General features: G+C 50.3%; 1 protein-coding gene and 1 long non-coding RNA gene across 5 annotated transcripts; one reads left to right on the top strand and one right to left on the bottom strand.

The window, feature by feature from the left end:
* Positions 1-21,802: 21,802 nt before the first annotated feature.
* Positions 21,803-117,818, bottom strand: NRF1 (nuclear respiratory factor 1). 3 transcript variants are annotated; one of them, XM_030455738.1, is made up of 12 exons: positions 117,641-117,818; positions 92,346-92,577; positions 88,946-89,060; positions 86,626-86,752; positions 85,722-85,862; positions 77,181-77,339; positions 75,582-75,779; positions 72,391-72,492; positions 67,726-67,883; positions 59,635-59,759; positions 39,498-39,554; positions 21,803-22,647 (listed from the first exon to the last, which is right to left on the bottom strand). In XM_030455738.1, the coding sequence occupies exons 2-12, from the start codon at positions 92,566-92,568 to the stop codon at positions 22,484-22,486; spliced, it is 1,569 nt and encodes a 522-aa protein (XP_030311598.1). In that variant the 5' UTR covers positions 92,569-92,577; positions 117,641-117,818; the 3' UTR covers positions 21,803-22,483. The 3 variants fall into 3 exon arrangements, with proteins under 3 accessions (XP_030311598.1, XP_030311605.1, XP_030311611.1); XM_030455745.1 differs by having other exon boundaries at positions 92,346-92,574; XM_030455751.1 differs by lacking the exon at positions 39,498-39,554.
* On the top strand, positions 117,571-122,700 carry LOC115598738. Of its 2 annotated transcripts, none has more exons than XR_003987872.1 (3): positions 117,571-117,627; positions 119,902-120,158; positions 122,291-122,700. It is a non-coding gene; the product is annotated as an uncharacterized LOC115598738 (long non-coding RNA). The 2 variants fall into 2 exon arrangements; XR_003987871.1 differs by lacking the exon at positions 122,291-122,700 and adding an exon at positions 121,577-121,611.
* Positions 122,701-141,982: the final 19,282 nt, after the last annotated feature.

The following is a 141,982-nucleotide window of genomic DNA, read 5'->3' as shown; positions in this document are numbered from 1 at the left end:
TTGGGGACAACCTTTGACTTCTGCCCCTTTTGACCTCTCCCTTTTGGGTACAACCTTTGGCTTTCTCCCTTTTGACCTCTCCCTTTTGGGGACAACCTTTGGCTTTCTCCCTTTTGACCTCTCCTTTTTGGGGACAACCTTTGGCTTCTGCCCCTTTTGACCTCTCCCTTTTGGGTACAACCTTTGGCTTTCTCCCTTTTGACCTCTCCCTTTTGGGGACAACCTTTGGCTTCTGCCCCTTTTTGACCTCTCCTTCTGCCCTTGAGGTTTTTACACAACACAAAAACCCCGTGGCCATGTCCCTCGATGGTGGTGGCACCTGGTGACCCTCAGAGCCACACTTTTCCTGTCCCACACATCCCTTGGGATGTGCAGAAGGACATCAGGGTGGGGACAGGCTGGAGCAGAGCTTGGCTGTGGCACCAGCTCATCCTCTGCTTCCCTCATCCCCGTGGTTGAACTTCAGCTCCTCTTGATGCTCACCCATCCATCACCTGCTGGGGAGACAAAGCTCTCACCATCCCACCTGGTGACTGTCACCCATGGACAGGGACCCTCCTCACAGCCCAGGGAGGTGTTTTTTTTCCTTTTATTTTCCATTTATTTTTTTTTTTCCTCATCACAACTTCTGCTGGCACTTGAGCAGGGGGTGTTGGCACCATGAGAAACAACCATGATTGTCCTGCCTGTGGTTGGTACCTGTTGTGTGATACTTGAAGAGATCCTGGGGGATTAATTATTTTTTTTTTTTTGCCCTTTCAGTCAACTCTTTAATTTTTTTTTTTATTTTATTTTCAGTTTTCTTCTTTTTCCTTTTGGTTTTTGGGGTGTTTTTTTTTTGGTTTGTTTTGTTGTTTTGTTTGCGTTGTCGATGTAGTTGGGCACCTCTGCCACCCTGACAAAAAATGCCTCTTCTCTTAAGAGTATAACCTCTCTGATAGTTGTGTATAATGAAAGAACTGTAAACTTTTTTTAAAATAAAATATGTATATACCTTGAAGTTTGGGTTGGTGCTTGAGCGCCGAGAGCTCGCTCGTGCAGGAAGGACCTTGGGAACCTCACAACGTTCTCTGCAAAGGGTTTTTTCCAACCTCAAGGATTCTCTGGTTGACTTTAGATCCCACCAGGACTTCACCCATGGTTTCTGCTTGATCAAAGCCATCCTGGAGCACCTTTTTCTTGGAAATGATCTGCTGGATTTGGAACATCCAATGTTCTGATGGTTGAGCTTGGAGTATTTGGCTGCTTCTCCAGACGTCCTTCCATGGCTTGTGACTGCAGCCAGGACATCCAAGGTGATTTTTAAGGATCTTGGGCTGGAAATGATGGATGAATGCAGCCATGGGACATCACTACCTCCTCATCCCTTCACTCCCAGGCCTGGATTTTGCTTCTGAGGTCTCTTCTTGGAGGAGGAGAAATCACCGGGAACGTTGCCGGAGATGCCGCGGCCACCGTGGGAGCTGTGCCTGGACCTGTCCCCATGGCAGAGGTGGCTTTTTTGGGTGATCACCCCGAATTTTGGGCTGGTATTAACCGTGGGGACCGGGATCCCATAAACCTGGGACATGACCACGAGTGGGAGCAGTTCAAGGCCCCCGAGCTGGTGTTTTGGGGCTGTGGAGTAGGGATGGGGACAAGAGAGCTTGGGCTCAGCCTGCTGGAGATGAACAAATCTTTCCTCCCCATCCTCCTCCTCGCTCTTTGTCACCCTCCCACCCACCTTGGAGGACAAGGATGGTGGGTTTGTTGTCATACCAGTGCCACCTGCTGCCAGCACCCAGCCTGGCAGCACCTTTGGGTGAAAGGACCCCTCCTCCCAGGGCCATCTCCTGGGACCTCTCCTGGGACCTCCAGGCTCTGCCCCAGCTCCTTGGGGGGAGCAGGGAAGGGGTGACAACCCCGCACCCCTCTGCTCTGTGTGTGTGTGTGTCCCTGTTTTATGGGGGGCATTTAGGGTCAGGTGGGGTGGCACTGTCCCCTCTGCCCAGCAGGTGGCCCTCGTGCCACACCAGTAGCCTCCCACTCTGCCCAGTATAGGTGCTGGTGCCCTCCCTTGTCCCCTGGTTGCTTCTCTGTCCACATTGTCCCCTGGGTGCTAGGTGGGTGCCACCCAGCATCCTCCCTCTGGGTTCTTGACCTGGCCCAAGCTTTGATGGGGCCCTGGGAGATGGGTGCTGCCTGGGGGTGCTGGGGGCTCAGTGCTGGGGTGACATGGGGGACAGGGACCCAGAGCTTGTGGTGGGTGATGCTCCCAGGAGCACCCAGAGGTCTCGTCCTGACCCATTTGTGCTGGAACTGAAGGGCAAAAACCTGAGCCTGGACCCTGCCCCAGGCTTTGGGTGCCATCTCCAAGGGGCTCTGGGTGCCAACCCCACAGGACTTTGGGTGACATCCTCATAGGGGTCTGGGTCACATCCTCATAGGGTGACATATCCATAGGGTACCATCCCCACAGGTCTTCAGGTCCTCGTGGGGCTTTGGGCACCATCCCCACAGGCCTTTAGGTGTCTTCCCCATGGAGCCTTGGGTGCCCCCATGGGGCTCTGGGCTCCTTCCTCATGGGGCTCTGGGTGCCATCCCTGTGGAGGTCTGGGTTTTGGATGCCATCCCATGGGTGTCTGGGTGCCACCCCATGGGGGTCTGGGTGCCATCCCCACAAGGCTTTGGGTGCCATCCTCATGGGGCTTTGGGTGGCATCTCAGTGGGGCTCTGGGTGCCATCCCTATGGAGGTCTGGGTTTTGCGTGCCATCCCGTGTGGGTCTGGGTGCCATCCCCATGCAACTTTGGGTGCCATCCCCACGGGGGTCTGGGTGCCATCCCCATGGGGTCTTGGGTGCCATCTCCAAGGAGCTTTGGGTGCCATCCCCCTGAGGCTCTGGGTGCCATCCCCATGGGGTTTTGGGTGCCATCCCCATGCTGCTCTGGGTGCCATCCCCCTGAGGCTCTGAGTGCCAACCCCACAAGGCTTTAGGTGCCAACCCCACAGGGATTTGGGTGCCATCCCCACGGGGCTTTGGGTGGCATCTCAGGGGGCTCTGGGTGCCATCTCTATGGAGGTCTGGGGTTTGGGTGCCATCCTGTTACACATCCCCATGGGGTTTTGGGTGCCATCTCCAAGGGGCTTTGGGTGCCATCCCATGGGGTTTTGGGTGCCATCCCATGGGGTTTTGGGTGCCATCCCATGGGGGTCTGGGTGCCATCTCCATGGGTGTCTGGGTGACATAACAACAAGGCTTTGGGTTCCATCCCCATGGGTTTCAGGTGCCATCTCCACAGGATTTGGGTGCTATCCCCACAGGCTTTGGGTGCCATCCCCATGGGGCTTTGGGTGCCATGTCTGTAGTTCTCTGGCTGCCATCTCCACGACCACACAGCCCCAGTGACAGAAGGGGACAAGCCAGCTGGCAGATTCTCAGGACTCTGCTCCCAGGTTCTTTGTCCCCACGCCAGCTCCCAGGCCCTTCCACACCAGAGGACCCACTCCCCACCCCTCCTGGGGACCCAAAGGACCTCAGGGAGGGGGTGAGGAGATCCCTGGGGCTGGGGGTGTGATGGAAACCCAAACCTCAACCCAACCTGAGCCACCAACCCCAGGGCTGGGGGGTAAGGAGGGGGTGGGGGGAATGTTCTGTGAGCCAGACTCCTTCTGATGACCCCAAAGGCCCCAGGGGACACCTGAGCCTTCTCCTCCTGCTCGGGTTACGGCCCTGAATTGTTCCTCCTGGCTGGAAGAAACGGCGTCAGCGCCCGGCGGATCGGTGGCCATCACTAATGCATGAGGAGGTGGCTGGGCCACCCCCCCGAGCTCTCTGTGGGGACAGGAGGGGCCAGACTTTGGGTCTGAGGAGGTTCTGGGAAAGGGGTTTTGCTCCCTTCTTGCCCTGAAGGTTGGTGCTGACCCAAAGTGTGGTGGGGTTGGAGGCCATCAGATGAGTCTTGGCCAAGAAGGTCCCCAAGTCCTCTGGCACATCCCAAGTGACCAGGAGTGGTCCCCAGCTCAGTGCATGTTCCATGGTAACCATCTCTGTTCTCCTCAGAACTGCTGGTTCTGACCCATTTGCAGCCAGGGCTCTCTTCCCATCACCACCTCCACCTCCACCACCACCTCCTCTTTGCTGCTTCCCCATTTTTAGCTTTCTCCCCCAAACCCTCTCCTCCTCCTCCACCAAGTGTGGTGCTGCTGAACCCCACAACTTCACCCCTCACCAGGACCCCTCAGAGATCTGGGGTGGTCCAAGCCACAGGGGTGGGATCCTCAATCCCTGAGCATCCCACCTCGGCGTGGTACCCACTGGGATGAACTGGGAGTCAACACCTCCCCATCCCTGAGCTTTAACTCCGGATCCAACCCAGGGTGTCCCCTGGCTTGGAGATATTTGGGGGGGGCTCAGCAACCACCATAAATTCTTGAGGATCATCCTGGGTGCTTCTCTGCTTGGGGACCCCCCTGGCCTCTTGTGGGACCATCCCAGGGTTGGGGACCATCAGGGGTTCCTCCTTGCTTAGGGGCCATCCTGAAGGTCTCTGGGACCATCACCAACTCCTGAGGATCATTCCAGGTGGTTCCATACTTGAGGACTCATAGGGACCATCCCTGAGTATGGGGACCAACTGGGGTAGCTCCCTGCTTGGGGACCATCCTGGGGTCTCAGAGATCACCCTACATTCCTGAGGACCATCCCAGATGCCTCCTTCCCTGGGCCTCTTTTGGGACCCAATCACAGGGTTGGGAACAATTTGGGATTCCTTCTTGCTTAGGGACCATCTTGAGGTTGGAAACCATCATCAGTTCCTGAAGATCACCCCAGGTGTCCCCTTGCTTAGGGACCATCCTGTGGTCTTGAGGACCATCCCACATCTTGACCACCATCTGGGGTACCTCCCCTTGCTTGGGGACCATCCCGAGCTCTTGGGGAGACCACCCCAGAACCTGCAGACCATCTGAGCTGTGGGAAGGGGAAATTTTACCAGCACCAGCCTCCCTGGTGCCATAAAACACCCCGGGGGGGCCTCCTGGGCTGCTGTACTTGGGTTGCATTCCCTCATCCCTCCCCATCAATATTGCATCAACGTTTCCATCCCCACCGGAGCTCAGCCAGGAGATGAGGAAGGAAAAAAAAACCAACAAAAAAACCCCAACCCTGGCTGAGCTTTGCCCAACCCCCTCCTCCTGCCTTTCCAGAGCCTCTTCCAGGTCCTCCCGCACTCAATATTGGGTTGAGGAACAGAAGGAGAGGATGGAAATTTTTAAATGGGGCCATTGGCTCCTCTCAGTTGACGTGGGCTGAGGTCTTGAGGAAGTTTTGGCACCAAGGGGACTTGTGTTGTGCTTGGGTTGGCATCAAGCAGGACATCCATGGTGCCTCCTGGGTCTGGGAGACCATCCTGAGGTCTCAGGGACCAGTCCTGGCTATGGGATCCATCCCAGATCCCCTGTGCTGTGCTTGGGTTGGCACCAGGCAGGACATCCATGGTGTCTCCTGGCTCTTGGAGACCATCCTGAGGTTTCATGGACCATTCCTGGCCACAGGATCCATCCCAGATCCCCCATGATGTGCTTGGGTTGGCACCAGGCAGTGCCTTTTGCATCTTGGACACGATCCTTTGGTTTCAGGGACCATTCCTGGCCATAGGATCCATCCCAGATCCCCCGTGTTGTGCTTGGGTTGGCACCAGACAGGACATCCATGGTGTCTCCTGGCTCTTGGAGACCATCCTGAGGTCTCAGGGACCAGTCCTGGCTATGGGATCCATCCCAGATCCCCTGTGCTGTGCTTGGGTTGGCACCAGGCAGGACATCCATGGTGCCTCCTGGCTCTTGGAGACCATCCTGAAGTCTCATGGACCATTCCTGGCCACAGGATCCATCCCAGATCCCCCATGATGTGCTTGGGTTGGCACCAGGCAGGACATCCATGGTGTCTCCTGGCTCTTGGAGACCATCCTGAGGTCTCAGGGACCAGTCCTGGCTATGGGATCCATCCCAGATCCCCCATGTTCTGCTTGGGTTGGCATCAAGCAGGACATCCATGGTGTCTTCTGGCTCTTGGAGACCATCCTGAGGTCTCAGGGACCAGTCCTGGCTATGGGATCCATCCCAGATCCCCTGTGCTGTGCTTGGGTTGGCACCAGGCAGGACATCCATGGTGTCTCCTGGCTCTTGGAGACCATCCTGAGGTCTCAGGGACCAGTCCTGGCTATGGGATCCATCCCAGATCCCCCATGTTGTGCTTGGGTTGGCACCAGGCAGGACATCCATGGTGTCTCCTGGCTCTTGGAGACCATCCTGAGGTCTCAGGGACCAGTCCTGGCTATGGGATCCATCCCAGATCCCCCATGTTGTGCTTGGGTTGGCAAGGATGCCACCTGGGTGCCTTCTGGCTCTTGTAAATGATCCTTTGGTTTCAGGAGCCATTCCTGGCCATGGGATCCATCCCAGGTCACCCATGCTCTGCTTGGGTTGGCATCAAGCAGGACATCCATGGTGCCTCCTGGCTCTTGGAGAAGATCCTTTGGTTTCAGGGACCATTCCTGGCTGTGGGATCCATCCCCGATCCCTCATGCTGTTCTTGGGTTGGCAATGATGCCACCTGGGTGCCTCCTGGTTCTTGGAGACCATCCTGAGGTCTCATGGACCATTCCTAGGCTTGGGGACCACCTCAGATGCCTCCTTGTTTGGGGACCATCTCAGTGTCTTGGGGACCATTCAAGATGCTTGGAAACAGTCACGGGGTCATGGTGACCACCCCAGGGGATGCACCCTGAGGTTTCAGGATCCATCTCAAGGCACAGGAACCACCCAAGGTGCTTCCCTGCTTGGCACCCACCTCAGGTCTCAGGGACCATCCATGGGCACTTGTGGGACCACCCAAGGTGCTTCCTTGCTCACCACCCTGGGGTTTGGAGACCATCCCAGGTTTTGGGGACCATCCCAGGTTTTGAGGACCACCTGAGGTGCTTCCCATCCTTTACTCCTGGGAACCATCCTGGGTCCCTGGGTAACATCCAGGTTCCCTCTCTGCTTGGAGACACCACCCTGGTCTCTTGGGGACCATCCTGTGTCTTGGAGACCATGTGAAGTCCCCTCCCTGTTTGGGGACCATCCAAAGATCTCATGGATCATCCCTGGGCATGGAGTCCACCTCAGATGTGCCCCTGCTTCGGGACCATCCTGAGCTCTTGGTGACCACCCCAAGTCTTGAGGATTATCAAGAGGATGTTTCTTCTTGCTTGGGGACCATCTTGGACTCTTGGGGGACCATCCTAGGGTTCGAGATCATCCAGGGTGCCTCCTTCCTTGGCAACCATCCTGGGATCTTGGGGACCACCCCAGGGGCTGGAGATCTTCTACCTCTGCTTGACAAACATCCTGAACTCTTGAGGACCACCCAGAGGGTGTCCCCACTCTGGGACCATCCCAAGTTTTGTCACCCACCCTTCTGGACCACCCAATGTCCCTCCTTTCTCCAGCACCACCCCAAACCCATCCCAGATCCTCACCATCCAACACCCTCATCCCATCCCTTCCTCCACATCTCTTTTTTTCTTTTGGGGTGGGGTTTGTTTTCCCACACCCCCCCCCCCCCCCCCAAAACCCCAAAACTCCTTTTCCCAGGGGCTTTGACCCCCCCTGCTCCACCCCAAAAAAAAAAAACCCCAAACAACCCAGGAAGCACCAGAGTGGCTTTTCCCAATCTCCATCCCAGCAGCAACCCGATCCCATCCCAGCGGGCAGCCTGGCCCCAAACTGGTCAGACTGGTTTGTGGCCACTTTAGGGGGGGGTGTAATTTATTTTCGGGTTTTATTTTGGGGGGGGAACCTTAATTCTTGTCGGTGTGTGCAGTGATGCCAACCATCCCCCTGGCTCCAGGGCAACCATAAGTTTAGGAGGAGGGGGGGGGATGTAATTTGGGGGTGGGGGTGTCATCTGGGGGTGGGGGTGTCATTTGGGGAGGGAGGTTTTAATTCTTAGGGGGTATAATTAATTTTTTTTGGGGGGGGGGGATGATTCTATTAAGGGAGGGGGGACCTGTGAGCCATCCCCGTGGCTCCAGGGCTGGGGAAAAAATAATCTGGGGAGGGGAGAGTAAAATGGGGGGGGGGGTAAAATAGGGGGTAGGGGTGTAATTTCTTTTTTGGGGGGGGGTGTAATTCTTAGGGACTCCAGGACTGGGACAAATCTGATTTGGGGGGGGTGTAATTGTTTAGGGGTGATTTTTTTTTGGGGGGGGGGTAATTAATCTTAAAGGGAGGTTAATTTGGGGGGGGGGGAAGAGGGAGGTTAATTTGGGGGGGGGTGGGTAATTTTTGGAAGGGGGGGAGATGAGTTCCAGGACTCTTGGGGGGATGGGGGGGGGGTATCATCTTGGGGGAGGAGGTAATTTGGGGTGTAATTTTAGGGAGGGGGGGCTATAATCCCCCTGTAATTTTAGGGGGGGGGGGGGGAGCCATTACCCCACGACTCCAGGGTGGAGATAATTGTAATTATGGGGAGGGATATAATTATTGAGGGTGTGATTAATTTTAAGGGGGGGGGGGGGGGATGTAATTTGGGGGGGGGGGCGTCACTTAGGGGGGGGGTTAATATTTTTTTCTTGGGGGGGGTTGTGTATCGCTGTGGGCCATCCCCGTGGCTTCAGGTTAAGCGAGGGGACCCCGTCCATCATCTCAATAAGATTCCACCCCCCCCCCTTCCTCTCTGTGCCCCCAACCAGGGGTCGTGCCCCCCCCCCTTCCAGCCCCCCCCCCCCCCAGCCCATCCCCGTCCCCTCGGGGCGGGGGCGGCAGCTGTAGCGGCTCCTCTCGGGTTGCGATGCTGGGGAAGGGGGGGGGGGGGGTTAAATCGGGATCGGTTTCCAATCCCACCCCCCCTCCACACACACACCCAGGCCTCGGGGGGGGGGAAAGGGGGATGTTTAGAGAGCGGGAAACCGGATCAGTGACCAAGGGGGGGGGGGGGTGGGTTTCAGGTGCTCGGTCCCCACCGCCCGCCCCGGGGTATCCGGTATCCGACAGCCGGTGAACGGCCCCGACGGCGGCCCCGGTTATAAAAATCACCCCCCCGGAGGAGAAGGAACCGGTGGGTATGGAGCTTAACCTCTTTTTTCAGACCCCTCCATCCTACAAACTCCCCCCCCCACACACACTCCCCTTCTCTTTATCGCTCCCGGCTCCGCTTCTTGCTCGTCCGGAGCCGCCCCGAAGCCACGGGGATGGGCGAGCGCCGCTTTCTACCCCCCCCCCCCAACCCCTCCTCTCCATTAAGGCAAGCAGGGAATGGGTGTGTGTGTGTCTGTGGGGGGGGGTTCTCTCTCTTTTTTAAGACCCCCCCCCACCTAACGAGGGGACCCCCACTCCCTGGATGGATAACGGGAACGGCCCTGGCGGGGCGGCCTCGGGGGTGGGATACGGGGGGGGATAAAGTGAAGGGTGTGTGTGTGGGGGGTGGGTGGGTGGCCCAAGGTGAGCCCGGCCCCCCCACTGCTTCATCCCCCCCCCCCACCCCGCCCAGGACCCGGCTCCACCTTCCGGGGCACCTGGGCCAATTGGGAGCCGCAGGGGGGGGTCCCCCGGCCGGGCTAAGGCCGGTGTCGCCGCCGCTCCTCGCCACTTGGGCGAGCGTCGGGGTGGCGGGTGGCAAGGGGGACACGGCCCCCCCCCTATCTCCCACCCACCCCTCTCCTTTGGGGGGCGACGAGGGGGGGGGGGGTCCCGTGTCCCCTGTGTGTCCCCTCTCCAGCCCCGGGGTGACCCCCGCGTCGCGTCCCACGGCTCCAGGAGCAGAGGTAAGTGCCCCCCCGGGGTGTGGGGGTGTGGGGCTGTTCGAGGGTGTCCCGGGGGTCCCCTAGGGACTCAGGGACCCCCAGTTTTCCTTCGGAATTCCCCCACGCAGGGCACGACCCCGGCCCGTGTGTCCTCCTCTCCCCCTCGCTTTTCCTCGACGTGGGGATCTCCCCCATCTCCGGCTGAGCCCCCCCCAAACTTTCCCCCCACATCTCACCCCGCCCCCCATCTCCAAGGGTTCCCCCAAACCTTTGCCGTCGGGAGGGGGGGTCACAGACACGCAGGGATTTCTTCCCACCAGGGTGAAGAGGGTGGCAACAAAATGGGGGGGCGGGGGGTCCTGGCCCGTGGCCCGCAGCAGCCCCTTGGCCTCGGGGGGGGATATTTTTGGGTTCAGGGGTGTTCCCACCCCCCCAACCCTCCCCCCCTGCTTTGCAGCCCCGATGGCAGCTGCGGTGTCACCAAATTGTGTCCCCAACTAAAGCCTGGCCGAGGGGTCCCCTCCCAACATGGGGGGGCTGCTGATATAAGGGGGGTGTGGGGGGGGTCCTGCAGCGGGACTGGGGGGGCAAGGACCCTGTCCACACCCCCAACTCTTTCCGAGGCTCTGGAGGTTGGAGGGGGGTGTCAAGTGTGTCCCCCCCAGCCCTGCTTGGGGACATTGGGGGGGGGGGTGCAGGGTGGGGTTCTGCCCCAGGCCGGGGGGTGCTTTGGGGTGGGGGGGTCCCGTGGGTGCTGGTGGGGCCGTGGTGCATCTTTCTGGCTCTGTGGCACAGATCTGCTCCTTTTAGACCCAAAATGGGGCTCCCAGCTGCACATGGCAGCCCTGTGCTGTCCCCGTTGCCCCCATCCCCATTTTTATCCCTGTCTCCAGCTCTGTATTCCCCATGTCCCCATCTTTGTCCCCGTCCCCATTCCTGTCTCCATCCCCATCCCAGTTCCCATCCTTGTTCCCTTCTCTGTCCCCATTCCCATCTCTCTCTCTCTCCATCCCTGTTTCCATCTTTGTCCCCATTGCTGTCCTTGTCCCCATTCCCATCTCTAACCCTATTCCCATTTATTATCCCTGTCTCCATCTCCATCCCCACTCCCATCCCCATCTTCATTCCTGGCCCCATCTTTGTCCCTTGTCCCATTCCTCTCTCCATGCCCATCCCCACCCCTATCCCCGTTTATTATCCCTGCCGCCATCTCCATCCCCATTCCCGTCTCCATTCCTCTTTCCATTCTTGTCCCTGTATTTGTCCCCAGCTCCATCCCCTTCTCCATCTCTCTCCCATCCCCATCCCTGTCTCCATCCCCATCCCTTTCCCGTCTCTTTCCCCTCCTTGTCCTTGTCCCTGTCCCTATCCCAATCCCAATCCCATTCCTATCCCCACCCACGCCCCGGTGATGCCCACAGAACCCACAGCCATGACAATCGGGGTGTGGAGCATGGGAGGGGATGGCAGGGGATGGGAACACCATCAGGGGTGGCCGTGTCCCCAAGAAGCCACCACCATCCCCATCCCCTGGCCCTGCCCGGGCACCATCTTGGTGCCATCGGCATCCCGCAGGTGACACTTTTTTGGGGTGGAAAGATTGGGTTTTTTATGACCTCCTTAGGCCTTTAAACACCACCTTGGGGACCAAGGGACCCGCATGTCCCCACGCTGAAGGTCTCGGGGCCCGGTGGGTCCCCAGGTGGGGGGTGGTGGCAGCCAGAGGGGGGGTCAAAACCTCCGCAATGCGGCAGCTCCCAACGTCACGAGCCGGGGTGCGGCGGCTCTGCAGAGGGGAAGGCTCAGCCCTGGGGCCCTGGGCTGCCGCAGTGGCCTTGGGTGGAGGCACAGGGTACAAGGACACGATGTGTGGGGGGGGACATCTCCCCAAAAGATGCCACCATCACCACCAATCCCCCCCCCGAAGAGACACACGCACACACACGGGTCCCCAAGCCACCCGGATCCTCGCCCCGCGCGGTGCCGGGGACCCCCGGGGGATGTTGGGGAGCAGTAGGAGAAGCCACGGCTTGCAAAGGATGGTGGGGAGCTGGGCCACCACCCCTTGGGGACAGGGTGGCCCCCAAAAAGCCACCACAATGGGGTCCCTCAGGTGAGGACGGAGCCGCGGCCTCGTTTTGGGGGGGGGTTGGTCCGTTCTTTTTCTTGGATTCTTTTTGTTGGGTTCTTTTTGTTGGATTTTGGGGGGGTTCCTCCAAGCTTTGGGGGCTGGTGGAGCCCCAAAGGTGGGTGCAGATATGGGGGGGACACTCCTGTCCCCACAGCCCTTAACCCTGGCGTGTCCCCAGATGGTGGGGACCGCCAGCGCCGCTCTTGGGTTTTGACCCCAAAATCGAGGCCAAATTTGGGGTGCAGTGGGGTGGGGAGGGGGGGGAGGATTAACTCCTGCATCCTGAGCACCCCCAGCTCATCCCCGAGGCCACGCGGCTCCGGCAGGGCCTGGGCTTGGGTGACACAAAGGGGACTTTGTGCCTTCTGCCACCACCATGGCCGCTTGGCACGGCCCCACCGGGACCGTAACGTGGCCAAACTGGGGGGGCTGGGACCATCTGAAGGGTCCCTGCAAGGTTTTGGGGTGTGTGTGTGTGTGTGGGGGGGGGGGTCTGCAGCCATCCGGGGGGTTGCAACCATTGGGAAAGGTTCTTGAGCCATCCAGTGAGTGGGGTTGTGACTTTTGGGGGCTCTACAAAGCTTTTGGGGGGGTTGCAGCTATCCAGGGGGGGTTGCTACCATTTGGGGGGGGGTCCTGCAATGTTTTTTGGGGGGTTTGCATCCATTCAGGGGATTTGGGGGGGGGGTCCTGCAACATTTTTGGGGGTTTGCATCCATTCAGGGGATTTGCAACCATTTGGGGGGGGGTCCTGCAATGTTTTTTGGGGGGTTTGCAGCCATCCAGAGGGGTTGCTACCATTTGGGGGGGTCCTGCAATGTTTTTTGGGGGGTTTGCAGCCATCCAGGGGATTTGCAACCATTTGGGGGGGGGTCCTGCAACATTTTTGGGGGGGTTTGCAGCCATCCAGGGGATTTGCAACCATTTTGGGGGGGGGGGGTCCTGCAATATTTTGGGGGGGTTTGCAGCCATCCAGGGGATTTGCAACCATTTGGGGGGGGGGTCCTGCAACATTTTTGGGGGGTTGCATCCATCCAGGGGATTTGCAACCATTTTGGAGGGGGGGCTGCAATATTTTGGGGGGGTTGCAGCCATCCAGGGGATTTACAACCATTTGGGGGGGGGTCCTGCAATATTTTTGGGGGGGTTTGCAGCCATCCAGGGGATTTACAACCAATTTGGGGGGGGTTCCTGCAACCTTTCAGGAGAGAGGGGGGGTTGCAGTGTTTTGGAGGACCTGCAACCATCAAGAGGGTTTGTAAGGTTTGGGTTGGGGGTTTTTTTTTTTGGGGGGGGGGGGGGGGAAGTTTGCAGCCACTTGGGATTGTCATTTTTTTTTTTCAGGGGGGCTGCAACATTTCAGAAGGATTTGCAGCTATCTGGATGGTTTGCAACCATTCAAGGGGGGGTTACAAACCTTTTTGGGGGGGTCTGCAGCCATCCAGAGGGTTTACAACCTTCCAAAGGGGCTGTATTATTATTATTATTATTATTATTATTATTATTATTATTATTATTTTATTATTATTATTATTATTATTTTTATTATTATTATTATTATTATTTGGGGGGGGGGGAGGTTTGGTTGCATCCATCTAAGGTATTTTCAACTTCTGGGGACCCTTGCAACCTTTTGGAGGGCTTTGCAGCCATTTGGGGTGGGTTTCTGGGGGGATTTTTTTTTTTTGCTCCCTGAAGATCTGGAAGATGGAGCCAGGAAGCTTCATCACCACCTGGAAAAACCCCACCTTGGGGACTGGATTTTTTCTTTTCCCAACCTCAGGGTGAGCATCTCCTTGTGCAAGGTGCTTTCTGAACTCCTTATTTTATTTTTTTTTTCACCCATTGATTATTTATTTTGGGGTTTTTTTTGTTTTTTTTTTTTAATTATGGTTGGAATCTGAGCCAGGAGCTTCCAACTCCTCCTTCTGGAGGATGATTTATTTTTTTTTGGAGGGGGGGCAGAGGGAAATGAAGGCAAAAAGGGCAAGGTGTGAGCTCGCTACTCCTGTTCTGTGTATGGCACTGGTAGAATTCACTGTGCAACCCCGCGGTCAGTGAATTACCATAGGGCCATAAACAGAGCAGAGAAAGACCCTGCGAGCCCAGCGATGTCCCCTGGGTCCTCCCCGATGTCCCCTGGCCCGTTTTGGCACTAGCACATTTTTGCTTTGATTCGTAGCTTTTGAGCAATTATGTGTAGTGCCAATATGGGAGAAGGTGGAGAGAGCAGCAGCAAGGGAGGAAAAGTGGGGAGGTGGGTTCAGAGGGGGGGGGTTGGGGACCATCTCAGCATTGCTGGGCTGTCAGACCCCCACCCATGGGTGGCATGGAGGGGTTGGCCACCCCAAAGTCCATCCCTATGAATGGGGCATCTTGGCCAGGTTTGTGGTGGCCATCACCAGGACCTTCTGGGCCTTGTGGCTTCCTGGACCGTGGTGCTGGCATCTCCCCAGGGTTGAGGCTACAGCACTAGGGGGGGGTTTCTGGCTGAATGGGTGAAATTATCTGGGGTTTGGGATGGTTTTTTGGGTTTTTTTTTGCAGCTTTCCTGGCCTGGCACCATGGCCAGGGGTCTTCTCCTGTCCCCGTGCTGGTGGTGCCAGAGTTGCCCAACCTTGGGGCTGCTTTTGGCAATGGTAGAACTCACACTGGTGCAGTAGCAGGATCCGGTGGTTCTAGACTTGCCAACTACAGCCCCAGGGAACCACCACAGACACTGCCCACCCCTACACCCCACCCCACCACCTATGGGTGCTGCCCCCCCCCCTCCCATCTCCCACCCAGCCTGGGGTAGGAGGATGCTGATGGGTGCATGGATGCAGAGGGGATGTGGGTGTCTGTGAGGGGGTGGTGATGTTGACCCCCCCCACCAACACAAGGAGGGGGTCTGGGTATCCCAAGGTGTCCCCATGAGGTTGGGGGGGGGACAGGGACTTGCTGGGTGCTGGGAGCAGCCGCGTGTCCCCGGGTGACTCCGGGGGTTCAGGGCTGATCCCTCCCCATGCCGTGGGCAGGGCAGCTGGAGGTTGGGGGGGGAGGGTTGGGGTGTTGAGGATTAGGTGGTTGTCTCCTATCCTCCCCCCCCCCCCCAAGCCCTGAATCCAGATCCAGGTCCTGGATCCACCTCCTGACCCCGTCATCCTCAGTTTCTGGGAAAAGGGAAACTGAGGCAGCGACGAAGCAGCTGGCGGTGTCCCCCGCTGCAGGAGGGGAGGTGACAGCATTTGGAGGAGGGACAGAGATAGCAGGGAAAGGAAGGGGAAGCTCTTATGGGGGAGTGGGGGTGCTGTATGCACCCCTTTCCCCCCCCCCCCTCACTGTGGCCCCTGGGATATGTAGGGCAGTGCTGGGTGATTATGGGGCTTTCGGCGTAAGCCCGTGGAGATTGGATCACTCAGGATTAGGCTGCACGCTCCAATCATCCTCCCTGTGCCTGGGAGAAGGGGGGGCGAGTGGGGAGGGATGGTAGAGGGGTCCCTGGGGCAGGTGAGGGGTTGGGCACAGGGGCCACGAGCTGTCTGGGTGTCTGTCTGCTTGTTTATCCCTCTGGATGGGCACTGAGGGGGTGAATGTCCCTCTGTCCAGTGGTCCTGGAACCCCCTCTGTTGTCTGACCAGCTGTCCATCCCTCTGTCTGTCCAGACACTGAATGAACCAACCATCCATCCCTCCATCCATCCATCCATCCATCCATCCATCCCTCCCTCCCTCCATCCATCCATCCCTCTCTCCATCCATCCATCCATCTGTTCTTCTGTCCATCCATCCAGGCAGCCACCCACTGCTCCATCTACCAATCCATCTGTCTGTCCATCCATCTGGCCAACCCTCAGTCCAGCCACTCATCTACCAGTCTGCTCATCTGTTTGTTCATCCATCCATCCATCCCTCCATCCATCCCTCCATCCCTCCATCCCTTCATCCCTCTCTCCATCCCTCCATCCATCCATCCATCCATCCATCCCTCCATCCGTCCATCCATCCATCCATCCATCCATCCATCCATCCATCCATCCATCTTTCCCCCCCTTTCTTACTCCCTCCCTTCTTCCCTCTCTCCCTCCCTCCCTTCCTCCTTAATCCATCCATCCCTCCATCCCTCCATCCATCCATCCATCCCTCCATCCATCCATCCATCCATCCATCCATCCATCCATCCACCTTCCCCCCCCTCCCTTCCTTCTTTACTCCCTCCCTCCTTAATCCATCCATCCATCTCTCCTTCCCTCCATCCATCCTTCCATCCATCTCTCCCTCCATCCCTCCACCTTTCTATCCCTCCCTCCCTTCCTTAACCCATCCCTCCCCCCCCATTGCTGGGTTTTTCTCCCCCCTCATCCAGCTCAGCAATGGGGTCCTGGTCCCTGAGGGGTTAGGGGGGAGCAGGGCTGGAGCATCCTTCCCCATCTCCCCCTTCCCCACAGGACACACAAGAAGCTCCACCCCTCCCCAAAGTCACCCAAAGTCACCCCCTGCCCTCCCAGATCCTTCACCCTTCTGGGGGTCACCTCAGGACCCCCCCAGCTGCAGCACCTGGGCTCATTCTGAGCACCCCCCAAGGCTTTTGGGGCTCCAAATCCTTCAATTTTGGAGCTAAATCCTGAAATTTGGGCCCAAATCCTTCAATGTGGGGACAAACCCTTCAACTTTGGGCCCCAAATTCTTCAATGCTGGGACATATCCTGGAATTTGGGGACAAATCCCACAACTTGGGGCCCAAATCCTTCAAATTGGAGCCCAAATCCTGCAATCTGGGCACAGATCCTTCAAACTGGGGACCAAATCCTTCAAACTGGAGCTGAATCTTGCAACTTGGACCCAAATCCTTCAATTTTGGGCCCATATCCTTTATAATTGTGCCCAAATCCTTCAATGTGGGGACATATCCTGCAATTTGGGGACCATATCCTTCAAATCTGGGGACAATTCCTTCAAATTGGGGCCAAATCCTTCAATGTGGAGCCCAAATGCTTCCATATGGGCACCAAATCCTCAAATTTGGGCCCAAATCCTTCCATGTGGGGACATATCCTACGATTTGGGGACAAATCCTTCAAACTGAGGACCAGATCCTTCAAATTAGGGCCAAATCCTTCTAATTGGGGACCAAATCCCTCAACCTGGGGACCAAATCCTGCAATTTGGACCCAAATCCTTCAAATTAGGCCCCAAATCCAGCAATGTGGGGACATATCCTACATTTTGGGGACAAATCCTTCAACCTGGGGACCAAATCCTGCAATTTGGACCCAAATCCTTCAAATTAGGCCCCAAATCCTGCAATGTGGGGACATATCCTACATTTTGGGGACGAATCCTTCAATCTGAGGACCAAACCCTTCAAATTTGGGCCAAATCCTCCCAACTGGGGACCAAACCCTTCAATGCAGGGCCCCAATCTTGCAATTTGGACCCAAATCCTTCCAGTTTGGACCCAAATCCTTCAACGTGGGGACATATCCTACAAGGTGGGGACAAATCCTTCAACCTGGGGACCAAATCCCCCAAAGCAAAGCTGGAATTTGGGGGTAGAAGCAGCCAACCCCAGACTTTGGGACCCCTTCAATGACCATGGGACCCTCCCCATGGTGCCCAGGCTGGGGGTAGGAGAAGGATCCTTCCCCACCAGCTTCTCCCCAGCTGGAAAATCCAAGGCAAAGCTCAGGGATGTGCTTGGGGGGGGGGACACACAGGAGCTGTCCCAGCAGGAGGTCCCAACCTGCTTATCAGAGCCTGATTAGCAAGGATTAAAACCTCCTGGCAGCATCTGCTGGGGTAAACTCCTTCCCCCATCCCTGGGCTGCCAGAACCTTTGGGCCACCCCAGCTCAGGCTCAGGGACCCCCAGTGACCCTCACAGCAGACCCAGCTTCTATGTGCAAGGACCACGAGCTCAGGTGGGGGAAATCAGGAGGAAATTCTTGACTTTTAGGGTGAGGAGAGCCTGGCCCAGGTTGTCCAAGGAAGTTGTGGCTGCCCCATCCCTGGCAGTGTCTCAGGTCAGGTTGGATGGGGCTTGGAGCCCCCTGGGCTGGTGGGAGGTGTCCCTGCCCATGCAGGGGGTTGGAACTGGATGAGCTTTGTGGTCCCTTCCAACCCAAACCATTCCAGGATTCCATGAAATTCCTGAAGCTCTTCAGGAGAAGCCTGAAGGTAAAAGACACTGTGCTCATTAAAGTGCTGCTGGAAGATGAGGCTGCTTTAAAGAAAAGGGTTTAGGGAGACCTTAGAGCACCTTCCAGTGCCTGAAGGGGCTCCAGGAAAGCTGGGGAGGGACTTGGGACAAGGGCCTGGAGGGATGGGACCCTGCGAGGGGGAAGGGTTTCCAGCTGCAAGAGGGGAGATGGAGAGGAGATCTTGGGCAGGCAGGGAGGGAGGGAGGGAGAACTTGTTTGGGGTGAGAGTGCTGAGCTTTAGAACCAGGTTGCCCAGGAAAAGAGTCTCTGCCCCATCCCTGGCAGTGTTCAAAGCCAGGTTGGATGGGGCTTGGAGCAATCTGGGAGGGAGGTGTCCCTGCCCATGGCAGGGGGGTTGGAATGAGCTGAGCTTTCAGTTCTCTTCCAAGCCAACCCATTCCAGGATTCTATTTCTTGGGGAGGGAGGGAGGGAGAAATTGTTTGGGGTGAGGGTGCTGAGCCCCTGGGTGCCCAGGTTGCCCCCAGAAGCTGTGGCTGCCCCATCCCTGGAGGTGTTGAAGGTTGGATGGGGCTTGGAGCACCCTGGGCTGGGGGAGGGGTCGCTGGATTGTCCCCTTGGGACTGGAGGAGCTTTAAGGTCCCCTCCAACCCAAACCCTTCCAGGATTCCATGCTCAAGGAGCATTAATTAGGGTTCCCTCATCCCTGGAAGCTTTCATGGACACCTTGGATGGGTTTGGAGCCCTCTGGGCTGGTGGGAGGGGTCCCTGCCCATGTAGGGGGGTTGGAATTAAATGATCTTTAAGGTTCCTTTGAACCCAAAGCATTCCCCAACTCTGTCCTGAGCCTTCTCAGGGCTGTATGGAGGAGCTGAGCTGAGCCCCCAAATGGCCCTTCAGAAGAACCTGAGGTTTGTGGTGGTGGTGCTGGAGTCTCTGGAGGATCAGCTGCCAGCAGATGGGATCTTCTGATGAGAAAAGCAAAATCTGGGGCTGCCCCATCCCTGGCAGTGTCTCAGGTCAGGTTGGATGGGGCTTGGAGCACCCTGGGAGGTGTCCCTGGATTGTCCACTTGAGACTGGATGAGCTTTAGGGTCCTCTCCAACCCAAACCATTCCATGATTTATGAATTTTCTTCCCACAAGCATCCCTGGCTGCTCTGCTAAATGTTCCCCTTTTCCCTTCCTCCTCTCCATCACTTCCATCACTTCCATCCTTCCTCCAATCTTCTTCTTCCCCAAAGCACCAAGGAGCCCACAGGATTCACCACCCTGGAGCCTCTGTCCCACCTCAGCCTTCAAATAAAGCTGCTGAAACCCAGCACTGCTCCTCCTTGGGTTTGATTCCCTTCTTTTTGGGATTGATTCCCTTCCCCTTGGGTTTTATTCCCTCCTCCTTGGGTTTTATTCCCCTTTTTTTGGGTTTTATTCCCTCCCCCTTGGGTTTTATTCCCTTTTCTTTGGGTTTGATTCCCTTCTCTTTGGGTTTTATTCCCTTCCCCTTGGGTTTTATTCCCTTTTCTTTGGTTTTATTCCCTCCTCCTTGGGTTTGATTCCCCTCTTTTTGGGTTTTATTCCCTCCCCTTTGGGTTTGATTCCCTTTTCTTTGGGTTTTATTCCCTTTTCTTTGGTTTTGTTCCCTTCCCCTTGGGTTTTATTCCCTCCTCCTTGGGTTTTATTCCCTTTTCTTTGGGTTTGATTACCTTCTCTTTGGGTTTTATTCCCCTCTTTTTGGGTTTTATTCCCTTCCCCTTGGGTTTGATTCCCTTCCCCTTGGGTTTTATTCCCTTTTCTTTGGGTTTGATTCCCTTCTCTTTGGGTTTTATTCCCTCCCCCTAGGGTTTTAGTCCCTTTTCTTTGGGTTTGAGTCCCTTCCCCTTGGGTTTTATTCCCTCCTCCTTGGGTTTGATGCCCTTTTCTTTGGTTTTGTTCCCTTCCCCTTGGGTTTTATTCCCCTCTTTTTGGGTTTTATTCCCTCCCCCTTGGGTTTTATTCCCTCCTCCTTGGGTTTGATTCCCAAAAACCTCACCCCAAATTGCTGGGACCACCCCACGGGTGATGGTGCCTGAGCCTGGTGGTGGCTGCAGGAGCTGAAAATGCAGGAATTCAACCCAAAAGTCAGCTCAGCCCTTGGGTGGGAACATGGGGAAGGGGTATGGAGGCTCCCAGGTTTCTGCTGGAAGAGTAAAAATGAAATAAATTGCACAAAGGACGAGTTCAGCCCCAAAATCTGTGACCTCCTTCTCTCCAATCCCCAGGAAACAGGGAGGGGGGTGCAGGACCAAGCCCCCAAAACTCCCACTGGGGAGAAGGAGGGATGGGAAAATAAACCAAACCCCCCCCAAATACCCCTAAAAGACCCCAAAACAGGAAAGCTGGAGGCAGGGGTAGACACATTTGTAACAATTTATTGAATGAGGCAATAACAGACACTGGGAAAACAAAGGGGGGGGGGGGTCCATGCTCTGCTACTTGCCTGGTTTGTTTTTTTTTATTTTTATTTTTTTTTTTTTGGGGGGGAAAGGTGGGAGGGCAAAGGGAAAGGGAACCTCTTGGATTTAAAGAACCTCATTTCATTGCCAAAGAAACACTGACTTGGAAAAAAGCCACCAACATCTTCACGACGACAATAAAAAAATAATAATTAAAAAAAAAAAATATATATAATAATTAATAATAAGAAATTGGAGAAGCAGGACCCTCTTGTTTCTATGGAAAGATCTCCCTCCCCCTCGTTAAAAGTACAGAAGAAATGTATACAAAGAACATTTGATAGGTTTGTGGTTTGTTTTTGTTTTTTTTTCCATATAAAACAAGTAAATACAAGAATCCCAAAAGCTTCCTCGAAGGCTGAGCAAGAGGTGGAGAACTTCTGTTCATGGCCACTTGGAAATAAGAATAATTAAACCCAAAACAAACAAACAAAAAATTAAACCAAACCCAACAAATTAAAAATTAAATACCATGCACAACTGCACACGTGGTGGGGCAGTGGCTGAGGGAGGGTTTGGCCCTAAAAGAAAACCCAACCACCCCCAAAGGCTTTTTTTTTTTACCCTCCTGGAAAGGTTTTTGGGGTTTTTTGGGAGGTGATGGGGATTAAAAATGCCCTGCAGCAGCAGAGCTGTGCTGGGGGATGGATGCAGGGAAGGAACAGGGGGGGTTGGAGGGTTGGGAGGTGCTGAGGGGTCCCCCAAAGGGAAGGGTTTGCACTCACATCCCCCCCCCAACTACCTCCAAGAGAAACTGGGTTTGGAGAATGGGAATTTCCAGGAATGGGAAGGGGAAGATGTGGGATTGTGGTTGGGGGTGGAGGGGATGAGCCCAATGTGGCCCTTTGGCAATGGGAAATTCCTGGGAAAGTGGAGGGCAGAGCCAGGGGGAGGGGGACACAGGCAGCCAGAGCCCCTCCAGAGGCATCTCCACTCTGGTCCAGATCCACAAAAGAAAAAAAAAAATAAAGGGAAGAAGTAACAATAATAATAATAACAATAATAATAATAACAATAAAGAAAAAACCAAACCCAGAAGAGATGTCAAATGGCAGGTAGGTGTCAAGAGCAGAGGAAGAAGAACAGATCTCCAGTGTGCACCAAGGGGCGTGGGGGGGGATTCTCCACGTTGGGTTTTGGGGTCATCAAAGGCAGAGGTGGCCTCACTCACCAGCATGGGGAGGGGGCAGCAGTCCCAGGGGGCTCCTGGAAGAGCTTTGTGTCTTCTCCAGGCTGCCACCCCACTGCAGTCACACATGCATTTGATTTTTCATGTTTTTATTCCCAGGAGAGGAGACTTTTCCAAACTTGGTTTGTTTTTTCGTTGTTTTGGAGGGGAGTTGGGTTCTTTTTGGTGTCTTGTGGGTTTGTTTTTTTGGTGTAGTTTCTCCTTGTTGTTTCTGTGGTTCGTTTTCCATATAAAAGTCCATGTTAAAATCTTTGAAACCTAATTTGCCAAGTGCAGAAAGTGGAGGGCAGAGCCCAAGGGATGCCATGGAGGAGGAGGAGGAAGATGCTGGCGATGCTGCTGGAGCTCAGGGTGTCTGTGCTCCCCCCCAAGCCTCACCCTGTCCCACCCCTGGGGGCAAAAGGGGGGGAGAAAGGACTTGCTTTTTGTTTTCTTCTCTTTGCAGCCTCCTCAGAATCCAAGTCCCATCACAATTTGGCTTCTCACTCCTCTTGGGAGCAGAGTGGTGCTACAAAAAACGCCCTGAACACGCAACCTCTGCTAAGAATATTTGCTTTTTTTCCTCCATTTTTTTTTCTTTTTTGCTTTTAGGGAAAAAAAAAAAACCAAAAAGAAAGAAAGAAAAAAAAAAATTACCAAAAACCTTCACTCTTCCAAAGCTGGGAGACTCAATGCCACCTGATTGCATCCCTGGAGAGGCGTTAAAAAAACCTTATTGGCGTCAAGAGAGGAGGAAAATCACCAGGATCCTGTGCTCTGGGGCATGGTCACTGTTCCAAGGTCACCACTTCCACTGCTTGCCCGTCCATGGTGACAGCACTGTCTGCTATCCTCGTGGTCACAGGTGCCATTGCCACCTGCACGGGGCCATTGCCTTGGGCCAAGCTGGTCACCACGGTCTGGTACATGCTGACTGGGATCTGGACGAGACCTGCAGGGACAAGGACAAAAAAAAGAAAACAAATCCAAGCAATAAATAGGTGTGGGATGGGAAAGGAAGGAGTGAGGCTGCCATGTGGGGTGAGGTTGGGATGGCCACGTGGTGTGGGGTGGTCTCCAGAGGGTTGGGGGCTGTGTTTGTGCTGCTCCGGAGCTGATCCTTCGGATGGCTGGGGGATTCCCACCTGGAAAAGTGTCCAACTCCAGAGTTCTGGGTACAAGAAGGACAGGGAACTGTTGGAGCCAGTGCAGAGGAGCTGCTGGGAGGGCTGGAGCAGCTCTGCTCTGGAGCCAGGCTGAGAGAGTTGGGGGTGTTGAGGCTGGAGAAGAGAAGGCTGCAATGGGGAGACCTTAGAGCACCTTCCAGTGCCTGAAGGGGCTCCAGGAAAGCTGGGGAGGGACTTGGGACAAGGGCCTGGAGGGATGGGACCCTGCAAGGGGGAAGGGTTTCCAGCTGGGAGAGGGGAGATGGAGAGGAGATCTTGGGCAGGCAGGCAGGGAGGGAGGGAGAAATTGTTTGGGGTGAGGGTGCTGAGCTTTAGAACCAGGTTGCCCAGGAAAAGAGTCTCTGCCCCATCCCTGGCAGTGTTCAAAGCCAGGTTGGATGGGGCTTGGAGCAATCTGGGAGGGAGGTGTCCCTGCCCATGGCAGGGGGGTTGGAATGAGCTGAGCTTTCAGTTCTCTTCCAAGCCAACCCATTCCAGGATTCTATTTCTTGGGGAGGGAGGGAGAAATTGTTTGGGGTGAGGGTGCTGAGCCCCTGGGTGCCCAGGTTGCCCCCAGAAGCTGTGGCTGCCCCATCCCTGGAGGTGTTGAAGGTTGGATGGGGCTTGGAGCCCCCTGATCCTGTTGATCCCATGCCTGCTCACTTCAAGGGGGTTGGACAAGATGATCTTTAAAGGTCCCTCTGTGTCAAACCATTCAGTGATTGGATAAATCTATGTCTGGAAAGCCAGGAGCTGGGGCAGGGAGTGTCCTCCTGGTGTCATCATTGGTGGCTTGGTGGCCTTGCTGTGCCCACTCACCCACCAGAGTGTCACCTGGGATGGGTTCAGCAATGGGATGGGTTGGGATGGGTTGGGTGGTGGCACAGAGAGCTCAGCCCATGCCAAGGGGCTGCCCAACCAAGGGGAAGGAGGAGAGAATGAGGTTAAAGAGGAAAGAAAGGAAATTTTGGAGGAGGAACTCAAAGGAGGTGCCAGGATGGTACAGGAGGTGCCTGGTGACTCCCAGGTTGTGTTTTCCTGGAGGCTGGGATTGCTCCACACATTTCAGTAAGAGTGCCACCAGCATTGGTCACCCACAGAAGAGGAACACACTTCCAAAAATGCTTTTTTTTTCCACTTGATTGGCCCAGAATTGCAAGATCTGGGGCTGAGGAAGGGAAAAATTTGGCTTCTCCTCCCTCTGATTTTTCCATCTCCTGTAACTCCATCCATTACTTGGACACCTTTTGCAGCACACAAGGAGGATCCCACAGAATCATGGGTGGAAAAGATCTCTAAGATGACCAAGCCCAACCATCAACCTAGGAAAAAACCCCCACAATGCCCACTAAGCCTGGGGCAACTTCAGGACGTTTCCTCTTGACCTGTTGTCACTCACATGGGAGAAGAGGCCAACACCCCCCTCACTCCCACCTCCTCTCAGGGAGTTGTAGAGGACAAGAAGGTTTCCCCTCAGCCTCATCTTCTCCAAACTAAACAATTCCACTCTCCTCACCCTCTCCTCATAGGACTTTTTCTCCAGACCTTTCAACAGCTTGGTTGCTCTTCTCTGGACACAGCTTCCATCTCTGTGCAGACCACAGCCCACTCATCCTGCCCAAAATTCCCAGTACAGCCCCCAACTTCTCTCAAACAAGACTTTTTCCAGCTCAGTCTCCATCCCAGGAATTCCTTCTGCCTTCACCCTGAGATGGGGAAAGGGCAAAGTGGGACCAACAAGTCCTGGCCAAGCTGTGCTGGCTCCAGGCAGCAGCTCCAGGTATCACACACACCTGGATCATGGATGATGGAATGGGTTGGGTTGGGAAGGACCTTAAGGATCATCCAGCTCCAACCACAACACCTAACAGGGGGAAAGGAAAGCAAAGCAAGCTGCTCAGCCCTTCCCCAGCCATGGATGGACCCAACAAAGTAGGAAATATCTTTTTCCCCAGGGTGGCTCAGCCACAGGAGGGGAGGAGATGCCCTTGAGATGGCTGCTGGCAAAGCTTTGGCCAAGCACCACAGTGCCAAAGGCCAGGAGTTCTGGTTAGCCAGGGGACACCAACCAAGGTGACAACAAACCCAGGAGGTTCCTGAGGGCATTGTGATCTGAAACAGATGCAAAGAGGTGGAAACAAACAGCAAGGAGCAGTGGAACTGCTCCCTACAGCTGGGCAGGCAAATCCCCCAGGTTGGATGGGGCTTGGAGCACCCTGGTCTAGTGAGAGGTGTCTCTGCCCATGGCAGGGGGTTGAGATGAGATGATCTCTAAGGTCTCCTCCAACCCAATTCCTAGGAAATCCTGCAGGCTGGCAAGATAAACATCATCTTCCTGCTGTCAGCTGCCTGTACCCAGAGCTGCCCTGGGCTTGGCAAAGTGTGATTTAGATGCCTTGTGCATGAAACCATCCACACCTCTGCTGATGGAGGAAAAAATAATAAAGAAAAGCTTTTAGAGGTTTTTTTTTAAGAGGTTTGTTGTTTTCAAAAAAGTTTTTAGAGGTCACCAATGCCTTCCAGCCAGCAGCACGGGATGGACAACCCCCGAGACGGCGTTCAAAGGGTTTAAGAGCAGGTTCCTGACCCAGGCTTTCCTGAAAAAGCAGGAGAAGCTCTTTTGATTCAGGTTTGTGTGGCAGAGAGCAGCCCTCCCTCCTGCCAAGGACACTTGTTTAATAACAGGAGGTGGCAGAGCATGGCTTGGTGTCCTCAGATAACTCCCTGTGCAGACAGGAAAGCTTAGGAGTTAATCGCGCTGACCAGGTGGGTGACCTTGGGGCTTTGCAGTCCTCCAGCATCCCTCCTTTTGGGATCTCAAAGCTCTCCGTGGGTAGGAAAGTTTCCTGATCCCCCAGTCAAAGGTTTGGTTCATGCCTGAAGGGTGATGTCCACTTTCATCTGGTTCATGGCCCAACCAAGGAGCCACTTTCCTATGGGATGGTTCAACCGCTACGAAGGGTGTGGAGTCAGGAGAAGGGACAAAGCTTCCAGGGGGATCCTAATAGAGGAGTTTTAGGTGACAAAATGCTGAAATGAGAGCTGATACTCTGTCCTCTTAAAGAAAATCTCCAATCAGACCCTACAAGGAAATGCAGCACTTCCCAGTTTAAGCAGGAGCTGGCACAAACTGGGAGATCTGGCCTGGGATGCACCTAAAGTCCTGGCTCCTGCCCTTTGGGTTGCTGACCTGGAAGAGGCTGATGGAGCTCCCCATGGATGCTAAAACCCCTGGGCAACCCAAAGAGCAGACACCACCACCCCACAGAACACACAACCCAAAAAACCTGATCCCTCTATGCTGGTCAAAAGTGACCCTTGGCCAGGGCATGGCTGCTGCAAAAGATGGAGAGATGGGAAGACCCAGCTGGGGTCACCACCCATGGCCAACCCAAAGAGCAGAATCACCACCATCCTCACAGACCTCAGAGAAAACCTTAACACTTGAAAATCTGGTCCTTCCATGCTGTTCAGACACATCTTGGCCTGGGTATGGCTGCTGCCAAAGATGGGTGTCATCAAAAGACAGTGAGATGGGAAGACCCAACTGGGGTCACCACCCACGACCATAACAAAGACCAGAGCCACCACTATCCTCATGGACCACGGAGCACAAACCATCAAAATCTGTCCCCTCCATGCTGTTCAAACACAGCTTGGCCAGGGTATTGCTTCTGCAGAGGACAAGTGCCATCAAAAGATGGTGAAACGTGAAGACCCATCCAGGTTCCCTGTCCATGGGCAACTCAAAGACCAGAATCCCCACCATTTTACAGAGCACATCTGAAAAACCTGATCCCTTCAAGCTGTTCAAACACTCCTTGGTCAGGGTAGGGCCACTGCCAAGCACCAGTGGTACCAAAAGATAGTGAGATGTGAAGACCCAACTAAGGTCACCACTCATGGACAACTCAAAGACCAGACCCAGCACCATCCTCATGGACCAGAGAGCACAAGATATCCAAATCTGGTTCCTTCAAGCTGTTCAAACACTCCTTGGCTGGCCAGACAAGTGCCACCACTAGAGATGGGTGGTACCAAAAGATAGTGAGATGTGAGGACCCAACTGAGGTCATCACTCATGGACAACTCAAAGACCAGACCCAGCACTATCCTCATGGACCAGAGAGCACAAAACTTCCAAATCTGGTCCCTCCAAGCTGTTCAAACACTCCTTGGTCAGGGTAGGGCCACTGCCAAGCACCAGTGGTACCAAAAGATGGTGAGATGTGAAGACCCAACTGAGGTCACCACTCATGGACAACTCAAAGACCAGACCCAGCACTATCCTCATGGACCAGAGAGCACAAAACATCCAAATCTGGTCCCTCCAAGCTGTTCAAACACACCTTGGTCAGGGTAGGGCCACTGCCAAACACCAGTGGTACCAAAAGATGGTGAGATGGGAGGACCCAACTGAGGTCACCACTCATGGACAACTCAAAGACCAGACCCAGCACTATCTTCATGGACCACAGAGCACAAAACATCCAAATCTGGTCCCTCCAAGCTGTTCAAACACACCTTGGTCTGGGTAGGGCCACTGCCAAGCACCAGTGGTACCAAAAGATGGTCAGATGTGAGGACCCAACTGAGGTCACCACTCATGGACAACTCAAAGACCAGACCCAGCTCATGGGCCACAGAGCACAAAACATCTAAATCTGGTCCTCCCAAGCTGTTCAAACACTCCTTGGTCAGGAAAGTGCCACCACCAGAGATGGGTGGTACCAAAAGATGGTGAGATGGGAAGATCCAACTGAGGTCACCACTCATGGACAACTCAAAGACCAGACCCAGCACTACCCTCATGGACCAGAGAGCACAAAACATCCAAATCTGGTCCCTCCAAGCTGTTCAAACACACCTTGGCCAGGCAAGCGCCACCACCAAGGATGGGTGGTATCAAAAGATAGTGAGATGTGAGGACCCAACTGAGGCCACCACTCATGGACAACTCAAAGACCAGACCCAGCTCATGGATCACAGAGCACAAAACATCTAAATCTGGTCCTCCCAAGCTGTTCAAACACTCCTTGGTCAGGCAAGTGCCACCACCAGAGATGGGTGGTACCAAAAGATGGTGAGATGGGAAGATCCAACTGAGGCCACCATTCATGGACAACTCAAAAACCAGACCCAGCACTATCCTCATGGACCAGAGAGCACAAAACATCCAAATCTGGTCCCTCCAAGCTGTTCAAACACTCCTTGGTCAGGCAAATGCCACCACCAAGGATGGGTGGTATCAAAAGATAGTGAGATGTGAGGACCCAACTGAGGTCACCACTCTTGGACAACTCAAAGACCAGACCCAGCACTATCCTCATGGACCAGAGAGCACAAGACATCCAAATCTGGTTCCTTCAAGCGGTTCAAACACTCCTTGGCCAGGCAAGTGCCACCACCAGAGATGGGTGGTACCAAAAGATAGTGAGATGTGAGGACCCAACTGAGGTCACCACTCATGGACAACTCAAAGACCAGACCCAGCACTATCCTCATGGACCAGAGAGCACAAAACATCCAAATCTGGTCCCTCCAAACTGTTCAAACACTCCTTGGCCAGGCAAGTGCCACCACCAGAGATGGGTGGTACCAAAAGATAGTGAGATGTGAGGACCCAAGTGAGGTCATCACTCATGGACAACTCAAAGACCAGACCCAGCACTATCCTCATGGACCAGAGAGCACAAGACATCCAAATCTGGTCCCTTCAAGCTGTTCAAACACTCCTTGGTCTGGGTAGGGCCACTGCCAAGCACCAGTGGTACCAAAAGATGGTCAGATGTGAGGACCCAACTGAGGTTACCACTCATGGACAACTCAAAGACCAGACCCAGCTCATGGACCACAGAGCACAAAACATCTAAATCTGGTCCTCCCAAGCTGTTCAAACACACCTTGATCAGGCAAGTGCCACCACCAAGGATGGGTGGTACCAAAAGATAGTGAGATGTGAGGACCCAACTGAGGTCATCACTCATGGACAACTCAAAGACCAGACCCAGCTCATGGACCACAGAGCACAAAACATCTAAATCTGGTCCCTCCAAGCTGTTCAAACACACCTTGATCAGGCAAGTGCCAACACCAAGGATGGGTGGTACCAAAAGATGGTGAGATGGGAAGACCCAAGCTGGGTTTCCATGGAGAGGATGGGTTTCTGTCACCCCAGGCTTTGGCCAGACCTTGCAGCTCAGCCATGGGCGAGCAAGGAAATGTCTGTGAGAGACAGCACCAGGCAGCTCCCTTTCAGCATGGGATTAAAGTAAATCTTCTCAGCATCTGACGTAGCAACCTTCCTGCCAGGGGTGGTGACCAACCAAAGGAGGAGAGGGCTGGAAAGTCTGCTCTGCATTAAAGCAGAGATGATCGCCCTTGGGAGGCAGAGAGGGAGACGATTAAAGCACTGAGAGACCGTAATCAGGTCCAGGATTGGCCCAGCACTGCATCTGCTCAGACCTGCACCCTGATTAGCCCTAATCTAGCTGGCATATGTTAATCTAAAGCATGGATCTCAGCCCCTTTCAATTGTATTAAACCTCAGGAAATCCTGGAGACAAACAATTAAAAAAAAAAAAAAAAAAAGAGCCACCCCAAATTCTTTGAAAAAGATGGAAAAAAAAAAAAAAAAGGAGCTGTGGTAGGGTGCTCCGTGAGGAATGTGATGGGTGCTCTGTGAGGAAGATGATGGGTGATCCATGAGGAACACGAGTGATCCACAAGAAAAATGATGGGTGCTCCACGAGGAACATGAGGGGTGATCCATAGGAGTGTGATGGGTGCCCTGTGAGGAGTATGATGGGTGCTCCATGAGGAACATGAGGGGTGATCCATGAGGAACATGAGGGGTGATCCACGAGGAATATGAGGGGTGATCCATGAAGAACATGAGGGGTGATCTACAAGGAATGCGATGGGTGCTCAATGAGGAACATGAGGGGTGATCCATGAGGAATATGAGTGATCCACAAGAAAAATGATGGGTGCTCCATGAGGAACATGAGGGGTGATCCATGAGGAACATGACGGGTGATCCACAAGGAGTGTGATGGGTGCCCTGTGAGGAGTATGATGGGTGCTCCATGAGGAACATGAGGGGTGATCCATGAGGAACATGATGAGTGCTCCATGAGGAACATGAGGGGTGATCCATGAGGAACATGATGAGTGCTCCATGAGGAACATGAGGGGTGATCCATGAGGAACATGAGGGGTGATCCATAGGAGTGTGATGGGTGCCCTGTGAGGAACATGATGGGTGCTCCATGAGGAACATGAGGGGTGATCCATGAGGAACATGAGGGGTGATCTACAAGGAAAATGATGGGTGCTCCACGAGGAACATGAGGGGTGATCCATGAGGAACGTGAGGGGTGATCCATGAGGAACATGAGGGGTGATCCACAAGGAGTGTGATGGGTGCCCTGTGAGGAGTATGATGGGTGCTCCATGAGGAACATGAGGGGTGATCCACGAGGAACATAGGAACATGAGGGGTGATCCACGAGGAACATGAGGGGTGATCCACGAGGAACATGAGGGGTGATCCACAAGGAACATGAGGGGTGATCCATGAGGAACACGAGTGATCCACAAGGAAAATGATGGGTGCTCTGTGAGGAACATGACGTGTGATCCATGAGGAACACCAGTGATCCACAAGGAAAATGATGGGTGCTCTGTGAGGAACATGATGGGTGATCCATGAGGAACATGACGGGTGATCCACAAGGAACATAAGGGGTGATCCACGAAGAACGTGAGAGGTCATCCACAAGGAATGTGATGGATGATCCATGAGGAACACAAGGAGTGATCCACAAGGAAGATGATGGGTGCTCCACAAAGAACAGGGTGTGAGGGTGGTGGGATCCCATGGGATCCTGCACACAGCTCAGAGAAGCTCCTGCTCAGGGAGGTGATGGCAGCAGAGGTGATGGATGAATCACACATGGAGCAGATCATGGCTGTGGGCTCCTGGTGGGTGGGAGGAGGCATCTGGACTGGGTGTTCGCTTTCCCTTCATGAAGCCACCCAAAAAAAAAAACCCTTTGGAAGAAGTGGCTGGGGGTAGAAGTTGGGTGGTGCTTGAAGGTGTCCCTGCTCATGGTAAGGGGGGTGAAATGATGATCTTGAAGGTCCCTCCTACCCAAACTCATCTGCAAATGATTCCATGATGGGGAAAAAAGGACACAAAAAAAAAGGACACTCCATGCCCCCTGGCCATCATCTCCTGGCCATCATCTCCCTGACCTGCCAGCACCTCCTGTACTCAGCAGGGTTGAGGAGCCAGCTGGGACAAGGACAATATCTCCACAGAGAGCACCAAGGTCCTGCAGCATGGCAGGAAAAGACTTTTTTGGTGGCTTTGCTATGAGGAAGGAGGCTATGGCATGGCCACCAAGTCAAATGATGGCTGGTGGTGATGTCCTACCTGGCCATGGATCATCATCAGCAGCAGAAGAAAAACCATTTTGATCTGGACTTGCTGCATTAAAACACCCCAAAGGATCTGGGGGGAGAAGATGGGATGGAAGGGATGATTCAGAGCTCTAGGAATTGGCATCCAGGTTCAGGAGTGAACACCAGGACAGTCAATGCTCAAGGGACCAGGGACACCAGTGCTGGTTTCTTCCTTGCTTTAACTCCTCTTCACCCTTGAGTCAAAGCAAGTGCAGCATAAGGAAGAGATTTTCCTGTCTCCAACGATCAGGCACATTCCCAGCCCTTCAGGATTTGGACATCTGTCCTACTCAGGGACTCAAAAAAAGCCTTTTCTTCTCTGCTACCATTCTCCAAGGTGCATCCTTCTCTGCTGCTCAGTGCCTGAGAGTTTGAAGTGGCTCAGGTCACTTGCTAAGGTGCTCACAGGACACAGAGAACTCACTGGCCAAGCAGATCCACTCTTCAGTGCCCAAATTCCACAAAATCTTTTTCTTTTTTCTTCACCCTAAATGAGGTGTGAGGTCTGTACCCCCCTGGCTGTTGATTCAGCCCATCACTTTATTTAGTTTGACTACAGCTGGAGACCAGTGCTGAGGACTCATTTGTCAGCATCTCACATGGTTCCCCAGCCAAATTGCCAAGAAACAGAATAAAATTTATTTAGTGGGTATCTCAAGCCAGGCAGGAAGCAACCACACCAAATGTAGGTGGAAGATGGGCTGGAATGTCAGTGCAGATCCTGCACCATGGAGACCTGATCAATGAGGAAAAACCTCAACAGCCCACAACAACCTTGGCCAGAGCACCCTCTGAAGATGGACTGGTTGTCATCTGGCAGCAGATGGTGAGAAGAGCCTTGATCCCTGTGTCCTGTGGCTGCTGTGCTCTCCTGAGTGCCCCAGGATGAGTTTCCTGCTGCTCTGTTGGGTTCTGCAAACCTTGAAATGCACCCTGGAGAAGAGAGCTCTTGATTGCTACCAAGACAGTTGTCTCAACAACTCAACAACCTGTAAGGACAACATGGACATTCAAGGTGGCACTTCTGAAAGCTTAATCCTCACATGAAACACACAGAAACATGGGAGGAACTGAGTGGTGTCCAGTCCCCAGGGACATCTCAGCTACCAGGCACTCAGTGAGAGATGTTCTCAGCCCAGCTGGGATGGGCTCCTCTGGTCAACATCCTGGTGTGGTCTTCTATACCATGGAAAGGATGAGTAGCAGGACCTCAATGGGAATTTTTCTGCATGGAGCTCCAACAGGAACAAACTCCTGGAGGGTCAGGAGAGAGGAACCAGCCCCATTCCTGACTAGACAACAGCAGCCACTGTCACCATGTTGAACATCAAGTTAAGAAAGGAAAAAGTCTCCTTTTTTTTTCCCCCAAAAGTGCAAAATCCTCTTCTTTGGTAGCTGCAAAAACAACACAAAGTTCATCTCCTGCCAAAGCAATCTCCTGTGGGAACAGCCTCTGGAAAGGGAAGGGTTGTGTGGAAGCAAGTGGCAAATGGAGAGTTCTCTTGGTTGTGCCAAGAGAACCAAGAGCCCAGGAAGAGTGGGAAGGGGATGGTGCAAACTTCTTCCACCTTTGGGGAAGGTGGTGAAGAAAGAATTTAAGAGGGATGCCTCAAAAGAGCTGAGTGAAGCCACAAGGAATAGTGCTCTAAAAGCTGAGCATGGAGGATGATGGGGCAGGGGTCTGGAGTCACCAAACACCACAGAAGTATTTGCTCTTGGGATTTCTTTTCTGGGAAAAAAAATATCAAATATGCAGAATGACTTTAGTGATCACCTTGGAGCCCTTGATGGCCCAGGGGACATCATCTGGCTTTTTAGCTAGGTGACAAAAATACAGGACCTTGACTGAGAGCTGCATGTCCTCTTCCAGAAGCCATGAGAAGCTGCCTGTCCTCTTCCAGACCCCAGAATCTGCTTGAAATCATCAGAAACCATGAGCCAGGGTCAGCTGCAGGCAGTGCTGCCCTTGGGGTACCACTGGCCCCAGAAGCACAGAGCACCCAGGAGAGCAAGAAGAGGCAAAGTCATGGGTGCCAAAGTTGATCCATCCTGCTCTGTTCTCCTGGACACCCAAAAAGCAGAAAGTTTTGAAAAAGTTGGGTTTATCACTTGCTTTGAACATCTGCAAGCATTGTGAGTGGTCTTACAGCCCCCCAGACCTCTGCTACAGCTCTTAAAGCTTTATAGTCCTCACATCAACAGTAGAGAAAGCTCAAAAGAATGAATTTTTCTTGTCTTTCTTGGCTGTTGACCATCAACTCATTTCAGAGGACTTTGGTCTTCTCACCCAGCACTGAGGGGAATGTAGTACAAGCTTCCAAGTAGCATTTTGCAGCAGATATTCCTGCAGCTTCTTCTTCCCCTCCTCCAGAGGCACAGGGCTGAGCAAACCAAGGGAAATTCCTGTGCCCAGGAATGCACCACAAGGCCTTAGCACACAGGTCAGCAGATACCATCTCATTCCTCTGGGTTTGTTCAGAGCCAAAGGTGACTTTTGAAGACATGATGGAAGAATTCTCAAGGACCAGTGTGCAGATTTTAACACAAAAAAGAACATAGCTAGAAGACCTCTGAACAACAAGATGTTTGCTCTTGGTGGGCAGCACAATGAAAGGTTTGATCTGCAGACCTTGGGCATCCTAGAGATCCACCAAGAGAGATGCAGATATGTAGGGAATAACTTGATTGTCTTCCCCCCAGTGGGACAGAATAAGATAGGCTTGAAGTGCAGAATGAAAAGATGCATTAGATATTAGAAAGGGGGCAAAAAAAGCCCCAGAAAACCACTAAACATAAAGTTGGTGAAGCTCTGGAGCAAAGTCTCCAATCCTGAAGGTCTTTTAGAGCCAGCTCAAAGTGATGCTGGCTGTAAGTGATCACTGGAACTCCTTTCAGCCTGGTATGTGAACAAGATTTTGCAGACTCCATTTAATGTGAAAGGCCTCAAGTTGTTCCTAATGTCCAATCTAAACCTCCCCTGGCACAATTTCTTCCTGGAAAGGGTTGTCAGGGCCTGGCCCAGGCTGCCCAGGGCAGGGCTGGAGTCCCCATCATCCCTGGAGGGGTTTCAGAGCCCTGGGGATGTGGGGATGAGGGACATGGGGTGGGGGTGGCCTTGGAAGTGCTGGGTTAATGGTTGGACTGGATGATCCTAAAGGTCTTTTCCAAGCAGAACAACTCTATGATTCTAAAGAAGCTTTGGTCACTAACCAGGCAATTCTGAGACAGCCCCAGGACACCAAGGACAAATCTCTTGGCACTAAAGGTATTTCTGACAGTAAATGTGGTTCATAGCCAACCTTGGGCAAAAGCAGGAGGCTCTGCTACACTTCCCTGCTGCTGGTTTGAAGAAGGAAAGTCCTACCCAGAGGACACTCAGCATCTCCTTCTGGCTGTTGGCAGCACCAGGGGAGGTGTCTCTGCAATAAAACCAAGACAACCACCAGTTCTTAAATAACTGCAAAGCATCTGGGTCCTTCAGCTGAATCCTGGAGCAAAGACCCCACCAAGTGCTGGAGGTTACCTGGTGTGTTGCTGCCAACACAAGGAGCAGCTCAGCAGGGACATGAAAAGCTCCCACAAGAGATTTTTATGCAATCCATGTAGCTTTGCAGGGGAAACTGGCTCACCAAGATCTCCAGAAGTTATCATCTTGACCACCTCCCTTCTGGGGCACTGCCAGGAGACACCTTTGGCAGGGGGGAAGGACAGGAGCACATAACTTCCAAAAACCAAACCAGGTCTCTGTACCGAGTTGAAATCACAGCAGCTAAAGGCAGTGCTCTCCAAGTCACATTACTCTGAAAAATCCTCTGACCCTAGAGGAGAAACATCTGCAAACTAAAAGTGTCCCTCAAGAGGTGTTGACATGACACCATGGATGGGATTTCACCCCAAGTCAGCTGCAGAAATCAAGCATTTCAGGAATCCCACCACACTCAGTGGTGACAAAGGAAGCAGAAGACATCCCAACACAGGCACCTACTTGATGATAAGACAAACTGTCTTCTGAAAGCCATGCCCCACACCCCTCAACTACTGCTAAAGCATCAGTGACTAACTCAAATTAGATGCCTCTTAGGACAGGATGATAATTGGAAGGATTTTCAGCATCAGAGATGGCCATGAAGTCATTTAACTGCTGAGAACTTTTCCAGGCACACAACAGTCACAGCTCTTCCCTTTCCATCCTCTGTGTTTCAAAACACAAACAAATTGTTCCACCAAATAATATTTTGAAAAAAACTGCAGTCTTTATTCTGCTTGCTGACCTCAAGCATCCCTCAAGATCCTCCATCAGCTGTCTGTCCAAGAGCTACTCTGGTCAAAACCAAACCAAAAGAAGGCACCTGAAGGTTTGATAGTAATGTTGAGTCATGGCTGCTCACTGATGGAGCACCAAGCTGAGTGTTGCAGTCTAGGTTACATCAGAGCCTTGACTTTTCCTGAGATAAGCACAGGAGACAAAACCTTGAGGTCCTCAAGGTCCCTTCCAACCTGGTTTTCTAGGATTCTATGAAAACAAGATGGAACATTTCCATCAACAGTGGTGTGGGATGTAGGAAGGCCAAGCCTGGAGCCCCTGTTTCCTTCCCTACATCCAACCAAACTTCATGATCAATGTGATGAGGATCATGAGGATCATCAACATGATCATCAAGACCAACATCTCAGTCTCTCAGACTGTCCCAGACTGGGCATCACCTACCTGCTTAAATTGTCAGTGCCTTGTTCTTTCCTTACCCCTGGCTCCTCTTGTTGTTTCAATGAATTTTCCTTCTCTGCTTGTTCAGAGCAAGAGGAGCTGCTCCCTCAGGACTCCTAAATCCTGGTTGATCTGGGACCTCCAGCCCCACACCATCAGAATGGCACAGCCCAGGGTACAACACCAGACTTTATAGAGCTCGTTCCTCTTTCCACTCATTTTGCTCCAAAGGCTGCAAGCTGCTTGGCATTTGGTGTCAAGGTGTGGTTTAAAAAGCCAAGTCAGGATATTAATTTTTAATCTATCCCCAGTCAGAGACCAACCTTCCCTCTCTAGCTGTGAGAGGACAATAGCATCCTGGACACACTTCTATTTTCTTCCTCTCTACCAGAAGGGAAGGGGGAGAGCTTAACCAAGATCTAGAACTTAATCTCCCTTATTTCTTGGTCCTTTTTCTTTTCCTTGGCTTAATCTCCTTTATTTCTTGGTCCTTTTTCTTGTCTTCTAGGGTAGAGGAATGCAACCCATCCTCACAAAGGGACCACTCAGTTACTTGTGGCTCCTCTCAGCAGACCATGACAGGGCAGGGGTGTCTACATCTCCCTCTTTGTTCCACATATGATCCAAGAGAATACAGAAGCCAAGTTCTTCATCCCAGAGATGCCCTAGAGGACACCCCTCTCCCTTGTCAAATGACTAACAATATCCTTGAAGATTATCCCAAAGCTTTTGAGATTTTTTGGGGGTTGTTTTGGGCTTTGGTTGGTTTTGGTTTGGTTTTTCTGTTGCAGCACTTAAGAGACAAAAATCCCACTGGGTCTGGGATTCCTGATTTGCAGGAATCTCTGCTGTGGGAGGGGAGAGCTCAACCTACCAGGGGCTCAGTTGTGCTCATGGAATTATCTCCTCTGAAGCCCCAGCACTTCCATGGAAAGAGGAAGACCCCAGGGAGCCAACCTGATACCCAGACTCCTTCCTGGCACAGTGAAGACCCAGAGCCTTCGAGCAGTGGTTGACAAACGTCTCCTGCACCGGTGACACTTCTCAACTGCCTCTCTCTTTGCAGCCCTTTCCTGACATACCAGAAGTCTTCCATCTGCAGCAAGGATAGTAACATAAGGAAAAAAAAAACTTGCAATTATTTTTAACATTGGAAATCATTAATCTGTAGTGGATCAAGGGTTGGACTTGATGATCTCAGAGGTCCCTTCCAACCCAGCTGATTCTGTGATTCTATGAAATGATTCACCTTGAAACCCCAAGGTCTTGCTGGTGCCATCCTCAGTTTCCTTGTGCCTGAAAAATCCCCTGGAAAGGGGGTTTGGGAATGAAGGCAAAGCAGCAGTCTGGTTGCTGCTGGTGGATTAGCTTCCTGCCTTCAGCCCTTGTGTCTTACACAAGGTTCCCTTTTCCTTCCCTCTCCCCTCCGTGGGGTCTGGAGGATGAATTTCGAGTCTGGTAACAGGACCTAGAGATGGGCTGAGATAGAACAAAGCTGAGTCTGTTCAAGCTCAATTCTTCCCTTGGACCTCACACAAGTGCTGGGTCCCCAGGACATGCCAGCTCTAAAACCAAAGTGATTTGGTGTGCAGGAGAAGAGACAAACACACGAAGAGTCTGTGTGTCTACCTGTGAAAAGAAAGCTGGGGGTTTTTTTCCCTTTTTTTTTTTTTTTCCCTTCCTGGCCTCCCCAGATGAAAGCTTAGCAAATAACCCTTCTAAGCTTCCTTGATCTCCTGGCTTTGCTGAGGAGTGAAGGGCACACCTGATAAGATTAGCAAGTCTCTCATGGGCAAGCATGTCTATAGGAAACAGGGTTAAAAATAGAGAAACTCCACCAACCCCCCAGGGGCTGCTCCAGACAGGATTCGCTTTTCTTCCCATCTCTTTTTCTGCTAATAAAAGAAAAAATTGAAGGAGAGGGAGCAGACAGGTGTTATCAGGGCCAAGGTTCTTAGAAAGTAGAGCTAGGGAACACCTAGGAATAAATAAAGAGTTTGCTCCTCTTATGAGAAATCAGGAATTAAACTGATGATTGGACAGGTGGGCAATACAGCCCTGCAATATAATAGAGATCTCTATTATATTTTGCCATAAATACTTCACTGACTTGCCTGCTACACTATTAACATCCACAGGGGCTCTTCCAGAGGAAGAATCCCCCACTGAGACTGATTCTTATCCTCCCTTTAAAAACAGCCTTCAGGGCCCTGTATTTTCTGTGTGGTTTTACTACAGGCAGGGTAGCAGCTAAAATGGATTAAATGTTATATGACTTGAGTGGCAAAACAAAACAAAAAACATTTTAGAACGAAGTCATTTGATTGAATGGTGCTTTTTCTAAGCACTGAAATGTCAAGTATTCTAATGAAGCAGCTAATTATTTGACAGAGTTTCTGCAGGAACAATACTCTGGGCATCTTGCCTACAGGAAGGGTGGAGAGGGACTGGAGTGATAGGACAAGGGGCAATGGCTTTAAATTAGAGAAGAGCAGATTTAGATTGGATCTTAGGAACAAGTTCTTTGGAGGCTTTGGAGGTTGAGGCCTCATCCCTGGAGATGTTCAAGGTGAGGCTTGAGGAGGCTCTGAGCATCCTGATCTGGTTGGGGGTTGGATGGGTGACCCTGAGAGGTCCCTTCCAACCTGATTTATTTTATGATTCTATGATCTTTGTAAATTATAAATAGTGAGCAAGGGGAATGTAGTTGCCTATCAAAAGACAGGAGTGTCCACAGCCCCAAACCTGGTGGACCAGGAGGATCAGCAGCCACACACACACACAAAAACCCCAAAACTTGTGCAACATGGGACACCCCACTCCATTAACTTAATTTTCAGCTACAACATTCAGCCTTTGGTTTCTGAAAGCTGATGGATGCTGGGAGTGTCTGTGTGGGGTTTTCCCTCCTTCCCATTGCTGCTTTAACTCAGCATCATGGCTGTCACCTCAAAAAAGCCAAATTTTACACATCCAAACAAAAAAAAAACCAAATCACCATCCCCACAACCCCACCCATCCCCACAGTACTGCTGCTCCACTGTTATTAAAATACAGGCTCTGAGCCCAGCTCTGTCCTGCCCCTCACTAATTCTTTACTTAAGTAACAATGAGGAGAGAGCTGGGCTTGTGGAAGGCTCCTGGGGTTGGGATGGAAGATATCAGCACACCCCAGAGGCATCTCTACCCCAAACAGCATCCAGGCAGCCCTTCCAGGATGCTGGCTGGGCAGACGTACAGAAATACATACCCAAGGTCTAAGATCTTCCCCTTGAAAGTGTGAAAGGAGGAGGACAACAAAAAAAAATAGTAGTTAAAAAAAAAAAAAGATAAAAAAAGATAGATACAGCCCCTTTAGCCCCAAGAAACACCACAGAAGTGAGGCACCTAAAGGGAGAAGTGGCAACACTGACGACAGCCAAATCCCAGGGTTCCAAACTACCACCACAAAAATCCACTCACCTGATGTAATATCTGTTATGCTCCACTTGCAACCTGAACAGTCTGCTGCTAGGACTCCTGACAATAAAATGCAAGTGTAAAAGGCTGAACAAAAGCCAAATGCTACAGTTGGGGTTTGGGGGGAAGGGGCATTAAGTGGGGTGATTAATGGATTCATAAGAAATTGCTTACTAGGGGGATTTCTAAAATTCAGTGTCCACAGAGGAGTAGGAAATGAAATGGCCACATCTGAGCAACACCCCAGTATTAGGGACTTAGAAACTTCAATATTTCTACCTCTACAGGAGATGAAGTGCATAAGTGGGAGGTAGAGTAAGTGGGTGGCAAGTTTAAGATCCTTCCAGAGATCCATACTGTATTTTGCATATATTTTGATGAATGGTTTCACTGGCCCAGAGAGGCCCAAGGAGAAAAGGTTGCACAGAAGGGAGAGCAGTAAAATCCATCCTGGGGAAGCTAAGGCCACCTCCAGCAAAGCTCTCCAGTATTCCCTCCAGTATTCTCCAGTATTCCCAGTCACGAGGGATGAGAAATGAAGGAGAAGGAGAAATGGCTGCCAAAGGGGCAGTTCTGTGGATCTCCTAGAGCACGAGGTTAGAAAGTTCATGAAACCCAGGTGCTCAGTGGTCTGGGAAAGGAGCTGGGGGGGATTTCTGTTTAAAGCTGCGACAGAGTCGGAGCTCAGCGAGCTGCCCGAGTTGGGATGCTGCAGGATAGATCCCATGCAAACAGGGGCATTAGCATATACTACAGAGTGTTTAGCACACAGGGGTATAAAGCAGCTTTTGTTCTGGCAGTAAGGTAATACGTAACCAGATAGTCTCTGGCTTCAGCTAAAAAACATTTTCCCAGCATTTTCGCCTCCCGGCCACAACAGAGCACACATTCATGGCCAACCAAGGGGTCCAAAAGTGATGGGTTCTCTCCTCCCGGCCCCTGTGCCTTTGAGCTGGGGGAAATCATGCTTTTAAACTCAAGAGAGGTGATGTGAACCCTCCCCAGCAGAGCAAGGTGTGTGACTTTTGGAAGAGAAAGGCATCGATAGCTTCACCTTGAAGAGATGGAGAGCTGCAACTCTGCTGGAGCTTTACCTTAGGCTGGTTCTCACACCAGCTACAAGGAGGTAAGCACTCTTCTTTTTTTCCTTGGGGGAAAAAAAGGGCTGGACATACACCTTAAAGGTCCTGGTTTTCCCTCTTCAAATCACACACTTCCAAACTGGCTATAGAAGCATCCCAGCTACAAAACCAGCACACCCCCTTGCAGCGGTGTTTCAGTGCCTGCTGCCTGTCTTCTTTAGAGGACCCACTTGGCACAGATCCCTTTTTTACCCTCTGTGTAGGACCCAGCCCCTCCTCAGCAAGGTGAGCAATAAATCATGGTGAATACACGACTCAAGACGTGGAAAGGGTTGTGCAAAGAGCAAGTTTTTACAGTCCACATTCCTCCTTTTTTCACACACCATCATCTCCCACCGCCCGGGCTGCGCAGCAGGTGGGATGGGTTCCTACCTCTGTCTCCCAAAGAATACTTATTCTTGGTATGCTACTGCCTCTGGCAGATTCCTCTCTTTAAAACTCTGCACATCTGTTGATAAAAAAAAGGAAAACCAAGCCCAAACCTTGGACTTCGGCCTGGTGGATTGAGGGCACAGAAGATTTGGGTAGAGCTTGAGCGATGCAGGCTGGGGTGGTTGGAAGGTTCTCTGCACCCCAAGAGAAGACAACAGTGGGTGTGGGGAGAGAAATTATCATTTGCTTTGCAGAAACCAAGGGTCTTCCAGGTGTTTTTTTCCCTGCAGGTTTCTCCCTGGATGGGCAGGGGCCCACAGAGGGGAGATTTGTGGCACATGGACCCACACGGACTGCAAGAAACTGCAAGAAGAGTCAAGCAGCAGCTCGTGCTGTCCTGTTGCTTCTCAGGGCAGGACAGAACAGGTTGGAAAGCACTTCCCAAGAGCAAAAGGAGCTGTGGTGGCTGGAGAATCCCTTCTGGTTTGCATCTGCTGTGGGTGATTCAGATTGAAGGTGTGTTCACAGCCTGCAGGAATGGCTGCTCTGGCTCAGACCACGGGTCCAGGAGTGAGGGAGCAGATCCTGGGCAGCAGCAAACAAGCAGAAAGCCAAAACACTAGCTAAGTCCAAGCCTTGTTAATTTGCAGCAGGACTTCAAACCTCTTAATGCTTAACTCCTATTTGGAAGTGCAAGTGGGATCCTGTTTTGTTTTGTTGTTTGGTGGTTTTTTTTGCAAAGAAAACATCAGAAACCTCCAAGAAGATTTAGCCGAGGACATCGCGAGGCATCTGGGGGTCAGAGCAACAGGAAACCACCAGGGGCCAAATTTGCTGCTGATGTATAATTGAACCCTCAACCCTGATGCTGATCCCTGTGACTTCAAAGGGGTTGAGCATCCTATATTTATGTCAGCAATAAACCTCTGCTTCCATTAGCTTGACATTCACCATTTAAATGCAGTGGTCCCGTCGTGCCCACGCCAATTAGGATCCCCTGATGCTTGGGAGTACAAAGCTTTTTGGGTGGGTTTTTTTCTTTTTTTCTCTTGTTTTGATGGGAAGGGGTGGAAGGGATCAGCTGGCTCAGGGGAATAGCAAAGAGCCTTTCACTACAAGGTCTTGCCTTCAAATCTGTCACAGGCCAGCAGTGACAGATGGCCACTTCTGAGGGTTGCTCTGTAGCTTACGTGGAACGAGGGATTGTCTCAGGCCACCAGTGGGCAACTTATTGAAGCCACAGACATACTGCTGGTGGGTTCTGGTAGAGAAAATAAAGGATTACATGGATATGAAGCAACTCCTGCCTACCTGATCAAAGGCAGCTCCTTCCTGGAGGGAATTGAGGCAAATTGCTGGCAGTTTATGGCTGCCGCTGCCTGCAACCTCTGGCTGCACCAGCCTGGGTCTCAGTCTGAGACTTGAGCTGTCAGCAGCTCCTCCAAGTTGTCAGCACCAGTTCCTGCTCACTGAACTTCCTTTCGGACATGCTTGAGGTTTTGGAGATTAAAATCATGGAGGTTGGAGGGGAGGGAACAGAGATGAGAAAAGTTCAGGATGCAAAGCCATAGGGAAGGAAAGTTTGTGATGATTTTTAAGTTTGATGTGGGTGTAATAAATAGTGCCATGATTTATTCCAGTGACACTGGAACAGGTTGCCCAAGGAAGTTGTGGTTGTTCCCTCTCTGGAAGTGTTGAAGGCCAAGTTGGATGGGGCTTGGAGCAAGCTGGGCTGGTGGGAGATGTGTGCCTATGCAGGAGGGTTGGAACTGGATGATCATTAAGGTCCCATTCTATTATTAATTCTATGATTAATTTGAAACCAATTCCAAGCTCATGCTCCCTCAGTCTTTCCCTTCTCAGGGTCTGTGTCTTCTCCAGAGAATGCTTCCAATGTTTTGTGGGCAGATGTCAGAAAGAAGTGTCCCTGGAGCAGAAGTGCTTCCACACGAGCCATGAGAAAGTGCTGCTTAGAGAGGAACTTGTACACATCAGGGAATAAATTAAGTCAAAAGACATGGTGAGGTAGGAGGAACAAGTCAAATTCAGGCTGAGAAGTGCCACCTCTAGCTTCAGAGAAGATTCAGAGGAAAGAAATTGCTTTTTTTATCCTTCTTGGACCACGTTCTGCAGCTTCAGGGTTGACTCATTAAAACCTGTGTGCTCCTGACCTGGTGGCTGCTGTGACTTCAAACCTGCTGATGGACTCGTGGAGCCAAGGAGGTGGCAACCTCCCCCAGCAAGCAGAAGTCCCCATCCTGCTCTGGTGTGCTGGTCTGCCAGGGTCTGCAGCCTGGGGAAAATAGGGCGATTCTCCTGCAATCTTCCTGCCCAGCTGTTGACGAGCTGGGGATTACTGCTGTCACATGAGCTGCTTTACAGCAAAGCCAAGCTGTCTTCAGCAGCTGAGAAGGTCACTGGGAGACAGGGGCCTCCAGGGACAAACACACTGCCCTCTGCTGCGACCATCACTGCCTTCCCAGAGCAGCAAGAAAAGCTTTTCCCCTGCTCAGAGGGTGACAAAAAATGGTTTTACCTCCAAGCCCTCTGCCCAGGGATGGTCAGGACTCCCCCAGGGAAGGGGAGGTGAGGGATATCCCCAGGGATGAGTCTCCCACTGTCCAGGTGGAAATCAAGGTGCCAGAGGGCTGGAATGGTCCTTACAGAGATAAATCTCTTCTTTTTGTGCTCACCAACCTTTGGGATGAGGCCACTGGAGTGCCACCAGCCAAAGGATGCCAAGGTGAAGGAGCTGCATCTCCCCAGGCTCTGATGCAAACTGCTGAAGCCTCAAAGCATAAACAAATCCTGCAGCAAGATTCCTTGTCAGCAAACCCAAAAATCTAACAGCTGAACATCAGGGCCAACCAAGAGGAAGGAGTTTCACTTGGAAAGGCAGAAATCCAGTGCAGCCACTTGGGAAAATGTATTTAAAAACCTGCCATCTTCATCATCCTGCCACAGGGCAGCTCTGGTGGTGAATGAAAACATTTCTGCAAGCAAGGAGACAGCTCCCAGGCTGAGTGCCTGCAGGACAGGGCTCTTTACTATGCCCCAGAGGCATGAGACAGATGGGGCTGTGCTTTTAGGCTTTAATATCAGTCCCTGCTACAAAGATCCAATGAAGAGGATAAATACAGCCAGAGAATGATCCTCTAGACATGCTCAGAAAAAAAAAAAAAAGCAAGCAATAGGGGAACTCAAGAGGTCAGACCCTGCTAAGAAAGCAGTTGAGGCTGTTTTTATAAAGAGGAGCAGAAAACTTTTTTTTGGTAATGTTTTAAAGGAAATGAACAGCACCTTGAGCAGGTTGGAAACATCTCCAGTGTGTCACCTGCCTGGGGAAATCATGGAATGGTTTGGGTTGGGAGAGACCTCAAAGCTCATCCAGTTCCAACCCCCCTGCATGGGCAGGGACACCTCCCACCAGCCCAGGGGGCTCCAAGCCTCATCCAACCTGACCTGAGACACTGCCAGGGATGGGGCAGCCAAAACCTCCCTGGACAACAAATTCCCAAATTATAAAGAATTAATTTGTAAAAGAAGGAGGTGAGCAAGATTTTGCCATCTAAAGTGGGCAAAATGAAAACCATGAATGAAACTGCAAGTAGGTGGCGCCAGGACTTGGAAGTGAATCATAGAATCCTGGAATGGTTTGGGTTGGAAGGGACCTCAAAGCTCATCCAGTCCCAACCCCCTGCATGGGCAGGGACACCTCCCACCAGCCCAGGAGGCTCCAAGCCCCATCCAACCTGACCTGAGACACTGCCAGGGATGGGGCAGCCACAGCAATCCTGGGAAATTTATCCCCAGGATAATCTGTGTGAGGGCTGTGCCTGGGTCAGGTTTCTGTCATCTGGGTCCTTTCAGCCCTGTCCCCTTCTGCAGGGTCAGAACCCCCCAAGTGGGTCACTTAAATCAGCTGATGGAAGGACTGAAGTTCTCCCATCTTTGGGCATCCTGATGGACACTGGATGCAAGGAGATCCAAATGCCCCTGGTTTGTGCAGCTCTGAAACACTCCCTGAAACAGCACTTGGGGCTTTTGTAGCTCAGTTGGAGATAGACCCCCAAACCATATTTTCATAGAATCATGGAGTGGTTTGGGGTGGAAGGGACCTCAAAGCTCATCCAGTCCCAACCCCCTGCATGGGCAGGGACACCTCCCACCAGTCCAGGGGGCTCCAAGCCCCATCCAACCTGACCTGAGACACTGCCAGGGATGGGGCAGCCAAAACCTCCCTGGACAACAAATTCCCAAATTTTAAAGAATTAATTTGTAAAAGAAGGAGGTGAGCAAGATTTTGCCATCTAAAGTGGGCAAAATGAAAACCATGAATGAAACTGCAATTAGGTGGTGCCAGGACTTGGAAGTGAATCACAGAATCCTGGAATGGTTTGGGTTGGAAGGGACCTCAAAGCTCATCCAGTCCCAACCCCCTGCATGGGCAGGGACACCTCCCACCAGCACAGGGTGCTCCAAGCCCCATCCAACCTGACCTGAGACACTGCCAGGGATGGGGCAGCCACAGCAATCCTGGGAAATTTATCCCCAGGATAATCTGTGTGAGGGCTCTGCTTGGGTCAGGTTTCTGTCATCTGGGTCCTTTCAGCCCTGTCCCCTTCTGCAGGGTCAGATCCCCCCAAGTGGGTCAGTTAAATCAGCTGATGGAAGGACTGAAGTTCTCCCATCTTTGGGCATCCTGATGGACACTGGATGCAAGGAGATCCAAATGCCCCTGGTTTGTGCAGCTCTGAAAAACTCCCTGGAACAGCACTTGGGGCTTTTATAGCTCAGTTGGAGATAGACCCCAAAAACATATTGTCATAGAATCATGGAATGGTTTGGGTTGGAAGGGACCTCAAAGCTCATCCAGTCCCAACCCCCTGCATGGGCAGGGACACCTCCCACCAGCCCAGGGGGCTCCAAGCCTCATCCAACCTGACCTGAGACACTGCCAGGGATGGGGCAGCCACAACTTCCTTGGACAACCTGGGCCAGGCTCTCCCCACCCTCAAATTAAAGAAGTTCCTCTCCATCTCCAACCTCAATCTCCCCTTTCTCTCCAAGTTTTAACCCATTTCCCTTCTCCTCTCCCTACCCCCCCGTGTCCAAAGCCCTCCCTCAGCTTTCTTGCAGGCAAAATGGGAATGCACAGCCCAGGGGGTGGAGGAGGCTGAGCTGAGAGCAGAACCACAATCAGGTCTGCAGGGAGGGAAGTTTGGTCTCACAATCCCAGAGGATGAGCTTCCTAACAGGAGAGCCACAAAAACCTCAGTGCACCCAAGAGCTGTGCCTGGGGATGTCCCAGCTCTTGGAGGAGCTTCCAGGGTGTTTCTCCTCCGAGGTGGGAAGGGGAGGGTTGATGGGGGAGGAGAGTTCACCAAACCCATCTCATTTCATCAGATGCCTCACACGCAGTCACAACAGCTTGCTGGGATTTCAGCCAGCTTCCCATTTGGATCAGATTGCACCCAACGCCCACTGACAGCCATTAAGAGCCTGGGAGCTGACAAAACTGCCCTGGGGGCAGACAAACCTCCAGCCATTCAAAGCCCAGCAACATTTTCCACAGCTCTCCAGTAGGAAAGGGTGGTCTGATCCAGCCCAGCACTGAACCACCAGGCTACCTTGCCCAGGGAAGGGAGGAAGTGTGTCTGGATGGCAGGAACCTGCAGCTCTGCTCTGATGTGGGGATTACAAAACTCCTCTCCATCTGCCCTGGTTCCCTGTAATCTCAGGCTGCTCCTTCTATTCCACAGGCTCCTGAGGGGTGGAAGGGGTAAATGGGCAAGGCAGAGGTAGGAAACCAGCAAGGATGTTCCCAGCTTTGTCTGTGGTCACAGCACTGGCTCATCACTACATAGATGGGGACAAGGGAACACTGCTTCTCTAAGCAGGAGGCCAGACACCTTCCAAGCTAGAATCACAGAATGGGTTGGAAGAGACCTTCAAGATCAGCTCATTCCAACCCCCTGCATGGGCAGGGACACCTCCCACCAGCCCAGGGTGCTCCAAGCCCCATCCAATCTGACCTGAGACACTGCCAGGGATGGGGCAGCCACAGCTTCTGGGGGCAACCTGGGCACCCAGAGGCTCAGCACCCTCACCCCAAAGAATTTCTCCCTCCCTCCCCAAGAAATAGAATCCTGGAATGGTTTGGGTTGGAAGAGAACTGAAAGCTCAGCTCATTCCAACCCCCCTGCCATGGGCAGGGACACCTCCCTCCCAGATTGCTCCAAGCCCCATCCAACCTGGCTTTGAACACTGCCAGGGATGGGGCAGAGACTCTTTTCCTGGGCAACCTGGTTCTAAAGCTCAGCACCCTCACCCCAAACAATTTCTCCCTCCCTCCCTCCCTGCCTGCCCAAGATCTCCTCTCCATCTCCCCTCTCCCAGCTGGAAACCCTTCCCCCTCGGGGGGTCCCATCCCTCCAGACCCTTGTCCCAAGTCCCTCCCCAGCTTTCCTGGAGCCCCTTCAGGCACTGGAAGGTGCTCTAAGGTCTCCCCATTGCAGCCTTCTCTTCTCCAGCCTCAACACCCCCAACTCTCTCAGCCTGGCTCCAGAGCAGAGCTGCTCCAGCCCTCCCAGCAGCTCCAGGGCCTCCTCTGCACTGGCTCCAACAGCTCCGTGTCCTTCTGCTGCTGGGGACCCCAGAGCTGGACACAGCTTTACTCCAGGGGGATCTCCCAAATCTTGCTCCTCTCTCAGCTCACTGTGCCAGCGTGCAAGGAAGATGAGCTGGGACCTCTCATCTGGGGCTGTCTGGAGCAGGAAGAGAAGGGGCAGAGCTCACAGCATCTCAGAATGGTTTGGGTTGGAATAGATGTTCAAGATTTCCTCCATGGGCAAGGACACCTCCCACTAGAGCAGGCTGCTCAAAGTTGATGTCAGCAGGATGAAGCTGTCCTTGGTTTGTCTACTAGGAAGCTGGAAGGTCTTCCAGAGATGGGCTACAGCACCCAACTTCTCAGAGGGTCCCAAAAGCCAAGAGAAGGGGCTGCACATGCTGAGAGAAGCTTTTAATATGTTGTTAGTCCTGCCAGAATCCATCACACATGGATGGGATGAAAAAGGAGAAGCAAGCACAGGCTGGTTGAGATCTCAACTCAAGCTACCATCCACCCAATTCAAGATTTGTGGGTTTGAGTCCTCAAATCCACTCTTGGGCTCTGCCAACCTGGATGTGCCCAGTAGAAAGGGCAAAAAGCTTTCTTCCCCATGCTGTGGTCCTCTCATGGGCACCAGCACCCTATTTGCCCATGAACAAGGTCTGCTGGTACAGCTCAAGCCTCTGGTCTGGGTGAGGGTTTAGGCACAGAGGAAGAAGCCTGGAAAAAATGACTCACCAGCATCTGCCATGGGCCAGGAGAATGATGTGGAAGGAGGCAGCTTCCCAGAGCTGGCTTTCTGCCTCCACATGTGCCCTTTTCTTTAGGCCAAGAGCTATAAATAAAACCAGAGTGTGCTGAAGATGTGCAGCTTGTCAGGAAAGCTCCTCCCTACCCCAACCTGGGGCCACTGATGGTGCCACTACAGAGATTTGTTTCCAGAGAGGCCACACAAATATCTCCATCCCTTCCCATCCCAGTTCTTGGACTGGAAATAGTGGCCAGCAGGGAAATGTTTGGTTACCCAGCCCTGTGCTTCCAGAGGTATCCAGGGAAGATGAGGATTCCATTCCTTTTCTGCCTGTGTCCAATCTCATCTCTTTCAGACAAAAGGTAGCCAAAGGATGAGGAGGACACCCATCTCTTGCAGTCACCCCAAAACCTCAGCTGTAACCAAGCTGATGTGGGTCCAAAGTCCTCAAATATCCAAGTCTTACAGTTGGGGTGCCACCAACACACAGAAACCTCCTCTCTCAAACAAACCTATGCACTCCCCAGTCATGCACGACTTAAAATGGGGAATGCATTTCATAAAGATGACCAAACTCCTTCCTTCTCCTGCCCAATTTCCACTGTAGCCGAGTAAATGCAGAGTTGTGCAGAGCTGCCCACTCCACATCAATTTCTGCAGCCACCAGGCAGAACTCACTTCCCCTGCAAGAAGGACATTGAGGGGCTGAAAGTGTCCAGAGAAGGGAATGGAGCTGGGGAAGGGGCTGGAGAGCAAGGAGAAGGGGATGGAGAGTGAGGAGGAGGTTCTGGAGAAGATAGAGAAGGGGTTGGAGAGGAAGGAGAAGGTTTGGAAAGTAAGGAGGAAGGGCTGGAGAAGATGGAGAAGGTTCTATAGGAGCTAGGGAAAGGTCTGGAGAGCTAGGATAAGGTCTAGAGAGTGAGGAGAAGGTTCTGGAGAAGATGGAGAAGGTCTGGAGAAGTTGTGAGGAGCAGCTAAGGGCCCTGGGGGTGTTGATCCTGGAGCAGAGGAGGCTGAGGGGAGACCTTGTGGCTCTCTGCAACCCCCTGAGAGGAGGTTGGAGCCAGGGGGGGTCGGGCTCTGCTCCCAAGGAACAAGGGATGGGACAAGAGGAACTTTGGGCACAACTCAAGTTGTGCCAGGGGAGGTTTAGGTTGGAGCTGGGGAAGAATTTCTGCCTGGAAAGGGTTGTCAGGGCCTGGCCCAGGCTGCCCAGGGCAGGGCTGGAGTCCCCATCATCCCTGGGGGGGGTTTCAGAGCCCTGGGGATGTGGGGATGAGGGACATGGGGTGGGGATGAGGGACATGGGGTGGGGATGAGGGACATGGGGTGGAGGTGGCCTGGGCAGGGCTGGGGGAACAGTTGGGATTTGATCCTACAGATCTTTCCCAACCAAAAATGATTCTATGATGCTCCATGAGCAAAAGGCATCTCCAAACATCCAGGAAGCTGAGAGCCACATGTCCTGTCACCCCCAGATGCCCAGATTCAAGGACCTCAACGTGAGGGGAGCAGCAAAGCTCAGGACCTCAGTGAGGTTCCTCAAAGCCAACTTGTCAGGGCTGTTGTCACCATAAATTGAAACAGAATTCTGGAATGATGTGAACACCAGCATGGGTAAAGTCACATTAAAAGTCTCATTAAGAGATGGAAAAAAAAACAAGATCCAGGACTGGATGATCTTGGAGGTCTATTCCAACCTAAAATATCCAACCCAAACCATTCTCTGATTCTATATTCTGTGATTCTTGGCCTCTTTTCAGTAAATGTCCTACACCAAGCAGCTCCTTCTGAAGCCACGGGGATTATTGAGGAACAGAAGACACAGAAGCCTGGACAGATATCCTAAAAACACAATAATAAACAGGCTTCAAATTCAACTTGGAAGATGGGTTTCTAGTCAAGCAGCACATTCAGTGAGACTGTTCCCACTCAGATGGACTTTTTACTCTTTCCTGGTGAGGGGTCACCACGGGAAGGAAGCAACTGGGAAAAGCAACAAGCCTCCACAATGAGAAAAGAGGAAAGAGGAAGGAAAGCCATGCCCCAAGGCACTTCTTGAAGCCCATCTCCATGGGGAGGGCTATGGAAGAAACCAACTTGGCTTCCAGAAACCCATGTTCATCCCAAGCTGTAGCTAAGCCATGGAATGGTGGGAGCAGCACCCAACTTGCTCATGTTGGACACAGGTCTTGTGAGGAGCAGCTGAGAAAACTGGGATCCCCTAAAGATGAAGCTTCCCAATGTGGATGAAAAGAGAGAGGGACAAGGTGTCAGCAGATCTGAATTCTCCAAGTGAAACTCAAGATCAGCAGAAAAAACTTCAGCTTTCTGGTACAATGGCAACAATGGGAACTGCTTTGGGGAGTTAAGAACTGCTCTAAAACACTGCAGCAGACACCAGGCAGCTTCTCTTATTTAAGTTTATAAATAAAGAAGAAATCCTGCCCAGCCTGGAGTCAGTATCACCTCTGCTTCTACTTCCAAACCTGAACAAAAGGGAACATATTGCAACTACAGAGAGAGAGAGAGAAGGGCTGCTGCCTATTTCTTTAAATGTAATGTTAATGCTTTGTAATCAGCTTTAATTTTTAAACAGACCCAGCCCTCCCTGTCCATTTCCCCTAATTCAGGACACGTGGAAGGTAAATGGCCTCTGCTTAAACCAGGACAGTCTCAGTGGTGACAGCTGGAGAGCCTGTAAGTCTCAACTGCCTGCTAACAGGAATGGATGTCAAAACTCACCAGGGGAGGGGAAACGGGGAGGGCAAGGGAGGTGCTGGAGATGCCATAAGGTCAGGGAGAAGCCAGGAGATAAAGGCAGACAGGGCACGGCTCATTGACTGGATGGAAAGTCACTGAAACCATCAGGACTGGGAAGAAACACTAGAAGTGATCAAAGGACTTGGCAGTGACTCCCCAGCCCAGATGAAGTTGGTTTCCCTTTCAGGGTGTTGGTAACAGCCCCACAAACACACCAAGGAGGAAGGACAAGTGTCTTTTAGGAGACTTCAAACAGATAAATCAGGGACTGAGCAACTCCTGGTGTTTCCCTGGGATGCTGCCCTCCGACTTTGCAAGCTCAAAGGTGTGAAAAAAGCAGCCCAAGGACTTCCAGCCTAAAAGAGAGCTGGGGGAGGGCTTTGGACATGAGGGGGTAGGGAGAGGAGAAGGGAAATGGGTTAAAACTTGGAGAGAAAGGGGAGATTGAGGTTGGAGATGGGGAGGAACTTCTTGAATTTGAGGGTGGGGAGAGCCTGGCCCAGGTTGTCCCCAGAAGCTGTGGCTGCCCCATCCCTGGCAGTGTCTCAGGTCAGGTTGGATGGGGCTTGGAGCACCCTGGGCTGGTGGGAGGTGTCCCTGCCCATGCAGGGGGTTGGGACTGGATGAGCTTTGAGGTCCCTTCTAGCCCAAACTATTCAGTGATTCTATGATTTCATGTGAGACCTGGACACTGAACAAGGGTACAAAACCACCCAGGAGGCTCTTCCTGTGCTCCTCCAACACTGCTGCCTCTGCAAAGAGGGGAGACATTTATGGTACATCAAGAGTGCTCATCACATAAAAACATATAAAACATTTTCCCCCAAGAAAAAAATCTGATAGAGCCTGTGAGCCTTGCTCCCCCCCCAGAAAAGCCATTCTCCCAGTGACAGAATGAGGGGCAATGCCTTTAAACTGGAAGAGGGGAGACTGAGATGGGATCTTAGGAAGAATAAGTGAGGGTAGTAGGACCTGGCCCAGGTTGCTCACAGAAGCTGTGGCTGCCCCATCCCTGGCAGTGTCTCAGGTCAGGTTGGATGGGGCTTGGAGCACCCTGGGCTGGTGGGAGGTGTCCCTGCCCATGCAGGGGGTTGGGACTGGATGATTTTTAAGGTCCCTTCCAACCCAAACCATTCTGGGATTCTCTGGGACAATTCCATGATTTGGTATTGAGAGCACAGGATAAACAACAGGACTCTGGCTTTTGGGGGTAGGGGGTGGTTGGAGGGTGGAAAAACTTCCCCATGATGCTGGGAATTAAATGCTCAATATTTTTTTGGTCTGGTGAGGAAGTGGAAAGATGAACTTAGTGCTCTGTCTGATCTCCCTCGAGTCTCTTGGGGAAGCACTGGCAAAGCTCAGCCATCGTCTCAAAGATGTGGTGGTTCTACAGACCTCAGGAAACTGTGCAAATTATTAGGGGAAACTGGAAGAGGGGGGACTGAGATGGGATCTTAGGAAGAATATGTGAGGGTAGTAGGACCTGGCTCAGGTTGCCCCCAGAAGCTGTGGCTGCCCCACCCCTGGCAATGTCTCAGGTCAGGTTGGATGGGGCTTGGAGCCCCCTGGGCTGGTGGGAGGTGTCCCTGCCCATGCAGGGGGTTGGAACTGGATGAGCTTTGAGGTCCCTTCCAACCCAAACCATTCTGTGATGAAAAGCCAAACTGTACCTAGAAATAACCATCCTGCATTTTATTATTATTAGGGTTGGACCAGATGATCCTTGGGGTCCCTTCCAACCTGACATTTTCTGAGTCTGTCATCTCCAAGGGACTTCACCAAGGTCATTCAACAAGTCAAGGGTTTCCAGAAGCACTCAGGTGTCACAGCACCCACCTCCAGCTCTACTCCAACAACTCAAGCAAGCTGTGTTGGGTTGTACCAAGCCGTGTAACACAACCTCACAGTGGCCTAGGTAATGCCTGCTTGGTTGAATCAAAGGGAAAACCAACACAGTAGGAGAAGGACTTGTCTGAGCCACTATTTTTAGCCCCAGTTGGTGGGCAGACAAATCCTAATCGTCAGCAGCAGCTGCCTCGTCATCCGTCCCAAGATATCAAACCAAAGCTGCCCGGTGTCAGGAGGACAGCCTGAGCTGAATGCCCTGCCACTGCTGCCCAAGATTAGTGTCCAGGAGTAATGTAGGACAGCAGGAAAACCCAGGAGGATCCAACAGGATGAGTTTAAAGCAACAAGGCAAGGCACACCATGCCCCAAGGAGCAGAAGTCACCTGCGCCGGAAAGGTTTGGAGCAGCGGTCCAGGGGCTTGGGAATCCTTTGGCCCTCATCCTGCTGGGAAGAACCTGGCAGCACCACACTGACTGCTGCCATCAAACCTGTGGTTGGTGTCTCCCTGTCCCAAAACTGCATTTTCCTCACCACCCCCAGCCAGATGCTGACGTGGAAAGGGTGCAGATGCCGGGAGGGTTGAGCTGCAGTCGAGCACCCCCCTCCCCTCTGCAGGGCACACGCAGGGAACTGTGTGTACTTGACACAGAATAAGCTCCTTTTAACTGAGGCTTATGCCAACATATTTTACTCAGAGTGCATCCCGGCCTCGTTTGCTGACAATAATTCATTCATGTGCAGTGATTTGTCCTCTAGGAAATACCTCTCCCTGTTCCTGGCCCTGCTCAGCACACGCACCCGGGAACTCGCGCTCAGCCACTTCGGTTCTCCTTACTGCCTGCCACTGACCTTCTCTTCTCCCTTATCACCTGAAACACACCTGCAAAAATGTTTTTCCTTGCTTCTTCTTCAGTCTGAAATTCAACCAGACCCGTTTCAGGGTAATACTTCATTTAAAAAAATCTGTTCCCACTGGGAAGACCCTAACCCCAGTCTTTCCTTCCTGTCCACTCGAATGCAATCAAGCTCATCTGCATTTTGCCAAGCTGCTAGTGACTCATTTGGGTCCCTCTTCCCTAAAAAGGGGATTCAACAGGAAAAAAAACTATCTGTCTTGGTTTTATTTAGTTGGGTTTTCTTTTCCCCATGCAAAAAAGCCACCAGTTAGAAGCAGACCAGCATGCTGCACCTCCCTGTCCTGCAGCAGCCAGAACCAGGCAGTTCCCTTTGCTGGGTTTGCCTGATGCATCTCCCTCTTGCTTTCATGCCCTGAAAACTGGATCCTGACTCCCACCTTTCCCTCCTGGATGTGCTTTCAAGTGTAAACAACCTGCCCAGAGCTGGATGGGACTGACAACCCTGCTCCAGGGTGGGAGAGGAGGGTTCCCCATCTCCCATCCTGCGCAGCAAGAGGGTGGAGACAGGTTTTCACCTGACACCTTATTGATTTCCTGCAGGAAGCTCAGCAACCTCACTCAGAGCTGAAAGTTTTCCAGCTTGTCAACAGTTTCTGATACAGAAACCTCACTGTAGGCTGTCCCTGAGCTCCCACTTGTACGGCTGCTGTGCCACCACCAGGCACATCAGTGCCCAAAGAGCATCTCCAGCAGCCCAGGAGGAGAAACATGAGGAAAATCATAGAATCACAGGATAATTTGGGTTGGAAGGGACCAGTCCAACCCCCCTGCAGTCAGCAGGGACATCCCCAACCAGATCAGGATGCTCAGAGCCTCCTCGAGCCTCACCTTGAATATCTCCAGGGATGAGACCTCAACCACCTCCTGGGCAACCTGGTCCATTTTTTCACTACCCTAAAATATGCTTTGGGGCCAGGGAAAGGAGCAGCATTGCCACACGTGAGGACCAAGGTGGACAAGGAAGGATCCATTTGGTCTCTGGCTGTGTCTGTGAAATGAATTCCCTGATCACAGCTTGATCTCCCATCTTCCACTGCCCCTTCTCCTCTCAGAAACACCAAGCTCTTTCCACTCTGCCTCTTTCTGACACTATTTTTGAACTCTAGCTGGAGTTTGGAGCTCATCACCCCTCCCCACCTTAAAATGGGATCTTCAGAATGCCACACACTGAGCAAAAAACCAACAACAACAGGGCTTGGGATGACACTGAGGCCACCAAACCAACCAACTCTGCTCTGTCCTTCATGGGCAGCACTGCAGGATGCTACAGCCCTGCGTGGGTTACAGCTTAGGAAAAAGCTTCATCAATATTTCAAGATGAAGCCAGGAAGCCTGAGCAGCTTTCAACCCCCTGATCAGATCAATGTCAAACAAAAGGCTGCAGTATGAGGATGTTCCAGCCAGGTCCAGACTGCAGACTGGCAGCCTCACCTCTCCTTCCCAACGCCGATCGAGTTTCCCTCATCCAGCCCCGTTGAGCTGGGATGGCTCCAGCACCTGCCCATCCCATCCCATCCCATCCTATCACACTGAGCTGCCCACTGCACACACCAAAAGCAGCCCCAGAGGGCAAAGTTTCCTCTGACTGAAGCATTTTCAGCTTCCAGCAAACTTCAGAAATTGGTGATGCTACAGTTCCTTCTGCTTTGAATATCACCCAGCTTTAAATATTCTGAAGTCATGGAATGGTTTGGGTTGGAAGGGACCTCAAAGCTCATCCAGTCCCAACCCCCTGCATGGGCAGGGACACCTCCCACCAGCCCAGGGGGCTCCAAGCCCCATCCAACCTGACCTGAGACACTGCCAGGGATGGGGCAGCCACAGCAATCCTGGGAAATTTATCCCCAGGATAATCTCTGTGAGGGCTCTGCTTGGGTCAGGTTTCTGTCATCTGGGTCCTTTCAGCCCTGTCCCCTTCTGCAGGGTCAGAACCCCCCAAGTGGGTCACTTAAATCAGCTGATGGAAGGACTGAAGTTCTCCCATCTTTGGGCATCCTGATGGACACTGGATGCAAGGAGATCCAAATGCCCCTGGTTTGTGCAGCTCTGAAACACTCCCTGGAACAGCACTTGGGGCTTTTATAGCTCAGTTGGAGATAGACCCCAAAACCATATTGTCATAGAATCATGGAATGGTTTGGGTTGGAAGGGACCTCAAAGCTCATCCAGTCCCAACCCCCTGCATGGGCAGGGACACCTCCCACCAGCCCAGGGTGCTCCAAGCCCCATCCAACCTGACCTGAGACACTGCCAGGGATGGGGCAGCCACAACTTCCTTGGACAACCTGGGCCAGGCTCTCCCCACCCTCAAATTCAAGAAGTTCCTCCCCATCTCCAACCTGCAACTCCCTGAAAGGAGGTTGGAGCCAGGGGGGGGTTGGGCTCTTTTCCCAGGCAACTCTCAGCAAGACAAGAGGGCAGGGTCTCAAGTTGTGCCAGGGGAGGTTTAGGTTGGAGATGAGAATTTCTTTCTGGAGAGGGTGATCAGGCATTGGAATGGGCTGCCCAGGGAAGGGGTGGATTCTCCGTGTCTGGAGCTATTTCCAAAGAGCCTGGATGTGGCACTGAGTGCCATGGGCTGGGAACTGCAGTGGGAGTGGATCAAGGGTTGGACTTGATGAGCTCTGAGGTCCCTTCCAACCCAGCCATCTCTATGATTCTATAAAACACAGCAGATGCTTGGAAGCCCCATCCAACCTGACCTGAGACACTGCCAGGGATGGGGCAGCCACAACTTCCTTGGACAACCTGGGCCAGGCTCTCCCCACCCTCAAATTCAAGAATTTCCTCCCCATCTCCAACCTCAATCTCCCCTTTCTCTCCAAGTTTTAATCCATTTCCCTTCTCCTCTCCCTACCCCTCAATGTCCAAAGCCCTCCCCCAGTTTTCTTGCAGGCAAAATGGGACAGACACTGCCAGGGATGGGGCAGCCACAGCTTCTGGGGACAACCTGGGCAACCAGGGGCTCAGCACCCTCACCCCAAAGAATTTCTTCCCAATGTGCAACCTAAATCTCCCCTTTCCCAGCTGAGTATTACTCTGCTTTAAATATTACTGCCTTTTAAATAGTGCTCCAACTCTTGCTCTGCTTTAACTCTTGCTCTGCTTTCATGCCAGCCACTTAAGAACAAAACATCTGAGGCTCAAACCACGGGGTCATCACTTCCAGCAGCCAGACTCACAGCAGCTGCTTTAGAGGAGCAAGAAAACCATAATGCACTTAGCTGGCTTGACACTGCATGGCAGCAGGAGATCTTATTTCCCTTACCTACAAATGTAACTGATCACAAGATTATCTGCAGCTCTTTGGTGGTTCAGCCACGCTGCTGGGTTCCCTTCCTCCCTGGAATACTGAGTTTAGTGTTCTGAGACATCCACAGGCATAGGGAAGTTGCCTCTTTTTAGCCCTCTTGGTTATCTCCTATCACTTAATTATTATTCAGACACCAGAGAGAGGATGGGGAAAATACCACAAGACAGGAACAAAAAAAATAATAAATAAAAAAAAAAAAATTACATCTAATGGCTAAAATCAATGAGATGGGGATAATTTTACATCCCCTCCAGGGAAAGGGGTGTGAGTAAGGGATTGGAATCCCTCAGAAAGGACCTAAATAATGGTAAGAGCATTCCTAGAGAGAAATGTTTATTGGAAATATCAACAAATTAAGACTTAGCCAGCAATAGTGAGTTTGCTGGTTAACACCCTTACAGCTGTGGCAGTTGTTCCCCCCCCCCCAATCCTTCCTGCAACCAATTGCAGCAAACCACTCTCCATTTCACCTCCTTCTTCTAAAAGGACACAAATAAGTAAGTCCTGGTGTCCAGGAGGATGCTGAGAGTCCCAGCCTGAGCTTCAGGGTAGGGGGAAGGCAGATAAATCCTCGGTGGCATTGCCAAGGCTGAAAATCCATCTGCTCTCCATCCCCAGGACAGAGGCAGCAGGAATGGATACCACCATCTCCTCCATCCCTGAGGGAGATATATTAGCTGGTTACGTCAGGAAACTAACAGCATGGTGCTCCCAAGGACCAGAGTGCCCAACAAAGCCTTAATACCACCCGAGATCAGAGCCAATCCAAGGAGAGTGGGAGCAAGACAAAGGGGGCTGTGCAGAGAGGGAAAAAAAAAAAAATGCTGCAGTCTCTCCCCTTAATGCACTTGAAATCCCATCTGATTTCCAACTCTGCTGCTACAAAAAAAAAAAATAAGAAAATAATAATAATTATTATTAAAAAAAAAAAAGAGCCCAGCCTGCATTAAAATGCTCTTAGTGCTGAGGTAGAGTGACTCAGGAAGGGTGGGGAGGAGGAGAGGTGGTGAGGGGAAGCATCCAGAGGAATCCAGACCATGCAAGAAGCATTTTTTGGAAGCAGACCAAAAGGAGCCAGGGGTGCAGATCTGCTAAAGGACACCAATGTGCTCTTCCAAATCTGATTAGTTGCTGGTTTTGAGCATCCAGGGTCACATCCTTTGATAAACACCCATTGTTCATCCCCCCCCCCCTCAAGCCAGGCTGCAGGCAAAGCCTCATACAACACAACCCTACTCTTCCCTTTAGGATCAGAGGCATTCCCAGCTCAGAGGACAGGGTTTTCACTTCGTTTCTGCTCCCTCTTCAGGCTGGCTGACTCCACAGCAAGAGACATCAAGTTGAACACCCTGAGTAAAATCACTTTTCCCTCCACTCCCCCTTTTTTTGGCTGCATATTAAACATCCATTAAACCAAGCACTTTCCCTGTGAGGTGAGGATTTTGATGGAAGGTCTCATCTAGCCAGATTTCTGCTTCACAGGCAGTGACAAAGCAAGAAGTCATCACTCTGCCACCCAACTGCACGTGCTTCTCTCTCCTTGGACCACCAGAGTCCAAATCCTCCCATCCTCGAGGCAATGTTTCTTTACAGCTTCACATTATGCAGTTTTTTGGAGCTTATTTTGACACACCTCCCTCCACTTAATCCAAATAACCAGTGAGTTTCATCTCTGGAGCTGGGAAACATGGCAAAGGCATCAGGCATAGGCACAGAGCAACTGGAGGAGGTGGGTGAGCTCCAGCTGGATGTTCCAGTATCACCTCTTGAATCCATTTCTGTCCTGTTTTATTGACTACCAGCTTATTTGGAACAAATGCCACCAGACTTGGCAGAAGACACCCAGGTAAGAAGTGAGAAAGAAGACAGAGAATCCCTAGAACCAAGTGATTGACTGTGGTGGTGAGATGGGAAAGAAAGCCAGGAGGCAAATAACCCAAGGGATGGCTGGAAGGAGTCAGCCAAGCAGAAAACAGTTGCTCAAGAACAGCCAAGAAGCACACCAAAAACATTTTTAGAAGGGAAGGAAATGAGGGGGTAAAAAAACCTTGATCATATTCTGCCACTCCACAGTGAAGTGGTTTGGAGAGGAGTTTATTTGGGCACTGACAAGTTGTGTTAGTTGACCAAGTTTGCTAAATACTGTGAAGATACAGTGAGGAGCAGCTTCACCCCCCTAAAATAAATGAGCAAGCTGGCAGGAGGAGGAATAGAAGAGAGCCACCAGGACTATGGGATGAGAGGTTAGTGCTGCCATTTTATGTCACAACCTAGTTAGTGACCATGTGCAGGGAGGCAGAACTTGTGTGCTGGTTGAAAAGTTGACATTTCCAGTAAAAGAGAGGAAAACCCCCTAGCTGAGAGCAAAGAACAAAACCATAAAAAGTAAAAAAAAATAAAATAAATTCTTGCAGACTTACCATTGGCATCTTGGACTCCAGTAAGTGCTCCTACTGCTGCTGCAGTTTCACCAGACAAGACAATTTGTCCCCCACCTTGAAGGGTGGCTTCAGCAAGCGTGGCTACTGCATGGGCAGCTGCTTCACTGCAGGGACAGGAGAGGAGAAAGAAGAATTAGGAAGGCCAAAAAACCCAGTAAAAACATTTCAACCAAGCACTGTATGTCAAGAGAAAAAATCCAGAAGGGAGGGGTTCTTACTGGGCCTAAATGAAGTTATTCAGAGCAGAAAATCTACTGTGCAGGGGGGCTACATGTGAAGCAGCAGCTTCTGCTGGCTTGTTTCTGCTTGCAGATCTCTTAGTCAGAATATATTTGGCTTCTTACCTTTGCACACTATTCCTTGGGACTTTAAAAGCTTTCAGGTAATTTATTGAATTGTTTTGGTTGGAAAAGACCTTTTAAGATCAACAAGTCCAACTGCTCCTCCAGCACTGCCAAGGCCACCACTAAACCAGGTCCCTCAGCATCACATCTCCATGGCTTCTGAATACCTCCAGGAACTGTGGGTATGTTATTTCCTCCAGGAACTGTGGGTATGTTATTTCCTCCAGGAAATGTAGGTATTTTATAGCACATGGCTCCTTCCTGCCTCACGTTTCTGGCACAGAACTCATTCTTTTGGCCCTGTCCCATTCCAGATCTCTACAGATTTTAGAGCTCTACCCTTTATTACTGATTCAGCCCTTGTGTTGCAACAGACCCAGAGGTTTTACCAGTTCCAGGATCACATCAGCAGCTCTGCATTTAGCTAAGATGGAGCACTGCTCCCCAGCCAGGGGGGTTTAATAATTCTTTTTAATGAGTGATTGGTAGCTTAGCACAGGATTCTTAAATTTCTTCCTACGAATGAGGTCAGACCAAAGGTCCTCCTCGTGCAGCAGCCCTGCTGTGAGAACAGCCAGGATCAGGTATTTAGGGAGGAGCACAAAACCACAGAATAATTTGGGTTGGGATCTCTAAAGGTCATCTAGTCCAACCCTCAGAAGAGCATCCCTGATCCTTCCTACACCCTCTCTGTTTCTGACAGCCACTGATGTATTGATTTCCTACCTCAGAGCCTGCTTCTGAACCATCAGGTTGGATTTCTCTAATCCCCTTTGAAACCCACTTACACTTTTTGCTTCCACAACATCCTGTAGCAATGAGTTCCACATTTCATTAGGTGTTGCATGAAGAAAAATTGCCTTACAGTGCTCTGAAAACTACTGCCTCAACCTGGCTTGGCAGCCCTGAAGTCCAACTTGGTGAGAAACAAATAATAAGTGTTCCTTTCTGTTTTCCTCATGATTTCAGAGACTTCCAGTCATCTCCTTCCCAAGCTGAAGAGCCACAGTTCACTTACTTTGCAAGGATTCCTCCTGGCTTCTGATCACTTTTATTTTTCCAAACATTTTCTAAATGTCAGACATCTCTTTGGATGGGGTGACCATTTTCCACACTATTCAAGATGTAGCCACACCATGAGATGCTCCAAGGGCCTAATCCTGGCTTGTTCTCTGGGCCTTTCCCTTTAATTCTCAGTGTTCCACTTACTCTTCTGATGATTTCTGATCAGCAGTGATAAAACATGAGTGGAGCTCCCTGAAGGTACCTGGCAGCAAAGTTAGTTCCTCACTGGGTTTATCCAGGAGATACAACAACCTTCCAATATCTGAAGGGGCTCCAAGAAAGCTGGGGGAGGGCTTTGGACACGGGGGGGTAGGGAGAGGAGAAGGGAAATGGGTTAAAACTTGGAGAGAAAGGGGAGATTGAGGTTGGAGATGGGGAGGAAATTCTTGACTTTGAGGGTGGGGAGAGCCTGGCCCAGGTTGTCCAAGGAAGTTGTGGCTGCCCCATCCCTGGCAGTGTCTCAGGTCAGGTTGGATGGGGCTTGGAGCACCCTGGGCTGGATGAGAGGTGTCCCTGCCCATGCAGGGGGTTGGGACTGGATGAGCTTTGAGGTCCCTTCCAACCCAAACCATTCCAGGATTCTGTGAAATTCCCAAAGCTCTTCAGGAGAAGCCTGAAGGTAACAGACACTGTGCTCATTAAAGTGCTGCTGGAAGATGAGGCTGCTTTAAAGAAAAGGGTTTAGGGAGACCTTAGAGCACCTTCCAGTGCCTGAAGGGGCTCCAGGAAAGCTGGGGAGGGACTTGGGACAAGGGCCTGGAGGGATGGGACCCTGCGAGGGGGAAGGGTTTCCAGCTGCAAGAGGGGAGATGGAGAGGAGATCTTGGGCAGGCAGGGAAGGAGGGAGGGAAAAATTGTTTGGGGTGAGGGTGCTGAGCTTTAGAACCAGGTTGCCCAGGAAAAGAGTCTCTGCCCCATCCCTGGCAGTGTTCAAAGCCAGGCTGGATGGGGCTTGGAGCAATCTGGGAGGGAGGTGTCCCTGCCCATGGCAGGGGGGTTGGAATGAGCTGAGCTTTCAGTTCTCTTCCAACCCAACCCATTCCAGGATTCTATCTCTTGGGGAGGGAGGGAGGGAGAAATTCTTTGGGGTGAGGGTGCTGAGCCCCTGGGTGCCCAGGTTGCCCCCAGAAGCTGTGGCTGCCCCATCCCTGGAGGTGTTGAAGGTTGGATGGGGCTTGGAGCCCCCTGGGCTGGGGGAGGGGTCCCTGGATTGTCCCCTTGGGACTTGAGGAGCTTTAAGGTCCCCTCCAACCCAAACCCTTCCAGGATTCCATGCTCATTAAGTCAAGGAGCATTAATTAGGGTTCCCTCATCCCTGGAAGCTTTCATGGACACCTTGGGTGGGTTTGGAGCCCCCTGGGCTGGCGGGAGGTGTCCCTGCCCATGCAGGGGGTTGGAATGAGATGTTCTTGAAGGTCCCTTCCAACCCAACCCATCCTGGGATTCTATGATATTTCTCCATATGTCTATCACTGGGCATTTACTGACAGCAACTTTTATTTGCCACCTGGCTGCAGAGCCAGAGAGCTGTGAGCATCCTTCAGGTGAGCATCCTTCAGGAGCTGCCCAGATTGCTCCAGACTTCTGGACAACTATTGGCTACTTCCAATGACTCATCACAAAATTCTTTCAAACCCACCTCCTTCCTGCTCCTTAATCTACCTTTTCATACCTTAATGAACTAAAAACATAGAAACACAGGTATTTTCTTTAGCACACCCTCTAGAAAAGATCTGAGGAGCCACCTTGAAGCCTCTTCCTTAACTGTCCTGCTCATTCTCTGGCAGACCAATTAACTCAAATATATTCCAAGTGCTTCCTACTCATTGTCTCTCCCTGATGCTGTTGCACTTCCCAGCTGCACTCCCTCAGGGTGTATTTGCATTTCTAAACAGGGATATTTGTAAAGGGACTTTTTACAAGGGCATGGAGTGATAGGACAAGGTGGAAGAGTTTCAAAATGGAAGAGGGAAGATTCCGATTGGACACTAGGAAGAAATTCCTATGAAGGTGGTGAGACCCAGGATGCCTAAAGAAGTGGTTGAAACCTCATCCCTGGAAACAAAATGAGATTGGATGTGGCTCTGAGCTCCCTGATCCAGCTGAAGATGTCCCTGCTGACTGCTGGGGTTTGAGCTTTAAAGACCACTCCCAACCTGGACCATTCTGTGAATCTCTTCTGAACCTCAGCTGTGTGAAGGCAGGATGAATGCTGCAGGAAAGCCAACCCCAACCCAGCAAACCTGGGCTGGGCACGGGTTTCCTGATGTCACCCTGCTTCCCAGACTTCACACAGCACTTACTTGAATCCCCTTTCCAGGGCAATTGAGAGTTTTAATCCTCTGTTACTGCTGCATCCCTGAAAATCACAATAAGGATCTGCGGCATAAAAAGCTTTTTCCAGTTCCAGTCTGCTCTGCAAACATTCATTGGTTCAAATCAATGAATTAATTACCCACCTCCACTTTGCTTTCTTTTACTAGAAGGCCTAATACTTCCCATCCTCAAACCTGGCAGAGGTTGTATCATCCATCATGTCATGCTGCTGGCAGAGCTACTGCTCTACACAGGACTAGGGAAGACTCAGCAGCCACTGGAGCAAGATTTAGAGATGGGAGTTTTCAGCTAAATTAGGAATAAAAATTCCAAAGCTGGGAAGATCCACCAGCTTTCAAGGATCAGAGCCTTGTTGAGAGCTTCCTGCAGGCAAGGGAGAGACCACAGTGACACAGCTGAGGCTACAAGGAGCATTTTGGGGCAAAGGAAGAAGTGCACCCTGTGGAATGGTGTTGGAGAGGACAGTCACTTAGGAAGATCTCCATCTCTGGGATGTGTGGTAGACCAAGAGGGTGACAACAAGCTGGGAAATAAACCAGGAGGCTCCTCATTCCCACTGCTAGAGCCTTCACACTGCTCCTGAACTCCAGGCTTTCCTGGGCATGATGTGGTTGAGCCTGTCTTGAGGCACAGTAGAGGCTGAATGATTTGCTGGAGGTTCTTCCATCAACATTTTCTAGAAGAGTCCCTTTAGTTCTTACAATAATTCTTGTTACATTCTGAATTTCTTAAGCTAATACAGGAAAAGGAACTGCTCAATGTGACCTCAAAATGAGTAGTGATGGGATGAAATGAAATTGGAAGTGCACTCGTGTTCTAGTCCAGAAAAACTTCATGAAAAACACAGAGAAAAATCTGTCACCTGGAAACGTGCAGGGGACAAATCCTGCAAGCTGAGTTCTAGGAGGTGACTTTTCCCTGCAACTCCATGCATAGTTACTTTAGCTGTTCTTCTGACAGTGTCCTAAAAAACCACTTGCTTTTAAAAGGCAATTTTATAGTGAAACTATTGGCAAAAAAAGCCAACTTTACCCATCTCATGTGGCAGCAGAAAAGGACATATCTGATGGACAGGAATCTGGACTGTGCAGAGGAAAAATAGAAAATTGTTTCTGTCCTAGCTCAAACCAGGAAAGGAAAAGTTCTAGGTGTGTTGATGATTCATAGAATCATAGAATCATAGAATTAGCCGGGTTGGAAGGGACCTCAGAGATCATCTAGTCCAACCCTTGACCCACCGGAGCAGTTGCTAGACCATGGCACTGAGTGCCACATCCAGTCTTTTTTTAAATGTCTCCAGGGACGGAGAATCTACCACCTCACCGGGCAGTCCATTCCATAGCCTGATCACCCTCTCCGTGAAGAAATTCTTTCTAATATCTAACCTAAACCTCCCCTGGCACAACTTAAGACTGTGTCCTCTTGTCTTGTTGAAGGTCGTCTGTGAAAAGAGTCCAGTTCCCACCTCGCTACAGCCTCCTTTCAGGTAGTTGTAGGCAGCAATGAGGTCTCCCCTGAGCCTCCTCTTCTTCAGGCTGAACAGCCCCAGCTCTCTCAGCCTCTCCTCATAGGGCCTGTGCTCCAGTCCCTTCACCAGCCTGGTTGCCCTCCTTTGGACCTGTTCCAGGACCTCTACATCCTTCTTAAACTGAGGGGCCCAGAACTGGACACAGTACTCGAGGTGTGGCCTAACCAGTGCTGAGTACAGGGGAAGAATCACCTCCCTGGACCTGCTGGTGACGCTGTTTCTGATACAGGCCAGGATGCCATTGGCCTTCTTGGCCACCTGGGCACACTGCTGGCTCATGTTAAGTTTCTTGTCAATGCAGACTCCCAGGTCCCTTTCTGCCTGGCTGCTCTCCAGCCACTCTGTCCCCAGCCTGTAGCGCTGCATGGGGTTGTTGTGGCCAAAGTGCAGGACCCGGCACTTGGAATGTTGAACCTCATCCCGTTGGAATCAGCCCAACTCTCCAGTCTGTCCAGGTCCCTCTGCAGAGCCCTCCTGCCTTCGAGTTGGTCCACACTTCCTCCCAGCTTGGTGTCATCTGCGAATTTGCTGATGATGGACTCAATCCCTTCGTCTAGGTCGTCGATAAAGATATTAAACAGAACTGGGCCCAACACTGATCCCTGGGGGACACCACTGGTGACCAGCTGCCAACTGGATGCAGCCCCGTTCAGCACCACTCTCTGGGCCCGGCCCTCCAGCCAGTTCCTAACCCAGCACAGGGTGCTCCTGTCCAAGCTGTGGGCTGACAGCTTTTTCAGGAGAATGCTATGGGGGACGGTGTCAAAGGCTTTGCTGAAATCCAGGTAGACGATTCACTTGCAATAGCAACTTCAGTTGCAATAGCATTTTGGAAGCAAGATTCCCCTCTGGATCAAGGTGGCTCCTTTAGCAATTTGGAGCTTTCCTCCAGCCATCACAAGGGTGGGGATTGTGCCTTGTCCCTAACCCAGGGCTGCTCAGCCAACAGCCTCTAGGCCAGGATCCCCATCTGGATGAAGAAAATATTTTGTCTACATCTCAAGAGTGTGAAATCCCCCATGCTGTGTTCCCTCTGGTGCTCCTGCCACAGCCATTCCCAGCTTTTCAGAACAGCAGGGAAAGTTTAAGCAACTCACCAGAGCTGATCAAAGGCTTCCTGCTGCAAGGACCTGTGGAGAACTGTGTTGGGGATCTTGGTAACCTGAGTCCAACCAAAAACCCAGCAGGGCTCAGTCCAAGAAAAAAGGCAGCATTACTACAGCAGCTCATTCTCCTTCTAAAGCTTTGGATGCAGTACCACCCCCCAGCTTCCCCATGGAAAAACTGCCTTGGCATGGCTTGGAGAAGTGGGCTGTGGGGAACTGGCTGACAGAACAAACCCAGAGGGTTACAGTAAATTGTTCCTCCTCCAACTGGCAAGGGGTCACAAGTGAAGTCCCCCAGGGATGGATATTGGGCCTGATGCTGTTTAAAATCTTCAACCTGGATGTTGGGACCTGAGCACCCTGATGAAGTTTGCAGGATGAGTTGACACCCCAGAAGGGAGAGCCACCCTCCAGGAGGACTTCAGACAGATTGGAGGAGGGGGCTAGAAAGAACTTTATGAAGTTCAACGTGGAGAAATGTCAGGTCTTGTACCTGGGAACACATAATCCAGGAGTGCAGCTGGAGAGCAGCCTTGTGGAAAGGGAGCTGGGGGGCTTGGTGGACAAGAGGCTCAACAGGAGTGAACAGTGTGCTGCAGCAGCACAGAAAACCAACAGGATGCTGGGCTGCAGCAACAAGGGCATCACCAGCAGAGACCATGAAGCCCTCATCTCACTCTGATCAGCATTTGTCAAACCAAACCTGGAATATTGCATCCAGTTTTGGGCCCTGCTGTACAAAAAGGATGTGGACAGGCTGGAGAGAGTTCAGAGAAAAGCCAGGAGGATGATCAGAGGACTGGAGCACCTGCCATGTGAGGAGAGGCTGAGAAAACTGCATCTGAGATCTGCCAGACTGCATCTGCCTTGAGAAGAGAAGGCTCAGGGCAGACCTAATTCTGATGTTCCACTACTCCAAGGGGGCTCCAAAGGAGATGGAGACTCCCTATGGACAAGGAACCCCATGGACAAGGGGCAATGGGCACAAGTTGCTCCTGGGGAGATTCCAATTGGACACAAAAATAAAAAATTTCCCTCTGAGGACAGTCAGACATTGGGATGGTCTCCCAGGGTGGATTCTCCCACTTTGGGAAGTTTGAAGTCTCAGCTCAGTGAGTGCTGGGACATCTCAGCTCAATAACATGAGAAGGGTTGGAGCAGCTGATCCTGGAGGTCCCTTCCCAGGTGACATTCTGTGGTTCTATGATCACAGCTTCTACTTCAGATACACACCTGGGAGAAACCCCAAAACTGGTCTCTGGAGGAGATTCTGATTTCTGAAGAGAGCCCATACTGCCCCACAAGAGGATAATTCAGTCTTAGTTGTTAACTAAACTTGGGGGAAACCCAGACCAGCACACTCCAAAGGTGCAATGAGCACATCATGGTTGCTGAGCAAGCTCCAGTCTGTAACTGGACCTTTGCTGCATAAATGAGACTGTTCAGAGTGTACAGTTACTACCTCCCTTTTTCTCTTTCAGAAAATTTCCATGTCAGTGCTCATCTATGGTTACAGTGGAAATGAGGAACTGTCCTCCAGACACCTGGGCAGGAATTTGCTACAGAAAAGCCTCTGTGGGGTTCCCAAAAGCTCTGGGACTGCACACTTTGGGCTTTGCACCGTTAAGGGTGAAAACCAAGAGGGAAGTGTTGTGTGTGGCTGCTCCAAGGCTCCATCTCTCCCCTGTACCTGTTGAGTGCCATGGTAACAGTTGCTCCTTGTTGCATCTCCTGAGATGCTGCCACTGCTGCTTCTGCTAATGATGCCACTGCCTGCGTGGCCTCTGATGCCTGCGTGGTCTGGATGGTCATCTCCCCCCCCTGTAGCGTTGCCCAGTTCTGCTCCACCTGCAGGGAGGAAAAAGGAAAGCAGAAGAAAGGTCTTAAGATTGGATGTCATACCATAAATGCACTTTTGCTCCCTAAAATGAAAGAATCAGACAGTTCCAAGAGGACTTTGCAGTATCCTGGCCATGCTCTGACTCTGAGAGACAGGGAAAAAAAAAAAGGACAAAGCCTGGGATCCACCAGAGAAAACTCCTGGACTCTACAACTCTTTTTCAGCCACTTTTTCAGTGAGTTTCTCTGGTCAGCCCAGCACTGCTGTTCTCCAGATGTTGAATCTGAAAAGAGGAACTTCAGTTTTATTATAGAATAATAGAATCACAAATTGGTTTGGGTTGGAAGGGACCTTTAAAGCCTTAAAGCTCCTCCAGTCCCAAGGGGACAATCCAGGGACACCTCGCCCAGCCCAGGGGGCTCCAAACCCATCCAAGGTGTCCATGAAAGCTTCCAGGGATGAGGCAACCCTAATTAATGCTCCCTGACTTAATGAGCATGGAATCATGGAAGGGGTTGGGCTGGGGGGGACCTTAAAGCTCATCCAGTCCCAAGGGGACAATTCAGGGGTTTTCTATCTCACTCTTTCATAGATGAATTCAAGGTTTGGGTTGGAAGGGACCTCAAAGCTCATCCAGTTCCAACCCCCTGTATGGGCAGGGACACCTCCCACCAGCCCAGGGGGCTCCAAGCCCCATCCAACCTGGAATTCAACACCTCCAGGGATGGGGCAGCCACAGCTTCTTGGGGCAACCAGGGTCTCACCACCCTCACACCAAAAAATTTCTTATTATTCTGTGTGCTTCTCACACACATGGAAAATGCACCCTCTAAACATCTGTGAAGCCCCTCAACCTCCCACAAATCCTTTCCATCCAGCCACATCCACCACAGAACAGGAGTTCTGATTATTACTTGGATCACTGCCTCCCAGTTTATTAAGCAGGTGCTGGACCCCCAGCAGGGATCATGTCCTGCAGGGAAATGAGCTGTGCTTGCCTCATTCCTTCCTTTTTTCTGCACCCATTCTGGGGAACAGTCCATGTTTCAGGATTTAGTTGTACAGCACTTCTCAACTGGGATGGGTTTGAGCCAACTGGAATTTCTCTGTGCTACAGCAACCTACTTAATAAAAGGAGATGGCAGATGGAAAGTACTTTTGTTCAGCTATTTCAGGGACTTTCAGGGACTTTCAGTTCCCACACTTGAGACCTTTAAGTAAAGTTCACCCAGTCTTGGTTGCTCATTTTCCACCTTGCCCACGTGTCTGCATTTGGGACTTCACCACTGAGGAGATAATGAGTGCACAGCCACAAAATCCACCAGGATGTGAAGCAGAAGTAAGGACTGGACCAAAAAAAAAAACCAAACCAAACCAAACCACTAAAGATATGGAGAATGAAGGCTGACAAACCCTACTGACTGCTTTGCAGGATGAAGATCTTTCCCCCCACCACTGTCCTCAACCCCCTAAACCTTTCAGACCACTGACCATCACCACAAGGAAGGATCCCATAGGATGTGATGAAATTAAAACAAACCTTTAGTTGGCTAAATGGAGAAAGGGAGGAAGAAGTTGCAGTGTAGAATCATAGAATGGGCTGGGTTGGAAGAGACCTCAGAGATCATCAAGTCCAACCCTTGATCCACTCCCACTGCAGTTCCCAGCCCATGGCACTCAGTGCCACATCCAGGCTCTTTGGAAAGATCTCCAGACACAGAGAATCCACTACTTCCCTGGGCAGCCCATTCCAATGCCTGATCACCCTCTCCAGAAAGAAATTCTTTCCAATCTCCAACCTAAACCTCCCCTGGCACAACTTGAGACCCTGCCCTCTTGTCTTGCTGAGAGTTGCCTGGGAAAAGAGCCCAACCCCCCCTGGCTCCAACCTCCTTTCAGGGAGTTGCAGAGAGTGATGAGGTCTCCCCTGAGCCTCCTCTTCTCCAGCCTCAACACCCCCAGCTCCCTCAGCCCTTCCTCACAGGAATTCTGCTGGATCCCTTCACAGCCTCCTTGCTCTTCTCTGGACCTGCTCCAGCACCTCAGTCTCCTTCCTGAGCTGAGGGGCCCAAAACTGGACACAGGACTCAAGCTGTGGCCTCCCCAGAGCTGAGCACAGGGGCAGAATCCCTTCCCTGGACCTGCTGGCCACGCTCTTCCTGAGCCAGCCCAGGATGCCATTGGCCTTCTTGGCCACCTGGGCACACTGCTGGCTCCTCTTCAGCTTCCTGGCAATCCAGACTCCCAGGTCCCTTTCTGCCACTCTGTGCCCAGCCTGGAGCTCCCCATGGGGTTGTTGTGGCCAAAGTGCAGGACCCGGCCCTTGGAATGTTGAACCTCATCCCGTTGGGATCATTCCAACTCTCCAATCTGTCCAGGTCCCTCTGCAGAGCCCTCCTGCCTTCCAGCTGATCCACACTCCCCCCAGCTTGGTGTCATCTGTGAATTTGCTGATGATGGACTCAATGCCCTCATCTAAATCATCACTAAAGATATTGAACAGCACTGGGCCCAACACTGATCCCTGGGGGACACCACAGCCGCCATTTTGATGCAGCCCCGTTCAGCACCACTCTCTGGGCCCGTTCCAGCAGTTCCTGACCCAGCACAGGGTGCAGATGGGAGAGGGCTGGAGAGAGTCAAGACTGAATTTTCTGTACCCATTAGCAATGCCAAACTTGAACTGAAGCCAGCCTGACCCCAGCCACCCCACAGGAGAGGGACAGACATCTCTTTTTTTTTTCCAAACACATGACAACACACATTTGAGTGACAAGCAGGTCTCCACTGTGACACAGAGCAGCCTCCAAAGATGCCTAAGCTGTTTCAGACCAGGGGCAGAGGAAGGTCTGGAAAAGAAGTAGGGATTGTCCAAGTGTTCCTTCATCCTAGCAGGAAGGTTGAGCTGCTGGGACATGAGCAAACATCTCTGATCCAGGCTGCTCAGCATCCTATAAACACATCGAGCACCAGGCAGGAGGACAAAAACCTCAGTGGGCTGTGGGTCTGCCTGTACCCATTCCCACAGCAAGTTTACTTTCTTATTTTCATCAAAAATATCACTTCCATGTCCTCTTCATGCAGGGAATTAGATGCCTGTGTTCCCCTGCTTTCTATTCATGCCTTGGAAAAATGTCTTTCAGACCTCAAGAGACAAAACTGGACCCAGAAAAGCCTCAAGTGCTTGGAGGTTGTTTCACGAGGGTCTGAGATGGGAGCAGGGTCTGAGCACAGTAAAGCTGTTCTGTGCTGCCACCTGTCGCTGTGACACCCTGTCCCTGCAGAGGCCACTCCTCAGCAGGAATTCTCCCATGCAAAGGGGCAAAAAGCAACCTCCAGCCTGGTTTAAAGGTGGGTTTGGGGATGTAAGAGGGTAAAAAAAAAAATTAAAAAATAATCTTCAACCTCTTAAAGGAATGTTCCTTAAATGGTCCTTAAATGGTCCTTAAATGGTCCTTAAAAAACTTTTTGACTCAAAAGAAATTTTAAAAATAAATGCATGTAACTCTGAGTGCTCAGATTTGGGGTTTGAAGTGGTCTGATCAAGTCCTCAATAGAAGCAACTTTGCAAAGCTCTAAAGCACTGAAAGAAACTTTCACAGTAAATGGAGCAGTAACTCTGCAGCATCTGCTGTGTCTCCACACTGCTGTGCACCTGCAGAACCACAGCATTAGTGTGGCTGGAAGAGAGTTTTAAGATCATCAAGACCAACCCTTAACCCAGCCCTGCCAAGGCCACCCCATGTCCCTCATCCCCACATCCCCAGGGCTCTGAAACCCCCCCAAGGGATGATGGGGACTCCAGCCCTGCCCTGGGCAGCCTGGGTCAGACCCTGACAACCCTTTCCAGGGAGAAATTGTTCCCCAGCTCCAACCTAAACCTCCTGTGGTGCAAGTTGAGGCTTTTCCTCTTGTTGTATCACTTGTTCCTCAGCAGAAGAAACCCATGAGGAGTTGCACAAGTCTCACTCTGGGATTTAAAACTGCAAAAAGAACTCAAAAACTGCAGCAAAAGAACAGCCCTGTTTTGTCCAGAGATCAGTGGCCAAAGACTCCCAGGATTTGCCCACAGCCATGTGTGAATCTTTGCTAACCACAAGGCTCAAAATATCCCAGGCATTGCTCCCAAAAAACTCAGCATCCAGGATCTACAGCAGAGATGGAGCAGTTATTAAATACAAACATACACATGTGGAGTTCTGTAGGTCATTGAGCCTCTATCTCTACAGCAGAGCTCACTAAATAAATAAACTGAGATACATATAAAAAATTAATTATGAAATTCCACTATTTGTGCAGTCCTGAGTCAAGCTGATTGCATTTTAGCACCTTCTACATAAGAAGTTGTATCCCACATCCACCTGCACGCGGACGGAACCCCCAACCCTGCAGAGGGGGTGAAGAAAGGCTCAGTGTTTTCTGAGACCTCTTCATTCTAGAAAAGCTGTAATTTGCTTGAAGCAGAGACAGGAGAATTGTGGTTTGTGCACCAAGAACATGACTCCAGGTCCTTACCTCTCCATCAGCCACTGCAGAATAATTGACTTGTGCGACGGTGACCGTGGTGGGCAGCTCAGAGGCATCAGCCAGCGTGGCCACTGTAGCACCAGTGCCAACCTGGGGGAGACAACAAAATGCAAGTTGAACACATTTGTTCCTGCAGGAAAACATCTCCCTAAGTCACTCAAATGATCCCAGATGGAAAAGCATCACTCAGACAGAGAATACCAATAACTGCAAAGCTGGTGGAAAACGCGGAGCTGACAGGAAGAGCCAGGGGAGGAAATCCCAAACATCAGAACCACCTTCAGCTACAGCATCTTCCAGACAGGTATGGACCAGAGGCAAGTCTGGCACAGCTCTGGTGCTGTTCATGTAGGAGACTGGGTCCTCATTATTCTGGCAAAGAGCAGCAGCTGGACACTGCTACCAGGAGAGGCTGAGGAGCTGGGAGTGTTGAGACTCCAGGGGGACCTTAGAGCTGCCCCCCAATCCCTGAAGGGAACCTCCAGGAAGGCTGCAGAGGGACTTTTCAGAAGAGTGTCCAGTGCTAGGAGAAGGGGAAATGGTTTGAAAGTGCAGGAGAAGAGGTTCAGCCTGGAGCTTAGGAAGAAGTTCTTCAGGAGGAGGGTGCTGAGACTCTGGAACAGATTGCCCAGAGAAGTTGTGGCTGCCCCCTCCCTGGAGGTGTTCAAGGCCAGGTTGCATGAGGCTTGGAGCAACCTGGGCTGGATGAGAGGTGTCCCTGGGCATGGAGCTTTGAGGAGATGAGCTCTGAGCTCCCTTCCCACCTCAACCATTCTGGGATTCCCAGGCATGAGTGTGGTGTCCAAGTGGAGCCAACCTGCTTTCCCCAGGGTGTGGAAGTCACTTAAAAAACTATGGAGAAGTCCTGGATCTGAACACCCTCATTTCTAAGCCTTATTTAGAGCCACTCAAATGCTCAGAGGGCTGAGCACCTCCCTGGGAAGCCAGGCTGAGGGCTTGGGGTTGTTCAGCCTGGAGAAGAGGAGGCTCCCAGGTGACCTTAGAGCAACCTTCCAGTATCTGAAGGGGCTCCAAGAAAGCTGGGGGAGGGCTTTGGACACGGGGGGGTAGGGAGAGGAGAAGGGAAATGGGTTAAAAGTTGGAGAGAAAGGGGAGATTGAGGTTGGAGATGGGGAGGAACTTCTTGAATTTGAGGGTGGGGAGAGCCTGGCCCAGGTTGTCCAAGGAAGTTGTGGCTGCCCCATCCCTGGCAGTGTCTCAGGTGAGGTTGGATGGGGCTTGGAGCCGCCTGGGCTGGTGGGAGGTGTCCCTGCCCATGCAGGGGGATTGGAACTGGATGATCCTTAAGGTGTTTTCCAACCCAAACCATTCTGTGATTCTCTAACTCTCTTTGCTTACCACTCACCAGATCTCTCATCTCCAGGCACTTGCCAAACATTGGTTCCTCCTGAATAACTCCACTGCTTTTGGAAATAACCTGTTTCCCATTCAGCAGTTGGGAAGACAAAAGGTGGGGAGATGTGCAGCTTTGTTTCTAAGGAGAATTAAACCTATGAATTCTATAAAGTCAGTGGGATCTCAGGAACCCAGCCCCTGAAAGAACACTCCTCAAAGGGAAAACATCAGCAGGTGAACAAACAGAACCTGCTTGGCAGGTCTGCTGGGCCTTGGGGGGGAGGAGCAATCTCTGAAAAGCTTTCCTAGGGAAAAATAAGAAAGAAAAAAAAATACCCACCAAACAAACCTCCACATCGTGTTTTTATCTTCCAGGTTGTGAGATGAGAACAGATATTTATGTTTGAGACTTCACTGAGAAACATGTTCAGCCACTGGCTGGGTTAGGTATGAGAGGGCACTGATGGTTTGGAGGCAGGAGCAGAGGGGAAACTGAGGCTCAAATCCCATACCCATGAGGAGCCTTTGGGAAGTTTCAAGAGAGTACTTAGATTTGTTGACATCCATTTCCAGTGGCTGACAATCCTTATGGGGAAGGAATTGTTCCTAAAATCCAATTTAAACCTCCCTCTCCCAACACTCCATCCCATTGCCATTACAGGTATGAACTCTATTTGTTCATAAATGGATTCATCAAATCCAGGTCAGATCCCTGAATCACCTGGATTCAGGGTGCCCAACGAGCTGCAGGAATGCTTGGACTGCCAGAAAGAGGAAAACAAGGGGTGGGAGTGGGGAATCACAGAATCATTAAGGCTGGAAAGGACCCTGAAAGGCTGAGAGAGTTGGGGTTGTTCAGTCTGGAGAGGAGAAGGCTCCAAGGAGACCTCATTGTGGCCTTCCAGGATCTGAAGGGGCTCCAGGAAAGGTGGGGAGGGACTTTTTAGGATGTCAGGGAGTGATAGGAGCAGGGGGAATGGATTCAAAGTAGAGGAGGGGAGCTTGAGATTGGAAGTTAGGAAGAAGTTCTTTCCCATGAGGGTGGTGAGAGACTGGAACAGGTTGCCCAGAGAGGTGGTGGAAGCCCCATCCCTGGAAGTTTTGAAGGTTGGATGGTGCTTGGAGCACCCTGGGCTGGTGGGAGGTGTCCCTGTCCATGCAGGGGGTGGGAACAGGATGATCTTAAAGGTCCTTTCCAACCCTGAAAATTCTATGATTCCATGACCTTCAAGATCAGAGTCCAACCATAATCCAACTCCCACAGCCTCTGAACCACCTCCTGAAGCCACCACATCTAAATGCTTCTTGAACACCACCAGGGATGGTGACTCCACCACCTCCCTGGGCAGCCCAGCCCAAAGCCTCACCACTCTTTCAGTAGAAGAACTGTTCCTAATATCCAACCTAAACCTCACCTGGCACAATTTAAACCCATTTCATCTCATCCTATTGCTAGTTATTTAAGAGAAAAGACCAACACCAGCCTCTCTCCAACCTCCCTTCAGGCAGCTGTAGGGAGCAATAAGATGTCCCCTGAGCCTTCTCTTCTCCAGACTCAATAACCCCAGCTCCCACAGTCACTCCTTGTACACCATGCCCTCCAAACCTCTCACCAGCTTTGTAGCTCTTCTCTGAACACACTCCAGAAGAGAGAGGATGAGATTGCTTCTTTGGGCTGGGAGTATTGGGTTAACAAGCCTAAGACATCCAAATAAAGACAAAATTCTCCCAAAAGGAGTTAGCACTAAACCACTACCTGGATGTAGAACACTCAACCCTGAGTCAGCCGTGCTGGAAATGCAAAGCCAGAGGTTTCCACTCACCTGGATGAGGGAGACAGTGCCATCAGGGTTACTGAAGGTTTGTACCACTGTCTGTGAGGGCACCAGGTGTGCTATACTGTGTGTGGTTGTTGTCTGCTGCTGTGTCTGCTGGTCCTCAAAGGCATAGAGGAGATCTTCACGCCCATGCTGCTTGTAGCAGTTCTTCACGATCGTCCGCAGCGCTTGGGTCCACGACACCTACACCAGCAGGATGAGGGGAAAAAAGAAAAGACTCAAGAGGCAGCACAGAAGTTTCCCAAACCACTGCAGTGCTGCTACAGCTGTGACTTGCATTCTGATTTTTACATGGCTTTATTTGGCTTTTTTTAAAGAAATACTCAAACCAACCAAAGACAGCGATAACTCAACCCTCTCTCTCCTCATTCCTCTCCCTTTTCTTCCCAGAAAACCACTCAGGAAATCTATGACATTGCTGGGTACTGATACAGAGTGAACACTCTTCACAGAGTCATAGATTCTGTGTCATGAATCCCCTTCTGAATCATAGATTCAGAATCATAGATTGGGTTGGGTTGGAAGGGACCTTAAATAAAGCTCATCCAGCTCCAACCCCCTGCATGGGCAGGGACACCTCCCACCAGGCCAGGGTGCTCCAAGTCCCATCCAACCTGGAATTCAACACTGCCAGGGATTAAAGGGGTTGCCAGAGCTTCCTTGGGCAACCTGTGCCAGGGTCTCACCACCTTCACACCAAGTATAAGAGTCCTCACTGTTCAGGGCAGGGTCAGTGTCCTTTCAAAGGCTTCAAGAGGCAGTGACACAGACTCTGTGGTAAATCATAGCACCAGGGAATGGTTTGGGTTGGAAGAGGCCTTAAAGCTCATCCAGTTCCAACCCCCTGCATGGGCAGGGACACCTCCCACCAGCTCAGGAATACCTTTCACCAGCTCCAAACCCATCCAAGGTGTCCATGAAAGCTTCCAGGGATGAGGCAACCCTAATTAATGCTCCCTGACTTAATGAGCATGGAATCATGGAAGGGTTTGGGCTGGGGGGGACCTTAAAGCTCATCCAGTCCCAAGGGGACAATCCAGGGGTTTTCTATCTCCCTCTTTCATAGATGAACTCAAGGTTTGGGTTGGAAGGGACCTCAAAGTCCATCCAGTTCCAACCCCCTGCATGGGCAGGGACACCTCCCACCAGCCCAGGGTGCTCCAAGCCCCATCCAACTTGGAATTCAACACAGCCAGGGATGGGGCAGCCACAGCTTCTTGGGGCGTTGGGGGCCAGGGCTGCACTACCTTCACAGTGAAGAATTTCTTCTTAATGTCTAGGAATGTCTAAACAACTTGCATCCTTGGTGAGCAGAGGGTCTTAGGCTGGGTAGGATGCTTCATAAGGCCAAAGAGACAAGCAAGTTCTGCAGGTAGCAGAAAGGGATGTGGTGATCCCACAAACCCAGCAGGGACAGAGCAGACAGAAGGTCACGTCTCTGCCATCTCATTATCCTCCCAGGCTGAATGTCTGACACCAAGTCAAGGCAGTTTCTTCTGTCACTCGAGGGCAAAAATATTCCTACAAAAACCCTTTGCAAGCCCCTGCACTCAGCTGGAAGGCAGAGAGACCCAGGGTACTGACCCGCTGCTTCTGCTCCTCTGTGCGGACATCGCTGCGAACGTTGGCCCACGGGATGTCCTCAGGCCACCAGATGGGCTTGCAGCTTTCCTTGCCCCAGCCTGGTTTTCCACGACCTGTGGAATACTTCAGCATCTCAGGGATGAAAGCTCGCAGCTGTGCCTGGAACAAAGCACAGAAGAAGGTTGAGAGTGTTTTAGGAACCTACATCTCCTGGTTTTTTGAGGTGCATGGTACAATGTGATTTAACTTCCACGGTGGTTGGAACCATCAGCTGCAGGAGACCTGGATGCTTAAGAAAGATGGATAAATATTTTACCATCTCCCCCCAAGACTCAGCTGAGAACAGCTTAGTAGCACGTGGAAGAAAATTAAGGCAGCCAATTATACCAGCAAGACTCAAACACACACTGTAGCAACACACTGTGTGCTTCAAACATTACTGTGAAGGGAAACAGGCAGCCTAAAAGGGAGAAAAAACCCTCAAAACCTGAATAATTCAGAAAAAAAGCCCCCACACTCCCATGTCCCCACAGGAACTCAGCTGTGAGCTGATGTACATTTTACAGGGATGCTGCAAAGAGGATGGAGCTTCAGGAAGATGCTCAGCTGTAAAAACCAGGAATCTCACACACACTCCTGTGGAACATAACACACATTGGACTCATTTTCTTAATAACCTTTAACTTCTGCCAGGCTGGGGACATCTTTCAGCTTCATTTTACTTCTCAATACCCACAAAAACTGGTCAACTAGAGACTGCCATTACCATCAGAAGGCAACAGCTTAAAAATACTTGGAAAGCAAATTGAGCAGATGCATCACCAAGAGCAAGTAAGATCCTTAGTGTCACCAAAGAGAACACAAAACTCATATAGGTTTTCTGACACATCTGAGTTTTGTACCAGGGACTAGCTGGAGCCTCAGGAAAATGCTGGAGGAGAAGGGAGAGCTCACAACTATGTCAGAGAAAATCAAGTTAGCTTCAAGCTGGATAACTGCATGGGGAGAAGGTGCTCATGTCCCCTGTGCCATTGGTCTGACAGAGGAACAGAGGATGCTTTGGTGAGAAGAAAACAGAATCATGGAACAATTGGAGTTGGAAGGGACCTCTAAAAGTCACCCAGTCCAACCCATTGCAGTCAGCAGGGACACCCCCAACCAGATCAAGATGCTCAGAGCCTCCTCAAGCCTCACCTTGAACATCTCCAGGGATCAGAACTCAACCACCTCCCTGGGCAACCTCTTCCATTGTTCCACTTCCCTCCAGGTAAAGAACTTCTTCCTAACATCCAATCTAAATCTATTTTTCTGTAATTTAAACCCATTGCCCCTCATCCTATCCCTCCAGGCCCTTGCACACAGTCCCTCTCCACCCTTCCTGTAGCCCCTTCTGACACCACAAGGTCACTCTTAGGTCTCCCTGGAGCCTTCTCCAGGTTGAACAACCCCAGCTCCCTCCTGGCTTTGTAGGAGAAGCTGTTCCAGCTCCCTGAGCATTTTCCTGGTCCTCCTCTGAACCCACTCCATCAGGTCCATGTCCTTCCTGTATTGAGGGCTTCAGAGCTGATAAAACCAAACCAATTTATTTGCATGCATGGGTTCCTCCATTGCATACAGTTGGGGCAGGGATCAGGACTTCAAAGGCACTAAAAATCCAGTAGGTTTGTGAGTCCATATCCAGCACATCTGCTGCACAACCTAGAAGAACCATCCCTGTTCAGAGAAGCATTTCAGTTCTTCCACTCCATGGACAACTCCAGACAGCTCAGAGAAGTACCAAAAAAATTATAAATGAAGGCACAAAACCCCCACACATTGGTGCCCTTTTCCCCAGGCCAGGTCTGTCCATGATGCACCTTCCACTGCAGGGCCAACCATCACTTGCCATGCCCAAGGTCCTGTTGAGTCAAATAAAACCTGCTGAGAGCTGAGAGCACTGAGTTGCCTGGTGCAAAAACAGTTAAAAGCTCCTTCCCTGCTGCCTGCAAGCCCTGCTCCTCGTTACCAGGTGGATTAATTACTGGTCCCAGGGAGTTCAGCAGCAGCTCAAGCCACTCATGGCACTTGTTAAGGAGGGTTTGCCTCTAATCCTCCAGGGAGACAATCAGCAGCAGCCTTCCAACCTGCTCCAGCACCAGGGCTTCTCTAATTAGTGCTCTAACCAGAGCTCACCAGGGCTCCCACATCCAGACAAAGATCCTGAATCCATCAGGGAGCAGCTGGGAGGAACCAGTGGGAGCCACATCTTCTGCTGACTCCAGCCACCAACCACCCCAAACCCAAACCTCTTGCTAAAACAATTAAAACCAGCTCCAACTTGCACAGTTGCTCTTTTCACCTCTGGTATGGAGAGGGGGTTTGTGTCAGAGGAACTGGAAGAAATGGGGGGGATTAAAATCAGAGCATGGATAGAGTTGGAAGGGACTTTAAGGCTCACTCAGGGTCACCTCCCACTTGGCTCATGTTGCTCAGAGCCCCATCCAGTCTGGCCTTGAGTGTTTCCAGGGATGGGATAGCCACAACTTTCCTGGACAACCTGGTCCAGGGTCCCAGCAAACTATTCCCATAACAGCTATGATGGGAACCAGAAGGGAGCACCAGCAAGCCTTGCAGCTGGGCAATGGCACCATCCCTACCCCTCCTCTGAGAGGACATGGAAGCCACAAACTGAGTTTAGTAACCACTTTTTTGGTGCTTGGCTTCTCCTAAATCAGAGAACACCTTAGGCTGGAAGGGACCTTTAAAGATCCCCTAGTCCAACCCCCTTGCAATGAGAAGAGACATCCTTAAATAGTTCAGGTTGCTCAGAGCCCCATCCCACTGAATGTCTCCAGGATTGGGGCATCACCTTCTTGCTCAGGGTACTGAAGGTTTTATTTCCCTTAAGACCACCAGGGAAGCAGAGCAATTAAAAGGAGAGTTATTTTCCTCACCTGGTTGAGGAGCTGCCACCTCTGCCACCTGCCTGCTGCCACCTGCAGCTGCTGAAAGCTGAGGCCCCATTTTTCCACTCCCAACAACAAACTTCTTAATTGTGCTGCCCAATTTAGCTTCAGAAATATTCTGGGTTTTCCATGGGGCTTTGTGCAACTTAGTTAAAAAAAACTCATTTCTTGTTAGCCAGTATGAAGAACTCTGTAGACAGCTCTGGGAATCACAGATTCATGGAATGGTTTGAGTTGGAAGGGACCTCAAAGCTCATCCAGTCCCAACCCCCTGCATGGGCAGGGACACCTCCCACCAGCCCAGGGTGCTCCAAGCCCCATCCAGCCTGACCTGAGACACTGCCAGGGATGGGGCAGCCACAGCAATCCTGGGAAATTTATCCCCAGGATAATCTCTGTGAGGGCTGTGCTTGGGTCAGGTTTCTGTCATCTGGGTCCTTTCAGCCCTGTCCCCTTCTGCAGGGTCAGAAACCCCCAAGTGGGTCAGTTAAATCAGCTGATGGAAGGACTGAAGTTCTCCCATCTTTGGGCATCCTGATGGACACTGGATGCAAGGAGATCCAAATGCCCCTGGTTTGTGCAGCTCTGAAACACTCCCTGGAACAGCACTTGGGGCTTTTATAGCTCAGTTGGAGATAGACCCCAAAACCATATTGTCATAGAATCATGGAATGGTTTGGGTTGGAGGGGACCTCAAAGCTCATCCAGTCCCAACCCCCTGCATGGGCAGGGACACCTCCCACCAGCCCAGGGTGCTCCAAGCCCCATCCAACCTGACCTGAGACACTGCCAGGGATGGGGCAGCCACAACTTCCTTGGACAACCTGGGCCAGGCTCTCCCCACCCTCAAATTCAAGAACTTCCTCCCCATCTCCAACCTCAATCTCCCCTTTCTCTCCAAGTTTTAACCCATTTCCCTTCTCCTCTCCCTACCCCCCCGTGTCCAAAGCCCTCCCCCAGCTTTCTTGCAGCCCCTTCAGATATTGGAAGGTTGCTCTAAGGTCACCTGGGAGCCTCCTCTTCTCCAGGCTGAACAACTCCAAGCCCTCAGCCTGGCTTCCCAGGGAGGTGCTCAGCCCTCTGAGCATTTGAGTGGCTCTGCTCTGGACACCTTCCAGGAGCTCTGTGTCCTTCTGATGTTGGAGACTCCACAACTGGACACAGAGCTCCAGGTGGGGTCTCAGCAGAGCAGAGGGGGAGAGGCTCTGACAAAAACCCAAACAAGGCACCTCTAGCAGGACCACAGGTTGCAGGGATGTAGGAATCAGTTATCATCCATTCTCTCAAACCAATGTGTTTCAAATTGCAGTTGTGGCCAAAAAACCCCAACCCCACAGCATGGTGTCCTCATCGTATTCATAGCTGTGTTTTATTTCTATTTAAAGTTTGCCTCCAAGTCTGGCAAAAAATATCCAGCAGCTGGATGCTTTCAGCAACAAAACCATCTCCTAAGCACTGCATGCAGCATCTTATTCCTTAAAAATTTTACAAGAAGAAAGACCTGCTGAGTTGTGTGAAAATCCACCCAGGAGTCTGCAGCCCTCTCCATTAATTGTAGTGCTCTGTGCTCGAGTGGTCTGCAGCCACTCAAGGATCTCAGAGATTCATTTAAAGACATTTAAAGACATTTAAAGACATTGGGCTAACCAGGACAGCAATGCTTAAGCCATACAAGACATGAAGAGTGGGGACTCTGTCCAGAGCTTTTGAGAAACCTTCTTTACAAATCTGTTTTGAGTTGGCACTAAAATGATGAGGTTTATTCCTAAGAAGCATTGTAGTGCTCTGTGCTCGAGTGGTCTGCAGCCACTCAAGGATCTCAGAGATTCATTTAAAGACATTTAAAGACATTTAAAGACATTTAAAGACATTGGGCTAACCAGGACAGCAATGCTTAAGCCATACAAGACATGAAGAGTGGGGACCCTGTCCAGAGCTTTTGAGAAACCTTCTTTACAAATCTGTTTTGAGTTGGCACTAAAATGATGAGGTTTATTCCTAAGAAGCATTGGGAGGACTTGAAGTGAGAGGCTTCAGGTTGCTGCACTCTTGCATCAGCATTCTGCACTCTTGCTGACCAAAAGCCCTGCAGAACATGGAGAAGAAAAACTCTTTCTCATTCAACAGAGTTACAAGAAGCCTGGGAACATGAGTGCTGCATGTGGGTGGAAAAAAAAGCCCTGCCAGTAAGTAGTGTCTTGGACTGGAGAACTGTTTCACATGTGAAAAGCAGAGAAAAACAAATCTCAGGGGCAACAGGACTTGGCCAAATCTCTGTGCAAGGTTTCCTGACGACCAAGGCCATGTTTGGAAGAAAAAAAAATAATCTCCAAGCTTATTTTTAGCTTAACATGAAAAGTGTTAGTATTTTATCCCTAGGATATTAGTATTTTATCCATAAAATAGAAGCAGAAGCCCTTTGATGTTTAAATATTTCCAAGTCTCTCACAATAAATAAACAATATGCATTATAAATCCACTCTGAAGTGAGAGCCTGGCACTTTTAATCCTGCTTTGATGGCATGTGCAACAGCCACAGCCAAACAGCTGATGGATTTTTTTTTACTGCCCCTTTTCTACATACAAATACTCTGCAGACAGCAGACCAAAAAGGTTTCTCAGATGTGTTCCTGGGCTGCAGCAACCTCCCATCCTGATCTCATTCACCCTGATCTCATTCATCCACACTCATTTCTTTCTCTTGTTTCTTTCCACCCCTCTGCCAGCAACAGCTCATTTGCTTTGTTCCCTCCTCAGAGCCCACCTGCTGTGGGTATGAGCTCCTCCAGCTCCACTACTTCCACTCCTGCTAGGATGGCCTCCAAATCTTCACCCAGACATCTCCTTCTCCTTGTTTTAACTCCCCAGGCACTTCTCTTGCTGCTACTCAGCTTCAGCAGAATGATAGAACAGAATCATTATGGTTGGAGAAGACCTCAAAAATCATCAGATCCAACCCACCATTCCCACTAAACCATGTCCTCAAGTCCCACATCTTTCTGGTTTTTGAACCCCCCCAGGGATGATGGGGACTCCAGCCCTGCCCTGGGCAGCCTGGGCCAGGCCCTGACAACCCTTTCCAAGGAGAAATTCTTCCCCAGCTCCAACCTAAACCTCCCCTGGCACAACTTGAGGCCATTTCCTCTTGTTTTATCACTTCTTCCTTGGGAGACCAACACTCCCCTGGCTCCAGCCTCCTCTCAGGGGCTTGCAGAGAGCCACAAGTTCTCCTCTCAGCCTCCTCTGCTCCAGGATCAACAATTCCCTCAGCCTCTCCTCAAAGGATTTGTGCTCCAGACCTTTCAGCAGCTCCATTGCCCTCATTGCTGGTGATTACTCCAATGAAAAGGCCATAAAAAAGTCAGACAAACACCAGCATTTTGTTTGCCAGCACAAAGGAACACAGAGCTCCATACCTGTGACCTTTTGATGGTCTTTTATTTTATTTTAAGAGTAAAAAAACGTTTCCTGTTTTGACTTTCCATTTCCATGTTAATGATACAAAACTCTTCTGTTCAATGATACAAAACTGGTAATGCCCCAGAACAAAACCTGCCTCCCAGACACCACTTTTCACAGAGGTGTAAAAATTTAGCAACTAAGTTTTATCTTCTGTTGTCACAGATTAGGAACTGACCTCTTATCAGCCAAGGCACAGAAGATTTCTTTGTGAAATTGTTATCACAAGTGTGAGCTTGTCTGATTGCCCTTAAAGAATGGAAATGGTGTTTTGACTAGAAAGGGATCTTTCTGCAGAGCACAGAGGAATCAGCACATCTGTACTACATCTCTTTGTATGTTGCCCAAAGCCTCTGACCTTTCCATCTTGCTACTCCCTCTGAAGAATTGGCTCCCAGCATTTAAAAAGTGTTGTGGTGCTTCACACTGAGCATATCCAGAGCCTCCTGCAAAACAAACCTGCTGAATTCAGGTCCTGCACCCCAGAGAAAGGAGATTTCCTTGCAGATGTTCCCTCCCACATCATAGAATCATGGAATGGGTTGGGTTGGGTTGGGAGGGACCTCAAAGCTCATCCAGTCCCAACCCCCTGCATGGGCAGGGACACCTCCCACCAGCCCAGGGGCTCCAAGCCCCATCCAACCTGACCTGAGACACTGCCAGGGATGGGGCAGCCACAGCTTCTGGGGGCAACCTGGGCACCCAGGGGCTCAGCACCCTCACCCCAAAGAATTTCTCCCTCCCTCCCTTCCCAAGAAATAGAATCCTGGAATGGGTTGGCTTGGAAGAGAACTGAAAGCTCAGCTCATTCCAACCCCCCTGCCATGGGCAGGGACACCTCCCTCCCAGATTGCTCCAAGCCCCATCCAACCTGGCTTTGAACACTGCCAGGGATGGGGCAGAGACTCTTTTCCTGGGCAACCTGGTTCTAAAGCTCAGCACCCTCACCCCAAACAAGTTCTCCCTCCCTCCCTCCCTGCCTGCCCAAGATCTCCTCTCCATCTCCCCTCTTGCAGCTGGAAACCCTTCCCCCTCGCAGGGTCCCATCCCTCCAGGCCTTTGTCCCAAGTCCCTCCCCAGCTTTCCTGGAGCCCCTTCAGGCACTGGAAGGTGCTCTAAGGTCTCCCTGAACCCTTTTCTTTAAAGCAGCCTCATCTTCCAGCAGCACTTTAATTAGCACAGTGTCTGTTACCTTCAAGCTTCTCCTGGAGAGTTCTGGAAATTTCACAGAGTCAAGAAATGGTTTGGGTTGGAAGGGACCTCAAAGCTCATCCAGTCCCAACCCACCAGTATGAGCAGGGACACCTCCCACAGCCCAGGGTGCTCCAAGTCCCATCCAACCTGACCTGAGACACTGCCAGGGATGGGGCAGCCACAACTTCCTTGGACAACCTGGGCCAGGCTCTCAGCACCCTCAAATAAAAGAATTTCCTCCTAATGTCCAACCCAAATCTCCCCTCTTCGAGTTTTAACCCATTTCCCTTGTCCTCTCACTACACATCCATTAAAAAGCCCTTCCCTAGCTTTCTTGTAGCTCTCTTCAGGTATTGGAAAGCTCCTACAAGGTCACCTCAGAGCCTCCTCTTCTCCAGAATGAGCAACCCCAACTTCCCTGGGGGTTCCTCTCCACTTTTTTTTAGCAATAAGGAGGTCAAGCAACAGGTTGGATCTGGAAGGAAAGGGAGTCCCACACATCCTTAAGGCAAATGACTCCCTAGGGCTCCATCAGAACTGTTTCAGCTCAGGGTCTGGCCTGGAGTTAAACCATCAGCAAGGTCCCCACAGCAGAAAACTGGGGGGAGAATGAAATAGATCACAGAAGAAATGTCCAAGGAGGAAAACCAAAACAGTATTCTAGAAGAAACAGCTTATGAGAGGTGACAAAACCAGCTCAAAGGGGAATGCTCCCAGCAGCCTGAGCTCAGGTCCTCACCAGCACCTCTGCTGTTTTCTCTAGAAAATAAGCAGCAATAATAAAGTGTCACATCCAACTCCTATCTGAGCTCTTACAGTCCCAAGAGAAATAAAAAAAAAACATCAAAAGGATCCCCTGGAGATGAAGACAGAAGCTCCACTGCATAATAACAGGATGTGACTTGCAAGATGCCCAAACCTCCCTCTGGTTCTGGCTGCTTACCTGGGTCATCTTGTCCACTGAGACAGGAATTCCATCAATGGTGAGGGGTGGCAGCTCTGAGTTAACCTCCTGAGGTGCAGGAGCATGTTCTGCTAGTGCTGACTCCAGGTCTTCCAGAATCATGCTCTTGTACTTGCGAACCTGTGGGAATTGCTGAGCTCAGGTAAACAAGGTAAAGGAGCAGCAGGAGAGGGGAGGGAAAGGATGCAGGGCCAGCCACCTTCCCCAAGGTGCTGCAGAGCAAATGACACCATGAAAACACCCACTGGCCCTAAAGACTTGGCTGCCTCAAAGAGCTGATGATGAAACAGCAAGCAACACTGGTAAGTGGAAGTATTTAGGGGATTAAAAAGGAAAGTTCTGAAGTAAGGCTTTTCATGGTGGGGGTCTGGTCCAGCTACTGTCTGGGTCTGCAACAAGGTGCAAGCACTGACAGAGGAGCTGAGTTAACACACATCATCACTCCCTGCTCCCTCTGATATTATATATAATTTTATATAACTTTATATGACATATAATTATATTTATAATATCAGAAGGTTATAATATATAAGAGGAATAAGAGGAATATAATATCATTATATATATTTATCTGGTATATATATTCAAGATGTTTGACCCTGGTGAATTGTGCTGGGCAAACACTCATACAGAGAAAATCCACTCTCAGCTCTGGTTTCCAGGGTTTTAAACAGATCACAGAATGTTAGGGGTTGGAAGAGACAAGAGCTGGAAGATCAAGTCCAAACCCAACCACGTTAGGGCTTGGAGGACCATGGAGTCCAACCCCCCTGCCAGAGCAGGATCACCTGGTGTAGATCACTCCCAGGTTTGCCTTGAGCAGGATGAAACCTGCAGAGAAGGAGAACAATGTCTTGCACAGCTTTTTCCTACAGACACCCACCACGTTTTCCAAGGGGGCAGCACCAAATACTTTAAAGACAGGGTTGGGTTTGGAGGGTGAGATGCAGAGAACGATGGCTTGCTGCCCCACTCTGGTGGTGTATTCATCCAGCGTGGCTCGGAGCTTCCTGAAACAGAGACAGAACCAGTGAACAGGCATGAGATGAAAGCCTTGGAGAAACAAAACCCTCTGCATTGTTACCTGCTCTCTTTATGTTCACAAAGCAGGTGAGAAATGGAGCCCCAGATGGTCAAATTAGCCACATATCCAGCTTATCCCTCTGCTCTCCCAAGCCTGCTGCGTCCCCTGCTGTCACCCAGCAGCTCAAATGTCAATTATTTTCCCTTCCCTCATTTTGACATTGATGGAAAATGAGAAATCAGCAGAGCAGCAAAGCTGGGAGAGTAATGTCTGCCTACCTGCTCTGTTACTGCCTAAGTGTATTAGCAACACAAAACTTGTAAGGTAAAGAACATGAATGATTCAAGAGAAGAGGGCTGCAGGGATGGGTTATTTTACAGCCAGGCTCATAACAGGGCAGTGCAATGCTCTGGTACCAAAGTCCTGCTCAGACCAGAACTGTGAGAATTCAAGGACAACTACAGGAGAGGCAAGAACCAGAAATATTGCAACAACTCAACACATGAAATCCAAGTATTCAGACACTGCCACACCAGCAAGTCCCTTTGGGATGATCTCCCTGTAGGAACAAAATGTTCCATCATAGAGTTTCCATCTCTTATTCACTTTTAAGCAAGGCAAGAAAACGTGTCAGAAATGTTGGCAGAAACTCATAAAGCAAGAGAAAAGTAACTGCTGTCACCTGACAGCCTGAGCACACCCTAAGGTGACAGTTTAGTACCTGCCCTGGTCATCTCAGAACCTGCTGTTAGCAGCAGATGTGGCCAAAAAGCTCCAACACCACCAGCAGCTATGCAGAGATCCCAGCTTCAGAAACTGGAATTTCCCTCTTGCTTCCCAGTGGTTTAAATGTCAAGTACAAAGAAATCAAACTGAACAGAGTGCAAAAAAAAAAAAATAATGCACTTTGTCAGTAACTTCCATGCAGTGAAATGAAGGAGTCACAGAAGGGAAAAGAAATCATTCCTTTTAATAAGAGTTTCTTAAAAATATATTGTTCACGTTTAAAGAGAGAAAAATAATAGAATTAGAAAAAAAAAAAACAACAAAACAGGGAGTCCACTCCCAGGGAATATAATTTAACACTAAGCTGCTCCACTTCATTCCAGTTTGACCACATGCAAAGGGTGTTGTGGGGCTCTGCAGGTGAGTAAGCAGAATTCAAGGAAACCAACTTAATTTCTCAATGATTTTGCAGGAGTTAAAAAAGGAGAGAAGGAGAAAAAAAGGCAAAACTCTGGCCATGGCTGTTTCAATGCATTAAGCATACACACAGGAGGAAGCCAGCAAGAAATGGGGTGAGAAATACTCCAGCTCTTAGGAGATAACCCAGTGAAAGCCAAAACAACCTAAAAAGCAAAAATTGCTTTCTTCCAAAACCCTAGTAAATGATACCAGCCAATATTTACAAATGTTTCCTGAAGATGGAATTGCAGCTGAGCTCTCCAGGAAATCCTCTGCAGTCACTTGAGCAGCAGTGCTCCTTGGTGGCCATCAGGAGGACAGACAGCCTCAGAGCACCTGTAATGCAACACCTGAAGGGCTCCACAAGTCTGCTGCCTACAGAGCAAGTTTCTAAAGCCAGAGGAAGTGTTTCAGCTCTGGCAAGGTATCTGACCTTGATTTTTCTCCCCTAAGCCTCTGCACTACAGGCTGGGTCACTATTCAGAGCTCACACAATGGGGTCTGCTGACAAAGCAGATCCAGGTACACACAGCCTGGATTTATTCCCAGGATCATAACACAGAAAAAAAACTTTTTCTTGTTAGGCAGGTAAGTCTTTTGTGCCACTGGAGAGCAGGGAAATGGCTGTAGCTCCAGATTCTGCTCTTAAAGCCACCATGAGCATTTTTCAAGGTGACATTAAAGCGACCATGAACATTTTTCAAGGCAATGTTACCATGACAGATTTAACCTGTGACCAGCTTGGGTTAGAACTCAGTGGTGGATCCCACCAGAATGGTCACATCAATCCTGGTGATCACAATATCACATTAAAGCTAAGTAGAACTGGGATTTTAACCCATTTCTGCTAATTAAAACACAGCCCTTGGGTTCCAGAAACGACGCCACCAAAAAAAAAAACCCCAGGCTGGAGAAGTTCTGGGCCAGCCCCTGGTGTCAGCAGGTGGATGAAGGCTGCAGATGAAGGTGTCAGAGTGCAGACAGGAGTCTTTACCTTAGCAAACGTGTCTGCTGCCTCTTACGGATGGAGGGGTTGGACTCAAACACGTGTGGACGCTTTCGTTTCTTCCCCGTTGCCACAGCAGCAGCTGCTGCCATCCCCACAGGGCCTGAAAAGCAAACCACAAGAGGTCAATCAGCACAAGAAGCTGAGGAATGGGACAGAAAAAGGTCACTGCCCTCCACCCCCAAGGATGAGTTCCAAGGGCTCAGCTCAAGGGTGTCCTCCCCAGTCCAGGGTGACCCAAATTCCCTGCATCGGGTGTGGTAAAAAGGCTCCATTTGGACTTGATGATCTCAGAGACCTTTTCCAACCTTAATGGTTCTGTGATTCCTCAAACTGGCAAGCCCCAGCTTAGCCCAGGTGACAGTCTGATATTTCTCTATAATCCCATTATTACATTTTTGGTCTTCTAAACACACTGAAAACCTCTCAGTTATTCCAAGACTTGAACAAACTGACTGCAACTGAGGAGATCCCACTAGAAGGGGAGAAGAGACAAGGTACAACATCATGAGTCCTGCTTGGACACATCAACTACAGCATCAGGAGTCCAAGACTCCTAAGGAATAGTTCCAATGGGAAAGAAATTGAAAATCCAGAGTTCCTGGAAGGATTCTGCAACAGGCCCCTGAAGAAGAGCACAGCAGGGCAGCATTACTGCTTCCATGATCAAACTCCAGACACAAAGTCCAAGTAAAGGATGTTAACCTTGTAAACCTCATTCACCTCAGGGAGTTCAACCAGATCAAGTGTAGAGTTTTGCACTTGGGGAGGAATAACCCAACCCCCAGTACAGATTTGGGATGTCCTGCTGGAAAGCAGCTCCCTGGAGAAAGCCCTTGGAGTCCTGGGAGACAGGGAATTATTGCCAGCTTCAGCTGAGGTGTCTTCCTTTTCCTTTTCTTCTTCCTCTTCCTTTTCTTTTTCCTTTTCTTTTCCTTTTCCTCTTCTTTTTTCCTTTTCCCTTTTCCTTTTCTCATTTTCCTTTTCTCCTTTCTTTTTCCTTTTCTCCTTTCTTTTTCCTTTTCTCCTTTCTCCTTTTTCTTTCCTTTTCTCTTTTCTTTTTCATCTCCTGTGTTTGTTTAGAAATTACCCCAACCGCCAGTGCAGAGTTGGGGATGTCCTGCTGGAAAGTAGATCCCTGGAGAAAGCCCTTGGAGTCCTGGGGGACAGGGAATTCTCCAGGGGTCAGCAATGTGCCCTTGGGGCCAAGAGGGCCAATGGTGTCCTGGGGGCATCAGGAAAAGTGTGTCCAGCAGATCCAGGGAGGTTCTCCTCCTCCTCCTCCTCTGCTCTGCTCTGCCCTGGGGAGAGCACCCCTGGAATCCTGGCTCCAGTTTGGGGCTGCCCAGTTGAGGAGAGACTGGGATCTACTGGAGAGAGGCCAAGGGAGAGGTGGGAGGGTGAGGAAGGGACTTGAGCAGCAGGGGGTTGGTCCTGGACCTTTAAGGTCCCTTCCAACCCAACCCATTCCATGATGTTTGACATGTTCATATTCCCTTTTGTTGAGACATTCAATGCATCCAAACATCCTGATACACTTTAGCTGCTTTCCACAGCTCCACAGGTTCAGTCAAGCCCCTCAAGAGCTTTATTCCTCAGCTCAAGTCTGATACAGAGTCAGATAAGTCTGTGAGTGCTTCTTTATCACTGCATTTTCCTCCTGTTGAGGTAGATTCCACCACAAGGCAAATCTGGAGGAGATTTGGCAGGGGCTTCACTGGAAGGAATTTGTGATTCTGAAATCCTTTCCCAGCCCAGCCATGCCAGGACCCTTTGTGACACCTCCTTGGGACAGGTCAGCTCCCTAGCTAAGGAGGGCCACGTAGCACTCCTGAGTTATTTTTGCTGTTGTTTATATGGGCCTGAAATAAGCTTTGCTTTGACATGTTTGGTATTTTAGTTTTGTTATTTGAGGCAGTGTTTACCAGGGACCTTTTTATTTACTGGGCAAAGCAGTATCTTATTCCCAGCACCTCCACATGAACAGACAGACAAAGAGGTGCAAGGTTCAAGCAGACAGCAAACCTCATGGATCACAGAATTGTCAAGAGTTGGAAAAGACCCCTAGAATCATAGAATCATAGAATTAGTCAGGTTGGAAGGGACCTCAGAGATCATCTAGTCCAACCCTTGACCCACCGGAGCAGTTGCTAGACCATGGCACTGAGTGCCACATCCAGTCTGTTTTTAAATGTCTCCAGGGACGGAGAATCTACCACCTCACCGGGCAGTCCATTCCAATGCCTAATCACCCTCTCCGTGAAGAAATTCTTTCTAATATCTAACCTAAACCTCCCCTGGCACAACTTAAGACTCTGTCCTCTTGTCTTGTTGAAGGTCGTCTGTGAAGAGTCCAGTTCCCACCTCGCTACAGCCTCCTTTCAGGTAGTTGTAGACAGCAATGAGGTCTCCCCTGAGCCTCCTCTTCTTCAGGCTGAACAGCCCCAGCTCTCTCAGCCTCTCCTCATAGGGCCTGTGCTCGAGTCCCTTCACCAGCCTGGTTGCCCTCCTTTGGACCTGTTCCAGGACCTCTACATCCTTCTTAAACTGAGGGGCCCAGAACTGGACACAGGACTCGAGGTGTGGCCTAACCAGTGCTGAGTACAGAGGAAGAATCACCTCCCTGGACCTGCTGGTGACGCTGTTTCTGATACAGGCCAGGATGCCATTGGCCTTCTTGGCCACCTGGGCACACTGCTGGCTCCTGTTCAGCTTCCTGGCAATCCAGACTCCCAGGTCCCTTTCTGCCACTCTGTGCCCAGCCTGGAGCTCCCCATGGGGTTGTTGTGGCCAAAGTGCAGGACCCGGCACTTGGCCTTGTTGAACCTCATCCCGTTGGAATCAGCCCAACTCTCCAGTCTGTCCAGGTCCCTCTGCAGAGCCCTCCTGCCTTCGAGTTGGTCCACACTTCCTCCCAGCTTGGTGTCATCTGCGACACCCTAAAATCATCACATCCAACTGCCTGTGATGCTCTGATTCCAGCCTCAGCTTACTCACTGGTGTTTTGTATTTAGTTCTTCACACATCAACATTATTCTCTTCCTCATGGAACTCTCCATCCCTGGCATCCCCCCTTTCATAGAATCAAAGAATCATTTTGGTTGAAAAAGACCTTTAAACCATCAAGTTCAACTGCTCACCCAGCACTGTGAACCATGTGCACCACATTTATAATCTAAATTCCTCCAAGGATGGTGACTCCACCACTTCCCTGGAAAAGCCTCCTCCAGTGGTTGACCAATGCAAATCTCAGTGAAGAAGAACTGGTAAAGGCAGAGAAATGAGGAGGGGTTCAGACCAACCCATGGGGTGACAAGATCACCCCAAATACTCTTTTCATAAATAACCTCTGCTAGAGGAGGTGCCCAACACTGAGCAACCCACTCACCTGCTGCAGCCAGGTGGGCAGTGACCTCGTCAGCAGCTGTGGAGTTGAGGATGTCAGAGTCATCATAGGAGGTGTCCTCTGGTGAGGAGGGGGAATCTTCATCTGCACTCAGCATGCTGTGCTCTGTGTAGGTGGCCACATGGACCTGCTGCACCTGCTGGGCCACTGCGTGGGCCTCGATGGTGGCCATGTGCTCCGTTTGGGTCACCCCGTGTTCTTCCATCAATAGCTACTGTCAGGGGAGACAAAAATGGCAGGAAGGGGTTATGGACATGGATGTACCAGAAGGGAGAAGAGCCAGAACCAGCTAGGTGGGCAGGGGATGACCAAGAGGGAGCAGAAATCACTTCTCCAGGTGGCAGTGGTCTTCTGCAAGAAAGAAATGAAAACTGCAGAAGAACCAGAAGAGGAATTTCAAGGTTTAGTTTGAAAATCCATCCTCAAAACAACACAACACCCAGAGGCCACCCAGAGACCTTTGCTGGAGGAAAGGTCTCCAAGGATCTTGTAGCTCCAAGATTACAAATCCCTCCCCACTGTGTACCAAGGGCTCTGACCAAAGGTCCAATTTATTTTTGCTACTTCAAGAGCTTTCAGGGAAGATGTTTGAGGGTGATCCACGAGCTCCCTCCTCCAACCTCAAGAGCTCAGGACACAAACAAGGGCAATGGAGATGTTGTGTTCTGGAGACCACTTCTGTTTCATTACTCACTTGGAGCCCAGAAGCAGGGAAAAAGCATTGCACAAATATTATATAAATATAATAACCCAACAAATGTTACATAAAGCAGATTCATTTCCTGCAGCTGGTGGTAAACCAAAGAAATCACAGGAAGTTAGGGGTGGGAAGGGAGCTCTGGAGATGCCCCAGTGCAACCCCCCTGCCCCAGCAGGATCCCCCAGGGCAGCCCACACAGGAACACAGCCAGGGGGGTTTGGAAAGGCTCCAGAGAAGGAAAAGGAAAAATGAAAAAAAGGAGAAAGGAGAAAGGAGAAAGGAGAAAGGAGAAAGGAGAAAGGAGAAAGGAGAAAGGAGAAAGGAGAAAGGAGAAAGGGAAAAGGAGAAAGGGAAAAGGAGAAAGGGAAAAGGAGAAAGGGAAAAGGAGAAAGGGAAAAGGAGAAAGGGAAAAGGAGAAAGGGAGAAAGGGGAAAGGGGAAAGGGAAAGGGAAAGGGAAAGGGGAAAGGGGAAAGGGGAAGGGGAAAGGGGAAAGGGAAAGGGAAAAGGAAAAAGGAAAAAGGGAAAAAGGGGAAAGGGAAAGGGGAAAGGGGAAAGGGGAAAGGGGAAAGGGAAAAGGAAAAGGAAAAAGGAAAAAGGAAAAAGGGAAAAGGAAAAAGGAAAAAGGAAAAAGGAAAAAAGGAAAAAAGAAAAAAAAGGAAAAAGGAAAAGGAAAAAAAGGAGAAAGGAAAGGAAAAAGGAAAAAGGAAAAAAGGAAAAGGAAAAGGGAAAAGGGAAAAGGGAAAAGGGAAAAGGGAAAAGGGAAAAGGAAAGGAAAAAGGAAAAAGGAAAAAGGAAAAAGGAAAAAGGAAAAAGGAAAAAAGGAAAAAGGAAAAAGGAAAAAAAAGGAGAAAGGAAGGAAAAGGAGAAAGGAAAGGAAAAAGGAGAAAGGAAAGGAAAAAGGAGAAGAAAGGAGAAAGGAAAGGAGAAAGGAAAGGAGAAAGGAAAGGAGAAGGAAAGGAGAAAGGAAAGGAAAAAGGAAAGGAAAAAGGAAAGGAAAAAGGAAAGGAAAAAGGAAAGGAAAAAGGAAAGGAAAAAGGAAAGGAAAAGGAAAGGAAAAAGGAAAGGAAAAAGGAAAGGAAAAAGGAAAATAAAGGAAAGGAAAAAGGGAAAAGAAAAGGGAAAAGAAAAGGAAGACACCTCAGCTGAAGCTGGCAGTGAGTGGGCAAACAGGAACAGAAGATGGGGTGTGGGCAGAAGGAGGTTAAAGGAGAGGACCAGAGGCTTGGTCTGAATTCAGGAGAGAGAACAAGGGGACAAAGCACAACCAGGGCTGTGGAGGAAGAAGAATCTTTTGCAGCAACACCTGGAGCAGCACAAGCTGAGAAGCAAGGAAGATGCTGCCAGAGTCCAGGCAACAAATGGAAGAAGAGGTGGGAGTGAGGGCAGTGAGAGCTATTTAGATGCATTTATTTCTGCCTTGAATCTGCTGCCCAAAGAGCTAAAACATGACAGATAATTTCTTTTTCCCCCTCCCCAGCAGGTTTCTGAACCTTTTTTTTTTTTTTTCTACTCAACTATCTGGATGTTATGGACATCCACAAAACAGCTCTGTCAAAGGCAACTTCCAACTTGAGGATCCCAAAATTAGGGATGCAATTATTTTAGAGAGTCCTGTCCTCAAAACAGGACCCTTTCTAAAACCATTCTCCACGTTTGACTTTAACCCCTCTCTTTTTACAGGAAACAAAAGCTCAAATGCAGGGAAAATATTTTTTTGGCCAGGATTAAGAGAAATCCTCCTGGCCAAAAAGCCAGAGGTTTGTGCCTTGTGGAACAGGAGATGAGATGAAGCTTCTGGTGTAGCAGCAGGACCAAGATATTGAAAGGAGACTTGGAACAAGCCAAAGGAGTTTGTTGGGTAGAAAACCATCAAAAGATCACCCTGAGCACACCAGTGCACACATCACAGCAATCAAACCATGCTGGGCTTGCTCTGCTTCAGCCACACAGAGGGTGGTGGCAAATCATCACCTCACCTGGACTTGTCCAGCCAGCTGAGATGTTGGCAAAGATGAAAAGCCACCCTCCTGCTCAACCAGCAGGTTTCCCAGCCACCACATCCTGAGTATTCATTTGCAAAATTAATTCCTTCCTTCTGCAGCCACCACAGCATCCTTCATCTTTCTGAGAAGTCACATCTGACCTGGCCACTTTGGTATGGTTTCTCCTTTACTAATACAAAGAAATCCAGCTGGATCTTTCTGAAGTGTTACTGAACTTCCAAAAATAAAAAAAAAAGAGGAAAACCCAAATCCAAACCCAATATTCAAAGTACTTCACCCCGTTCACCTCTCTCTGGTTACCTGACAATTCAGATTCTTGGGACGTCCCAACCTTGCTCTGCTGGTCAGAGAGGGAGACCACAGCAATTTCCTCTGATGGAGACATGGAGGGGTTGTAGCTCAACCATCAGGAAAGCTTTGGTGACATCCCAGTGGGACTGAGGGCACCCTCAGTAAATTTGTTGATGACACCAAGAGCTCCATGGTGTGCTCAACATGCTGGAGAGCATCCAGAGGTACCTGGGGAGGCTGGAGAGGGAGACCCATGGCAGCCTCAGGGAGGGACAATCCCAAGAAAAATCCAGGCTGGATGGAGAATGGCTGGAGAGCAGCCCTGAGGAGAAGGACTTAGAATCATAGAATCACAGAATGGGCTGGGTTGGAAGGGACCTCAGAGATCATCAAGTCCAACCCTTGATCCACTCCCACTGCAGTTCCCAGCCCATGGCACTCAGTGCCACATCCAGGCTCTTTGGAAAGATCTCCAGACACGGAGAATCCACTACTTCCCTGGGCAGCCCATTCCAATGCCTGAGCACCCTCTCCAGAAAGAAATTCTTTCTAATCTCCAACCTAAACCTCCCCTGGCACAACTTGAGACCCTGCCCTCTTGTCTTGCTGAGAGTTGCCTGGGAAAAGAGCCCAACCCCCCCTGGCTCCAACCTCCTTTCAGGGAGTTGCAGAGAGTGATGAGGTCTCCCCTGAGCCTCCTCTTCTCCAGCCTCAACACCCCCAGCTCCCTCAGCCTCTCCTCACAGGATCTGTGCTCCAGTCCCTTCCCCAGCCCAGTTGCCTCCTTTGGACCTGCTCCAGCACCTCAATCTCCTTCCTGAGGGGCTGAGGGGCCCAGAACTGGACACAGGACTCAAGCTGTGGCCTCCCCAGAGCTGAGCACAGGGGCAGAATCCCTTCCCTGGACCTGCTGGCCACGCTGTTCCTGAGCCAGCCCAGGATGCCATTGGCCTTCTTGGCCACCTGGGCACACTGCTGCCTCCTCTTCAGCTTCCTGGCAATCCAAACTTAGGGGTGTGGGGTGAGGAGAAGCTCAACAGAGGCATCAAACCCCCCATGTCCTGGGCTGTGTGAGCAGCAGGGCCAGGGAGGGGACACTGCCCATGGCCATGACCCCCTCTGTGCTGGGAAGGAGCCACATCTCCCAAAATGATAGTGCCACAAACATTACTGCCCCAAGAAAGGGAGTTTCTTGTCCACTAAATGTTAAAGAGGTCCCCTACAAGCTCCTCAGCAGTAGGGATGAGAAAAAAAAGATTCAGTTTGGAGCATAAACAGATGAGTCCCAGCTTCTGGTTTCTACCCAGGAACTCAGGTCTGTGGGGTGGGTGTTATGAACCTACTGAGGTCATGGCTAAAGCCAAAGCATCTTCAGACTCATTCCTCCCCCTAAAGGCTGCTGGAGTGAGATGGTGCTGTCAGATTGTAATATTAGAACCACCCCAAAATAGCTGCAGTTTAAATAAATATCCCCAGTAAGGATGGGACTATGATGAAGGAAACTGGGGGTTAAAAAAAAATAAATCAGCTGTAATGTCATTTCAATCAACTTATTTTGCCAACACCATAAAGAAGGAGAAAAATAAATCCCAACAATCTTGATGAGTAATACAACTTTAAATACTTTGCAATAAAAAAAAAATTATCCACAGAAAACTATGATCAGAATATAAGTGACAAAGTGTAGTAACTGTTCCAAACATCCCCAGAATTTGACCCTGAAAGGCATGAATCTTATCTTGGAGTGCTGAAAACCTTGGGAATATTCAAAATATTTCCAAAAGATTGTTGGTAACACCCAAGCTGGTGGGCAAAGCCCCTGAGCAGCAGCTTCTGGTGGTGATCACTAAGCTGGTGTTGTCCCAGGCAGCAAAGCATCTGGAGAGTCCAGACTTGGACTTGAACAGGGATTCAGGCACAGGGAATGAAAGGAAAATTGCTTTTGATTAATTTGAGAGATGAGCATTCATCATTCCAGAAAAAGAAAGTTTCTTCCCATTTTGCTTCAAAAACCCTCAAGAGTTGCAGGTGAAAGGAAACCCTGATGATGTGGTGATGCCTGCAAAGATATTTCCTGGTGGTTGTAGCTTAGTCCAGAAGCCTTGGATGACAGCCAGAGGTATTTTTAAAGTCATTTAAAGGGCTTAAAAAAATAAAATATGAGGATAAAGTCCCTCTCATCACAGCCTCATGCCTGTGTCTGAGGCTCCTTTGATGTTCTGCCAGTGATGATCAATGGCTGTGACACCATCACTGGAAGAAACCCAGACACAGGAGAAAGAGCAGAACCTGGACCACTCAAACTGGCAGCAAACAAGAGGAACTGAACACAGATCCCATAAACTCCACATTAACTTGAAAACCACCTGGATTAAAATGAAAGCCTTGTCTGCTCAGCATAATCTGTGGTGTGAATGTAGAGATATAACCAGCACAAAAGGAGGCTGGAGGGCCGGGCCCAGAGAGTGGTGCTGAACGGGGCTGCATCCAGTTGGCAGCTGGTCACCAGTGGTGTCCCCCAGGGATCAGTGTTGGGCCCAGTTCTGTTCAATATCTTTATCGACGACCTAGACGAAGGGATTGAGTCCATCATCAGCAAATTCGCAGATGACACCAAGCTGGGAGGAAGTGTGGACCAACTCGAAGGCAGGAGGGCTCTGCAGAGGGACCTGGACAGACTGGAGAGTTGGGCTGATTCCAACGGGATGAGGTTCAACAAGGCCAAGTGCCGGGTCCTGCACTTTGGCCGCAACAACCCCATGGGGAGCTCCAGGCTGGGCACAGAGTGGCTGGAGAGCAGCCAGGCAGAAAGGGACCTGGGAGTCTGGATTGACAAGAAACTGAACAGGAGCCAGCAGTGTGCCCAGGTGGCCAAGAAGGCCAATGGCATCCTGGCCTGTATCAGAAACAGCGTCACCAGCAGGTCCAGGGAGGGGATTCTGCCCCTGTACTCAGTGCTGGTGAGGCCACACCTCGAGTACTGTGTCCAGTTCTGGGCCCCTCAGTTTAAGAAGGATGTAGAGGTCCTGGAGCAGGTCCAAAGGAGGCAACCAGGCTGGTGAAGGGACTCGAGCACAGGCCCTATGAGGAGAGGCTGAGAGAGCTGGGGCTGTTCAGCCTGAAGAAGAGGAGGCTCAGGGGAGACCTCATTGCTGTCTACAACTACCTGAAAGGAGGCTGTAGCGAGGTGGGAACTGGACTCTTTTCACAGACGACCTTCAACAAGACAAGAGGACACAGTCTTAAGTTGTGCCAGGGGAGGTTTAGGTTAGATATTAGAAAGAATTTCTTCACGGAGAGGGTGATCAGGCTATGGAATGGACTGCCCGGTGAGGTGGTAGATTCTCCGTCCCTGGAGACATTTAAAAAGAGACTGGATGTGGCACTCAGTGCCATGGTCTAGCAACTGCTCCGGTGGGTCAAGGGTTGGACTAGATGATCTCTGAGGTCCCTTCCAACTCGGCTAATTCTATGATTCTATGAACTTGTCCTCTCCCACCACTACTTGGTTGAGCCAAAAATAAAATGCCCACACTAGAAAAAAAACCCAAGAGAGACACCAGCATGACTGGAAAAACTCTTACACAGTCAGGACCTGGACTTATTTTTCTCCTTTGGACTACTGAAGCAGTTTGACTTCAGAGGAACATCTCATTTATCTCTTGGCATTTTAAATATGTGGCCATTTTTACAACCCCAATGCCAAATTCACCTGAAACCCTGCCCAAAGACCTTACTTTAAAGCAGCTGCTCCATGGAAGGGACCTTGGGGGAACACAAGGGCAGAGGTTTTAAACCCCAGAATTGTTCTGGATGGAAAAGACCTTTCAGATCAGCAAGTTCCAACGAGTCCCAACAATAAAAATTGAAAAAGAATGAAAAGAGGGTAAATTGAGATCAGAAATTAGGAAGAAATTCTTTGGGGTGAGGGTGCTGAGCCCCTGGCCCAGGTTGCCCCCATCCTTTGAGGTGTTGAAGGGGTTGGATGGGGCTTGGAGCAACCTTAAATTAAGTCATTTGGAGGACCCACATGAAGGACCAATGCTACATGTCTGCTCTCCAGAATAAACATTCTGCTTCATTTTCTAATTCCTTTCAAAGGAATAGAAACACCCCCCCCCCTTTTTTTTTTTTTTCCTTCCCCAACCCACTTTCTGTTTGATCCCCTCAGTAAAATCACCACCAGCTCCTTACCAATAACCCTGCTCCACTCAGGAACTCAGCACGTAGGAATCTGGCACTACACAACAGTCTCAAGAATAGTATAAAAAAAAAGAATATATATATATATATATATAAAAATAAAAGATATTCTGTCTCATCAGTCAAGCTGGACACCCTCCTCATAGTTCTGATTTCAAGGAAATGCTTCTCCCCACTTGGAGAGTGGAGTTTTTTCAAGAAAACCTGCAACACCTCCTCCTTTTCTTCCACTCTTTTTCTGACCTCCACAAGCATCTGGAGTTTAATGTGCCCATAATGGATTCAAGGCTCCCCTGTAAAGAAATCATTTGCTTTGCATTAAACAACAGACATCACACTGGTTCTTTTGTTCTGGGAAGGGATTGTGGGGAGTTAAGTCACCAGGGCTTCTGTGATCCAGGGGTGTTAATTCCTCTGTAGCAGCTCCGGGGGGGTCTGTGGGGTGGCTCTGAGCCCCTCCTTGCAGCAATCCAGTGCTGTTCAGCCATGGAGAGCAGCAGCTCTGCTAAGAAAGGGGCCTCTTGAACAGGTTAAAGCTTTCTGCTGTTCAGTTTGTGCTTCCCCATCCCCTAGTTCAGAGGGGAGCCACCCCTTATCCTTCTTCTTTAACTTCTGAAGTGATGCTGGGGATCCCTCCTTGTCCCCAACCCTTTGACCACTGCAGTGTGGCAGGAGCAGAGGGTGACAGAGGAAGCTGTAAAGATGCTGGTGGTGACAGAGAGAAGTGTCAGAGAATCAGAGCACAGAATGGTTTGGGTTGGAAGGGGCCTCTTAATTGTGCTGCCCAATTTATCTTTAGAAATAATTTGGGTTTTCCTTGGGGCTTTGTGAGTTGAATTAAAGCTCATTTCTTGTTAGCCAATATGAAGGACTCTGTGGACAGCTCTGGGAATCATGGAATGGTTTGGGTTGGAAGGGACCTCAAAGCTCCTCCAGTCCCAACCCCCTGCATGGGCAGGGACACCTCCCACCAGCCCAGGGTGCTCCAAGCCCCATCCAACCTGACCTGAGACACTGCCAGGGATGGGGCAGCCACAGCAATCCTGGGAAATTTATCCCCAGGATAATCTGTGTGAGGGCTGTGCTTGGGTCAGGTTTCTGTCATCTGGGTCCTTTCAGCCCTGTCCCCTTCTGCAGGGTCAGAACCCCCCAAGTGGGTCAGTTAAATCAGCTGATGGAAGGACTGAAGCTCTCCCATCTTTGGGCATCCTGATGGACACTGGATGCAAGGAGATCCAAATGCCCCTGGTTTGTGCAGCTCTGAAACACTCCCTGGAACAGCACTTGGGGCTTTTATAGCTCAATTGGAGATAGACCCCAAAAACATATTGTCATAGAATCATGGAATGGTTTGGGTTGGAAGGGACCTCAAAGCTCATCCAGTTCCAACTCCCTGCATGGGCAGGGACACCTCCCACCAGCCCAGGGTGCTCCAAGCCCCATCCAACCTGACCTTCAGCAACATCATAAAATCATAGAATTTTCAGGGTTGAAAGGGACCTTTAGGATCATTCAATTCCAACCCCCTGTCATGGGCAGGGACACCTCCCACAGCCCAGGTGGCTCCAACCCTCATCCAACCTTAAAAACCTCCAGGGATGGGGCTTCCACCACCTCCCTGGGCAACCTGCTCCAGTCTCTCACCACCCTCATGGGGAAGAACTTCTTCCTAACTTCCAATCTCAAGCTCCCCTCCTCTAATTTGAATCCATTCCTCCTATTCCCATCACTACTTGGCAGGAATGTCAGGAATAAGGCAACCACAGCATCTCTGAGCAAGTTTTTCTATGTCTCACCACTCTCAGAATGAAGAATTTCTTCCTAATGTCCAAGTATCTGTCCCTCTGAGCTGCCCTCCTCACTCAGACCACACCACCTTGATTTATTTTAAGAATTCCCAACTCTTTGAGGCTCCAACAGCTCCAACAGCCACCACCAGCACTGGTGTCATCTCCTCAGAGGGAGGAATCTAAAATACCTTTGATGATCCAGGCTGGTGTGATGGGAAGGAGTTTTTTCAGTTAATTAGGCTGCATCCTTCATGTGCTCCATCAGATTAAAAAGCCCTTCCTACACATTTGGTACCTAGGAATGTTTTAATTAAAAAAAAAATGATTTCCAACTTTCAGCTGTATGTCTAGATATAAATCCCAAATTCCCTGCAGAAGGCAGCCAGGAATAATTCCTAAGTGAAAACTCATCCAGGGAGAAATTATTCATTTGCCATAAATAAAAGGAAACCCATTTTCAGTGTAATTATACCTTTAAAAATCACTGGTTAAAGGAATTTAAAAATTCCTTTTTGCTATTCTGGCACAAAGCCCTCTCTATATTTTTAAAAGCAAGTACATACATCCTGATGCAGCAGCTTTGTGCTCAGATTTCAGTGATTCTACCAACAATGAGGAACTAAACTCACTCAGAAACAACACAAACCAAGAGGTTTTCATCAGGAGCCATGCCTGAAATCCTTGGTGTTCACACCAAACCTTTTTAGTTCTGCTCAACTCCTGCCTGTCCTCATTGCAAGGGTCCAGTTGGGCTCCTGAGATGGTCTGAGCTCCCAAATTCCAGTGGAGAGGAGGACAGAGGACAACCTCTAAGAGAGGAGAGGATGCCAGCCTTGGCTTGGTGCTGTCCCCTTGGGTTTCTCCTCCATCTGGGATCACTGTTGGGTTTGTACTTGGGAGCCCCATCTCCTGCAGAGATGTCCAGCCAGAAGCCATGCCTGCCTCACAGGGTGCAGAGCTTGCTGCAGCATTTCCTGATGCTGCTGATAAGAAACCACTTCCAGGTGAAATCTGAGATAGCAGGAGGGCTGCACCAGCCAACTGCAACTGCACTGGCTTCAACTTGCAATGGAAAGCACAGAGGAAATCTCCCAAATCTCCCCAGCTCCCATCACTCAGCTCTGCCCCAACAAGCAAGAGCCAGACCTTCTCCTGGTCCTTCCTCCATGGGCAGCGTATGTGGGAAGGGACCTTGTAGACCATCTCCAAACTCCCTGCCATGCCCAGGGACACCTCTCATCCAGCCCAGGTTGCTCCAAGCCTCATCCAACCTGGCCTTGAACACCTCCAGGGAGGGGGCAGCCACAACTTCTCTGGGCAATCTGTTCCAGAGTCTCAGCACCCTCCTCCTGAAGAACTTCTTCCTAAGCTCCAGGCTGAACCTCTTCTCCTGCACTTTCAAACCATTTCCCCTTCTCCTAGCACTGGACACTAGGAGGATCAGGACACAAGGACACTCAGGAGCAGAGGATCAGCTCTTGCCATGATGGCAAACTCTCAGGTGGCAATGGCATCCTCACTGGGTAAATGTTTGTTGATGCTGTTCTTGGACAAAACTGTGCCTAGAGGGAATTCCCACTGTGGGTTTGATAAGGAAACAAAGCCATTCCTCAGGGATCAGACTCATTAATCAAAGAATCCCAGAAGGGTTTGGGTTGGAAGGGACCTCAAAGCTCATCCAGTCCCAACCCCCTGCATGGGCAGGGACACCTCCCACCAGCCCAGGCTGCTCCAAGCCCCATCCAACCTGACCTGAGACACTGCCAGGGATGGGGCAGCCACAACTTCCTTGGACAACCTGGGCCAGGCTCTCCCCACCCTCAAATTCAAGAAGTTCCTCCCCATCTCCAACCTCAATCTCCCCTTTCTCTCCAAGTTTTAACCCATTTCCCTTCTCCTCTCCCTACCCCCCCGTGTCCAAAGCCCTCCCCCAGCTTTCTTGGAGCCCCTTCAGATATTGGAAGGTTGCTCTAAGCTCACCTGGGAGCCTCCTCTTCTCCAGGCTGAACAACCCCAAGCCCTCAGCCTGGCTTCCCAGGGAGGTGCTCAGCCCTCTGAGCATTTGAGTGGCTCTGCTCTGGACACCTTCCAGGAGCTCTGTGTCCTTCTGATGTTGAATAATAATGAATGTATATATAATATACATATTTTTATATCTATTATAATGACTAATATCTTCATTATTATCACAACTTATTTAAAACACACACTTAAATCCAAAGATCCAATTTTCCCATGGCTGTGCAAAAACTCTTCTCTTCCTCACAGAGAGGATTTGCTGGATTCCACCTCCATCCAACAAAAAAAAACAAGGAATGGCTTTTCCCTGGTGAAGCCTCAGTTACTCTGGAAGTCAGGCAACATTTTTCAGATGAGTTTCTGGCACTTAAGACATCACCAGGAGGAGAAGACACATTTTCTCTACCAAGATCGAAGCAAATACCTCATTTCAGGCTGGCTCAGAGTGACATGGGGACAATCACCACGTGCCAGCCAAGAAGCACCAAGAAGAACTACACAAACCTGCTCCTGTTCCACAGCATCCTCCTAAGCATCACACCAGTCTCATCATCCTTTGAATTAGGATGGAGAAGAAAAAAATCCCCTGTGCTACCAACCTCAGCCTGAGAAGACCTAAAATAAAATTAATTCAGGGAAACAAAACCAAATCCAACTTCTTTTCATAGAATCACAGTGTTGGAAGGGACCTCTGAAGGTCACTGAGTCCAAGCCCCATGCCAGAGCAGAACTAAATTGGGGGCAGGTCACTTAGAAGTGCTTTTTCTATCAGCATGTCACATAAAGGAGCAAACACATCACCCTGAAGGAAAAACTCCAAGTGCAGAAAGTCTGGAAAAGAAACAAAGAGGATTTGACATGGATTTATTCAGCACAAAACCTACTTGCTGCTGAAAGCCACCACTTGGGGATGTGACAGGATATGCATTTCAGGAGGTGTGATGCCATTTGCAAAGTCCCTTTTGCAGCTTAATTTCATCTATTTATTCATTTATTATTATTCATTTATTATTATTCATCTATTTAGCACCAACCAACCAGCAGCAGAAGGGTGGGGGCTGTGAGCATGGGGTGCTTTCTACTTGAAAACTCTTTCTGGGCTTTGGCATGAAGGTGGTGGTGAGTGAGGAGCAGATACTTGGTCTCCCTCCTGCCCGGGCAAGCAGAAAGCAGAAGCAGCATCAGAGGGAACAGGAAGCTCTCCAGGACATAAAAACAAACAAACCAAACCCAGTTTTAAACTACCCCATGACCTGACCCAGGTTTGACTGGGAAGCAAAGCAGATTTTCTTCAGCTGCCTCAATGAAAGAAGTGGGAGTTCAAAAGGAAAGCACAGCATGTCCATGCAGAAGGATTCTATTTTTTTAAACCTTTTCTTTTTTTCCCAAATTTTAAGCAATTCCCATAACATACAGAAAAAAACCCAAACAAAAGAACCAACCAACCAAACCCAAACCAAACCAAAACCCCAGAAAGTACCACAGAGAATCAAACCTCCCCATGAAGACACTGAGAAGAAAGGTTAGAAAAGGGTTAGCACATCTTCTGAGATCCCCAGGAAAGGTCACAGCACCACAGCCCAGTGGCAGCCAGCGAGTGTAATCCAAACCTGGAAGTCAAACTACACCAAAAAGTTGTCAAGCTTGGAGTGGAATTCTCATTTAGCATTCCTGTGCCTTCCCCCAGGCTCTGCAGGTTTCATGTGAAGCACTTGGGATGAGATCTGCAGAGGGGACTCCACCTCACCAGGAACTCCTGGGGAAGAACTTTCTTCCCTAATTATTTATTTTTTTTTTTGCAGGATGTAAGTAGTAAATGCAAGGTTTTGCAGGATGTGTAGTTTGATGGGAGTCTAGGAAGCAGATAAAGGATAAATGGCATTCTCAAAGATAATACTTACATGAGAATTACAACAAGGGCAAGTGTAGGGAAGAACAAGGGAAAGAACAACCCCAGGTACCAGTACAGGGTGGGGACTGAGCTGCTGGAGAGCAGCAAAGGGGAAAAGGACCTGGGAGTGCTGAGCATGAGCCAAAAATGTGTCCTGGTGGCCAAGAAGGCCAATGGCACCTGGGGAGTATTAGAAAGGGGTGGGTAGGAGGTTGAGAGAAGTTCTCCTCCTCCTCTGCTCTGACACATCTGGAATATTGTGTCCAGTTCTGGGCTCCTCAGTTCCAGAAGGACAGGGAAGTGCTGGAGAGAGTCCAGGGCAGAGGCACCAAGGTGGAGTGGAACATCTCCTGGTGAGGAAAGGCTGAGGGAGCTGGGGATGGAGGGAGTGAGCTTATTTATGTTTATAAATACATAAATGGTGAGTGTCAGGAGGATGGAGCCAGGCTCTTCCCAGGGATAGGACAAAGGGCAGGGGGTACAAGCTGGAGCACAGGAGGTTCCACATAAATCATAGAATTATAGAATTGGCTGGGTTGGAAGGGACCTCAGAGATCATCAAGTCCAACCCTTGATCCACTCCCACTGCAGTTCCCAGCCCATGGCACTCAGTGCCACATCCAGGCTCTTTGGAAATAGCTCCAGACACGGAGAATCCACTACTTCCCTGGGCAGCCCATTCCAATGCCTGATCACCCTCTCCAGAAAGAAATTCTTTCTCATCTCCAACCTAAACCTCCCCTGGCACAACTTGAGACCCTGCCCTCTTGTCTTGCTGAGAGTTGCCTGGGAAAAGAGACCAACCCCCCCCTGGCTCCAACCTCCTTTCAGGGAGTTGCAGAGAGTGATGAGGTCTCCCCTGAGCCTCCTCTTCTCCAGCCTCAACACCCCCAGCTCCCTCAGCCCTTCCTCACAGCAATTCTGCTGGATCCCTTCACAGCCTCCTTGCTCTTCTCTGGACCTGCTCCAGCACCTCAATCTCCTTCCTGAGGGGCTGAGGGGCCCAGAACTGGACACAGGACTCAAGCTGTGGCCTCCCCAGAGCTGAGCACAGGGGCAGAATCCCTTCCCTGGACCTGCTGGCCACGCTGTTCCTGAGCCAGCCCAGGATGCCATTGGCCTTCTTGGCCACCTGGGCAGTGTAAGGCTGAGGGACCCCTGGCCCAGGCTGCCCAGAGAGGTTGTGGAGTCTCCTCCTCTGGAGCCTTTTCAAACCCTCCTGGATGTGTTCCTGGGGGATCCTGCTGGGGGGTTGGACTTGATGATCTCTTGAGGTCCTTTCCAACTCCTAACTTCCTGTGATTTCTGTGAATTATTCCAAGAACCACACAAAAATCCCAATTTCAATTATTCTCCTTTCTGGACAGAACCCTGAAGTCACCTGAATGGTGTGAGGGTGAGGTTGCCATCCCTTTGATAACAGCTTTTTCAATTAACAAGCAAAGTGGGATTTTAATTACCAACCCAATAAGCAAAACTGCCCAGAGAGCTGCTCTTTGCTGAGGACCAACAGCATTCCTGGCACTGCACAACAGCCCTGGCCCTGACAGGATTATGGCCTGAAAGACAGAGAGCAGTCCCAGCTGGCTGCAGGAAGGTGCAAATGTTCCCAGATTTAATCCTCTTTTATCGAGAGAGAGAGGGAGAGAGAGGGGGGATTAGTGGCTGTGCTGCAGGAAAACAGAGAGAAGTCTGGTTTACTCAAGGATTGGAGCAAGAGGATGGTGATGGGACACACCATGGCCTCATCCAGACTGAGGAGTGAAGTAGCATGGTAACCATCATGTCCAGCATGGACAAGGGCAGATGAGTTCAATCTTGGCTAGATGGATCATGGAATGGTTTGCAAGGGACCTCAAAGCTCATCCAGTCCCAACCCCCCTGCATGGGCAGGGACACCTCCCATCCCACCAAGCCCCATCCAACCTGACCTGAGACACTGCCAGGGATGGGGCAGCCATCTCACCACCCAGAGCCAAGGTCTCACCACCCTCACACCAAAGAATTTTTCCCCAGGATCTCCTCTCCATCTCCCCTCCTGCACCTTGAATCCTTTCTCCTTCATCCTGTCACTCCATGGCCTTACAAAAACTCCCTCTCCATCTTTTTGTAGGCACCCTCCAGGTCCTGGATCACCTTAAGGGCTTTGTCCTTCCATCACCTGAACTCAACCAGAGTAGGATATGGGAAAGGGAGGTGGCACAGCCCTAATCACACTTCATTATCTTTCACCCTAAAATGCCAAGCCTGGCCCACCCCTCCTCGATGGTTGTTGGTGATGAAGTCTCCAGGGAGATACTTAGGGCAGTGTGGTTGATCCTAAAGCCAGATGAGTTTCCCTGGGATGGCTGCAGCTGCTCTTAGGAGGGGTGGTGGATGGAGAAGGCACTGACCCTGTGTGTGCAGTCAGGGGAGGGACTGAGGGATGAGCTGCATTGAATCATGGAATGATTTGGGTTGGAAGGGACCTCTCAAGGTCACCCAGTCCAACCCCTGCAGTCAGCAGGGACACCCCCAACCAGGTCAGGATGCTCAGAGCCTCCTCAAGCCTCACCTTGAACATCTCCAGGGATGAGGCCTCAACCACCTCCCTGGGCAACCTCTTCCATTGTTCCACTTCCCTCCAGGTAAAGAACTTCTTCCTAACATCCAGTCTAAATCTATTTTTCTGTAATTTAAACCCATTTCCCCTCATCCTATCCCTCCAGGCCCTTGCACACAGTCCCTCTCCACCCTTCCTGTAGCCTCTTCAGACACCACAAGGTCACTCTTAGGCCTCCCTGGAGCCTTCTCATCTCCAGGTTGAACAACCCCAGCTCCCTCCTGGCTTTGGAGAAGCTGTTCCAGCTCCCTGAGCATTTTCCTGGTCCTCCTCTGGTCTCACTCCATCAGCTCCATGTCCTTTCTGTACTGGGGGCTTCCTTTCCCATATTCACTGCTGGATGCAGTGCTCCAGGTGAGGTCTTAGAGCAAAGGGACAGAATCACCTCTCCCATTGTAGGCCACAAATAAAAAAAAAAATATTAAAAAAGAAATTATTAAATCTCTCCTTTTGTAGATCTGTAATTTTAGCCTTTCATTTGCCCTCTGCTCCTGCAATGCATACTAAAGCCCTCTAGGTTGTGAGCAAACAAGAAGATGAGGAATTCAGGCCATGCTGGCTTTAGAAAGAAAAATAAAATCCTATAGGGAAAATACACACCAGGGACAGCATTTGTTTTCAAGATCTTGTTCTATCTAATTTTTGGTTGGGTTTCTTTTTTTTTTCCTACAGTTGTTGTGCATTCACAGGGCTGCAGACAGCATCAGATGTCACCTACACTGCCTGCATTCACACCAGGATGAATTGGAGGATTCTCCTCCAGGCTCATGAGAACTATCTCAGGTTACTCTGTGGTGCCCTTCAGGGCATTTGAGGTGACTGAGTACAGAGGTTGGGTTCAGTGCCACTGAAAAATGGGATAACTCATCCCCTGAGCACCTGGAACTGGGGGAAAGGAATGGAAAGGACAGGATCCTTCCCAATGCTTTCCTGTGGTTCAAGAACTTGGCTGCTTCCCTGCTCTGTAAAAGATTGGATGAGGAAGAAAAACTGCTCAGAAAAACCACTGGGAACTTAGGAGCAAAGACCAGGAAAAGGGAAAGTGTCCCCTCTGGAAACAAAGCACCAGGCACAGAAAATCCAGCAGGTTATGTTTGCAGCTGTGTATTCTGCAGGGTTAAGCTTTGCCTTTTCTGGGGGGAAAAAAAAAAAGTGCATCCACAGCCCAACCAGCCCAAAGAGATTTGTTTGTGAGTTATTTAAGTCTTAAGTACCTGCACACTGGATTTCAATGCTGGTTCAAGTATTTTTCTCTCCAGAATTGACCAAGAGCTTGTTCAGCAGGTCACTGTGCTCTCCTGGTACTCAGCTCTTCTCCACTTGGGCAAAAATAAACTCAAAACCCAAGGATTTCATTAAAAGATGAAGCAGGGGTAGGACAATCACACACACAGCTAAGCACAGATATTTCCTTCTTAGTCTGGAAGGAGCAGAGGTCAGAGTATGGCTTTGACTCCACCCAAGTTTCAAACTCCCCCCATACATCGAGAACATCCCAGCTGGAGCCATCATGGTTTTCCAGTCCTGAACCACCTGAAGTCAGGGCTCAAATGGGGCTTTTCCTGCTTGGAATCCACAGAACAAGACAGAAATCCTGTGGGAACTCAGCAGTTTTCAGAGCTCCTGCAAGGCACAACCCTGGAGTTGAAAACAGAGGATTGTGCAGTGGAAATGGTGCCACAAACTGGGGGTTGCAGCTGCATTTTGTACTCCAGATGTTTCTCCCACTACTTCACCTCCATCTACACATGCTTCTGATTATCAAGGTTTAAGTCTTAGAGCTGTCACAGAAACAGACCACTGCTTTCTGGAGCAAGAGACCCAATTTACTGATTTACCTGCAAATTGCCATGCACACTCCTGATGCAGAAATAATAAGCCTGAAAAAAAAAATAAATCCAAACACCACAGAAAAAAAAAACCCCAAACAGAAGAGCTTCAAATCAGCCAACTCTGTCTAGTGAGGAAAGGGAGAAGCACTTATTTGAAGCCCCTTCTTTTTCAAAAGGGGAACCAAGAGTTAAAGACTTCTCTTGGTGCCCAAGAAAGAGGCTGCAGAAGCAGCAGCAGGAGACTCTTAATGGCTGATGCCAAAAATAAATGCATGGGGAAAAGAATTCATTTACACACCATTCCTCTGTAGAGGATGTTGCAACATAAATAAAGCTTGGAGGCTCTGGGGGGGGTGTGGTCTTGTAAGTATGTTTGACCCAGACTATTGGGAAGTTTCCCAAGCCTCAAAGTTAACTCTGTTTGATTACTTTAATAAGATGGTGATGACATAAACAGTGGGAGGGACTCAAGTTTCTTTGGGATTCCATTTCTTGGTCCTATTGGTGACAAGCATGAAGTGTGCTTTATAAATGAAAATGTAGTTTTGATGTTTTCCTGCTTATGTATTTGAAGCCAGATGGAGTTTGGGATGGGACTGAAGAGGCTGAGTTACCCTCCAAGTCACTATCAGTCTGCAGCATCTGAGCAATCCATTTATTATTTATAGGCAAGAGAGGCAGCACACAGAACAAACAGCTAAAAAATTCACACATCTGCCTTACACAACCCCTCACAGGGGCAGAAAGTAATCAACACCCCACAAAAATCATACAAGAAGCAGCAGCTCAGAGCCCAGTACCAAGGGCAGAACACACCTCACCCCCAGCACCAAAATAGGATCTGCTGCCCACAGAAAGCAGCATGGCCTCTGAGGAAAAGGATGAAAAACAAGAAGAAAAGGAGATGCTGGAGTTCCAAATGCTCAGGATACACCTTCCAGCATCAGCACCCTAAGAGTACACCTACATCTTTCTTAAGAGGTCCAAACCTGGGGCATTTCATTGACACCAAAACGTCAGTGTGCATCAGGATGCCTCTCACTCTCCTACGTGCTCCCCCAAAGATAGCCTCCACCTCCCCATTTTCTATCTGTCAGGAGAAGGGACTCCTGCTTGGAAGGAGTTTGGCAGGCAAATCATCCACAACAAAACCACAAGTCCTGCCCACAAGGCCTAAAGCATCAGGAGAGCTCCCCAGCCAAGCAGGGATTACTGAATTACTTGGCCACCTTCTCCCAGCTCCCCCTTTACCAACAGTGCTGGGGGGAACACAAGCTCTGCTCCTGCTTTTAAACTCTATTTCCAAAAGGCTCTGAGGTCTCCTGGAAAGAATTGGCATTGCCTGGGGACAAATTACTCCAGACAACCCAGAGGAGGCCACAAAGATGATCCAGGGGCTGGAGCAGCTCTGCCAGGAGGAGAGGCTGAGGAGCTGGGATTGTTCAGCCTGGAGAGGGGGACCTTGGAGCTTTACAGACCTTGGTTGGTTTGGGCTCAGCATTTGAGAGCTGATTTTTCTGTTCTCCATAAGGTGAAGTTACCTGGAAGTAGGAAAGCTGCTGCTGCACCTTCTCCTGAAGGGAAGTCAATGAAAAGGGGCCTTGAGCCAGAGCTCCTTGCTCTGCAGGGGCAGCACCTCAGATGTTCAGCCCTGAGAAACCAACTGAAATTCTGATGTGGTCCTGCCTGCACCTGGCAGTGCTGCTCCATGGGTGTGCTCAGTCCCTCAGGGATCCCCCAGAAATGGCTGTGAGAGCAGAGCCAAACATTTCACCTCCAGTCCTGGGGTCAGTTCTGGGCTCCTCATGACCAGGAGGACATTGAGGGGCTGGAGAGTGTCCAGAGAAGGGAATGGAGCTGGGGAAGGGGGTGGGAAACAAGTCCAGAGGAGGCCACAAAGATGATCCAGGGGCTGGAGCAGCTCTGCCATGAGGAGAGGCTGAGGAGCTGGGAGTGTTGAGACTCCAGGGGGACCTTAGAGCTGCCCCCCAATCCCTGAAGGGAACCTCCAGGAAGGCTGCAGAGGGACTTTTCAGAAGAGTGTCCAGTGCTAGGAGAAGGGGAAATGGTTTGAAAGTGCAGGAGAAGAGGTTCAGGCTGGAGCTTAGGAAGAAGTTCTTCAGGAGGAGGGTGCTGAGACTCTGGAACAGATTGCCCAGAGAAGTTGTGGCTGCCCCCTCCCTGGAGGTGTTCAAGGCCAGGTTGGATGAGGCTTGGAGCAACCTGGGCTGGATGAGAGGTGTCCCTGGGCATGGAGCTTGGAGGAGATGAGCTCTGAGCTCCCTTCCCACCTCAACCATTCTGGGATTCCCAGGCATGAGTGTGGTGTCCAAGTGGAGCCAACCTGCTTTTCCCAGGGTGTGGAAGTCACTTAAAAAACTATGGAGAAGTCCTGGATCTGAACACCCTCATTTCTAAGCCTTATTTAGAGCCACTCAAATGCTCAGAGGGCTGAGCACCTCCCTGGGAAGCCAGGCTGAGGGCTTGGGGTTGTTCAGCCTGGAGGAGGTTCCCAGGTGACCTTAGAGCAACCTTCCAGTATCTGAAGGGGTTCCGAGAAAGCTGGGGGAGGGCTTTGGACACGGGGGGGTAGGGAGAGGAGAAGGGAAATGGGTTAAAACTTGGAGAGAAAGGGGAGATTGAGGTTGGAGATGGGGAGGAAATTCTTGAATTTGAGGGTGGGGAGAGCCTGGCCCAGGTTGTCCAAGGAAGTTGTGGCTGCCCCATCCCTGGCAGTGTCTCAGGTCAGGTTGGATGGGGCTTGGAGCACCCTGGGCTGATGGGAGGTGTCCCTGGGCATGCAGGGAGCTTGGAGATGACCCCCAAGGTCCCTTCCAGCCTCAGCCATTCCCTGATTCCCATTAGGACTGTCCAAGTGATTCACTCCCACTAGTTTTTGAGACAAAGCAAAGACAGCAAGGCCAAAATGTGCTAAATGCTGCAAATACTGAACTCGTTGCAACTGCTGCAGAGGCTACAGAACAGAACTGGATTCTCCCCTGAGCAGGATGGTGCCTGGATGGCCCAGGTTTAGCCTGGAGAGAAGTTCCTGTCACCTCTTGTCCAAAGCCCTGGCAGCTCACACAGCTCTGTACCCTAAAACCTTTCTCCACACTCCACTGCCAACTGTGCTCCCTTTCTGTTGGAAAGCAATGACAGCTTAATTTTTGGGTGGAAAAAAGAAAAAAAACAAAGAAAGATATCAGCAACACTCAGCATTTTCTGGTTTTTAAATACTTGAAATGCAGGGGATATGCTTACCTGGGGGTAAATTCACATGCAAAACAAGCTGAGACACAAATTCACTCCCCAAAGCATGGGACAAAGTGATGTGTGCACTGGGAATGGGAGAAAACTGATCCTCTAACAAGCAACTGCATCCAAAAGCCTAAGAAATGGTTTCAAACACTGAGAAATGTTGCCCCAGTGCCCAGAATTCATGAAGACTCCATGCCACTGACTCCTTTCCTCAGGAGTGGTTGATGAGACTTCCAGCAAGAAGAGCACAAAACACAGCAGAGCTCTGAACCTGGTGTGAAAACTAAAACTGGAGGAAATGGAAACTTTTCCCCTGAATTTTGATTTACAATTGGTTGGAGCCAGCCCTAATTTTAGATCAGCTTGCTTAACAAATGGCTACATACCAAGGAGTTAATGAAGTTCATTTGAGAGCCACGTGTAGCACAAGTATCTGCTTCAAGTGCCAAGACAACTCCAGGTTCCAGCTTTCTACTACTGTAACTATTACCAAGTAAAAGGAAGATCCCCACCACGCAGCAGAAGTTACTCAAGAAGACCAGAGGGTGTATTTTAGATTATTTTATTAAGTAACTCAAGCACTGGGTAATCAGTAATACAAAAAATATTAAATACTATTTTTTTCCCTACAGATTTCAGAAAGAGCAGGAAGACAGAGCCTAGAGCCAAGTTTTAGAGTCCTTTTTGCATTAAAAATCATCCACACAAGCTGACTTCTACTGACAGCAGGCAACATTCTTGTGTATAAAAGCCTGAAATGTATTTTCTTGGTAAAAGGGATACAGGGGCATGGCAGTTGCTGCATTCTGCTTCCTTCCTAGAGGACACTTGGCCAGATAAGAGAGCAAGGAAAAAAAAAACAAAACCCAAACAACAAACTCCCCAAACCTTCAAGAAACTGCATGGAAACCTCCCTCAATTGTTAAATGAAGAGCAAGTGGAAGCAGGAATGGAAATATTCCCAGAGCATGAAGTTTGACAAGCTGTACCCTAGAAGATGTAAAATAAAGGCAGCCCCAGTGCTCCCACCTGGGCTCCTGCAGTCATTTGTGGTTCTTTATTTTCACTTAGCAGACTGAAATCTTCCAGGCTTGAGCTTGCCAGAAGTGAAACTGGCAGGTTGAAGTCTAAGAAAAGATGATTCAGACTCCTGAGCAACAGAAAATTAGGAAATTCCAACACTTGAAGTAATCCTCATGCCAAAATACCTGAAAGCTGACACCTGGGCTCCTGAGCAGCCACGGGGCTTCTGCTCAGAGAAGTTGTGACAATTGTTTGAAGTGAAATATTCCAGTTTGCAGAGCCCCTGTGTGGCCAACCTGACTCAGAAGCCAAGTGGCCTTCACTCCCAGCAGGGTAATCCTCTATGAATAAGCTCATGCCACACATTTTCTCCATTTTACCAAGAAGGAAAACCTCTGACCAATGCAGCACTAAGGACTCTCCTTGGTGGAGCTGGTTTTGGCCAGGATGCCTTATTTCCTTCTGAGGTCAAGGAGTTTGGTGCTCTGGCACAGGCCACATCCACATGACAGCAGGACAACTTAAGGCTACACAGAGCATGGTCTGACCAAGTCACCTCCAAAGGAGTAACTGAGCAGCACAGCAGGTAGGAAGTGAAACACCACAAGCTCATGGGGTTCAAAGATTTTGATTCAAGAGAAAAGCAGCAATTTCCCTGCCCTGTGCCAAAAATCAGATTGCCTTCACACAAACACTGGCTTTATTCAGGCTGCCAACAATCATGGAATGGTTTGGGTTGGAAGGGACCTCAAAGCTCATCCAGTCCCAACCCCCTGCATGGGCAGGGACACCTCCCACCAGCCCAGGGGGCTCCAAGCCCCATCCAACCTGACCTGAGACACTGCCAGGGATGGCGCAGCCACAGCAATCCTGGGAAATTTATCCCCAGGATAATCTCTGTGAGGGCTCTGCTTGGGTCAGGTTTCTGTCATCTGGGTCCTTTCAGCCCTGTCCCCTTCTGCAGGGTCAGAACCCCCCAAGTGGGTCACTTAAATCAGCTGATGGAAGGACTGAAGTTCTCCCATCTTTGGGCATCCTGATGGACACTGGATGCAAGGAGATCCAAATGCCCCTGGTTTGTGCAGCTCTGAAACACTCCCTGGAACAGCACTTGGGGCTTTTATAGCTCAGTTGGAGATAGACCCCAAAAACATATTGTCACAGAATCCCAGACTGGTTTGGGTTGGAAGGGACCTCAAAGCTCATCCAGTCCCAACCCCCTGCATGGGCAGGGACACCTCCCACCAGCCCAGGGGCTCCAAGCCCCATCCAACCTGACCTGAGACACTGCCAGGGATGGGGCAGCCACAACTTCCTTGGACAACCTGGGCCAGGCTCTCCCCACCCTCACATTCAAGAACTTCCTCCCCATCTCCAACCTCAATCTCCCCTTTCTCTCCAAGTTTTAACCCATTTCCCTTCTCCTCTCCCTACCCCCCATGTCCAAAGCCCTCCCTCAGCTTTCTTGGAGCGCCTTCAGATATTGGAAGGTTGCTCTAAGCTCACCTGGGAGCCTCCTCTTCTCCAGGCTGAACAACCCCAAGCCCTCAGCCTGGCTTCCCAGGGAGGTGCTCAGCCCTCTGAGCATTTGAGTGGCTCTGCTCTGGACACCTTCCAGGAGCTCTGTGTCCTTCTGATGTTGGGGACTCCACAACTGGACACAGAGCTCCAGGTGGGTCTCAGCAGAGCAGAGGGGGAGAATCCCTTCCCTTGCACAAACACAACCATCCCACTGACACCACCTGCACGTCCCTCAGGGCCACACAACTGGCCAAGGAGCAGATGCTGCTTTGTGGAGTTGTAAAACTGCAGAAAACCCCAACTGGAGGAGTTTTGCTTCCCCACTTTGCTGTGTGATGGAGCCCACACTGTCAAACCTGCACATAAACCCCGTGGGACTCCAGGAGAATAACTGTGACACCCCAAAATACAACAAAAACCAAACGTGGTGCTCTATAGAAGAATAAACACAGATATTACATGAGCCTAGGAGGTTGTTTGATTAAACACTACACTATAACCTGTATCCACCACAGGCAAGGCTAAAACCCTATAACAAAAGAGTTAACATAATTCTGACCTTTCCAAAGTTACCATCAGGTACTTCCTCCTTCCCCTCAATGCCAATCAAATTCCTGCTCCTTGCTTTACCCTCAGCATGAAAATCTCCATTAAAAAGATGAATCATTTCTCTCCAGCCCAATTCCCCCCAACACCAGGGCTCTCAAAAGCTCCAGACAACTTAAGGAAGAAGCAGCTGTGATGAGGCAGAAGGCAGCACTAAGTGAGGATGAACACAAGTTGCCATGATGTCACCAACAAAACTCTGTAAAAAATAAGGACTGCACAGAGCCACAAGACTGAAAATACTCTGCCCGTGTCCAGCACACAGGAAGAGGCTCTAAAACTGCACCTGGACAGCCACAGGGCTAAGAAATTAGAGGAAAAACCCAAAAAAACCACCACCAAACAAACAGCACTGTCCTTCCTAAGATAAAAATGCTAAATTTTGGAAATAACAAAAGACAACTCCAGCAGAGGGGGGGAGGGGAGAAATAAAGCAGATCCAAATCTTGAAGAGCTGCACAGAAAATATCTCCCCACGCTATGGAAATCATCTGAAGGTGCAAGGAAGCTGAGCTGCAGTAACTGTACATCTACGAAAGCCTTTGGAGACGATTTCTGTAATTATTATTTACAGCAAGAAAGTCCTGAGCACCTCAGTCCTGAACCAGATGTTGTATAACCCAAGAACAAAGCAACAGGGATTATATCCTGCTTTCGGCTCTACCAGAGGTGAAAAAAAAATAAAAATAAAAACGCTGCTTGTGTGATTGAACAGCATTTAAATGCGCTCCCAGCAGCTCCTTAACTCCGTGTACAAAAGGGTAGTGCTGGCCCAGGACGTTGGTACAAGGCATCCATTTGCAGGCAGGGAAAAAATAATTAAACAAAACAAAACAAAAATGGAGTAGGGAGAAAAATAAAACAAAAGAAGCAAGAAAGGAAAAAAAAAAAAAAAAAGGGAAAAAAGGGAAAAAAAAAAGAAACCCAGAAAATAAAAAAAATAAAATAAAAAGGACGGGGTGTGTGGGGGAGGGAAGGATTTAAAGAAAACCGAAGGGGGAAAGGAAGGAGGCAAAAGAAAACCCCGCAAATGGCTGCGGCCGAGACCCAACTTCCCTCCCCGGAGCGACCCGGGCTGACAGCGGGCCCGGAGCGCAACCTCCTCCCGCAACACCCAGCGCGGCCCAAGGCCCCTTCCCTTTGCTCCCCTCCCTTCTCTTCCCTCCCTTCGCCGCTCTCCCTTTCCCCGGGGGGAGGCCGCTGAGTTCCCGCTGGGTCCCCCCAGCTTCCCCCCGGCTTCCCCCCAGCTTCCCCTCGGGCCGCCGCCGGGTGAGGCCCCCGCCGCCCCGCCAACCACCGCCACCCCCCCCCCGCCCCCTTCCCTCCCCGCTCCTCCGGCGGCCGCCGGGCGGGAGCGTCCGCGTTCCCCACAGCGCCGGGGCCTAGCGCGGCCTGTTCGACCCCGCGTCGCCGCCGAGGGGAGGGGAAGCGCGGAGCTCCGGAGCCGGGGGTGCCTGAGCGGCCGGCGGGGGCCCCCGCGTTGCTGCGGCTGCGCCGGGGCTGGAGGAGTTGGGAGATTGCGCGGTAGGACACTCACCTCAGAGCGGCTGCGCTGCGGCGGACCTGCGCCGTGGAAGCCTCTGCCGGGCGGCGGCCGGGGAGGGGAAACCGAGAGGGGGGGGATTCGGCGCGGCTCAGCCTGAGCCGCCGCAATGGCGAGCGGGAGAGGCGGGGACCGGCGGCGGCAGCGGCGGCAGCGGGAGGAGGAGGAGGCCGGGGGGGGGGAGAGGGAGAGAGGGGGGAGGAGGAGGAGGAGGAGGAGGAGGAGGAGGACGTATGGCGTCATACCCCGGCGCCACCGCCATGATGAGGAGGGCGAAGGGCCGCGGCGGGGCCATGAGCGGGAGGTCGAGAGCAGGGGGAAAGGCGGAGGCGGCGGGGAACGGGCGGGCGCCCCTCCCGGTGCGGTGCTGGGGAGGTCTGAGAGCTGCCGGTCCCCCCCCTGGGACCCCCTGGGCATCTTCCCCGGCGGCCGTGAGGGAGGGACTGAGGGGGCGGCCGCCATCTTGGGGAGGTCGCGGCCATTCTCGGGCAGGAGGTGTGAAGGGGATTCGGGCGGGAGAGCCCTGAGGAGACGGCAGCGCCGGGGGGACCTGGGGGCTCAGTGGGCTGCGAGCCCGATCACCGTTTGGTTTTGATTTGTTTAGGTTTTCTTTTCCTATAGAAAAACAGTTCAAAACCATCCCTGCCTGCTGGGCATACGGCTTTCCCGCCTGTGCACCGCCCTGGTGGTTTGAGGAATGGAGAAACCATCTTGAGCTAATCTAGGTTATAAAAAAAATAAATAAATAATAATACAAAAAGGAGGTAAAAATAACACATCAGGAGGGCACGGGGGTGTGCGAGAGGCCATCTGTTTAAAGCTATAAATCTTTGCCTGCTCCCTGGCAGGGCCGCCAGCTCGGAGCAGCTGTGGCTCCTGTGTGGGATCTCCTCCAAAAACACAGCTTGGTCTCACCCCAGGGTGTCCCTTCTGTGAGTAAAAAAAACGGTGATGGAACCATTAACAAGCTGACCCCCTGCTTTCTGCCCTGAACATCAACGTGTTCCACAAAGCTGCTCCTTTTGTGACCATCGGATGGGTACTGAGGAAGCAGCTTCAGGCCCACTGAGGGCGTTCCTGAGGATGTAAGAAGCAAATATCTCAAATTAGGGCTGAGATATTGTTGGGATATCCATCCCACCTTATTCTGGGGGGAGATGTGCACATTTGAAGGCTGTCCCTTGTCCCCAAACAGCCTGGGTTTTCAGGAGGAACTTGGAAGTGTAAAGGAGAAAGGTTGAAAACAACAGAGGGGAAGGGAAATGAAGGAAATAATAAAAATGGGTGTAAATCTGTGTTGTAGGAGAGGGTCTTAGGATGTGACAATGGCTGATGCACTGAAGCTGTTAAATTTAAGGTGTTTTCTCCACAGGGTGACATAGAAAATGCAATGAGAACGGGTAATAGAAGAGTTAACAAAAGGTAGTTAAGAAAGCCTGGAAAGCAAAATTCTCAGTACTATTCATTAAAAATGTTAGGTGTTTATTATGGGCTCTGAGCTAAAGAGCCAGTGGATCAAGAATTCAGCACACGTACACTTGAGTCATAATAAATTTATTTTTGTTGGTGTAAAATACATGTAATTGTTTTCTTTGACATCAGCCTCCCATCCATGCCTAGTAAAAACCTCTTCCATGGGTATGTCATAGAATCAGAGAATGGTTTGGGTTGAAAGGGACATTAAAGATCATCTAGGTCCAACCCCTTGTCATTTGATTAAAAATAAATTTATTGTTACTATATCCACGACTGGGATTTTACAAGTTCTCTTGGGGTATGCAGTGCCAAGCCTTGGAAAAGGACTGCCAGCTCCTAGCACTGCAGATTTACAGTCAGGTTTGTACAGAAAACACAGAAAAACACAGAAAAACTTCCCTCTTGACAGCTGGAATGAAACACAGCCAGCAATTTTAATTTCTCTTTACAAATTGAATAAAGCAGGAGTAAGTAGATGATGATGTAGGGCAGGAAGTGATGACCCTACTCTACCCAAGGAAATGGAAACCAAGTGCCACTTGTCTTCCTCACCTGCATTTTTGGGGATCTTTCCTGCTACATGGATGCTCTCAGCATGCTGTGGGGAAAACAACAGCTCTGCTCTTCCCTTCAGTGGCATCTTAGCCTCAGAGACTCAGTCACTCAGGGTTTTGGGTGCTTTGGATTTCTGTCCTTGGCTTCCTGTAGGTACAGAATCTGGATTAAGGCCCAATAATGGTTTAGATGGGTTGCTGAAATGAATGTTGCTTTTTCTGCAGAGCCATGAAGGTGTTCTGGGGGCTTGCTGCTCCAAGAAGACAGGGAGGGCCTTGCCAGTGCAGGCAGACGTGTGGAGGCAGCTGATGTGGACTCTGACAGGAGAGGAATTCCCTGCTGCTGATCAGAAGTTTTGGAGCAGGGCCACAAGCACTGAGATCTGGGACTGTGCCACTCAACAGGAACAACCCCCCCTGACCCAGAATCTCCTCAGGAGGAAGGTTCACCTCTTGGTACATCACAAAGGAGGCAGATTTAGGTGAGCCACTAACAAGGCAATTTTTTAATGGGATAATGCAGGAAGGAGTTTTCAGACACTCTGGAGTCTCCCCTGTTGGAGATTTTAAGAACAGGTTAGACAAAATATCCACTCAGGAATGTTGTAGGTAGAGTTGCTCCTGCCTCAGGGTGAGGGATGGGTGACATAGTGACTCGGGGTCCCATCCAGGTGGATTTTTTCATTATCTGTCAGCTTGGCATGGGCAGAGCAGCCCGTGGGTTTGTGAAAGCACAGCTTTAGGAGCTGAGAGCTGCTGAGGGTGCTGGGACTGGGGCTAACACATCCTGGTTTTCTTCCCACCCCACTCAAACTGCTCTGAGTTATGTGAAGAGCACACACAGAACTCTAACAGGGAACAGCATGGACATTTGGGATGTACCAGAACTTCCCTCCAGAGAGTTTCCCAGTATGAACAAACTATGAAAAAACAGAATATCAGTTCAAGACTTCCCAGGCTTACAGAGATCCAGACAGTGCTGTGTCCCAGACTCATAATCCTACCTGAAAAAGGTTGGGAAAAGATTAATTGTGAGCACAAACATAGGCATGGCCAGCAGGAGGACCAGCAGCCTGGGCTGCACACCCATGGGCACACCAGGGACTGGCTGGGACATGGCAGATCCAGCATTCAGAGATGGGGGGACTGATGATGCACGATGGGGAAAGAGAGCTCTGGTGCCTGAAGGGTTTACCTGTCCACATCCTGGCTCTGGGAAGAGACAATCCAGAAGGGATAATGCAAGGACAATGTTATTAACTTGGCAGCTCAGCTGCTGTGAGAGGGAGGTCAGAAGACTGTCCTGGCTCTTCTGGCAGACCCCCTTGTCCTTGGTTGGTGACTTCTGGGACAGAAGGAGAAGACAGATGAGTAGCAAGAAAGGATTGTCTAGGAAAAGATGCACAGCAAAGCTTAAGGGTGTGCCAGGGTCAATTAGGTGTCTTGTAACGTGAGGGGGTTATTACCAGCAGGGTTGTTAAGTTGGGCTTTGGCCAACACTCTCAGACAGGACTGGCCTGAAAGTGCCAGATTGGACTCTCAGACAGGACTGGCCTTGGGTGACAGATTTTGCATGTTTTCAAGGTGCCATGAGAGGGTCTGTGCACAAGTAAGAGCCTCCAGTGAAGACTTCTCCTCCATGAAAACGTGGCTGTGTTACAATCAGAAGGTTTGCAAGTGTGAAAAAGTTTTATTTTAGGGGCCAGAACCAGAGACAAGACTTTGATAAGGGGTTAGATTTGTGCTTATTCAGAACATCTCAGCTGAGGTCAGCCCAACACATTGCTTCTAGCAGCTAAGGCAGTGTGGGCAGGAGGGGGATTTCTCTAAAAAGTGTTTTGGAAACACAGGTGTAGCTTTAGGACTTCCTGAAAACACTGCCTCTTGCTTATTTTCATAGAATCACAGAATTGGCTGGGTTGGAAGGGACCTCAGAGATCATCAAGTCCAACCCTTGATCCACTCCCACTGCAGTTCCCAGCCCATGGCACTCAGTGCCACATCCAGGCTCTTTGGAAAGATCTCCAGACACGGAGAATTCACTACTTCCCTGGGCATTCCAGTGTCTGATCACCCTCTCTGCAAAGAATCCTTTCCTAATATCCAACCTAAACCTCCCCTGGCAGAGCTGAAGCTCTGCCAGGGGAGGTTTAGGTTGGATATTAGGAAAAAATTCTTTAGTCCGAGCCCTCTTATCCCACTGATACCTCCCCGACCCCCCCCCTGGCTCCAACCTCCTTTCAGGGAGTTGCAGAGAGTGATGAGGTCTCCCCTGAGCCTCCTCTTCTCCAGCCTCAACACCCCCAGCTCCCTCAGCCTCTCCTCACAGGATCTGTGCTCCAGTCCCTTCACCAGCCCAGTTGCCTCCTTTGGACCTGCTCCAGCACCTCAATCTCCTTCCTGAGCTGAGGGGCCCAGAACTGGACACAGGACTCAAGCTGTGGCCTCCCCAGAGCTGAGCACAGGGGCAGAATCCCTTCCCTGGACCTGCTGGCCACGCTCTTCCTGAGCCAGCCCAGGATGCCATTGGCCTTCTTGGCCACCTGGGCACACTGCTTTTTATGACAACAGACATGAAAACAAATGAGAGTTTTTTACCTTTCTGCATCCAAAGGGTCTCTGGCATCTGGAGGTGAGGGAGCTGTGGCTGTGCAGCAGAAAACATATTCCTGGCACCAATTCTCTTCAGGGTCTGCTTGCCACAAAATGTTCCATCTGCCTCAGAGGTAAAACATCTGCTGCCTGTTGGCACTTCTGTTGGCACTTCTTGTGCTGCAAGTGATGGAAGAGGTGGAATCCCAACCACTTGGCTTCTTGGATCATTGGGGAAGAAGATGGATGGATCTGTTTTTCTTTCATACAGAGTTTTTATTCTCATCTGAAGCTTATAGGAGAGAAAAGGAACTGATTCACCCACTATGCTGTAAACAAAGTACCCAGAACTGAGCAGTTTTTAAATGTTGATGATGCAGACTGATGGGGAAGATCATGGACACAATTGCTTGGCCTCTTCCTTCTCAGATTATATATATAAAAATAATAATAATAATAAAAAAAATAAAAGAGAGAATGTGGATGGTGCAATGAGTTTGTCCCAAGTAGCCACAATCAGGCTCTGGCTGCCACAGCTTCTCCAGGGTCAGATTAGACTGAATCTGAGTTTTGAGATGATTCCTGGGATGAAAAGCTGTTATAATTTGTCTAATCCCCACAATCTACACAGATGAAATAATTCTGGAGAGCTGCTCCTGGCAGTGGTTCCTGCAGCAGCCCCCAGAGCCTGTCAGAGCTCTGCAAATACCAATTTCTTGTTTCCAGCTCAATCTCCTCTCTTCAGTTTAGATCCTACACCTCATTTTCCACCTTTGTGGACACTCATATTTTCATCTTATTTTCACTCTTTCTGCTCCAATATAATTCATATATATAATTAAAACATAATGAAGATCTGATACACTTATCCTGCTGTTTTACTGCACAAGTATGAAAAGCATCTGAAGTTGTTCAGTCTCTCAGTGCAACATGGGACAGAGTGAAGAGGCTGAAGGTGTTATCTTGCCTTCAGGTACTGGGGAAAAGGAAGCATTTTCCATATAATTTCAGTTCTCCAAACTTCTTATTATTTAACATAATTGGTCTCTTTCCCAGCTTGCCAGAAACTCCATGAAAAGGACACACACCCAGAGCTTTTTTCCTCTATTTGCCTCTTATGGAAAGCAATTAAGCAGTTAATCCCAAGCTTTGTTTTCTTGGACAGTAATGCATTAATTTAGGGCTTTGCTGCCTATTTTTTAACTTCCATTTTGGATACTCACCTGGCCCAGCAGTGCTCAGGGCAGCTTTGAGCCTCAGAACATCTCTTTGAGAGAAAAGCAGGGAGGGTTAAAGCACAGAGGGGATCTGTGTATGGACTCTGGAGACCTCAGTTCTCAGATCAGCAGGGAGAAAAACTCCATGGTGTGGAGATCTAGAAGATTCTGGGGCTGAGCCCCCTGCTTTGGCTTATGATTATCCAACAAAATGGGGTCTGAATGTGCAGCAACCCCAGCAATATGTGACATTTCTTGGGAATTTACTTGTGGTTCTTCTGCTGCAGTAACAAGTAAGCAAACGTGGTCTGCATTTCAGGCCTGCCTGCCTTCTGGTTGCTTCCCATAGCTTGTGATTAATTGTTTCTATTCTGCTGGTTCCCAGAGTATTAAAAAAAGGAAAGAGGCTGTGTGGAAGTGCCAGTTTCTCATCTTTGTGAAAGAGCAGTTCATAGGAACCACCACAGAGAGAGAAAGGCACATAAGACCCCACTTAGGTTACTATGCCCTCCCCCAGCTTTCTTGGAACCCCTTCAGATACTGGAAGGTTGCTCTAAGCTCACCTGGGAGCCTCCTCTTCTCCAGGCTGAACAATCCCAATCCCTCAGCCTGGCTTCCCAGGGAGGTGCTCAGCCCTCTGAGCATTTGAGTGGCTCTAAATAAGGCTTAGAAATGAGGGTGTTCAGATCCAGGACTTCTCCATAGTTTTTTAAGTGACTTCCACACCCTGGGGAAAGCAGGTTGGCTCCACTTGGACACCACACTCATGCCTGGGAATCCCAGAATGGGTGACGGGGGAAGGGAGCTCAGAGCTCATCTCCTCCAAGCTCCATGCCCAGGGACACCTCTCACCCAGCCCAGGTTGCTCCAAGCCTCATCCAACCTGGCCTTGAACACCTCCAGGGAGGGGGCAGCCACAACTTCTCTGGGCAATCTGTTCCAGAGTCTCAGCACCCTCCTCCTGAAGAACTTCTTCCTAAGCTCCAGCCTGAACCTCTTCTCCTGCACTTTCAAACCATTTCCCCTTCTCCTAGCACTGGACACTCTTCTGAAAAGTCCCTCTGCAGCCTTCCTGGAGGTTCCCTTCAGGGATTGGGGGGCAGCTCTAAGGTCCCCCTGGAGTCTCAACACTCCCAGCTCCTCAGCCTCTCCTCCTGGCAGAGCTGCTCCAGCCCCTGGATCATCTTTGTGGCCTCCTCTGGTCTTGTTTTCCACCCCTTTCCCCAGCTCCATTCCCTTCTCTGGACACTCTCCAGCCCCTCAATGTCCTCCTGGTCATGAGGAGCCCAGAACTGACCCCAGGATTGGAGGTGAAATGTTTGGCTCTGCTCTCACAGCCATTTCTGGGGGATCCCTGAGGGACTGAGCACACCCATGGAGCAGCACTGCCAGGTGCAGGCAGGACCACATCAGAATTTCAGTTGGTTTCTCAGGGCTGAACATCTGAGGTGCTGCCCCTGCAGAGCAAGGAGCTCTGGCTCAAGGCCACTTTTCACTGACTTTTTTTTTTTTTCTTTTTTAATCAATTCTTAGGACAGGGGTAGCCTGCTTGGCACTCAAGTAGTGAACTTCCATGCTGAGGCTTGTTCTGTACCCAGCACTGCTGCTGGGGCACCTGGTAATCACAGGATGCTCAGAGCTGGAAGGGACCTCCAGAGCTCACCCAGTCCAACTCTGCCACCAAAGCAGCAGCACCCAGAGCACATCACCCAGCCCTGCATCCAAGGGGGGTTGAATATCTCCAGAGAAGGGGACTCCACAACCTCCCTGGGCAGCCTGGGCAACCTCCCAGCAAAGAAGTTTTTTTCTGAGGTTTAAAAGGAACTTCCCATGGCCCAGCTTGTGCCTGGTGCCCCTCATCCTGTCCCTGGGAACTCCTGAGAAGAGTTTGGCTCCATCCTCCTTGCACCCACCCTTTAGGTACCTGGGGACATGAACAAGGGCTCCCCTCAGCCTTCTCTTCTCCAGGCTGAAGAGTCCCAGCTCTCTCAGCCTTTCCTCATCAGGGAGATGCTCCAATCCCCCAAACATCTCCTATGGATTCTCTCCAACAGATTATGGGACAGCTGATCAATCCTTGATTATGGGACAGAGCTGGCAGTGCCCAATGCTGCTCCAGAGAGCTTGGGAGCCCAGGATGCCACCTCCTGAGCCCAGCTGCCACCTTCCTGATGCAGCCTGGAGCATGGAGAGCTTGCAAATAGCACCTTGCTGGGCTGCCTTTTGCACAAGTGCCACCCTGCTCTTTGTGAGCCACTTCTGCAGCCCCCTCTGCTTGGCTGAGGGAAATAAATCCTCTGAGCAGTCACTGAGGACTGATAACACTGAGCTGGGGATTGCCCCTGTGCTCAGCTCTGCTGAGGCCACAGCTTGAGTCCTGTGTCCAGTTCTGGGCCCCTCAGCCCCTCAGGAAGGAGATTGAGGTGCTGGAGCAGGTCCAAAGGAGGCAACTGGGCTGGGGAAGGGACTGGAGCACAGATCCTCTGAGGAGAGGCTGAGGGAGCTGGGGGTGTTGAGGCTGGAGAAGAGGAGGCTCAGGGGAGACCTCATCACTCTCTGCAACTCCCTGAAAGGAGGTTGGAGCCAGGGGGGGGTTGGGCTCTTTTCCCAGGCAACTCTCAGCAAGACAAGAGGGCAGGGTCTCAAGTTGTGCCAGGGGAGGTTTAGGTTGGAGATGAGAAAGAATTTCTTTCTGGAGAGGGTGATCAGGCATTGGAATGGGCTGCCCAGGGAAGTAGTGGATTCTCCAGTAGTGTCTGGAGATCTTTCCAAAGAGCCTGGATGTGGCACTGAGTGCCATGGGCTGGGAACTGCAGTGGGAGTGGATCAAGGGTTGGACTTGATGATCTCTGAGGTCCCTTCCAACCCAGCCCATTCTATGATTCTGTGATTCTATGATTTATGACTTGCTTTTCTTCATGCCTCAAGGCATTTTCACCTGAAGTGTGTTAGCAGGCGAGGTGGTTTCCCTGGCTGTCAGGACACTTGGCTGTTACTAGAGAGTGAGCAAGGCTGAGTTTACAACCGTGCAGGAGTGACAAGCTCAGGAGGATGGTTCTTCCTCCTCTCCAGAGGACTGCAAAGTTCTGCTCCACTCCTCCTCACATCTGGGACACCACTGAGCTGAAGCCAGCAGGTATTTTTAACAGGGATGCCCAAAAGGTGCAAGCTGGTGGTTTCCTTTTAACAGAAAGCTGAGCCAGAGTGAGTATCACACACAGTTTTACCCTCATTATCTGAAGTTTTCATGTTTTCTTTTTTATGTCCTTTAGCTCAAACTCCTCAGGGTCCCCAAGCCATGGCTGTATTGCTTTCCTTGGACTCATCACTTTGTGAAGCCCACACTAAATCTGAATTTGCTTTTTCAGTAAAATCTTACATATCACAGAGAGTGGGATCTCTGTGATATGATCTCTGTGATAACATCTCCCCAGATGTCCCTGTACCTAAACAAGACACCTGAGGCTGCTTCAAGCCTCTGCATCACATCCTGAACTTCTCTGAGCACATGAATCTGGATGGATAGTCCAGGAACTGATGCAGAGGTTTAGTTTTAGGGAAGATTAATCCCAGGAGTCTCAGTTTTATGATGTTGGTGTAGCCACACATGAGAAGAAAAACCTGTCAGGTGTGTTAATTAATTGTCACCTTGCACTGATGGAGCAGCAGCACTGGGAAGCACAGAGGAAAGCAACAAGAATAAGAGGTTTTAAAAATACACCATAGGAATGAAAGGCTGAAAGTAGAGCATTTTCTTATCCTAAAGAGCCAAAAGAAAGGACTTTTAAGAGAAAGGAGACACAAGAATCCACACTTCACTGTAGAGACAGTGAGGTTATGGCTCCTGACCAGCACAGCTCTCCCACGTGGGAGCTGAATGACACTGGGACATTTCAAGGGACACTGAGCAGCTCCCCAGAGACATCCCCAGGAGGCTGCCAGTCTGAAATCTTACAAAATCTTAAAAGAACTTTGAACTCCTCTTCCAATTAACCTTGCAATGTGGAGAACTAAGACTGCCAAAGCCCAGAGACAAACCCTAACTGCAAGGCAAGGAAAGCAAAGTTATCAAGTACCAGTGGGAAAGCCTGAAATCTTTCCTGTCTTCCTATCTGCTTTCTGAGGATGGCAACAGCAAATGACAAGGAAATAAGGCAGTGGGAAAGGAGGAGGGATCAATAAAAGCATGTACACTTCTAAGAAAACACAGCTACTCCTTGGATGGCTCCCAAAAGGCAATCTATAATTATCAGGTACTCCCAGAATATTAGAGCTATTTTCAGAAGGTGCCAGGCTTCTTGGATAAAGTCTCTCAGGAGCCAAAACAACAGGTGACAGAGGGAGGACTCCTGCTTTCAAGGACACCATTTCAGGCCGTATCATTTGAGATGAGTTGAGCCACCTCAGCAAGCTCAACAGTTAGTACTGGAACAAGAAAAAGAGACTCATGCTTAGAAAGCTCCAATAAACCCCAGCAGAAATGCCCATTTCACTAGGTCTGGGAGCTTCAGCTTTAAATAAAGAATAAAGCATTCCCTACCTTGCTGAAGTAAAGCAGAAGGTGACATTACAAACTGGAGAGGGGTTGAGGAGCCAATCCTCTCAGCAGTGTTAGGGAGAGCAGTCATTTCCTCAGGGGTGGCATTTTCTGCCTTTCATTTCTTCAAGCATGGGATTGTTGCCAATAAGCAGATTGCAGGACATGTCAGAAGCCTTAAACCAATCATCTCTCTCTTTAGGAAGCAGTGGATGTTGCTAGATGATTCTTTTTCCCCAGAAAGGTCAAATGGAGAAAACTAGGAACATGGCATCACTCATCTACATCACTTGTGAGCCTGCCTTCACTTCTGCTGTTTTGGAAACCTAATAAAATCTGTTTATAACCCAATCCAACCATCCAGACATTAAATAGGTGCCTTCAACAGGCCTCTCCCATCCTCTGATGAAAAGAAACCCATCTCACACATGCAAAGCATTCCCACCTGCTCCTCCACAACTGTCTCTAATGAAGACTGCATGAAATCAAGGAGGAGAAGCTCCCAGAATCATCACAAATGGCACAGAGTAGAAATTCATACAAAAACCTATTCCAGTTTCAAGAAGGTCAGTCAAGTCAACCTACATAATGCTGACATGAAAATGCCAGGAGAAGAAACTCAGAGAAGCTCTGACTGACAACATTTTGGATGAGGAAGAAGGGAGACAGAGCATTCCTGCTGTGCAGAGAGCCATCCAAGTGGTTGGAACTCTGTATTCCAGGTGGAAATGCTATGGTACTACATCCATCAAATCATATCAGGATTTGGGAGCAGGTTTACTCTACAAACATGTTTTTTCAGATCAAGAGAGGTCAAAAAAGTCAGAGATAGTGAAATAATTTTTCCACGAACCAACTGCTTTAAGGAGTGAATGGTTTGCCAAAACTGTGATAAAGGAACATTAGAGTTTTTGGTCCAGAAGTGGTCTTGTCTCACATGCCTGTTTCCCATCTCCTTTTTATCTACAAGGAGATCCCAGCATGACAAGGTCAGGCACAGAAAACTCTGCCATACAGTCATGGAATGGTTTGGGTTGGAAGGGACCTCAAAGCTCATCCAGTCCCAACCCCCTGCATGGGCAGGGACACCTCCCACCAGCCCAGGGTGCTCCAAGCCCCATCGAACCTGACCTGAGACACTGCCAGGGATGGAGCAGCCAAAATTCTCTGGGCAATCTGTTCCTGCTCCCTAGCATTTGGTTTCAGAGCCTGAGGAGCAGAGGATCAGCTCTTGCCATGATGGCAAACTCTCAGGTGGCAATGGCATCCTCACTGGGTAAATGTTTGTTGATGCTGTTCTTGGACAAAACTGTGCCTAGAGGGAATTCCCACTGTGGGTTTGATAAGGAAACAAAGCCATTCCTCAGGGATCAGACTCATTAATCATAGAATCCCAGAAGGGTTTGGGTTGGAAGGGACCTCAAAGCTCATCCAGTCCCAACTCCCTGCTATGGGCAGGGACACCTCCCACCAGCCCAGGGTGCCCCAAGCCCCATCCAACCTGACCTGAGACACTGCCAGGGATGGGGCAGCCACAACTTCCTTGGACAACCTGGGCCAGGCTCTCCCCACCCTCAAATTCAAGAAGTTCCTCCCCATCTCCAACCTCAATCTCCCCTTTCTCTCCAAGTTTTAACCCATTTCCCTTCTCCTCTCCCTACCCCCCCATGTCCAAAGCCCTCCCCCAGCTTTCTTGGAGCCCCTTCAGATATTGGAAGGTTGCTCTAAGCTCACCTGGGAGCCTCCTCTTCTCCAGGCTGAACAACCCCAAGCCCTCAGCCTGGCTTCCCAGGGAGGTGCTCAGCCCTCTGAGCATTTGAGTGGCTCTGCTCTGGACACCTTCCAGGAGCTCTGTGTCCTTCTGGTGTTGGGGACTCCACAACTGGACACAGAGCTCCAGGTGGGGTCTCAGCAGAGCAGAGCAGAGGGGGAGAATCCCCTCCCTTGACTTTCTGTCTCTGCTGCTTTTGATGCAGCCCAGGACCTGCTTGGTTTCTGAGGCCCAAACTGGCTTTCTGCAGACCAAGTGAGATGCCCCACATTTAAATTCTCCTCGAGTGTGCTCTGACCATATTGCCAGTGAGAAAACTGAAGCCTGCAATAATTAACAGAACTGCAATAATTACTGTAATTAATTGCTTCCCCAGTACCACTTTCATTCAAACATCAGTTTGGTAGCTTCTGATTTCACATCTTGACGTGCCTGGAGAACTCTTCTCCCAGGGTGGTTGTTTTTGTGCTTCAGGGAAGAGGCATTTCCTATCAAATGATGTGGGAAAAGTGCCCCTAACAGACCTCAGAGCCACTGAAATCCCCCTGAGAGAGGAGGTTTTCTGAAGTTAAATGTCATTTTCAGCTTGCACTACACAGCATTAAGTATTTGCTTTCTTCATGCAATCCATGTACTTCAGTCTACTTGCTAACATTTAAAAAAAGGGTTTCCTTTTAGCTTGGCTTGCACTTCCAGCTATTAAAAAGATTGTAATATTCATGAGTGAATATTAAATTAGGTGAATTTTAAACAGTAATTTTAAACCATTTGACTGAAGCATTTCCACCTAAAAGCAAACAGGTCCCTTCCTGACATAGCCACAGCCATTCCAAGGCATCTATTGCATTAAATATTTCCCTTATTTTTCTTAAATATTTTCTAAATATTTATTTCTAATTATTTTCTTCTTTTTCTCTCTTAGTGCCAATTACTGCTAGAAGACAATTGGGAAAAACTCTGCTACTGAGCCAGTCTTGTTCATAAAAAAAGATTTCACAGTAAGTTTACTTTAACTCAGTTGTGAACAGGTCAGTCTTTAACAGTAAATTTAAAATAAAAATCCCTTTTGGTTATGTTTCTCCTGAAGTCCTATGATTCTGTGATTCATTCTGAGTCTGTGATTCTCTGTAACAATAGCCTGGAGGGAGCACTAGAGACTTAAAGGACTACATTTTATTTTAGAAGAATGAAATATTTCTTACCTTTAATAAATCATGTGCAGCCTAAACAGCAAAGAAAAGGGAAAAAAATTAAAATTAAAAGGTATTTCCTCTCCAGGACTGACCTATGTTGGGTGGAAAGACCCTGTAAGCTTCCTCTAAGGGGACACCAGAAGAATCTGGAAGAAGCAGGAGACCAGAATTTGCTGAATACTTCCAGAAAACAACCAATAAGTGAATAATTCTGTAGTGGATGATGAATCAGGATGTAACAAAACCATCACAGTACCTGGAATGGAAGACATCAATACCTGAAGGTGTCAGGGTAGCTCGACAGCAGTCTGAGAGCAACCTGCTCTCATCTTTTGTTCCTTCTGGTCTTTTGTACAACAATTTCTAGCAAAAGAGAGGAAAAAAAAACCTACTTGTTCCTTTTTTAAAATTAAAAAGAAGGCTTGAAAGAAGTTTATAAAAAAGAGAGTGAAACTGGACTCTCTTTGTTCCTGGAGGACATGGGAAATAAATGAGCACATGAGACAGGAGCTAAGTTACTGAAAACTTTCTTTAATTTCCTTCTGCCAATCCCAGTTACTTTCAGCATGGAATATGCAGTTTAGATCTAAGTTTCTCCTTTATAATTCACCACAGTAGCCTCTTCATTATGGGAACTTATGAGCAAAAGAGTCCTCAACTGTCCTCCTCCAAGCTGGGAAGAAGAACCAGAGCACTTCTTAAAGTGAGTAATGAGACAAAAGGATTCCTGCCACTTCTCAGCCCTTTCTGATGTAGCACAAAGATCTGTAGCATCATGGAATGTTTGAGGTTGAAAGGGAGCTCAGAGCTCATCTCCTCCAAGATCCATGCCCAGGGACACCTCTCATCCAGCCCAGGTTGCTCCAAGCCTCATCCAACCTGGCCTTGAACACAGGAAGGGACAATGGGGACACCTGAGGGGAGGCAGAGAACATCTGGCAGTCCCCAAATCCTCCAAGACCTTCACTGCCAGGCAGACAGGACCAGGAGGATGTCCCCAAGTTGGGTGTTGGTTTGAGCTGCAGGAGTTTAAATTACATCAAGACAAGAGGGCAGGGTCTCAAGTTGTGCCAGGGGAGGTTTAGGTTGGAGATTAGAAAGAATTTCTTTCTGGAGAGGGTGATCAGGCATTGGAATGGGCTGCCCAGGGAAGTAGTGGATTCTCCGTGTCTGGAGCTATTTCCAAAGAGCCTGGATGTGGCACTGAGTGCCATGGGCTGGGAACCACGGGGGGAGTGGATCAAGGGTTGGACTTGATGATCTCTGAGGTCCCTTCCAACCCAGCCCATTCCATGATTCTATGACCCTTCTGCTCAAGTGTCACAACACTGAAGAATTGGGAGTTTGTCCACACTAAATTAGGGAATCTGCAACTCATCCAGCCCAGGTTGCTCCAAGCCTCATCCAACCTGGCCTTGAACACCTCCAGGGAGGGGGCAGCCACAACTTCTCTGGGCAATCTGTTCCAGAGTCTCAGCACCCTCCTCCTGAAGAACTTCTTCCTAAGCTCCAGGCTCAACCTCTTCTCCTGCACTTTCAAACCATTTCCCCTTCTCCTAGCACTGGACACTCTTCTGAAAAGTCCCTCTGCAGCCTTCCTGGAGGTTCCCTTCAGGGATTGGGGGGCAGCTCTAAGGTCCCCCTGGAGTCTCAACACTCCCAGCTCCTCAGCCTCTCCTCATGGCAGAGCTGCTCCAGCCCCTGGATCATCTTTGTGGCCTCCTCTGGACTTGTTTCCCACCCCCTTCCCCAGCTCCATTCCCTTCTCTGGACACTCTCCAGCCCCTCAATGTCCTCCTGGTCATGAGGAGCCCAGAACTGACCCCAGGACTGGAGGTGAAATGTTTGGCTCTGCTCTCACAGCCATTTCTGGGGGATCCCTGAGGGACTGAGCACACCCATGGAGCAGCACTGCCAGGTGCAGGCAGGACCACATCAGAATTTCAGTTGGTTTCTCAGGGCTGGACATCTGAGGTGCTGCCCCTGCAGAGCAAGGAGCTCTGGCTCAAGGCCCCTTTTCATTGACTTCCCTGCAGGAGAAGGTGCAGCAGCAGCTTTCCTACTTCCAGGTAACTTCACCTTATGGAGAACAGAAAAATCAGCTCTAAAATGCTGAGCCCAAACCAACCAAGGCCTGTAAAGTCTTGTGCTGTTTCTCCAGCTAAAGATGTTTCCTCCAGGAAGAGGTCTTGACCAGGTGCCATCACAGGTGTGTGGCTGCTGCACTGCTCCACTGGCTTTGTTTTCTCTCCATGGTCAAGAAAATCCTGGTGGGGATCCTGTGTCCTTGCTCAGTGTCTGCAGTTGCCATGTTCTGCTGAACCAGAGATGTCATTGGCAATACTGATTTCTTCTCTGTGTGCAGCAATGTCTTCCTCAGCATTTACTCAGTGGTTTTGCTTCCCCATCACCCACCAAGAAGTCTCTGATCACACCACACACTACCAACTGTTTCCTCCAGGTATCAGCATTCTAAAGCAAGAAAGAGATCAAGGTCTGGAAAGCTCCAAGGTCCCCCTGGAGTCTTCTCCAGGCTCAACAATCCCAGCTCCTCAGCCTCTCCTCCTGGCAGAGCTGCTCCAGCCTCTGGATTCTCTCTGTACAATATTTTCACTTTATGTAAAAACAACCTGCCAGGAGACACCAGGCAATACAGAAATGCTGACTGAAGGGGAGGATTAAGAAAGGAAGCTGCTCACACAGGGCTTGAAATATTTTAGTGAGAAATTGGGTGAATATCTTATTTTTAGACATTTTATATTTATGCCCAGCCATTGCTTACATCACATAAATCCCATGACTCTGTGTCCCACCCACAGGCACACACAGCAACAACATCCCATGTATTTTTAACAGCAGGGCTTTGGTCTACAACTTCCTCCAGGAAATGTTAACCCCGTGGACCCAGGGCAGCACCCTGTGCACTCACAGCAAAACAAAGGAATCCCCAGTGCCAGAAAAACTTTAACTCTTTCCAAGTGTTAAGCACAATCTAGAGAAATCCCCTGGCACCCTGCAAAGCAAAGGGCTCCTTCCACCTTCCAGTTGCCTCCAAGATTCATTGCTGATTTGAGCAGAAAAGGTTTTCTTCATCATCAACTCAGCTTCTGTGATCTGCAGCCCTGCAGGCAGGAAAACTCATCCCAAAAAACCAAATGTTTGCAGGTTGTGATACAACAGAAATATCTGTGTGTCCTCCAGCAGTCCCTTTAAAGTCACCTCCACGCCAGGCAAAGCCTCTCCCTTAGAAGCCAGCAGCACTCTGAGCATCTTCAGATAGAGAATTGAGCCATTTGAAGTAGAAACTTTTCTTTAGAGATGGCTCTTGGGTTTTATTAATCACCAGAGAGCCCTGAATTCCATGCAAAAATTGAGATGGATCAAGGCACGAGGGAGGTGTAATGGAAAAGTAAAAAAGAAACTTCATTTTTCAGTTTGGGAAGGTCAGAAGGGTTTTCTTATCTGCTGTCTCTAATAAATGGGAACTTTTCAGATACACTGGAAAGCTGTTGTCACGGTTTAACACTGCCCTGGCAATTAAACCCAATAACAGACACTCTCTATTAATGTCTCTCTCCTCCTTGATAAAGAAAGGGGAGAGAATAAGGGAGAGAGACTGATGGGTTGGGAACTAAACTATACAACTTTAATGAACAGTAATGATAAATAGGAAAAATTACTAAATATATACAAATATACAGGAAAATGGAAACCACATTCCTCCCTCCTTTCCCCCAAGAACTCTCCCATCCCCACTGAGGCTGCAGGGCAGCCCTGGGAAAGTCCAGGCTGGAATCCTGGGGTCAGGAGCAGTTGGGAGCTGGAGGCAGGAACACACAGGTTCAGGCTGGGATGGATCAGGAGCAGAGGCAGAGGAAGGGATGGAATCCTCCCAGGATGCCGGGTGAAGGAAGGGAAGAAGGGAAATCAGGAAATCCAAAAGTCTGGAAATCTGGAAATCCGGAAAAGATCTGGCTCGGCCCTCGTGATGCCTCAAATTTATACTGAGTGTGACGTGTATGGGATGGAATCCTCTGTTTGGTCAATTCTGGCATCTATCTTGTCTGTTCCTCCCCAAAGGAGGGCTCAGGTGGGACCTCTTTATCCTCCTGGACAGTAAAATGTTTTCCTCAGAGCTGAGCAGTGTCCTTGGCTCTGCACACCAGTCTCTAGCAGTAACTCTAAACATCAAGTGTTATCAGTCCTAGAAGCACACACTGTCTGAGAAACTTGCTGTGAATTTCAGCAAGTGCAACTACTTAAAGAGACTGAGCTAAAAGTAAAAGCACAAGACAGAAAATCACCTTTATCCTGGCCCAAACCAGGACAGCTGTCTTTGTCCTCACCACTTTGCTGGTCACCATCAGGATGTTAAAAGGTTCAGTGCTCAGCAGCATCTGTCCCTTAGAGCTCTGTGTAGGAAATTGTCCTGTTTTGGGTCAGGATAAAGGGGATTTTCTGGCTTGTGCTTTTGCTTTCAGCTCAGTCTCTTGTCAGGAGCTGCACTTGCTGAAATTCACAGCAAGTTTCTCAGGCAGTGTCTGCTGCTGGGACTGATCCCACTCCATGGTTAGAGTTACTGCTGGAGAATGGGCTGCAGAGCCAAGGACACTGCTCAGCTCTGAGCAACATTTGGCCCTCCAAAAGGAGAAAAGGAGTCAAGAGGTCACACCTGAAACCCTCCTGTGGGGAGGAACAGACAAGAGAAATGACCAGAATTGACCAAACAGAGGATTCCATCCCATCCACCTCATCCTCAGGAGAAACTGGAGGGATCCCCAGGCTCAAAGCCCTTCCTGCTTCCCCTTCTTCCCCTCTCCCTCTTTGCTTCAGCATCCTGGGAGGATTCCATCCCTTCCTCTGCCTCTGCTCCTGATCCATCCCAGCCTGAATCTGTGTGTTCCTGCCTCCAGCTCCCAACTGCTCCTGAGCCCAGGATTCCAGCCTGGACTTTCCCAGGGCTGCCCTGCAGCCTCAGTGGGGATGGGAGAGTTCTTGGGGGAAAGGGGGGAGGAACCTGGGATCAATTTTCCTGTAGATTTGTATAGATTGAGTCATTTTTCCTATTTCTCATTCCTGTTCCATTCAAGCTGTGTAGTTTAGTTCCCAACCCATCAGTCTCTCTCCCTTATTCTCTCTCCTTTCTTTATCTGGGAGGGGAATTAATAGAGCATCTGTCATTTGGTTTAATTGCCAGGGCAGTGTTAAACCCTGACATAAATATATCACACAAAAAGTGAATCGTATTTAAATTTATTTCTTAAAACTTTGAGGTTGAGATGCTAAATATAAAGGTAGCAAGAGATCTCTTTCTTGCTTTAGAACGCTGATACCTGGAGGAAACAGTTGGTAGTGTGTGGTGTGATCAGAGACTTCTTGGTGGGTGATGGGGAAGCAAAACCACTGAGTAAATGCTGAGGAAGACATTGCTGCACACAGAGAAGAAATCAGTATTGCCAATGACATCTCTGGTTCAGCAGAACATGGCAACTGCAGACACTGAGCAAGGACACAGGATCCCCACCAGGATTTTCTTGACCATGGAGAGAAAACAAAGCCAGTGGAGCAGTGCAGCAGCCACACACCTGTGATGGCACCTGGTCAAGACCTCTTCCTGGAGGAAACATCTTTAGCTGGAGAAACAGCAGAAGGCTTTACAGACCTTGGTTGGTTTGGGCTCAGCATTTCAGAGCTGATTTTTCTGTTCTCCATAAGGTGAAGTTACCTGGAAGTAGGAAAGCTGCTGCTGCACCTTCTCCTGCAGGGAAGTCAATGAAAAGGGGCCTTGAGCCAGAGCTCCTTGCTCTGCAGGGGCAGCACCTCAGATGTTCAGCCCTGAGAAACCAACTGAAATTCTGATGTGGTCCTGCCTGCACCTGGCAGTGCTGCTCCATGGGTGTGCTCAGTCCCTCAGGGATCCCCCAGAAATGGCTGTGAGAGCAGAGCCAAACATTTCACCTCCAGTCCTGGGGTAAGTTCTGGGCTCCTCATGACCAGGAGGACATTGAGGGGCTGGAGAGTGTCCAGAGAAGGGAATGGAGCTGGGGAAGGGAGTGGAAAACAAGTCCAGAGGAGGCCACAAAGATGATCCAGGGGCTGGAGCAGCTCTGCCAGGAGGAGAGGCTGAGGAGCTGGGAGTGTCCAGACTCCACGGGGACCTTAGAGCTGCCCCCCAATCCCTGAAGGGAACCTCCAGGAAGGCTGCAGAGGGACTTTTCAGAAGAGTGTCCAGTGCTAGGAGAAGGGGAAATGGTTTGAAAGTGCAGAAGAGGCTCAGCCTGGATCTGAGGAAGAAGTTCTTCAGGAGGAGGGTGCTGAGACTCTGGAACAGATTGCCACAACAGAGAAGTTGTGGCTGCCCCCTCCCTGGAGGTGTTCAAGGCCAGGTTGGATGAGGCTTGGAGCAACCTGGGCTGGATGAGAGGTGTCCCTGGACATGGAGCTTGGAGGAGATGAGCTCTGAGCTCCCTTCCAACCTGAACCATTCTATCATTCTGTAACATCTCCCCTCACAGTAGCTCCAGCCCATTGCTGATTCTCTTTTTCCAACCTTCTCCAAAATCCCAGCCTTTCTCTATTCCTTCCCAAATCTCCAAAGCCTGCATCAGTTCCAGACACATTCTCACTCTACTGCATCCATCCTTCCAGTTGGTGTAAGAATGTGGGAGCCATGTGCAGCTTCTCCTGTGCTGCTCCCTGTCTGTGTTAAATCCATGTGGAGGAGCCAGAGCAGAACAAGTGAGCTGTGACACAAAGCTTGGGGTCACTAACCAGGAGGAAGAGACCTGGGGCAGAGGTGGATGATCACCTCTGGGTGGAACAGCACCACTGGCAACACCTAAACTGATTTCTCCAGATTTTAACTGCAGCCAAATGAGAGCTGGAAATTCATTGGAGCTTCAGGGGTTTTCACCCTGGAGAAAAGAAGGCTCCAGGGAGACCTCAGAGCACCTTCTAGTACCTAAAGAGGGACTTTTTACAAGGGCAAGGAGTGACAGGATGAGGGGGAATAGATTTAAGCTGAAAGAGGAAAGACTTAAATGAGCTATTAGAAAGAAAACCTCTCATGCCAGGGTGGTGAGACCCTAGAACAGGTTGCTCAGAGGAGCTGCCCCATCCCTGGCAGTGTCTCAGGTCAGGTTGGATGGGGCTTGGAGCCCCCTGGGCTGGTGGGAGGTGTCCCTGCCCATGCAGGGGGTTGGGACTGGATGAGCTTTAAGGTCCCCTCCAACCCAAACCCTTCCAGGATTCCATGCTCAAGGAGCATTAATTAGGGTTCCCTCGTCCCTGGAAGCTTTCATGGACACCTTGGATAGGTTTGGAGCACCCAGGGCTGGTGGGAGGGGTCCCTGCCCATGCAGGGGGGTTGGAATTAAATGATCTTTAAGGTCCCTTTGAACCCAAAGCATTCCCCAACTCTGTCCTGAGCCTTCTCAGGGCTGTATGGAGGAGCTGAGCTGAGCCCCCAAATGGCCCTTCAGAAGAACCTGAGGTTTGTGGTGGTGGTGCTGGAGTCTCTGGAGGATCAGCTGCCAGCAGATGGGATCTTCTGATGAGAAAAGGAAAATCTGGGGCTGCCCCATCCCTGGCAGTGTCTCAGGTCAGGTTGGATGGGGCTTGGAGCACCCTGGGCTGCTGGGAGGTGTCCCTTCTCATACAGGTGGGTTGGAACTGGAGCTTTAAGGTCCCTTCCTACCTGAACCACTCTATGATTCAAGTCCTGTTTATCTGACCAGATGTAGGCATTGCCTTTAGAACCTGGTTAATAGATTCAGATACACAGATGGCATCTTGGGGTTCTGTTGCCCCAGAGAGCATTGATTGTTGACTCTGCAGCATTGGGGTGACTCAGCTAAGCTGCTGTTACAGAAATCATACCCAATGCTGCCAATCTTGCTACTTTCTGAGCTCAAGTTTCCACCAGCACTGGTTGAACCAGGCAGAGGGACCCAGCTGTAAGAGAAGAGCTGAAAACAAAAGCAAAGCCCACTCCAAACCCTTCAGACTGCTGAGGCACAGTGCTTTAATCCACAAAGAGCTGGAGAGTGGAGAGCCAGAGCTGAAATGACAATGGCACAGTGTCACTCACCACTTGTCACCCCGTGCTTGAGCTATAATAAGAGTGGCTTTGTGTGGAGCTAACCACTGGAGAGGTCACTAGGAGTCTCATCCAGAAAAAAAGTCTCTTCTTCACTGGGGAGCTTGATGTTCACAAAATCCTTTGCTTTCCAGCCAGGTGGTTACTTTCCTCTCTTCCCCTTCTTTTTGGGGGCACCAGGCCAGGGAAAGCCCCGGAGCTGGAGAAAGGCAGGGGCATTGTGACAGATGTAGTAAGCATTGAGCATTGCAGCTGGGCTGAGGAGATCTACTTCCTTCTCCTCCTTCTTTTGTTTCTTCTTGGAGCCTTTGCCTTTGCGACCCTTGGGTTTGCTACTCTTCCCTGCCTGCAGAGAGAAAACAACCACAAACCCACTCAGTCACTTTATCAGCTCACTTCTGGGTAGAGGATCCCAAGACATCAGCCCAGAGGTCCCTGATCACAGACTCCTCTACTTTGTGGTAATTTTGGAGCCTTAAGACACTTTCACCAAATCCATATTTTGCTCTGCAGGCTGTAAGAATCTTTAAAAACCATCAGATGGAGCTGATTAATGGTGCCCTGTGCTTCTGTCTGATCCAAAAAGGTTTGTGCCCAACAGAAATCTTTTTTTAAACCTTTTTTTTAAATTAATGCATTACAAAAGTGAACTAAGCTTCATGTTGTGCCTTGACCCACTCAGCCTGCTGACATTTGCAGCTTTTCCTTCCACCCCTGTGGCCTTTTCCAGGTGCTGGGTTGTGGCTGCTTCTCTGCCATGAGCAGCAAGACAAATCTAAGCAGCAGCTCTGCTCTTGTGTTGTGGTGGAAGGAGGTGTTGCCAGGACTCACCCAAACCCAAGAGCAGGCCAAGAAAATACTTTGGTTACCTCCAGCTGATTCAAGAGGGATTTGTTGGAGTCTGATTCACTCCCTGGATTGTATTCTCACCCATCCTGGCCACTCCAGAGAAGGTCTGAGTGGAAGGTGCTGCCTCCAAAGGACTGAGCAGCAGAAACCTGAAGGAGCAGCAGGGACCTTTGTGCAGGTAGGAAAATGGTGATGGCAAGAGAGAGGCAGAAGATGGGCAGTGTCCCAAGGCCACCAAGGACAGAGAGCTAATTCCAGAGAAAAAGGCTGAACAGGAGTATTTACACATCATGAGTGATGAGGCATTTAGTCTCTGGTTTGGTGCACAGAGCACTTGCAGCACACACCAAGGTGCTTTAGGCACCTGCCCATCTATTGCTGTTGTTTAGTTTTGAACAGAGTAATTAAACAGACCCAAGCACCTCATTAGAAAAAAAAATAGCACAGATACAGCCAGAAAGGCCACATGATGATTTAGATGAGGGGATTGAGTCCATCATCAGCAAATTCACAGATGACACCAAGCTGGGGGGAGTGTGGATCAGCTGGAAGGCAGGAGGGCTCTGCAGAGGGACCTGGACAGACTGGAGAGTTGGGCTGATCCCAACGGGATGAGGTTCAACATTCCAAGGGCCGGGTCCTGCACTTTGGCCACAACAACCCCATGGGGAGCTCCAGGCTGGGCACAGAGTGGCAGAAAGGGACCTGGGAGTCTGGATTGCCAGGAAGCTGAAGAGGAGCCAGCAGTGTGCCCAGGTGGCCAAGAAGGCCAATGGCATCCTGGGCTGGCTCAGGAACAGCGTGGCCAGCAGGTCCAGGGAAGGGATTCTGCCCCTGTGCTCAGCCCTGGTGAGGCCACAGCTTGAGTCCTGTGTCCAGTTCTGGGCCCCTCAGCCCCTCAGGAAGGAGCTTGAGGTGCTGGAGCAGGTCCAAAGGAGGCAACTGGGCTGGGGAAGGGACTGGAGCACAGATCCTCTGAGGAGAGGCTGAGGGAGCTGGGAGTGTTGAGGCTGGAGAAGAGGAGGCTCAGGGGAGACCTCATCACTCTCTGCAACTCCCTGAAAGGAGGTTGGAGCCAGGGGGGAGTTGGTCTCTTTTCCCAGGCAACTCTCAGCAAGACAAGAGGGCAGGGTCTCAAGTTGTGCCAGGGGAGGTTTAGGTTGGAGATGAGAAAGAATTTCTTTCTGGAGAGGGTGATCAGGCATTGGAATGGGCTGCCCAGGGAAGTAGTGGATTCTCCGTGTCTGGAGATCTTTCCAAAGAGCCTGGATGTGGCACTGAGTGCCATGGGCTGGGAACTGCAGTGGGAGTGGATCAAGGGTTGGACTTGATGAGCTCTGAGGTCCCTTCCAACCCAGCCAATTCTGTGATTCTGTGATTCTATGTGTCATAAAACAGGGGAAGGCAGTACAGGTAGCATGTTTTCTGAAGAGTACTGGTAAGTGATGAAGAGTTGTGCTCTGAGATGAGGTCAGGGGAACAATCTTCAGTACCAGCTGAGATCACAATGTGAAGGAATATGTGTGCATAAAGGAAAAAATAAAGTCAAGAGTTCTACACAAACCACACAGAACCACTACCCACAAAAGGAACAGAGAAAATACAAAAGGTTGAGCTGCACCTGAGAGCAGATTCTTTCCTAAACCTTCAGTTATGCAGACTGCAAAGTGCTTGAGCTCAGAGAGATGTTAAGAAGGCAACAAACCTTGTTTGCTGACCTTAATTGGACAGAATTTGTTCAATACTTGATGTGCTGGAATGTGCACACTTCACAGAGGAGATGTTTGTGTCAGATTTTTCAGCCAGTCACCTGAAGCACACTCCCAGCAGGGTCACTGCTGGATTTTCTGAGCTAAATTAGGCTCCTGGTCAGAATTTAGCCTGCAGCTCACCTGTCAAAATAAAAAAGGTGCTTACAGGTAAGGGCAAGATGTTGTCAGAAGTCTGTGGTGAGAACCAGGGAATGGCTTTTATCTGGAGCTGCCTCTGCTGCCCCTCTGCAGCACAAAACCTCTCCCCTCCAGGTTTTAAATGTTCTCAATCACTGTC

This window comes from Calypte anna, chromosome 1, assembly GCF_003957555.1.
Source record: "Calypte anna isolate BGI_N300 chromosome 1, bCalAnn1_v1.p, whole genome shotgun sequence".
NCBI lineage: Eukaryota > Metazoa > Chordata > Aves > Apodiformes > Trochilidae > Calypte > Calypte anna.
This window is presented reverse-complemented; position numbering and strand designations above follow the sequence as displayed.

Excerpts from the sequence above, each read along its gene's own strand:
- NRF1 (XM_030455738.1), bottom strand. The coding sequence starts at position 92,568 with ATGGAAGAACACGGGGTGACCCAAACGGAGCACATGGCCACCATCGAG. Across the intron at positions 75,780-77,180 it reads CAGAGGAGCAGAAGCAGCGG|GTGTCGTGGACCCAAGCGCT; the intron begins GTCAGTACCCTG and ends CTGCTGGTGTAG. Across the intron at positions 59,760-67,725 it reads GTTACCATGGCACTCAACAG|TGAAGCAGCTGCCCATGCAG; the intron begins GTACAGGGGAGA and ends CTGTCCCTGCAG.